The sequence below is a fragment of the Ammospiza nelsoni genome, chromosome 4 (genome assembly GCF_027579445.1).
Source record: "Ammospiza nelsoni isolate bAmmNel1 chromosome 4, bAmmNel1.pri, whole genome shotgun sequence".
Classification (NCBI taxonomy): Eukaryota; Metazoa; Chordata; class Aves; order Passeriformes; family Passerellidae; genus Ammospiza; species Ammospiza nelsoni.
In genome coordinates, this window is record NC_080636.1 from 51901084 (window position 1) to 52007113 (window position 106030).

The window sequence follows — 106030 nt, forward strand, 5'->3', positions numbered from 1 at the left end:
TGTTAGGTGTCATTTGTATCATAGGTATTTGCCCACGAGTGTTTGTGTCAAATTTGGAGGGGTGTGGGTTTTGTATCTGCGGACCACTCAGGCCATTGGGCCTGAAAGTCATCCCTCAAGTACAGAAACCAAGCAATTTTCTTAATTCCAGGTGTTATGTCCCTAATGTTCCTAATACAGTGTAAAGTATCTTTTTAAGAGACTGAGATGTTTAGTTATCTTTGTGCTGTAGACAGGGGATTTGTTGGGCTGGCAGCAATGTTTTTCCACCTGGAGGTGTCTTACAATAATCAACACAAGAAGTAATTGGTTTTCCTTTTTTTACTGTTTTTTATTGTAGTTTGGGGAAAATGCTTGGCTTAAATGAATCAAATGTGTTTAAGTGCTTCCTTTCTAGAGGATTACTCTGTTATTTTCTTATGAATCCTCAAGGAAATGGAGCTGGAATCTGAGAAATGGATTTGCCTGTGGATTCCTGCAGTTCATGGTCTGCTGGGTGAGGGTTCTTCTGGCCAAGATAGCTCTGAGTAAAGTGTGAACTCCAGCTAAGATGAGCTAAATAGTTACCAAAGAGAAAGAGTTTCAAAATAATAATTTTTTAAAATTTTTTGGCAAATTGTGCCTCAGGGATACTCCAATGATTGTGCCTTGCTCCAGCTCCCCCCACCACAGGTGGGCCACAGGAACACACACCCTGAGAGCACTGGATTTGGGGTGTTGTGTGTGCAGGGGAGGCTCAAGGGCTGCGCTTGCTTTGACTTGACAGCTGGGTTATGTGTTCTTTTCCTCCGCTCATTTGTTCCTGTAGCCCTTTCCTCTTTCTCCTGCCATTCCCTGCAGTTTTGCTCTTGTTGCCACCAAGAAACTTGGTGCCTATTTTCACTGTGCTTTCCTAGCTGCTGTCTTGGGGCTTGCTCCTGTGCAGCACACTGGGTCCCACAGCCTGCTCCTTGCTCCTGTCTTGTCCCTGGCCTCTCTGTGCTTCGGCCCTGGTGTCAGGGAGGGGGGTGCCAGGCTGCTTGCTTTGTGCACAGGGATGGAAGCGCTTGGAGCATCTTTCATTACCTGTCACACCTGGGTTAGGCTTTTGTGGGGCTTTTGTTTTGTTTTTCTAGAGAAAATCAAAGCAGTAGGTTTAGCACACGAAAGATTAAGGAGGTTTTACCTCTAGAAGCTAGGGACAGTGGTCTAATCTTTCCTCCTACAAGCTTGTAGAGTTTTTCCTTCCTTTTTCAATGCCTGCTCTGTTGGGTGTTCCAGGGAGGGCTGGGTTCCTCACAAAGGGTTTCAGGAGTTGTTGTTTGACACAACTGCTTTGGTGATGGGTCAGAGAGGGAGAGGAGAATTCACTTTTTATTATCTTGAGTTTTTCCATCCTGGCACACGGGAGTAGCTCAGTGCTGGCACAGTTCTCTGAGAAAGAGCAAGGTTTGTGAGGTTTAACCCTTAAGAGCTGTGTCTCAATGGCAAAGATTTGGTCCTACAGACCCAGACAGACAAGGGGAAAAAGAAACTTTGGTTATTCATGGAAAATATTCCGTTATTCCTTGTATATTCTGTTATTCCTTGTAGTTCTGTTGCATCATTTTGTATGAAATGCTGTCTGCTATTTTTCTAACAGAATGTGCTTGGAATTTAGATTAAGGATGAGGAGTTGGGTCTGTTCCCTACAAAATCCTGGGAGGCCTGAAGGCTTTGGGGAGGTGGCTGCTCTCAGCAGAGGTTATTGAAACAGGATCAGGGTGACAGATGCTGCATTTTGTTGCATCCTGAGGTTTTATGAGCCCTCTTGATGCTTTCCCCGGGATGTGGCTGTGGTGGAAGGTGATGCTGCACCACAGGGAGCTGAAGGTAAACCTGCCCCCTCCCATGGGCACTGCTGCCCTTGGTGTCTCTGCTGTGCCACCAGACCGTGGCACTTTGCTGCTGTCACTGCCACTGCCACCCCACTGAGGCTGTGCCCTCCTGCCAGCCCCACCCAGGAGCTCCAGGGGGGCCTCTGTGCTCTGTTGGGAGCGTTGGCTGGGAATGTGCCTCATCCCTGGCAGTGTCCCTTTGTCCCTGGGCTGCCAGCCAGAGCTTTGGGCTGCTCAGGCTCAGGGCTGGATTGCCCAGGGCACTGAGAGGGAGCAGCACAGGGAGGGTGACAGAGAGGGGCTGGCAGAGCCCAGCTGGCAGCCTGTGCTGGTGCTGCAGGTGGGCTGGGGGCACTGCAGGGAGTGAATGTCCCCTTCCCTAAGCAGCCCTGCAGATCCCAGGGGCTCCTAGAGCAGGATTTTATTCCTTACTTCCTTTGTGGAAATTCATTCTCCCAATTGCGATGAACAACGCTTTATTTTTTCCTGGAGAAAACCACATGGCAGAGACAGCTTACAGAGGAGCCCAGGCCTGTGTTTGGAGCAGGGAGTGCTGAGAGCTGCGTGCCTCGCTGTGCCCCTGCAGCTACAGCCGGGACAAACACACAGCGCCAAGTCCCGTTTCCCAGCACTCCCACCTGGAGAAGCCCTTCCTGGGAGACAGCGAGCAGGTATTTATTTCCAAGCGCAGACGAGCACTATTTCAGTTTATCCCCAGCCGTTTCCGAGCCCCCCGCCCTGGCTATGCCCCAGAGCCCCGCTCGGACCGAACCGGGCCTGGCCGCGCCTCGCTGCTGCTGCCGCCTGCCGACCACGCTGCGCCACTGCGCCCGGAGCGGCGCATGCGCACTGCCTCCCGGGGCGCAGTGGGGACACCTGCCGGCCGCAATGCGGTACTGCAGCTGCAGGGCGCACATACGCACTGACCGCGGAGGAGCTGTGTGTTAGTGGGAGCAAATCGGAGCATGCGCAATGCAGAACTGACGCCCCGCTATCACGTGGTGTGTAAGGGCAAAAGATCACCCCGATGACGCGCATGCGCTGTGGCGTTCCGGCGTGCAGTGCTGCCTCCTTGTGGGGAGCGGCTCGTACTGCAGAGCGGCGGGCGGCGGTCCCGCCCGTGTGGGACAGCGGTACCGGGAGCGCCCGGGCCCTGAGCTCCCCTGCCCGGGACCTGAAGTGTCCGGGCCCCGTGGCATGATGGAGAAGCCGAGCGGGTCTGGAGGCCGCAGCTGCGCTGAAGATGAGCGGGGAGCGAGAGGAGCCCTGTGAGGAGCAGGCGGCGGGGCCGTGACGGGGGGATTGCTGTGAGGGGAGAGGGGGCGGCGCCGTGAGGGCACGACTGGGGCTGCCGGCAGAGCTTGGGTTTGTTTTATTGCTATGAACGCGGAAAACAGGGAATGAGGGGGTACAAAAGCACTGCGGGTGTTCGGGCAGGTGAACCAGGGCTCAGGGCACGGAATGGCTTTCCTGAGCTCCGCAAGTTCCTCTTCCCTCTCTCAGGAGCAGTCGTGAGGAGTTTCCCGTTTGGAGCTGGGCTTCAGAAGGAAAGAACCTGAGATTGGTGGTCCTAACAGAACTGTAAGTGTATGAAGCTTGCTGCTGTAAGCAGCCAGTAACTCCCAGGGATACTTTAACTATTAAAAATGGTGACTTTTATTTTGTCTGTGCACCAACCACTTGGCTTTCCCTGCAGGGTTCACTGAATTGGAATTCTGAGGCTCCTGGTGCTTGTGGCTGCAGCATCTGGCAGGTAGAAAACATCACTGTGTGTCTGACCTGGTTTTGGATGTGCATTTCCAGAGGTACTCAGAGTGGGAATAGGCCAGCAGGGTGGTGAGAAGGGCTTTGTCCCATGTCTGGACAGCCTCATGGCAGGGATGTTTTCAAAATATCTCTTGTCTTTTGCTTTCCCAGCTCAGGGTGTTCACTGAATGGGGGAGTGAGGAGGTCTCTGTTAGGATTGTGGGAGACAGAGAAAAATCAGCTGCAGTAGGCTGAGGACCATCTCCTGTAATTTATGGAACACTTAATCCAATTGTGACCCAAACCTGTGGCGATGATTCTAAATAAGAGTTGGACTTTTCCTTCTCAGGGTCACTGGGAAGCACGGGACAAGAACTGATCCATAACTTCTTGCAGGCCCTAGCAGGGAGAGGAGCAGCAACCTGTGCTGGAAGAGTACCCACGAGTACCTGTGAGGTGATGATCTACAGTTTTGAAGCGAATCTGGCAAGGAAACCATGTTGTTTTGAAGGAACACCTCAGGTGGAATGTGTGAGAAGGATTATTTGACGAGAGAAATCTTGACTGTGAGAAATATGGCTGGCTTGGCTCAAGTTAAAATTGCTGCTTTCTGCAGAGCTGCATCAATTTCCTCAGTTCCAGGGGAGGATTGCCCTGTGTTCTTGGCTTGTCAAAAGCTTTCATTTTGCCCCAGGAGGAGCATTGTGGTTTTGGTGCTGTGTTCAGCTGGAATAGTGCCTCTGGTCCCTTTTTAAGGGAGAAGCCAGAGCTTGGATTTCTCTCTCTTTGCTGCTGAAGGAAAGCCCTGAACGTGCCTGCAAAGGCACAGCTGGGTGCTCTGGGAGGCAGGAATGGTTGTGAAATCCTGGTTTTGGCTGGGACACTGGGCAGGTGTACCCTGCTCACCTCCTTCATCTCCTGTGGGTGTCCTGCTTGAAATAAGTGTCATTCCCCTCGGTCCCTCCATAATTCCAGGGACATTGTTTATCCTGCTGTGGCTGGCTACTGGGCAGAGGAGATGCTGCCTCAAGTGTGCTCCTGCCCATCGTGTGCTCCCCAAATCTCTGCCCAGGGCAGTCCAAGCAGTGCTCATGCAGGTGTTAGCCTCGGGCTGTTCTCCTGAGCTCGCTCAGCCTTTCCGTACTTGTTGCTGTGTGTGCTTTTCACGGACGGTGACTTTGCCCTGACAATTCTGCACTCTGCCGTCACAACTTTATTTCACTTCTTTTGTCTTTGCCCCTGCTTTCTTCATCTTGCCCTTTCCCCCCTGTTTCACTGCTCTTTACATCTTCAAACTTTGAGCTGTGTGCTTTCCTAGCCTCTTAATGAAAATAAATTAATAAATACGGGAGCAGGAGACTTTTTTGGGAATGAAGTGGGGGGGCGTGGCTTGGCCTCTGGAGCCAAACCCCCTTTTTAAAACGTTACTTTGTCAACGTGCTTTGCGAGCTGTCGGGCCCAGGATAAAATCCTATTGCAAGCTGCGAGTTTGGGCACAAATTGATTTTTAAAAATAAAATTTCTAAGTGCTAAGAGTAACCCCATAGAAGCGCAGGACTCCCTCCCGCCGGCCTGGCCCCGCCCACCCCTCCTGAGGCCCCGCCCACCCCTCCTGAGGCCCCGCCCCTCGCGAGCCCATCCTGTTCCCGCCCCTGCGTCCTGCCGGCCCTCCCCCCTGTGTGAGGGGCGGGGCCTAGCGCCGCTGTCCAATCAGCGCGGCGAGCGGCGCGCGGGCGCGGCCAATGGCGGGGCAGGGCGGCAAGCTTGTGCGCCGGTAGCGGAAGGCGCGCGGCCCTTCCGGTGGGGCTGCGCGGCCGCGGCCCGGCCGGGCTCCGGTGGGGATGGAGCTTGGTAACGCGTCCGTGCTCCCGGCCCGCAGCGCCACCGCCGCTGGATGTGCGCGGGGGAGGGCCCAGGGTGAGCGCCGGGAGGCTGCGCCGTCTCTGGGCCTGGCCTGGTGGTGGCTGCGCGGCCCTGCGCGGGTCGGGCAGTGCCCAGGAGTTAATCTGTGTGTTGTCTGTAAAATAACATGTTATATCTGTTCTAGTTCGATTGGTGTACTGAAATTTGGGTGTTCTTGCGTACTTGAGCATGTGAAATAAACCCTCAGAGTGCTCGGGGTACATAGCAGAAAAGGCACAGTAGTAGAAGTTATTTGTGGAGAAACAGGTGTTGTATTGTACGTTTGAGGAAGTGCTGAGTCTCGAAGAGTGGCTTAAAGTTTGTACAAGCTTACAAGAACAGGGTGGGATAGGGGGCTCCAATAGGCTGAGGATTCTCTCCTTATACTCATAAAACCCTTAACCCCACAGTGAGCAGGAAACCCGTGTAAAACCGTTCTGAGTTGTACTGTTTTTTCCTCGAGGTCACTGGGAAGCATGGGACAAGACCTGAATGATAAATTCTTACAAGACTTGAATGATAACTTCTTGCAAGGCCCAGCAGGGAGAGGAGCAGCAAGTCATGCTGGAAGAGTTTCTGTGAGTACCTGTGACATGATGAATGTAATAGCTTCATACTTAATCTGAAAAACAAAACCTGCTATTTTAAAGAAAAACATCAGGTGGAAGTAAGTGAGCTGTGAGTAAGATTATTTGATGAGAGATTTCTTGACAGTGAGAAATATGTTGTTAGGGTTTTTTTGTATAACTTCTGCTTGAAATAGGAGTGTTATTCCCCTCCATCCCTTCCGTTTTCTGGGGTTATTTTTTATTATATTATGGCTGGGTAATGGGCAGAGGAAATGCTGTCTCCAGCATGGTTCCACAGCAGATGTGAGCAAGGTTTTGCATGAGTTTTAAAGGGGTCACAATTTCTGCTGCCTGGCAAATGTCCTGGGCGCCGTTCTACTTGGGATTTTCAGGGAGAAATGCAACACAAAAGGTTAAATCTGTGCCTGAGAGGATGGAATGTGTAGGGATGGCTTAGCCTTGAAAAGGGAAGCACTCCTTGGCTTATGCCACATAATGTTAGAAAAAAGGTACAATAGCCACTGGTAGCTGTGCCCCGTGACTCCCTCGGTTCCCTCTCTGGCCAGAGCTGTGTGATCGCCTCGGAAAGGAGCTGCAATTCCCTCCTTCTCCAGCCGGGGTCATCCCAGAGCCGCTCCAGCCTGGGAGGGGCTCTCAGTGCGTGCTGCAGATGGTTCTGCTGTACCGATTTACCTGTTATGGCCTGGAAAGGCCTTTTTCTAGAACCCCTAGTACTTCAGAAGGTTTTTGGGGTATTTTTCCCGTTTATTTATTTTTTCCCGTTTATTTATTTATTTTTCCGCTGCTCTGGTTCACGTCTGTGATCTGTGGTGTTCCCTGCTATTGGTCTGTGTGTCTTTTTAGTGCTGTCATGGAGATGGTCCAGACTCTGGTTCTCCTGCAGTGTGCTGGTTTACACGAGACCCCAGAGCGTTTCCTTAAAGCATTTCAAAGGACTTTCAGCTGGTGGGTCAGAAGTTGCTGTTGGCTGCCATCACAAAGACACACAGAGGACATTTTTGGTTTTCCCTGTTGTGTGCCTAGTGAGCCAGCAGGGAGCAGGTGTTCCCTGTGGAGCTGTGGGGTTTTCAGCCTGGCCAGTGCCTCTGTACCAGCAGCAGGGCTGCACCTGGAAGCCAGAGCCCGTGCGTGGCCAGAGGAGCTCGGCAGGCAGACAGGTCCTGACTTCTTTACACAGGTGTGTGTTTACCCTGTCTAGCCCTAACCTCTGCTCTGGTATGCATTAAACATTGCTTGTTTATCCAAGGTGATAAGCACTGCTGTTGACAAAAGCTTTGGGAAATTATGCAATAGTCAGGAACTCCTCATTTATGTCCCAGAGCAAGTTTCTCAGCCACTGTGCTGATCTTTGGGATGGGCTTGCTGGGGCAGGCCAGAGAAGACGACCCCAGCCTCCCTGGTGTGTCTGAGCACCCTGCAAGCTTTGATGTGGAGGCTTCCATGGCAGTTAGAGCAAGTTCTGGCTGTGGTTCTATGGGCACCAGTGCAGCCATCAAAAGTGTTTAGGTGCCTCCAATAATTAGGTGGAATCTGTTGGTGGAAATTAGGGAGGTTAGTAAGATGAGGATTTGTCCTTTCTCTGCTGTTCCACTAATTGGGGCTGTGGAGGGAGGGGAGGAGGGGAGAAGGTTTCCACCAGTAAAACCAAGCCCAATTTTGTTTCAAATGGTAGGACAGGCTAAACCAGGTCTGAAGTTCATTGTAGCTTTTCTTTGTGTTTATTAGCTGTTACTTACAAAAGACCAATTAGTATAATTATTGCTTTCCTCCCTCCCTGAGATCCATCTCCTTAAGTCTTAGCTGTGGTAGCACAGACAAATCATTCCCATTCAGTAATTCCCAAAAATTCCCATCCAGTGCATGACCTGTGGATGGTTTTAAATGCCTAAAAATGGCATGATTTCCTGTGGTGCATGTTCCCCAGGACCAGGCTGCTGCCTGTGACTCTATGTGGGAAAGCATGTGGACAACAAGGAGAAATGCAGAGCATCTTTTATTTTCTTGTTCTTTGCTGTAAATCATCCAAGTTAAGTATGAGTTAGGAGAGCTGAGTGTATTTCATGGAGTGTATGATTTGTACAATTTCAGTGACATAACAGCTGTGAATAACAGCCAGGTATTTGTGCTGTGGGGTGAAAGAAAACCTGCATGTCTTTTCTGTCCAGAGGAATTTTGATCAATTTCATTACCCTGGGAAATAGAAGCCAAGTCTAAAAATCATAGAATGGAGTTGTGGAATAGGCAGGATTGGAGAGGACCCTCAAAAGTCATGAGTCCCACACCCCTGCCATTAACAGGGACACCTTTCTTACAGTGTTCCTGAGTTGTTCTTCCTTCCTGTCCATGATTACAAGAGAGTGTTTGAGGTGGGCGTTGTTCATTTCCCCTTCAAATTTGGTTTGCAAGAATGATTAATTGCATTTATTTGCAGCACTGAGTGTGCTGCTGGACTTGGAGCTGAGCTGTGTGCAGGTTTGGGTTGATAAAGGAGATTTTCGTGGCCAAAAGGCACATCTTGACTTTCCATGGGAAGTCAGGGGGTTGCAGTGGATTTTGGGGTAGCTCAGCAGGATTGAGCTCAATTTTCAAGGACTTTGGAGTGTATGGAAGGTGGGGCCACATTTAGGGTATAAGAGGGCATAAAGAAAACCCCAGATAATTTAGACCTTGAAAAGCATTAGAAAGATGAATGTTGAGAGTCCAGGAGATGACCCAGGGACTGCAGATGGAGGTGGCCAGGAGAGCCTGGATGCTGCAGGAAGCAATGGTGCACTGTAGGATTTCACTGGAGCACAGCAGCCATGGGCACCCCTAGAGCAGAGGGCCTTTCTTTCCCTTGGGGACAGTCCTGTCACCTGGCAGCACCTGTGAGCTCCCGTTGGTAAGGCACAGAACAAAGGGAACGCCTTGCCAGGTGCAGTTCACACCTGTGCTGGCAGCCAGAAATGTGCTCCAGGTTCACACGGGAGCACTGGGAGCGGAGCTGGGCTCCAGCCAGGAGCCTCTGGGAACTGCTCCAGTGGGGTCAGCTCCTCATCCTCTCCCTCTGCCCCTGCCAGGCGTGGGACACAGGTGTCTGGAGGCTGCTGTACCCCACTGGGAGCCTGGAATGGGACAGCTGGTGGCACAGGGAGGGATGGGGTCACACCCGTGCTGCTGGGACAGTGCACAGTGCACACAAAGTGCTCGGTTCAGAAATGTTTGCTGAAAGGACCTGAGCTGCCATGGTGGAGAGCAGGACACAGGGAACCTGGCTGGAATGCACAAGTGTCTGTGGACACTTCCTCATTGTCCTTTCAGGCAGTTCCTGGAAGCTTGTATTTGTGAGGTATTTTGTGAAAGAATTGGTAGCATCCATAGCTAGAGAGTGAGTAATTGTCAGCTGCTGTGGGGTAGTCACACATGGAAAGGGAACCAGGTGGGAGATGAAGCACTGGCACTGCTAAACTCAAAAAAAAAAAAACCAGATACCCTGCAGCTCTGAAGTAAACCAGAAGCCTGACCTCAGTCACTGTGTTGATTGTCACCTAGGAATATATTTGTTCCATTCCCCACAATTTAGATAATGTCATATCACAAATGTGATAAGGAACACATTCAGGCTTGTAATAATCTCTTCTAATATACACTGTTATATGGAGCTCACCAAAGCAGAGCAGCACTAATAAAGTGTTTGCAATACTCTATGCAGTTAAGTAGAAAGACAAAGTAGGAAAGAAAAGGAAAAGGTATCTTTTGGAAATAGTAATTTCCTCCTGAAGTCAGCAGAGAAGTTACAGTGCAGGCCTAGCAGAGACACATGAATAGACACAGTGCTGTGAACTGGAGGTCTGTGCTGATGTTGGGGGTCTGCACACCTGGAGGAAGGGCTGGTGGCCTTCTTGGTCAGTGTATAATCATTTGTTGGGGGGTTTCAGCACTTTCTTGTGTTTCTGTAATTTTTATTTGAGCTCTCAGATGAGCTAATGTGCTCAGAGGACTGTGGATAACTCTTCCCTGTGCTTGAAGTCTGTATAACACCCGTCTCACAGTGTGTCCAAACACTTGGTAGTTTCTAATCCATCCCTCCACTGTGAGCAGAACAATGCTGTTGAATGAGTTTGCATTTTGGTTGTTGAGGAGAATTCTCATTCTTGCTAGAGGAACTTGATGTAGCTTTTGCTTCTCTCGGCTAAATTGTAGTAATGTGGGTTATTGGTCAGACCAATTACTAAAAGGGAAAAAGCAAATTGAGGTCAAGGTGGTCTGTGTCACACTAGTCTGCTGCAGCAGAAAAGGGACAAAGGAAGGGAAGTTCTGTTCTCTGGAGAGATGCCTGCCAATGTCCAGCCTTCTATGTTTTCACTGTTGGATTGAACCCCAGTACCTTCCCAGTTGTAGGTTCTGGTAGAAAGACTGAGCTGACTAATATCTTGGCTAAATTGACCTTTTCATGGGGATTTCAATGGCTTAGGAACCTTACCTGTCCATTGTTCTTTCCTGGCTGCTTTTTCTCTGGTTTTTGACTCCTGTAAATATGTAAGTTTTTCAGTAGCTGAAGCCAGGAGCTTGGTGCTCAAGGCTGACCCATGGGATGCATTTCCAGCATTTAATTTCCAAGTGAGCTGAGGTGTGAACAATACAGTCCAAGTTTGCACTCAGGAGATGTTCTACAGCCCCTTGCTTGCTCTCCCAGAAGAGCTGCCCCTAGAAAACACTCCTGGCTTACAGTGACACTGTGCAAACTTTAGTGTTTGTTCTAATGATAATAATAAACAACCTGGGAAGGACTGTTTTGGATTTATGGCTGCACGTTGTGTTTTGGCAAAATGAAATGACCTAGGTGCTGCTTTCTAACCCATAGCTGTTGCACAGGCCTTGGCTGTTAGCAGCAGAAGTCAAGTACAATATAAGACTTAAACTATTATAAAATAAACCTTATAACTCAGGGTAGGTTTGCTGAGACTGGTGTATGTAAAAGACATTTTCTGGCCTGGGAATGACAGACTGTCTTCCATCGTCCAGAGCCCAGCTGGAAAAACTAACCCTTCCTTTGATTTAACTCCCAGAGATGTTATTTTTCTTTTCAGCTTTTCCCCCCAGAATCTATCCATTAAATGTAGAGCAGTGAGGTTTGCTTTTTATGGAAAATACCTATGAACAATGGAGAAAGGATGAAACCTTAGTACAGCAAAAAAGCATACTATGTTCTATAAATAGTAACATTTTCCAAAGTGTGCTGACTGCCTCTGGTTTGAGTGGAGCAAAGCTTTGCACATTGCAGTGCAAATGCAGAGAGGAGTATGTGTCATGGTGAGCACAGACTGATCTCTGTCCTGCTTCCTGGGGAGGGGATGTGCCTTAGGGAAGTTGCCTGTTCTCTGGCTGCCTGTGGCCCTTATTTCCAGGAAAAATCCTGCTGTCCCTTTGAACAAGGCTGATCCAGAGAGTGAGGTGATGAAAACTTGGTGTCTTGTAGAGCTGACAGCTTAAACCTTGTAAATGAGGAAAGGACTGGAGTGTAAAGAGAGCTCTGCTACAGTTGCTGGTGATTATTCAAATAGCAAGAAGCAGGACACTGTCCTGGCTGGACAGGGTCCCACCCAGGGTGGGCTCCTGCCCTCCTGGTGGGGCTGGCCTTGGAGCAAACCTGGTTCTTGGGCAGGACAGTGTAGCACAGGGGACAGGGTCAGTGACATGTCAGCCAGTGTTCTGGGGTCCCTTCTGTCAATCCAAGTTCAGTTCATGGCATTCCTCCCTTGTCTTCTGTAAGCTGAAGTTGGGTCTGGAAAGAAATGCAAAACCATTTCATCTTTCTTTGTTGCCCTCCCTTTACAAAGGTGAGTGCTGTCTTTGCTGTTTGCTGTGGTGATGTCATTGCCTGATTCTCTGGCCAGTGGCTGTTCTGAGCACTGATGCTGAGGACATGACAAACGAGCAATATCCCAGGCTTTGGAGTTTAGTATGTCAGGAGACACAATCAGGAGCATTGATTCTTTCTTTCTTACATTTCTCCTCTAATTAAGAGCAAGTTTTTGGTTGTGGAATAATTCTGCATGTTCCTTAGAACAGTCACTTATGCAGAACATGGAAGCTCAGCAAACTTAGGAGGGAAATAATTGCAGCAGGGAGCAAAGATTTTCTGTGGGGTGATATCAGTACTTTACTTAGCAGATAGGAAATGGCCACTGCTCATTAGCGGAGCCAGTCCCACCCTGACTCAATTTCCCTTGGGCTGAGCTAGGAAGAAAGGCACATCTGTGCTCATGTTATGCTCCATGGGCTGCAGTCACACCTGGTCCTGAGGTGACTGCTGGCACTACCCAGGGGACTTGGGGAACCTCCCTAGGTGTGAATTTCCCTGCTGTCGTGGGCTGGGAGTGTTGGGTTGGAATGGTTACCCCTGCAGTTTTCCCCCCAAGAAAATCTGCCTGGAAGACCCATCCTGACAGAAGTAACCCTACTCCAGCAGGAGGAAGGCTTTCTAGAAATCATTTGTACCCTGAACTAATTAAAATGAGGGATCTCCACTGCCAAACCACAACTGCTTTCTAGTGTCTGGAATCTTGCTTTAAACTGATGCAAATACATGTGTTCTACATCTGTTCTGGAGAGTTCAGCCCTGACATTCTTTCATCCCATGCAGTATTTGTGAAATAAAAGGAAAAAAAGAGGATTGGATGTGCTTCATACAGATAGGATATTTAGTTAGCTTGGAGGTGTTTCCACTGCGGTTTCAGTGCTCAGGGACTGCTCCTGATGGCCTGGGTTCAATTGAAGCTGGTGACTACTTGTGACTGACTCTGCTCCTGCTTTAGTTAATTATTCCAGGTCTGTTGTGGAAAACAAGGTGGAGGGGGAATGTATCGGCAAACATAAACAGCAGTGCCACTGCAGCCCTTGTTCCTTTCCTTTGGAATGCACTACAGTTGGAATGGGCACAGGACTGTCAGTACTTCCATCAGGTGCCTGCCTGTGAAGGGTTTTCCCCAGGCTCTGCTCCAGGGGGTTTCCATAACCCTTCTGTAGTCGTTGGTAAGTGCTCCTGGTTTGTTTAGCAACAGGAATCACTGGACATGGTAAATATGCCTTAGGGACAGACTCCTCGTGTTTGATGATCAGTAGCAGTGAGTTGGTGATTGCACACAAGACAGCTTCTGTTCTCTGTGCAATTGTAACACTTGTAGGAGGTGGTTTTTTGTTCAACTGGCAGCATTTGAGGTAAAAATATCATCTATTCTATGATTCTAGGACTAGTGTTGACAGTGTTGTCAAAATAAGGTGGGTTAAAATAAAATGAATTTTTCCTTTTACTGGACAAATGAAATCAGATAGTTCTGTTAATATTTGTTGAGTCATTCATTTTTCGTCCCTGATTCCCTTTCCTCTGGCTCTGAGCACAGGTGAGAAGCTGGAGGTGTTGCTGGTGGATATTGCCAGAGCCAGAGGGTCTCAGGCTCTGCCCCCTCAGTTAGGTGTGCTCTTGGCCCTGTGTGCTCCATTCCCTTCTTTTCCTTGGCCCTGTGTGCTCCATTCCCTTCTTTTCCATCCAGTGTGTGTGTAAGTCCAGCATCCAGAGCAGGTGGAAGCATAAACCTCAGGGAGCAGCAGTGCTCTTGGGAGCTGAGATCTGCTTGTTCCAGTCAGCAAATGTTTGACACACCATGCTTAGTGATGGGCTTCTCCCAGGAGCGTTTGTTTTGACATGTCTCAGGCACAGACATTGCTGTCACACCACAGTGGTACAGAAAGAATTTATGGCAGTCACTGTCTGAGATGGGGACTAAATGGGGTAAGAATAGAAAAACAGGCAGTGAGATGACAAATTGTCTCCCACCTCAGGTCCTAACGATCAGCAAGTTTAATAAATCTCAGCAGAAAACAACAGCTTCCCCCTGCTTTGCAGGGAGTATCCCAAAAGGCTGTGGCTGGGGAGGAGCTGGAGGAGGCCGGAGGTGTGCTGCACCAGGACCCTGCCCTGCCCTAAGGGCTTCCTTTCTCCCACTGAGGGCAGGCAGCCTCAGGCTTTGGTGGCGAGCACCTGGGCAACTGTGACCACCTGCTTTTTTAGAAAAACAGATACTTTGGTCAAATATGAAGAGAAGGTCGTGGGAAACATTTGCCACCCTTTATCTTTTAATTAAGCAACCCCCAAACCCCAGCCCAGGCTTACCTGAGATCCCAGAGCTGTATTTGTGATGCTATAAAGCCACTAAGTGTCTATTCCCGAGAAGATTTCACAGTAACACTGTGACTGAAAAAAAACAATTAAATGATCTGTCTGGGTCTCAAGTGTCTGGAAACTGTTTCTTGGGCAGCGAGTGCAGAAAAAAAGTTTATACCTTGCAAGTGAACTGGCCTCCATTCTGTGGCCATGCCTGGCTCTTGGTTTGAGATTGGATGTGTGCACCTGAGAACTGTGTTGTTCAAGGGGTGCTGTGAGTACTTCGATTTTGTGACTACTCAGAATTTTTTTTAGATTTTTGTCTGGGCAGGTTTTCTCTCTGCTCAGACAGTCACCAACCAGGTATACCTAGGTACTGATAAAATAGAAATGCAAATGCCTCTGGTGCAAACCCCAGCCCTCAGAAAAGCTCTGAGTCTGTGCAAAGTGTTTTATGTGCTGCTGGCTTGAGTAGGTTCTGGTGGGCTACAGCCCCAAGAACTGGACACTTTTCCAGGGTAGAACTGCATGTAGCACAGCTCTTGAATTGCAGCTTTGCCATCTGTAAAAGTAAGTGGCAAACTTGATTTAGAGGGATGCTCCTAATGTTGTCAAGCAGAGTCCTCCAAGGAGGCAAAACAGCCAGACCTGCCATTTGTTTCTGCTTTATTGAACTCCACATTACATCCCCTGTCCTTTCTCCTTTGCACTCTTACTTGGACATGCCCTCCACTTAGGGAATTGAAGTTCTGTGTTGTCCTGGTCTGGTTTGTGCTTATCCTGTTTTTTAGACACTAACTCGGAGGTGCTGGAGAAGTGTCCATAGTTGACCAGGCTTTGTGTGGGAGGGAGCATTTTGGTGATTTTTTCCTGCTGCTGCCATAACCCCAGTGAGGTTAGGACCAAAACATGGCAAGCTGCAGAGTGAGTTATTAGCCTGAGCAATGGATTTAGCATGAGCAAATTGCCTTCAGGCATGAACGGTGTCCTCCCCAGGCTTCAGGAACCAAATCCTGAGGTGCTGTAAGCAGTGTCCCACGTGCTCTCAGTGTCCAGAGACCACAGGGTGTGCCCAGGCGTGGATCCCTCGGGCCTGCTCCAGGGAGAGTGTGCTGCTGTGGAAGGAAGGCTGTGTATTGTTTAAAAGAGCAAGTGCTGTAGGAGGAAATGGTACTGATGTGTCAGAATGGGTTGTGCATGCAGGACAGGAGACCTATATTTATTAGCTCAAAATAACATTGACCTTATAACAGCTCCTAAAGGTCCTTCCTGAGGCTGAGCTAGACTCTGGAAATGGAGACCAGGAGTGTCCTGGAGCATACAGAGGAAAATGAGCTATAAAGTTATCAGTCCAGGAATTCACCAGAGGAAAAAGGGAAATTTTGGGGAAGAACTCTTGTCCCTGTTGTTTTCAGTGTGTATTGGAGCCTTTCTCCAGCATGGGGTGTGCCAGTTTGCAGCAAGGTCTGTTCAGGTATGGTGGTGCCAGCCTGGCTTTGCAAACATCAGAGAGCTGGACAGGTGAAATAAAACACCGGGGAGAGTCTGAGGGGGCACAGGGGAGGGAGGGACTGTGCTAGCACAATGGGAGTGCATAATTCCACATTCTTGGGAGAGTTTTGCTGAAACGTCCACTTTTAAAGAAAATATTTGGGGATCATTATTACAGGAAATAAATTTCATGGTGTTTTTAAGTTGTATCTATAAAAAACTAGAAAGGATACTGAGTAGACAGTCCTGGTCTGGTGAGCGGGCCCCACAGCTGTGTTGGCTTCACAAATGTTTTGCATGTGCTGTTCTTAAAGAGCAAAGGAGAACAAAAGGGGGGAAAAGCCCAACACAAAAACCTTCAGTCCCCTCATCTTCCAAACCATGAGAATTTTTCCTTTTTTTTGTGTGTGTGTGCAATAATTGTATCAATTATGGTTTGTGTTTTTTCCGCTAAGTGTTTGAAATAATGAGCGGAGGCTGGAGCTCCGAGAAGCTGCAGTTGGGAGAGTCAGGCATAAAGGGAGCCCAACCATATTTGTGAGATGAAATTGCAATTATGTAAATTGCAGCTACTGGACGTGTAGGCATGGGAGCCCAGGAGAGCGGAACTGGCAAGCTCTCGGTTACAGTGCAGAAGAATTCTCATTCGTGCTGCAAGGCAGGGCCACGCTCGGCAGCTTGCTCGGGAGCGTGAAATCGCCTCACGGATGTGTCTGCCTGCTGCTTCTATTTTGGTGTGCAAGTCAAGTGGCTGGAAGCTTCTCTCTTTAATGATTTCCCCTTGTTTGCTCTAGCAAACAGCTGCACCTCGTTGTCTGACACCAGTTAGAGTATTTACTGGCCAGTGCTCTGCAGAGACGAAAAGGGAGGTATTCAATCTAATCTCCTTGGAAGTCTCAGTGTTTGCACTTGGAAGTTTCCTTTTCTGCAGTCTTTGGGCAAGTGCAGAACAAATAAATGTTGCAGTTTGACACAGGCTGCCCTCTGAGCCTGATTGCTTCCAGGAGCTCCCGAGGCACGTCTTCAAGAGCTCTTTCCTCTTTGTAGGGTACAGCAAGTAGAAGAAAATATCATGTTACTCAGAATTGCATCTAAGCATCCAGCTGAGCAGATCTGAGCAAAGTCATGCATTGAGCTTCTTCAACTTGTTAACCAGGTATTTAGACCAGAAGATGAGCCTCATGAAATACATGAAAATAAGGTTTGTTAGGTCATTGTTAATAAGTTGAGGGTGCATTGGGGCAGGAAGGATGTGCAGATCTGACTGGAAGTGAGTTCACAGTGCAACATGAGGGCCCGTGTCCAGCTTGTGTCAGCTGGAGGTGTGACCCAACCTAGATTCAGATTCCTGAGAGTCATTGTGGGGGAGTTCCTTCTCATCTGCCCAGTCTTTGTGCTCAGGTGGTCACTGCAGGCACTTCAGACTGCTAGGTGTCTCTGTGCCAGCAATGTATGTTCACAGCTCTTGGTCTGCCGGGAAATCTGCTGGGCAGCGATGCACGGCAGCCTCTCTAAAGGCTGCAGAAATGTATGGAAATGGATAGGCATTGACAAAACTAACTCAGGGTGCCTTAATGGGCAGCTGTATGTGTAACTTTGTGCTGTGCCTGTGTGCCTGTACCTTATTACCCCAAGAGTTCCTGCTATATCAAACAAAACATAGGCAGATATGCCTCATGCTTCCTTTTTCCTTCTCACAAAACTGCTTTTCAGTCAAGGTATTTTTTCCTGCAGGTCAATCAGTTTTTGCCTGATATTTTAAGGCCTGCAGAAGTCTGGACCTGTGCAGTGCCCAGCCACAGCAGTGAGAGTCTCAGGACACCAGTGACAGGTCCATCATCTGAAGGAGTTGCTAAATTCTTGAATCTGCTCACAGTTGTGAAGGCTGTTTGAATATGAGTGTTGTTTGAATATTGTGTTGGCTCACACAGTACATGTGGGGAGTCAGAAATAGAAGTGAGCTCTCCTGAACATGGAGATGTATGCTTTAACAGTAAAACAATTTGCTTTCTCCATCCAAATCCCCAAGTGCTGTTTTGGAAAAATATGTAGAGCAGCAACTTTTCATTTGTAATCCAGCTTGCATAGCAGACACTGGAGGCTGGGTGCAACAAATCAAGGTGGAAATGGCTGGTGCATACTTCTCGGTCCGGCCATATGCTGCAAGCAATGGTTTTGACAGATGCATTTTTCCCCAGAGATTGCACTAGGTTCATCAGCCTGAGGTTAAATGTGAAGGATCTGAGGTAAAATTCCAGGCTCTGTCCATTAGCCACTGAGCCTGTGGTGTTTGTGTTAAAACAGTGTGATGGGAAATGTGACCTGGTGCTTGGGAATTGAGCTGGTGCCAGGTGTGCTGCAGCCCTGTGTTCAGTATGTCATGCCACACATGTCTGATAAGGGAGGACATGGTGGTGTTGAATAGGTTCTTGTGCACAAGGGCTCTGCAGGTCGTGGAGAGTGCTGGTTTTTATTTAATAACCGAGGTATGCAGGTGCTAATTGGAACCAGATGTGTGTGAGGCCAAAGCCAGAGTTTGTTACACCATGCTGAAGTGATGGCCTTGCCTTTCTGGGACTGGGAGGACGTTTTGGATCAATCTTTATTTATTGCAATATTTAGGCAGCCATGAATTCCAGTGCTTGAACTCTTCATTTCAGTTTTGCCTGAGGAGTTACCATCCTCTCTTTCCTCCCTCCATTCAAAACCCCTTTGCTATGGTCATACTTGAAGAAACCTTCCTGGAGGGGCCAAATTGGTACAGGAGCATCAGGAGGTGACTGGCTGACCCAGGTCTTGCTCCTCTGGCAGTTTGTGATGTTGGCATTGTGTCTCTCTGCAGGGCTTTGCCATGCCCAGAGGCTCTGGCACTGCCAGCCTATGTGTGGTCTGAGATAGCCCCAGCTTTGGTGCCCTGGTCCTGCCAGCAGCTCAGGCATCTCCATAGATGTGGTAGATTCAGGCACAGGTGTGAGCAGGCTGCTGGTGCACAGGAGGGGCTGCCTCATTAGGAAATTTTTATGTATTTACATGTAGATAAAATGTTTTGTCTTGCCTACCTTATTATCCTCTTCAGACAGCAGGAAATGAATTGATGATTGGCATGATGTGTTGTACATCATCATGTAACAGTGAGGAGAAGACCAGCTGCCACACATTTGGGTTATGCCATGCTCAGTGGTGCATTTCCTGTATTTTGTTTGGATCTGTCAGTGCTATAGGATAAGATGATGATGTTGAATGAACCATTACCTCTGAGCCCAGAACCTCGAGACTTTGGAATTGGTATGAGCCCTGGAACCGTGGTGTGGCTGTGCCAGAGGAGCAGGGGAGGCTGCAGGCTCCATGATGAGAGTGCTCCCTGATGGCCTGGGAGGCCTTAGGCAGGCTGGCATTTCTGTTTTCCATCAGGTTTGTGGTTTGGTGTGTTTGGCCAGTTCTGTCCCTCCTGGTGCAGTGGGAGAATCAGAGTAATCAGCCTGCAGGTTGGTTATTGACAGGAATTCCAGAGGGGGGCTGCAGCCTGAACAGTGTTTTCTCACGTGGGGACTGCCTGGACTGCTCAGGTTTTTGGCTTAACAACAGGTTAAGAGGTCTTGCGTACTGTGAATTTGAATCTCATTAAGAGGTTTTTTTAATCAGTGTTAACCTCCCAAAATCAAGGGTGTTTTGCTTCTCGGGTTTCTGCTCCTCTTTGCTTTTTCTCTGACTTAATAATATTTGTACGTTCCAGGGATGTGCTTTTGCTTCTGCCATGTAGCATAATAGCAAGATCTGCTCTAATGCTTGCACAAAATTTTATTGATCCCGTTTCAGTGCTCACTGGGGAGTCTGTTATGGGGCCTGAAATGATTAAAAGTAGCAATGTTGCTTTCCATTGTGGATCTGACTTTGCCAGTCACCAGTTACAGCAGTTACTGTAGTTTGGAACTGAGCTGCTGATAGTGTGCCTTGCCAGATCATGGATGTGTGCACAGGACTAGTTTAACATAGTTGTGATTTTACTGTATGACAATCACTTTGACCAGAAAAGAGCATGGAATTGCTGTAACCCAGGTGCCCTTTTGGTTGTCCTGTGGTGAAGAAGATCCATTGTATGGAAGCTGTCTTTTCCACAGGCAAAAGGAAGTGTTTTTCATGAGGTGAAATCTTCAGCTTTATTTCTGTGCAATGTGCTCTATGTGGTTATTGAATGAACTAAAAGATGAACAATGCTGTGAGAGCTGGCAATGCAAGTGCTTTTAATTAACTTACATAGCCCAACGCCCTCAATAGAGACATGATGATGTGTCCAGCTTGATGTGAGGTGTGTTTATTCACATTGTCAACAGGAGGGTTAAAAAAAGCTGTGTTAAAGTGGCTGTACCTTGGATTCATATCAAACAACTCTTGTCATCTTTTCCTAGCGTCTGTCTGGTTTACACAGCAAGGTGTACACAGGCTCTTCTGTTCTGAAACCTGCTTTGTTGTGGGAATTTTTAGCAGAGTTGATCTTGCTGTGTGCCTTCGCTGTGTACACACAATTGCTGTCTGAGCAGCGGTATGATCATGAATTTGTTTATCATACAGGTGACCATTCAGTCTAAATGAAAGAGGGAGTTAGGTTTCAGTCTTGTTTTTTTTGGATTTTTTTGGCCACTCTAGTATTGTAGTTTGGGCCTACCTTTCTTCTTTCTCAGTGAAAATCAGTGATTTTTTTTTTCCAAGAGCCATCTAGTTTTATTAGAAGCAATTGACTGAAATGGGTCAGAACACAAGTGTTTTTCAAACTTGGCATATCAGTTCCCTGTTACTTCTGCTCTTTAGATTTAGTCTTTTGTGTAGGAACATATTGAATTTGATGGCTGAATGCAGACTCCAGCAAGAACAGCATAGGTATAATTTTCCAAACTTTCCTTGTGCCTGGGGGACACCAGAGGAATATTTGTCACAGAAGCTATGTGCTGCCAGCCTCGTGCTGATGGTGCCCACTCATGTCAGCATTGGCCATCTAGACTGATAGTGGAGCAAGTAAAACTAGAAAACTTCCTGGTGAAAGAGAGACATGGATTCCTTGGCATCCCATATAGCAAAGGGATCCTCTGTGCTTCTCTTCCAATGCCATTACCTCTGACAGCCATCAAGAAAATGAGGCAGGGGAAGGCTTAAGTTTTCTTAAAAGCTTGGCTTTGACAAAGGAACATCCAGTGCATCCAACAGCTTTTCTTCAAGCTCCATCTCAGCACGAGGAGCATGGTGCTCTGCTGTGTCCTGTGCCTCTGCACTTTTCCTACTCATCAGGATGTATGTATAATTGTGCCTCAACTCCAGGGTTATTCAGAAATGCTACAGAGCTGTTGCTGACAGGCAAAAGACAGGGTCATACAGACAGGCAGGAAAATGTCTTTTAGGAGTATTTTTACAAAGCTTTTTTAGCAGTTTTTCTTTTGTGTTTTTTCTTCAGGATGGCAACTTGCCTTGATGACAGCCAAGGTCTAAGTTCACCTTGTCCCTTTCTCCCTCTCAAAGAGCCAGGTGTAGCACAGCAGCTTACCTGCATCTCCAATGAATTTAGAGAGAAACTGCCCAAGATTACTGAGTGTCCCTGGAAATTGTCAAGGCTCATCCAGTTTATAGATCTGATATGAAACAGCCAGCGTTGAGGGAAATCACAGGTCCCTCAGATGAGTTCTTTTGTAGAGGAGGATGTGATTGGCCATGTGGATGAGGCTGAGGTTACAGTGACCTGCTGGCACTGTGAGCTGCAGCCAGGACTGCATGAGGGATGATTGCACACTGGCAGCCCCAGGTGTGCAGATCTGGCAAAGCCTCTGGGTGTGAAGCCCACGTTTGCACACCTTGTCTGGGGTTGGGTGTTGTTGGTGCTGAGGTGTCTGCACTACTTTGCTCTATGTGGTGAGGAAAGCATTTCCATAAATTACAGAGTTCTAGCTCCCACCTCTGCTGGTGGTGTTTCATACTGAGCATAAATTCTGTCATCTTGAACAAAACCAGTAATTAATGACGCAAGCTCAGGTCACTGGCTGTGCTGGAATGCCTCCAGCTCCCTTGGCTTTCGTGGTTCAGCCACAGCACATAAATTGCCTTTTGTTGCAGGCTTGTCCTGGTTAGTTTTACATGAAAAGGGTAGGACAGCTGAAATGATGCCTGGGGGAGCAAAAGCTTATCTCCACCGGGTCCCTGTGTTATTCCCCATGTCTCAGTTACACTCTGCAACACCATAAAACTTTCCCAGTTTGAAAAGCTGCTCGAGTTCTGCACTTGGAGGCCCCAAATAACAATAATTTTGCTTCTGGCCATCGCTAGATATTGCAAACACGGTGTGCTTACAGTGGGGCTCAGGAAGTCACGCAGGGAACGCATTCTTTGGAATCCTCTTCGTTTTATCGCCGCGGAGCAGCCCACAAAGATTTGTGTTATTGCACCTGAATAAATAGTGCTCTGCACTTCCCCCGAGGAGGTCAGCACGCCTGTGTTCCTGGGCCCCTTCCCTGCTGCTCCTCTCCCGCTGCAGCGCCGGGGCCTGCCATCCCTGCCACCTGAGCAGGTGGCACCGAGGCCATGGTGTGGGTGCTCCCCCTGAAGGGCCAGCTGCTGGACACCAGCACGTTTTCCTAGCAGGCAGGAGCAGCACCCATCCGTGTGCTCGCACTTACAGCCACCGCCGTGGTTTTAGCAGCGCGGCCGTGCCAAATTCTCCAAATACTTTAATTTCATTGTAATGCATAATAACAGGTGTACGGTGTAGCTGCCAGTTTCTGCTTGCTGGCTGGATGAGTAAATTATTTGTTGCAAAATGAGAATGGTATTTAATTGATATTTGAAGATAGCAAGTGCACAAACTTCAGCTAGGAACAGTTAGAGTTGGGTTGCTGGCATTTCTAGCTGTGGTCACTAGCTAGAGGAAAACACCTTCCTTGAAAGCCATTCTCAGCTGCAGAGAATGGTAAGAAATGTGTTAGATCAGAGATATGTTTTCCATATAATTCCTAAGGTTTTGATACAGGTCTTTCTCTCTTTTTTTTTTTTTTAATATGATTTTCCCCTCTTTTTGAGTCAGTATTGCTGTTTGAAACTGGAGTGAAAAGTACTTCTTGTGTAGTTCCACCATGGCTGCTCTGCAAATACATTTTTTAATTTAGAAGTCTGAGCAGACACAAAAACCAGATTTCCCTAGTCTTGGCTGTGGAGGCTTTTGGGGCTTACATGGTCTGACTACTGCTGAGCTGAAGTCTGATTTTGGAGCCAAACTTCTTTTTTCTACATTGTTCTCGTGCAGACCAGACATTTGTATTAGGCAGGACATATTGCCAAAATATGGAATTGCACCTCCTGCACACAAATATTATGGAAGGAGTCTCAGAATGACTGCTTTCTGCCAGGTCAGATGCTCGTGTGAGAAGGGGAGGGGAAGATAGTAACGATGTTCTCAGAGCTGCTCCTCACTGCCTGTGGGGTCAGCCCAGCAGAAGAGAGGTGCAAGCGTGGTTTTGAAGATCACATTGTGCCTGCAAAATGTATGTACAACTGGAAGCCTTTGCCCAGAAGCTTTGCTGATTTATATTCTTTGAGGATGTGATCCCCTTGTCCTGTTACCTGCCTAGTTTAGAGTTCTAGGTTCCATGTTTTGAGCATGAAGACATTGCTAATGCCTTATGCTCTGGAGCAGTGTGAACATCAGCATTTCTGCAGTGAGAAATGCAGTTGGCGCAGTTTTCAGCGATTCTTTCTCCAGACAGAGACTCCAGGATTTCTCTCTTAGATGCTCTGCAGTATTGCTGTTTGGAGAAGGATTTGGGGCCTTAATGTTCAGTTTCTGAGGGCTCTTTCAGGTTTCCTGATTAATCCCTTTTACACATGTTTCAGAAGGACTGTGCTGGGGGCTGCAGCCAGAGCTTGCCTCTAAAGGACCTTAAAAAGAGGCTTGTGAAAAGAGCTGTGGTCAGCACTGAGATAAGCAGTGGTTATCTTGATGCTGACCTCAGCACCTGGTTCTTCCAAGCGTGGAAGGACTTTCTTTTATCCCGGTGTCCAGCCTGCACTGCTCCTGGCACAGGCAGCACCTCCCCTGCTGCAGGTGAGCACACACTGTTAGTGCTGCCAGGATCTCTGAAGAAACACGTGCAGAAAATCCCTGACCCATCTGGAGGTCAGGGCACTCTGACAGAGGGGTTAATCGCTCTGAGTATCCTGCAGGCCTGTCTGGGGACTTTGGACTTGGCTTTGGTATGTCTTTAGCAAAACAAGGGACTTTACATTTAATAGCTGGGGATAAGGCTTTTGTTTACACAATGTAGTATTTCATCAAATATGACATTATTTAAGTGAAAAAAGCAAAAACTGCAGGTTTGGAAGATGCTTATGCTGGATTCTTGGCCGAGGGGGAGTGAGGCAGCAAATTAATTTCCAACAAGACAGCTGCTATAGGCTGGAGTACAGGGGGTTTGGCCTGCTTGGTCCCCTTACTCACTTAGGAACCTAGAGAGGCCAGGAACTGTTCCTGGGATAGGGCTGTCTCTGTGCTTAGGGAAGGCCTCTCTCTGGAAGTCGAGGTGCCAATGGGACTTGTGTCTCAGTGTGCTCACCTGAATACACAGCTTCTGCTGCTGCCTGCTTTCAGCCTTGATTTACTTTTGAGAGCTTTGAGCTGTGGCATTTGTAGGTGCAGATGGAAGTTTAGAGTTTACCTTCTAGTACTGGCAGGTTTTCAGTTTTGAAACCCTTTCTCTGAAAGAACCACATGAACTGCTGCTGGGGGAAGTAGGTGGTACCAGACCAATGATTTTTGTTGTAGGAATGACACAAGAAATTCGCAAACTACACTGTGTTTATACAAGGAGCAAAGGGAGCTCCTATCAGGAATAGGAAAAGAGCACAACAAAACACACAGATCCCGTTCCAGTCCACAGTCTCAAGTGAAATGAAGCTGTTTTGGGGTAATTATCCTGAGGGAGCCTGCAGCCATGCTGCCTGCTGTGGTTAGAGCATCCCCACAGGCGTGGGGCTGGTGCAGGAGCTGTGAGGAGGGCACACAGATGGATGTGAGCTTGAGGAAAGGGTCAGCTTCCATTTCCCTGTCCAGCCACAGGTATCACTTTTCACCTTGGGCAAATTGCTTAAAGCTGTTAGTGGATCTGTAACACTGGGCTACTTCCAAGCTTAGGAAATTCCCCTTTATGGTTCCCTATGGGTGTCAGGGCACAGCAGGAGTCAGGAGCACCTCTGCCAAGGCAGGGAGCTGGAGCTGAGGTGGCAGCAGAGTGGGCACCCAGGGCTGGTGGCAGCAGGCTGGGATCTCCAGAGGGGCTGCACGTGCCTTGATGCCTGCTTTTGGCCCACCAGGGTGGTTGTGGGCTGGCGAGTTGCTGTTTTAATGGCTGTTGGCTTTTTACTGATATTGGTTTGGTCAGAAATCCGTATGGAGCTCTGGTTTTAGACTGTCAGCGCTCAGTCTCTCAGGATGTGAGCAGGTTTAACAGCATGAACTAAATAACAAGGAAAACCAATTGCTCCTTGCTGGGGTGCCCAGGAGGGAGCCTCTGAAAGGAGCATGCTGCCAGGGCTGTGCAGGCAGGAGGAGGCAGATGCTGTGGCTGAGCTGGACCACTGACACCTGCAGAGAGTGTGCAGGCACTTGGCTGCTTGACTCGGTGTTAGGGAGCTGTGAAACTGGGCAGTGTGCCAGCCTTACCGGGGAAGGCCATTCTGGGGTGAATGGATGTGGAATTCACCTTTTGATCCAGGCAGCACAAGAGCTGGGGTTCTGTGTGCTGGTTTCTGTTGGCAGTGTATGCTGGGCAGGCTGCTCCGGAGCTGGGCTCATCTGGGACACAGGAGATCTGCCAGTGGGGGAAGCTCTGGCCATTGTTGAGGTGGCCTTGGTCAGTGGCGTGTTTACAGATGCCAGGTGTCTGACAGGAGGGGCACTGTAAACAGTGCAGCCCACGGAGCTGTGGTTGAGGCACACAGGTACTTTCCAAAGGCGCTGCAGTTCCTGGTTGCTCTGGCTTTGTGCAGAAAGCCTGTCTGCAATCCCACAGGCTGTCTGAAGCCCCTGAGGTAGCGCAGAGTGTGTCTGGTGTTGTCATTCCCAGTCGGCAGCAGGGGGAATTTCTGCTTTGCACCTTCCTTTTCGTCTGAGCTCACTGAGAATAAAAGGCAATACTCTTAACAGACTTGCTGCTGGGGATCTTGGTTGGCACAGGAGAGGCACTTTTCCCTTCTGAGATACTGAGCTTTTATTTCAGCTCATGTGGAAGCCCCTGATAGCCTTGCTGCCTTTCCTTGTGAGCTCTGGGGTGCTTTTGTGCTGCCAGCAGTGCAAAAGCTGTGACCCACTTGCCTTGGAGGGCATGTCCTGAGGGAGCCAGGGCAGAGCGGGAAGGACAGGCCAGGTCCAAGCCACAATGACATGATGTGCTATGGAAATTGATTTCTAGCCTCAGTGCTAACAAGAGTGAAGCGGTGTTGAATTCCACCCTGTTGGGAGATGGTTGGTTTGCAGGTTTGTTTGAGGCTTCTGCCAGTGTTGATTTTATGTCCTGTCTAGGGAAAGCTTGGCAAAATGGAGCACTTTGCAAAAGTAGCAAGGGCAGGTGAACAGAGAATAGGGACAATCGTGTCAGGTTCTCCCCAGGAATCCAAGGCCACGTGCAGGCAGTGTCTGCTGTCACTGCAATCCGGTGTGTGTCCTGAGCAGCAGCAGTTTCTTCAGGCTGAAGGTGCCCCACAATCAATATTGCTACAATGATAGCCTGAAAAATTGCTTTGTCTTGAAAATTGCCACACTTGAAGCAAATTGTGTCTTAAATTGCTTGTCTTACTTTAGAATTACAGATTATTAAAAATAACCTCCCAATTTTCAAATATTGGCTTTCATTTTATGCTTTTTTTTCCCTTCATCAAATGATAAAGACTTATTCAGTATTTGCATCCTTAAAAGTCTGTGTGTCTGCTGTATAATTTCAGAAATGCTGTAAAATGAGAGTTCTTTACTACTTGTGTCTGTGGGATTCTGCTCTGCTGTCACTAATGGCAACTGTTCAGGGATCCATATTGATCCTATTAATGCCAGTTGAAAAGTGGGGTTCCAAGTTTCAATTTTCTTTTTTCTAATCGGAAATAGGGCTAGGAAATTTTTGAAAATTGCTTTTATTTGGCTGGGTGTGCTATGGAAAGAATGCACCTGCATTTTAGGGAAGCAGAACTTTCTCTTTAACCTTTAGAGACCCAAGTGTTTGGGCTGGGGAGATTGCAGCTCCTGTGTATGAGGATCTTCCTCTCTGATCTTCAGCAAAGTCATTGAACAGGCTTATGCTACTGCTCCCCCTCCACCCTTGGCTTGTCTTATTGACGCCATGAGCTCACTGGAATGAAAACCATCTCTTAGGAAGTTTTTATACATCTTCCCCCAACAATATGCCTCAAATAACATGGGTGCTGCTTTCAGTACTGTAAAATGCCAAGTGCTGTGGTGTTACCCATGGGCTTCTTTGATCAGCACAGAGTGAGCCCAGGAAACGTGAGATTTGCTGATATGGCTTCCTTTCATGCACCAAAGCAATCTGGTTAATGGGGTGAATAATTGTTAGCAGAAACCTTGGGTTTCTTGCTGTGGGGGTGGGCTCAAAAGCCTCAGTAATTCCCACATGCACCTCTCTCTTCCACCTTCGTGGCTAGACTGGGTTTTGGTGACAGCACACAGTGAGTTCTGCTGAGGTCCCAGAGCTCCAGGTCTGGGTTGCTGCTTTTCCAAGTCCATGATCTCTATATAATGCCAGCAGGCAGTGGCCTGTGTGCATGGTGATGCTGCTGGGGGGTTGCTGGTTTATTCTGCCCAGGGTGGAATGTCCTGCCAGGATGTGGTACCTCCTGCCCCAGGGTGTACTGTTCTGCAGGGGAAATGTGCTCAGGCATAGCTGGGCTGCCATGTGCTGGGACAGGAGCACATTTAAACAGGCAAGAAAAGGAGATGCAGAAGTGGTGGTGTGGGTCTCCTCACTCCTTGCAATGCTCAAAGCAAACAGCTTTCTTTCCTACAGGGAAAACACCATTGTGGGCAACTTGAGGTCTGTTTCTCTGTGGCACAGCTGTCATTTCTAAGCCTGACTCTCCTCAGAGCATCCCTCTGCTTTCTGGAGCACCAAAGATTATGGCAAGGGAAGCTTCATGAATTGCAGGGAGTTGGTATTGGTGCCAATTGGCATTCCTTTTCAGATAAAGACCCTGGTTAGAGCGATTTATATGTCTTTTTGGTAGTGTTCTGTGTGTCAAACCTAAGTTGGGTTGTATTTACTCGGGCAGTTAGGAGCACTACTAAGGAATTTTTCTCATCATTTCCTCTTTCATCTGGTGCAAGGTTAAATAGACAAGTTTAAACTGTAGGAGAAAGTGTTTGTCCCAGCTGGCATGTCTGAGCGGGGAGCTGTGCCAGGAATCTGCCCAGGATCAGGGCACTCATTTGGGACATGCAGCCTCAGGCGCTGTGTCTGCCCAGGAGAATGCTCTGTGTGTCCCTGCCTGGAGTCCCGAGTCAGGCATCTCTTGAGCAAGTGTTGAATGTGGAGTCATGAACTGCACTGGTCCCAGGCAGAGCAGCTCCTTAGCTCACTGCACTGCTTTAGGGCCAGCTGGGACCTTTGATTGCTTCTACAGAGGTTCTGTGCCTTCAGCTGGCCTCAGATTCCAGTGCTGTGCCTACGGGGGGGTGGCGGGAGGAAACTGGAAATGTGATTATCAAGAAGTTTGAAGAGTTTGACATCCCCAAAGATTTAATTCTCTTTCTAAACTCCGTATTTGCAATTACACAAAAGACCTTTCCAGTTGTTTGTTGTTCTCTTTACATGTAATTTAGAATTGAAGAATTGTTTCTACGTACCACAGATAATTGGCATACATTAATTATATGCCTGAAAACCTTTCTCGAGGCTGAGATGCAGGTTTATTGCCCCCTGTGTCACTGTGCATGTGGCAGTGGGGCAGGAAGAGATGGATCAGGAGAGGTTTTGAGGAGAGGGCTCCCTCCATGTTAACCCATACTTGACCTGCAAGGGGGAATTTCAGCAGGTGAATGTCACTCAAACTGCAGTTCATGTTCTAGAGATGGACAAGCAGTCTGCTTTGCATCTGGAATTCATTTTCCATGTGTAAAATTGCACCTGCAGAAGGGGAATCCAGCTCTACTCACAGCTCTGCTGTGAGCATGAAGAGTTTCACAGAATGCATGTCAAGTCTCTGAAAAGTAGCTGGGGCCCTGCTGGAAATTGCCCTCACCCAGAGCTTTGAGGCTTTTTACCACCCCTCTCCAGTGAGAGCTCTGGTGGGATAAGCTTTGTTTTGGGCTATGCTGCATTTTTGGGGGGGTGGTTTCCTCTGCCCTCACTTTGGTTGGCAATTTAACATATTTTCCTGGTGTGTAATTTATGGCTGAGGAATCATGGCCTCAACTTTTGCTTGCCCTTCCCTCAGTTTCATCCTGTTTGTTTGCTGACTTCTACAGTTCAAAATGTCAGGTTTGCTTTGCCCCTTCCTCTCCCACCCCAAAAGGTTTCTCTAAGTCACTGTTCACTTGGAAAAATTGAATGGCCAAGGAATTTTTTCACTTAACATACTGATGCAGGCTCAAATAACTTGAAAACAAGCAGTTTCAAATGATTTCCAGAAAGACACCTGGAATTCTCTGCTGTGTTTTATTTGGTGCAGGTGTTTAGGGGATGCCCTGTTTGAGGTGGTTCCTGCAGAGCTCTGGCTAGGAGTATGTTCTTGATGTGTCCAGTGTCAGTCAAGCCAGGTAACAACCAGCTCTAAAAAGAGTTCTTCTTCCTCCAGAACCTGCTCCTTCTCTGTAAAAGCTACTGAGTTTTGGTATTTTGGGTTTGTTGTGGTGTCCTAGAAAGACATGATTGGAGGGCTGCGTTAAAGTTTGTGAAAGAAGTTCTGAACTTCCCAAGAAAAGCAGGATTTGGAGACAGCATCTGTCTCTCTTCAGTCATGTGTGTCACTTGTTTCTTTCTCAATGGTTCCTTGTGAATACTCCTGTCCCCTCCCATGGTGAGAGCACTCAGCCCCTGGTTCTGTAACTCAGCACTACAGCTGGACATGGATCAAGCATCCCTGAAGGGAGGCAGCCTGCCTCTTCCCAAGCCCCTAGTTATCAGGGAAGAGTAATTGTCAGATTCTAAAGAACTGCAGTGGCCTGCTAGCTCTTGGTGTGTTATGCACTGTTGGCTGAACTTGGCTGGAGACTTTATCTTGGGCTACTGCTGTTGTGACAGGGTGTGTTTGTCACTTCCCCATGGGAATTGAGGTGGAATGTTTTCTCTGCAGGAGGATGGTTGTGCACTAACTGTGGTGACAGGCAGTATATGTGACATTTCTCTATGTATTTAACCAGTTACCATTTTCTGATTGCTTAAATCTGGAGATTCAGAACACAGAAGTACTAGAAACTCCTGCCTGGCTTGGTGGCCAGTTTCAGGGTAACATCTGACACTGTGCAAGGAGGGCTGTGCTGCTGTCTCTCTTTCCAGTTCTAGGAAAAGCATCACAGGTAAAACTGTGGGCTTCCCTCCCAATGGAGTCCGGAGGCCAGGGCAGATCTGACTTGTCAGTTCCTGAAGCACTCAAGTGAGACCTGACCTCTGTAGTTCAGAGGAAGAAACCTGGGTGTTCCATCCTTAGTAAGTTTCCATGGCAAACTTACTTTAGTAAATTATAAATAGTGTGTAGTCATAATCCTCCAAGGGCGTTCTGTGAAAAAAATTACTAGAAAAACGTTCCCTGTCTTGGATCTGTAGATGAAGTGTGAGCAAAATTCCACTTCTCAGTATCTCTTCAGGACAGTTGACACTGTGCAGAGCCTGACTGGTTGCTTTGCTTTTGTCACTGGTGGTCAATGCAGTAGGCCCAGTTTGATTTTCAGATGGCACAGGACTTAGGCAGGGTTGGCAGTGAGGAGAAGCATTTCATGAGCACCCATTATAAAGTAGTTGCTGAGGGGCTCGGTGTGATGACAGCACATGGGGGGCATGGCACACAGGCATCCTGCTGGCCCCTGGTGTCCTCAGCAAGGACGAGGTCCCAGAGATTGGGGCAGTTCCTGAATGGGTAAGGGTGCTGATGTGGGTAATCCTGGGCTGAGAGATGCTGGAAGCACATTCCGGCACACAGCACTCCGAGTGCGTGCTCCCAGAGGCCAGATATGGAGATGGAGCAAGCACCTCCTGTGCTTCAGCAGTCAGTTACTCAAACCCATAATACTTTTGCTTCTGAAATTAACCACTTTATGAATTATACAAAAGGAAATGATCGGTGTTGACAGCTGATTCTTTTAAATGGAGTGTAACCAAAAACATCATTAAAAATATGTCTGGAGTTCACCATTCTGCAGTGCTGACTCTCATCAAGTTTTGAACTGCTGTTAGTAATGGCATGTCTTGCCTGAGATTCCTAATTTTCCAGGTATTGCCCTGCCTTAATAAATCTGCGTTTCTCCTCCTCAGAAGTAATTATGATTTCTAGGCACTGCACCAAAACTTGCAGATGTTTTGAAGATGTCCTGATCAGCCGAGATTAGGACATGAGTTTTAAACTTTATTTCGTAGGCAGGGCATCCTTGAAAGGTGACTCCATCACCTAGTTCAGCAGTCCAGGGTGGGGAAGCATGAATGGTTGCCTGTTCATGAGCAGCTTGGTTTCAACACTGGCTGTTAAAAGAACCCCACACATCTGTGTTAATCTCTTAAGAGAAATCCGAGCATTTCTACTGACAACTGACCGCACTGGAGGTATTGCTCACCTCTGGTTTATGTTGCCTCTGGTTTTAGCTTTGTGGTGATGACACCATATTCCCTGTGCAGGTGAAAAGAAGTTTGTGTCAGTCAAGGTGACCCAGCTGTGTTTGATAACCTCCTCTTTGTCTGTGTTTCCTTGGAAGCTCCTCAGCAGTATTGCAGGGCCCAAGGTACATGCTTTTGAGCCCGTGGTTAAGGTAATCCCTTGCCATGCTTTTCCTTTGTAAGATGTGCTGCGCATTCTCCCCTTAGCTGTGACTTTTCAGAGCATTCCTCCACCTTTCCTTTCCCTTCAAGGTTGTGTGGTTGTTCAGGAGTCATGAACTATTCATCATATTTTTGAGGGCTCCTTACCCTCTCACCACCTCTGGATCATTACTCTCAGCATTTAAGTTGGTTTTTGGGGGGTTTATTTTGTGGGTTTTTTTGTTTGGTTTGGTTTTTTTTTTTTCCTTTTCCATAAAGCCAACTAATGGTACAGAGCCTGCTTTGCTTGAGAATACAGAAAAAGCAGTCCTATTTTCAAAACCCACTGAGCACAGGGAAGGAATATCAACCATTGCTGCAAGGTGGGAAGTGCCTGGAAACCCAAGAGGTTCACTCACCCCACATCAGTGGCAGGAGTGATCCAAGTGGCAAAGAGCAGCTCCCTGGAAATGGGCCCAAAAAATTTCTTTCTCTCTTTACTTTTGTTTGGTCTAATTTTGACTTTACCACCTGCCAGCCTTTTCCTGGGACTGTTTAGTCTTTGAAGACATGCACCTGTTTTTATACATGTGGAAAATACTAGAATTGCTTTCTTAATGGAAATCAGTGTTTTTTTTTCACCCTGGATTTAATAAGTAATCTCTGGTTACTGTTCATTGCTCTTAGGTAGTATTTACAAGCCCTGGCTGTTCAAATCTGTGTCACATGGTGACATGTAGTTGAGGCAGCTGATTAAATGAACATGACAAATACAAATTCTTAGAAATGTAAACAAGAGAAAAGGAAATGTAAACCGAATGTTCACTGGCACTCGGATATGTCCCGGGGCATAGAGATGTAGGTATCAGACTTACAGTGCTTACGAAAAATGGCTTTCAGACTCCAGTCATACCAGCTGAGTAACCTGTGTCCCAGTCTAAGGTCAAAGGCCTTTAGGCTCAGGGCTTTTTTTGACTAAATGTTGTTTTGATTTGACTGAAAGCATTCCTTACTGGCTTTTCCAGATGCCAGCTCCATTCCTGTGCTTGTGTCATCCTGCTGTTCTTTCTGTAGCTGATGGGATAAAAGCATCAGCCCTGGATCTGTAGTGAGGAAACAGTGGCACGTGGTTATGCTGGGTTTTTAGGTTTGTGTGCCTGATGATTCCAAAGACACAGCTAAGAATAAGTTTGTGTGTTTTCCATGAGGCATTTCTGTTCTGTGGGGTTTTTTTTCCTTTTTTTTAATGCTGTCTGCCGTATTTTTGTACATGAGCCAGGATCCTTCTGGGTGAAGTGTGTGCCAGTGCAATTGATAACATCTGATTGGTTTACCTTCATTACTACACTTTAAATCTTCCATTTGCAAGCATATTCCTGTATTTATGTTGAAGAGCATCCACAATGAGTTTCTTCCTTGTCCAGTCCTCACTCAAGCCACCTTGATTCTCCAGGTGTGCCTGGTGTTGGCCAGTCAGAGCCCATGCATGGTGTGCAGACACATGGGGCGGAAAGTTAGGAAGGAGGCTCCTCTGGTTGGAAAAGGGCCAGTAAAAGGCAGAAGAGTTGAAGGAAAGGATTGGGTTTCACTGTTTTTCCTTATAAATCTTAATGCTGCTATGAAAAACTGCCATAGGCACTCAGAGGGCATGTTCTTCAATGGAGGCAACCAGGCTGCACCATTCCATCCACCCTTAAGACATGCAGTGTGGCTCCTGCCATTTATCCCAAACGGTCCTTCCCCTCAAATTCCTGGCATTCTGCTGGCAGCTCAGTGGGGTTGGCAGTTCCCTGCAGCATCCAAAGCTGAGCTGTTTGCACTTGGTCCCTGGGATGTTTTGTGGATGTTCTAAAAGGATTTAGTGCTGCAGTTGTCACGAGTGACTTTATCTGTATAGCTCTGCTGTAATCCTTTATAAGAGAAGTCTTTGTTTCATGACAGTTTTTGTTGACTTGTGTTTGCACTTTTTAAGGCTTCCATCCTTGTGGGGAAATACATGGAGTGTAAAGGTGTCAGAAGGGGAGGTGTCCATGGCAGAACAGGAAAAGCAAAATGCGTGTTTCTCCAGACCTCCAGCTATACCTAGGTAAAGTCTGCCATGTCTGTGTGTCCCTGTGTTCCTGGGAAAAATCACCAGCCTCACACCCCTGGTTCACTAACAGCATGGACAGGGAGGATTGTGACACACTCAGATGATAAGAAGTGCAGATGAAATCTATGGGTCTGTCTTGGGTGAATAATTGGGACACATATGAAAGAGACTGAGACTCTTGAGTTCTCCATAGTCAGTCAGGAGGGCAATGAGATTGTAATAATGATTGTTACTCACAAGCCTTCCTGTTGGAAAGGTGACAAAGCAGACACTTTTTTATCAAGTTTTTATTGTCTGTGTAAGTTTGATATGATCAATTAGTGTGTTAAATCCTGCCACAGTAAACAAGAAGGTGCTTGGAGGAAAAGGTTTACCGCCTTCTGTGCTGTATTGTAGCAACTGATTTGCTGCTGTCATGATAACGAAGAAGGACTTTGTGTCCCACAAAGTTTAGGGCTTGATATGGATGTTTGTTTTAATGTTTGTTTTAGATACTGCATCTCAAAATCATTGGAAAGTGTTTCTGGGAGAGTTTCTTCTCCGGAGCTTCTTTCTTCTTTCTTTTTTCTTTTTTTTTTTTTTTCTTTTTTTTTTTTTTTTTTTTTTTGAATAGAGTTTGCCAAGGCTTTTCTTTTTAGAGATTTTGCTTTTCTTTTTAGTGAGTTCACTTTTACTGGAAGTTCTGTCCTCATGAAATTCTGATGGTGGAAACAACTCCCAAAACGAGAATCCTGCTCCATGTGGGTAAAGCGGCAGAGGGGTGTAAAGAAGAGCTATTGCCTCTCCACCAGCTCTGGGATCTCATGCAGGGCTCAGCAGAAAGCTTGGCTTCCTTGGCTCTCAGAGATGTTTAAATTCAAGGCAGGGAGCAGCTCAGGAGACAGCAATGTCTGGTGATGTTGTGGAAGTGTCAGACCTCATGTGCTATGAGAACCTCAGGCATTTGTGGCCAGTGGATAAGGTTTTATGGCTGACTGATTGCTAGGTAGATGGCTTTTGATGATACAACAAAGACCATTTTGTATCAGTGATAGAGCTGCAGGTGAGCAGGTGAAATATTTACTTAGCTGTGGACTTTGTGTGAATTGTCGGGTCCTTCCCACCTGAGTGTGGGGCTTGGCTGAGCAGAGCAACAGGATTCCGTGTGATTCCATCACAGGACAGTGAGCAGGTGGTTGTTTTGTCACACAAAGGAAAGGCCTGACCTTGACAATAATCCTCCCACAAGCCTCACTGTTTTGAGTGAGGGTATTATTTTTGCTGCCTGGGTGAACAAAGGAGCACAGCCTGTCTCGGAGGCTGAGCTCTGGCTGCACCTGGCATGGCAGGTTGGCACGGGGATTTGGTTTGGGTATGCAGGCAGACCTGAGCTGTGTTAAACACCTTATCAAATGTACATGCACAGCTTTGCTCTAGTTGGGATCAGCTTCTGCAGGACAAGGCTTTGAGACTATGGTTTCTTTGAGGAAATAATCATTAGCAGTTGGTACCTACAAAGAGCACACACCATCTACCAGAGACATTTCATGGCATCCCAGCAAGATGGCTGATGTGCACTTGGCCTGGTTTTGTTACATTCTGTATCTGCTGTTCTAGGGATTTGTTTTGTTCTGTGATGACCATTCTCGTTGTTGGTGCCTTGCTGATTTCATGAGTTTTACAGACCTGAGGTAGAAAGTTAGTGCTTTAAAATGTTCAGAACATGTTTGTTTTCTTAGTGAAGGCTTTGGTACCAGGCACTTCACTTCCTAGCATGATCCCTTTAATGCCCCTTTATCCCATTTTCTCCTCCTACTGTACAAGAGAGGTAAAAAAAGGGAAGACTTTGTGTCATTCTTGTACTTCCTTTGTATTCAAAGGAAAATCTGTAGTAACCTGTTACTGATCTGAAAATCTGTTAGTAACCTGTTGTTGATGACCTCAGTCATGTTTTGCCCAGTGTCTGTTTTGCCAGCTCTGAGAAGTTGTCTGGACTGCAGGAATAGCCACCAGTGATCTCCCTGGTACAGCTGTGCCCTCTCAGATGCTGACGGTGTACCGAACTGTAGCGTGGAGCCAGGGAGTTCCAAAGAAAGGAAATTATTGAAAGTCATCACATAGTTCTTACAAAAAGTACAAGGGCACATCAAAGCATTTGCTGACTATTAATTTCCAGCTGTATAAAGAGCACCCCTGCAGAGGCAGAATAATACCTCTCCAGGAAGGCAGCTTCTTGGACAGGGCTCCTGGAATGGAGTTTGAAGAACAGCTTTTCATGCTGCTCTTGAAATGGACTTCAAGTTATGCTGGAAATTGTTTTCATGGGGCATGTTCCCTCTGATTTCAAGTAGAATGAAGTTTAAAATATTTTCTTTGCTCTATGTTTGTAGGGGGAATGGGGTGGAAATTTCTCAAACGTGTTTTATTTTGCATCACATTAATTGATCGTTTTGTGCAAGAAGCTGAACGGAGTGAAAACATAGGAAAGCAGGAAAGAAGGGAGCTGGAGGCAAGGGCTCAGGGAGAGGAGAAGGCTCTTAACCTTGTGCAAAAGGCGTAGTGCTGAAGCTACTTCAGCCTTTCACTCTCCAGGGCGATAAGTGAATTACTTAAAATGCCAATTGATCTGGGTGGGAAGTGGAAAGCCACTCTAATCCGATTAATCCCAGAGCATGGGATGCCTCGCTGGCAGTGTCAAAGCAGCCCCAGCACATGCTCAGCTGTTGCTCTTTCACAATGCGTGGTGCAGTTGTCACTCCCAGGCTCCTGCCAGCAAAAACATCCGCTGGGTTCATTTTACCACCAAATATTTTTACACTTCTGTGCTAATAAATATAAACTGCCCTGGCTGCAACTACCGTGTCCCATCCTACCGTTCCTGCATCGCACCACAGATGTGAGCTGAGCCATGCTGCTGTCCTGTTCATCCTCCCAGCAGTGAGATCTCTCCTGTCCTGAGGAGCTCCCTCCTGCTGCTGATTTTAGCCCCTGAATGTAGCAGTGAGCAGAAGGGAAAAATTTCAAACCAGCCTTTAGGGTTGTAGCCTGTTGGCAGTCTGTCCTGCCTGCTTGTAGGGGAGCCTGGAAGGATTTTCCTCTAGCTGGCTGCTGTTACAGGCATGTCCACATGTGTGAGGAGCTTGGGAAGTGGCTGAGGTGCAGGCACTGCTTGCATACAGTGCTTTTTCCCTGGCTTGAAGTGGTGCTGTGTTCTGTGGCTAGGGAAGGACAGCACAGTGGTGCCTCAGCCTGATGTTCTGGTGCCGCAGTGTAGGGAAGAACATGGCTCAGCAGGAAGGTGGGGACAGCCCCAGGTTCTTCTTTGGGAGGACCTTTCTTGAAGGCTTCATCTGAACTCTCTTTAAGAGCATGCCAAGCATTTAAGTACTGAAAATATACTTGTTTTCCCTGCTCCAGAGGCTTACACAGCTGAACTCTCCAATATTTATGTTTGACGTCAATGGGAACATTGCCTGAATGTGGGATTAGAAGCACTGAGCTGTTCCCTGATCCGTGTGTCAGAAGGCAGCAGTGTGTGTACACCAGCCAGCCCAGTGCCATGGCCATGGCCACGGTGCTGCTGTCGTGTTTGGTGAGCCCTGCCACACAGGGAGCTCCCTGTGCACTTGGGCAGTAATTACAGATAAACACACCTGAACAGTGACTGACACATTTCCAGTCTTCTGGTGCTCAGGAGATTGCTGACCCACTTCAGCACTGGTAACACCATTGCCATAACTCTGGGTAGTGCTGACAAGAGGATGTAGGCTTTAACCAAATAATGTGTGATTGGAACTCAGGTGTTCCTTGTGGATGCACCAGCCCAGCTGTTTGCTCATTCTGTCTGGATTTCCAGCTTGGAAAGGTGCTGAGCTCCCTCTCTGGTGATTTGGGTCTGATAACAACGGGCTGGGTAAAAGGATTAGGATATTAATCCAGGCTGTATTCTCTGCTGTTAGTCTGTAAAATGAGACATTAATAACCTGTCTCTGCCTTGGTTGAGTTTTACCAGAGTGATGTTGACAATAAAGATGTTAATTACTAAGAAGTTCTCGGCTTCTCTGAGGAGGGGTAAACTAAGGTACCTTGCATGGCTCATTTCCAGAGAAATGCAGAGAGTTCAGGGAGGAAGGAATTCAGATGCAGGCTTTTTCCTGTTCTTTTTTCACCAAATGGTTGACAGACAAAAGCATAGGTGTCTTATTTTATGCTATTAGAAAGTGTACTGGACCAAATTGGAAATAAAAATATGATCTCCGCGTCCAATTCCTTCCCCTTGGCACAGGATAGCTGGGCTCCTCTGTTAGTGTCTGGGGGGGGGAGATTCCAGGTTTGTATTGCTGTCACAGCCAGGTGATGAAGGTGACTTTCTCAGGTGTGAATGTGAATGCACTGCACTTGGGCCAGTGGATTTCTGTATGTTTCTGGCAATTTCAGTTTAGCAGATGTTGGTGCAGACCTGCTTTTCTCCCTGGATGGGCTGAGCAGTGCTTGTCACTTGCATCTGTGAGACTCCAGAAACCTTTGTGTTTTTTGAATGCTCTGTGCAGCCCTGTGCTGCAAACATCAGAGAGTAACCATCCCCTCTCAGAGCAGAGGAAGTTGTTCTCCCTATTGTACTTTGGGCATCAGAGTAATAAGGTCAGACTGAGCTATTCTGCAGCATTGCTTCATATAGAAGCAGAACCTTTTGCTTCTGTAGCACATCACAGAGCACCTTCTACTTTGGGTGAGAAAAAAAAAGTAAATCTCCTTTCTGTTTAAATCTTACTACTGTAATTGTAGCCAATCCACTGCTCTGACTAGCATGAATATATTTTTCCAACACAGATGTTCTAGTCATTTGCATTCTGTTGACATCAACAATTAATTTTATGTTTTTAAAGCTCAATATAATATTGCTAAAGAATTACATAAATAAGAACACGTGTGTTACTGAGTTGCATCCCTCCCCACAACCTCTTGGAATCCAGTCCTTCACTTCTGGGTGGTCACTGTACTTAGAGGGTGTTTTTATAGCGGGTATATAGTGGGAGCTGTCTGGTATAAATAAGAATACAGCGGAATCCTGTTTACAATTAGGACACTTGAACTATCTTGCCTCAGTTGTCCATCTCTTCCTGTGGTCAATGCAAGAAAATTGGTTTGTTGTTACAGGGACAGCTTGGGATGTGTTTCAAAAAGTCAAGAAAAGCTTTACTTTGGGGAAGGGAAAACATTCATCCTGTGAGGGCTGAGGATGCTGTCTTTGAGCATGGATGGCAAATAGGAGGCATTAAATCCTTTAATACCAAAAGGAAATCCCTAAAAAGCTGTATTATGCCTTTTACTTCTTGCCAGTCCCTGCCTGTCAGAGTTGATTTCTGTCAAGATTGGCAGAACTGAAGTTTGTTTCAGGGTGAAACAGCTGGGGCTGTTCCTCATCCTGTTGGTGTTACTGTCCTAAAAGATGCTGCTGCCACATTCCCCTGTATTTGCTGCGCCTCTGGCATCCCAGTGGATGGGGAGATGCTGCTGTACAAAATTCAGTGAGAAGAAAACTGATGTGTTCAAAAATGAGAGAGGTTACTGGACAGCTTGTTCTTGTAAAAATTTTGGCCATTTAATGAGAGAATCTGCCAGGACAGTGGCCCCAAACTCAGACACTGCTTTGGGTTAGTGCCATGCGAATGGCTCTGATAAAAACCCAACCTGCCTGAAATGTTGGTGCTCAAAGTTTGCAAGGCCACGTTGCAAAATGGTGTTTGCTGGAGTGGAAGTGTTTGTGAGTCCTTCCAGATCCACTCTTGCTGGTCCCCCTGAGGGCCATGCCTGGATTCCTCCTTGTCCCCAGTTTTGTTTAGGTGTTCTGAATTTCAGAGCTGGACCTGGTGAGATCAGATTAATTTCTGGAGAAGCTTTGCCAGGCAGTTGATCCTGGCAGCGTGCTGGGATAGAGGAATGGCATACTCTCAGTTTGAGAGATGGCGAAGGATTTGGTCTCACACCTGGTTTGTAGCAAGTACCTACCTAATGGCTTGGGACCATCTTGTTCTAATGTTTTTAAGGGCATAATTTTAGTTCATTCTTTTAATGTCTTCAAAGGTTAAAGCTTTAACTAATTGCAGATATTAACAGCTCTGTTTTATACTGCATCATCTTAATCACTACTGCTGCTGTAAACGGAATGATACAATGTTGTGGGGAAAGACTGGACTGTGGGTGACAGCACGCCATCCTGAATGAGTTCAGGCTGGGGAAGCAGAGCAAGGAATGGGTTAGGAATAAACCTGTGCCCTACACAGGCCATGTGTGTAATGCTTCTGATGGGTGCTCACAATCTGAGCTCTCTCTTGGCACCAGGAGGGCTACAAAAAGGCTCTGCTGCAGCACTTCTCTCCATCTGCTCTTAGACACAAAACTCATTTATTTTGTGACCTTTCAGCAGTTACTCCTTCATCTCCTCCAGAGGAGGTGACTTCTCTGTCCTGTGCTCATGCAGTGAGTGCAGGCACTGGCAGTATTTAAGTGCACGCCATGCAGCCTGGCACTCAGAAACTGAATTTGCCAAGTGGAACTGCTCAGATGGGGAACACCCAACCTCTCTGAGAGCGGGTCCCAGTCCCCCAAGGCTGGTGCTCCTGCTGAGCAGCTGTGCTCTGGGCTGCACACAGGGCATCTCTGAGGTTGGCATGGGCACTAACCTGAACCTGTAGGCTTGTGGAACCACACTTGCCTTTCCTGCACTCCCTTCCTGGGACCCTGCTGTAGTTTGAAGATGTGATTTCAGGGTAATGGCGAATTCTTGAGTCTTTTAAATCCTACTCATCTTTGAAAGCAACAGCTGATCTTACTGCATCAGGGCTCTCCCAAGCCACAGGAGACCCATATCAACTCCTTGGGGTGCAACCACAATGGCCCTGTTCTAAGGCACCCCCATTGGAGCCAAAGGGCTGGCTGCTGTGGCTGTGAGGTGGGGACACCAGTCTGAGCTCCATAAAAGCCAGGCTTGGTCCAGGGCAAGGTGTGGCCTAGGGGCATGTGTTCTTTCTCCCTGGATATGAGGTAGGGAATGTCTGGCCTGCTGTGAGTGTTCTGGCTCTGCAGAGGGTGTGCAGTTTGCTGGGGGGGTAAGGAGAGATTTTTTTTCTCACCCAAAGTAGAAGGTGCTCTGTGATGTTCTACAGAAGCAAAAGGTTCTGCTTCTATATGAAGCAGTGCTGCAGAATAGCTCGGTCTGACCTTACTACTCTGATGCCCAAAGTACAATAGGGAGAGCAAGTTCCTCTGCTCTGAGAGGGGATGGTTACTCTCTGATGTTTGCCAAATGAAAAATAAGCTAAAGTGATGGGGAGAAAATTACCTTGTTAAATATGAAGGAAATATAATTAGAGGGCAAGTTGTCAGCGTGGAAATGAAACCCTAGAACCCTAGTGCTGATGTTTTAGGTAGGATCAGGTTGAGGTTCAGGCTGTGGACTGCTTCAAGATGTTTGTGTACCTGCTTGGGACACATAGCTGTGTATATTTTCAGAGTTGCTCATTACTTCAGACAACTTGTTGAAATAAATTAGCCAGGGAAAAATTAAGCAGTGCGGGTCACATAGTGCCGGCCTTCTTGAGTTCACTGACTGCTGCTTTTTCTTTCTGTGTTTAGATTCTTGCCCAGTTAGGAGAGCTGGGAGATTATATTCAGGGATTAAATTCTTTGCTGTTGGCCATCACTGATTTTGTTGGAATAATAGGACAGAGCATCCTGGGAGACAGAGGGAACTTGGCAACTTATTATGGCTCTATTTTCCCTCTCTTTGTGCAGGCAGCTCTTGAATGTAAGCAGTGTTCTGATTTACGTCCTTACCCAGAACTGTCAGAAATGTGCCTCTATGTGCTTTTGGAGCCAGGCTCCTTGTTAACTGCTGCCTCTTTGGCATAGGTGGGTTGACACAGCGTGTCTGCAAAAGCAATGAAGCCTTATTTATCAGTGTTTTGTGTCACATGAGCACCACTAGCAGCCAGACCCTGACAGGAGCTGTGTCACATTGTCTGTAATTGGCCCTTGGGATGGGGACTCCAATTCTCAGAGTCAGTGAAGTCAAGGAAGAGTCACAAGGAGGGTAAAAGCTTCTGAGCTTCTCCCATAAAGTGCCGCACTGAAAGGGACACGTGGACGCTGCGCTCACTTGGGAGTTTCCCATTTTCTGTGTTCTTGGTGAACTGCAGTTGCTCTGAGGGTTTGGCTTTCAGAAATGTCAGAAATTTCAGAAGCTTTCGAAGGTAAATTAAATTACCACCAACTAAGCTGCTTGCTTCCTTTTAAACGGAACACATTCTTCTCAAATTGAAATATAATTATGGACCTGATGTACTCGGAACATTTCACTTGTTCAAACTCAAAATTGTATTCTCTGCAAGCTGCTTTAAAGCCAAAATAAAAACCTCAACCTAATTATAGCAGCAGTGTGGAGGAGGTCTGCTAGGATATAGTATGATACATTTTGACAGCTGCTTTTTACTGGAAGGTTGTCAAGACCCTCACAAAAAATGTTTTGAAGTGCTTAAAATGGGTGAACCCAGGATCTGTAGCTGTTGTGTCACCGGCAGAGTCCAGGACTGGTGCAACACATTGGGCTGGGGCAAAGGCATGTTCCCATCTCTGCTGGGCTTCTCAGCTGCATTCAGGAGCCTTTGCTGAAGTAGGAAAGGATGAAACTGAACCTTTATTTGGCACATAAGAAGTCTCCAAAAATGTTCATTGGAGGAGAGACATTTCAGATATTCCGAATTCTAAAGCTTGGGCATGATGCTTCACTGTTGTGGCTGTGGTCCGTAGGTCAGTGGCAGATGTGCTGGTCAGAAGAGTGACTAAACTACGTCCCTAACCCCTTCTTTTATTCCATAGCTGCTGCCATGTGGATCTCTGGCACCAGTGCTGGGAGTCAGTGCATCTGGTGATAATCCCAGGGACGAGTTCAAGGACCAGGAATATTCAAGGACCTTGTGTACACTGGGGCAAATGGCGTTTGATGGCCCTGCTGGAGAGGTGTGGTTTTGACCCTTAAAAATCCCAAAGAACACACAGAAAGGAAGAGAAGGGCAAAGAAAGAATGCGGCAGTTCTCTTCATCCTGTGGAGACGGCAGTTTGTACTGGGCTTTTTGGAGCATTGGCTTGTTCAAAAGGTTTAAGGGAATATTGAAAAGAAAAAGCTTCCCTAAGCATAGGTTCAAGGAAAACTTGACCACTGAGGTAGCCGAAGATCCCCTTACTGCCAGAACAAAAGGTAGAGGCAGTGGAGGACTGCAGTTCAAAAGGAGGAAGAGGTGTTCCTGACAATGGAACTGGAAATGGTGGATGTGCTTTTCACTTTAATGCGTTGCAGTCTTTCCCAGACTGCCTTTAGTGCCAGAGCTTGTGCCTAATTGTGGCATGCATTTGGATATGGAAAATCAGAATGAATCACATCCTGTATAGTAGCTGTCGTTGTTGAATAGAGAACTTTTTCTGGGAGATTTAATAACCCGTGTTGTTCTTTTAAGAAAGCAGAAAATATTTTCTTGATGCCCCACAGAGGCAAATTAACAAGTTACATCATGTGTGATTCTGGCTCCAAGGCTGAATGCATTTAGGGATTCACTTGTTCAACAAATGCTCATTTGCATCAACTGACATTGACTCAGACTTCAGGGGAATCAGATTTGCTTTGATTTAGCTGAACTGTGAAGTACATTTGAGATTTTTTTTCCCAAACTGTCTGCTGGTATGAATTCCAGAAGTGTTTACTGGAATTTCAACCGAGACACGACAGAACTATCCTAGGTGGCCTCTTACTTGTTTTTATTAACATCATTATTCTAAGACAATAATTACTTGGAAAATACTGCTAATTAGGATTACCACATGGCTTAGCAGGAACTGAGGAACCAGCTTCTCCTTTTGCATAAGCAGTTTGGTCATGTCTGTCCTTGGTTTTGTGGTTGGGAGCTGTGTTTGCAAGTGGGGCTGAGGACATGGAGTTCGTTTGTTAGCAGTGAGCATGGAGCCTGATGTGAGAATGCACCCCACCGCCCAGTGGATGTTATCAGGAGGGTTTTTGGTGGCTGTGTGTTAACCTTTGTGGCTTCTGTGAAAGAAATGCCTTTTGTGAGGGAATCCGTAACTGACATTTCATACAGAGAATTCCTAGGACTTGCTTCTTTGACAGATTTGCATGTGCAACATCCAGCCAGTACTTGAAAGAAAGGGCTGTGTTTAAAGCTTCGTTTTGTGTCCAGATAATGAACACATAAACACAGGCACAGAATGTGGCCTGCTTGGGTCACCTGTTTGGTTTCAGCTGGCTGAATTCAGCTTGCAGTAAGTTATGTGTTCCTACCCTGGCTGCATTGTAATGGTTTTTCTCTTATTAATACACTATTTAGTTAAATGCCAGCATTTTTTAATCATATGCACTAGATCATGAGGGTCTAGTTCAGTGCTGAAGGGCTGTTTACTGTAGTTCTGCAGTTCTGTAGTTCCAGCACTCTGAGGAAGGGACCTGCTGGGCATTTTCCTCAGCAAGATCCTTTGGAAGCTGTCATAGTGCTCTTGCAAAGCTTCACCAGCACATCCCCTGGAGCACTGCAGAGATTTGGGAGGGATTTAACTCCCAGCAGAACTTGGCATTTGGCTGGGTTAGGAGTTGTAGAAGTTGGCTTGATCAGTGATTTATAGATGTTGAGAAGATGTTGAACAACGATTTTTGAGGAGCACTGTAAACAAAGTGTGTTTGTATTAGGGATTCTTTGATGTGAAAATCCATTCAGGAGGTGCCAGGGCGCTATCTGAGAACAGCATCAAGACCATCCCCATGTGTAATTTAGCGGCAGGCGTTTCCTGCTGCTGCTGCCTCGGCGGGGCACACCTGGTGTGTGGCACAGCTGACAATGCCTGCCCAGGTACAGCCGTTAATGGGGTTTTCAGCAGCCGGCTGGGGAGGCTCTCACACATGGACAGCCAGTGGCATCAAGCAGGCTGCTCTGAGCCAGCTCTGCCAGCATCAGCCTTGTGCAAACTTCCCAACGGTCAGGAGCGGTGCCCAAGGAAATGGAGCTTCTTCCTGATGCAGCCGGTTTTGGGATGTGCGCAGGATTCACTGGCACTTGTGATTTCAGATGAGAAATAAGAGCCAAGTCACAATTAACCCCTCAGGAACAAGTGGTACAGGTAGCTGAGGGGAAGGTGACCAGTGCAGAGGAACCTGTGTGGTTTCAGGGGTGTTCCTCTGGGCTGTTGAATGTTGGGAAACATCTCTGAGTAACCCAGCTACTTTTTAAACTTCAGCTTGGGGTATCTTTGCTCTGCTTGTCTTCTCAGATGCATGGTTTATATTTCCAGCTGTGTTTCAGACAAACTGGTTGACTGAGGGGTTTTACTGATGTGAGCAAGCAGAGTGTGCTCGGGAATGCTGCTGACAGGGAAACTGGAGTGGAGTTACCAGTTAGATTTCACTAGAATGCAGAGATACTTTTCTCAAGAGGGTTTCTGCTCTACTTAGGGTTTTTTTTCAAAGGGCAGACTGCACAAAACAGGTTCAGAAGATATCAAATGTATGGAGTTCATACAGGCTGCAGTTCTTTCATCTATGCAAACAGTACAGGGATCAGGCATGCTGATGCAGCGTGGTCAGGACAGGTCTGTAATCATGATTTAGCTGCTGATCAACAAGCTCCACACCAAGTCAGGTTTCCAAGCTGTCCTTTCCAGGGCTGCTTTGCTCGAAACCTGAGAGTTTTGCTAATCAGTGCTGTGGATGCCAGGGCAACACAAAGTACCACAGACCTCTCCACAAAACTGATTCCACATGGTGGTATCTCCTTCGACATCTGCAGTGGGCTGTGAAAAGAGCCTGGAAATTCATAAACTTAAAGAAGTAAGAAAATGGGAGCAATGCTATGCAAGTGTCACTCTTGGGCCAGGATCCGATTTCCTGAACTCTTGATGGAGTGGATGGCCAGGAAATGCCAAGGAAAGCTACTGACAGCAAAAGGGAGGCACAGCTCAGCAAAAGGGGCACACAGGCAAGCAGGAGAGTTAGGGTAGAGAGGGCCAGAGCTATGAACTCGCTCTGGCAATGTCACAGGAGGGCAGTGGTGGCTGCTGCCAAGCCCTCTCTGGGCACATCCAGGGTCCCCAGGGCCATGTGTGGGAATGCTGCTATCTGAGTCCGAGGTAGCAGCATGTGTTTGACTGATCACAGAGGTGATCCCAACAGGAAAGCTCTGCTGTGACTGGGGAGACAGAGAAGTTGGGCTCTGTTTGTGTATGTTAAAGCCTGCTTCCCCCTAAGAAGTCGGTCCCTTCACAGGCAACAGAGGCAAGCTGGGCACTTGGGGGAAGACTGCAAAGGACTGATATAGGGTAGTGTCTCCCTTTTCTCCTTTCCTTCCTTCTTCCCTCTCCAGTTATCTGTCCTCTCTGTGAAGGAACAGCAGCAGTTCCCTAAATGGAGTCTGGGATAATGCTTTCTGTCCCAGTGTCACTGGGGTTTAATCAGTGCAAGGCTCTGCGTGCTCCACAGCTCCTCGGTGCTGGCAAAGGAGCCAAGCAGCAGCACAGCAGCACTTTCCTCTGGCTTTGATGTTGGACTTAGTGGTGTCTTTGAAGGAGCTTCAGAGGAAACCTCTGAAATATGAAGGAGAAGCCCTCAGAATTAGGTCCTCTGGAGAGCCCTTCCTCAGTCCCTTCCGGTGAGGTCTGGGCTTTCCGTGCCTGCAGTAAAACCTGTTGGCAGCACAGCACACGCTGCCAGTTTTGCTTGTGTTTTGCCTGGAGATGGATGTTGTGAGAGAGTGGAGTGCTGAACTTAGATTGGGGGCAGGAAACAGCTGAAAGACACCAGGGTGTAAATCAAGGACTAGTGTGAGGCAGCCATGACAGTGGTTTCTGGTGCTCTTCAGCTCAGGCTGCTGGGCTGTGACAAGCGCAGGACAGTCCGGCAGTGCCGGTGGTGACACAGCCTCTGCTGAGCAGTGGTGTGCAGCCAGGGCAAGTGGTTGTGCATGTGCTTCCTGGGAAAACCCTCTTCCCTTCCCCAGGCAGCACAGTGTGATTCCTTTTGGCTCTGCATCGCTCTCCACTTTGCTGTGCCAGCAGCAGGAAGGGTGGGAGGGTCAGCCCCCAGGGCTGGGGAAGGAAGGAGCACCTCTGCCCAAGCTGCAGCTGTGACAGAAGTCCCTCTACCATTCCAGCACCTTTGGTGATGGCACTGCTCATTTTTATTCTCTTTTTTCCTGTCAAGGGAACATTTTGTTGAGAGAACAAAATCCTTCAGCCTGTCAGCCCCATGAGCTGCACATGTAAGTCATTGAGGATGTGGCTGTTGAGCCTCTCCTTTGTATGACAGATCTGGAACTAAATGCGTGTGAGTCCATGGAACAGGCTTGATTCAGTCTACCAAAATTATAGGGTAGCTCTAGTTTTCCCTTTTTTAATTGATGGCAGGGTTTTAATGTGGTCATAGTACAGTGTCACGTGATTTATAATCAGATGGACTACCACTGACTTACGCCTTGTAAGTCCACATGCATACCTTCCAGATGCAAGGCAGAGAGCAGCAGGACATCTTTAGCATGTGTTGGTGGGGCTATTTTTTGATAGAAAGTAGGCACCTGGCCCTAGATCCCACTGATGTGAGAAATCAGCAAGCAGAGATGTGCTTGACCAGCCCCTATGTCTATTTATAGGCAGGTCTGCCCAATTCAGGGCAAGCACGTGTCTTTTTTGTCCCCTTCCAGCTACATTTGCTGCCAGATTGTTCTGGCTAGCTGTGGGCTGCTGGAACTCCACGTGAAGCTGTCTGCCCAGCGGCACCACCCTGTAATTACATGGGAAGGGATCTCCGGGCTCAGCTTTGCACTGCTGGATTTGTTCTCAGGGTGTTCTACACATGGCACTTGCGCCCACCCAGCCCAGAGCGGCGTATCAGTGAGGCAGATCCACCCTGGGCTGTTTTCACCCTGGCAGGAGTTGTTCCTGAGGGAATTCAAGTCCTCTTTCCAAAACCCCCAGAGGTCCAACATGCAAGGGTGTCATGTGCCATGCAGCAAAGGTTGTCCACAGTCTTCCAACTCCAGCAGGTTTGATTAAGAAATCAGACTGCCAACTTCCTAAGTCCGACATTTTTTCCTTGGCTTCTGATTGGTTTGTCTGTTTGTTTTCCACATGAGCTTTTGGGGTGTTTGGTCTGTGCAGGCTGCTTTTTTCAGTCTGTATTCTGTCTTCCCTTTTTGTTAATTACTGGTACTGTAGTTATGCCCTCTCTGAGGGATTCTCACTTCTGACCCGCTCCCAGTGCTTGATAGGATTGATGGGTGGATTTCTCTCCTGCCACCACAGAGGCATTTCAGTGGTGCTGAAAGTAACTGAAGTCTATTTTATAATTACAGGTTTTACAAAACGAAGAATCTTAGCAGCAGAAATGCTAAGAGAGAAAATGACTTCCCCTAAAGCTGCTTTGCTTGCAGGTGCATTCCTTAAGGCAGAGTTGTTTTGGGGCGCTCTGCCCAAGGGAAGTGGCAGGCAAAATATGCTGGATGCTCAGTGTGCTGTTTCTGTGTGCAGTAAATTTAGTATTTTATAATGACAATCTGCAAACAGCTTCTGCAACTTGCCAAGAGGTGCTAGTGAAAGCTCTCTGCCCTGAGGAGTTTGCAGATTTCCTTTCCTACCCCTCCTTTGCATCCGTGCAGAAGCACAAACTTGTGTTCCCTGGCCTATCCCCCTCCCCTGAATGGGGGGAACAAAACTGTAACTGGACAAACTCTGCAGAGTGGGAACTTCTCCATGGTCTCTTCCAGCAGTGCCAGCATTGAGTACACACAGGGAGTGCAGCTGAGGCTCATGCCCTGAGGCTGCCAAGCAGATTTTACGGATGTTTCAATAAATAGGATTTTTGAAAGGGGAAAAAAAAAACAAACAAAAACAGAAGTCTGGGAATGACTTGCTCATTTCAGTGGTTAGAGGCATGACATTCATTACAGTCAAATCTGTTCAAATATCCTTGGCAAATACCAGGAAAGAGTGTTCTGTAGACAGGTGGGTTGCTTTTAGAAGGTCACTCCTTAAACAAAATAAAAAAAAAAAAAAAAAGAAAGAAGGGAGAGACAGGCTGTGAGGATTGTGATCCCATCTGCCCTCTGGGAGAAGCAGCATGGCTGCAGGGAAGTGCAGCAGGTGCAGGACAGGAGCAGCAGTGCAGCTCAGGCTTGACCTGCCCTGTGGAAAGGGTAAAACTCTGTGGCATCGACAAGGTGTGGCCTTCGAGAATTCTTACCTCCTGAGCAGGGCATGCACAGTTAGGCATCAATGGATGGACAGATGGACATCAAATCCTATTTTTAATTAGCATTTCCAAATCAACTGCTTAACTGAATTCTGAGCCTGGAGACAGGAGAAATGAGTACTCTATTATATGATCAAAAGCACCCAAACTTTCATATCTTAACAGCAAGTCACTTCTGCTCTGCTTTGATTTTACTTCCTTCCTCATCTTTCTCCTTCTAGTTCATTTTGGGGATTTTCCCCCCTTTTGTGGAAATTTGAGGACTGGTGGAGGAGATCTGAGCTTCTTTTTATGTTTTGTGAGTCTGTCTAGGGCCAGGGATTTTAGTTATGTTTTGGATTTCCTGAGTAAAGCTGGTTTTTAACTCTGTCTATAAACCTTAAGCCATCAGTCAGTGCCTGCTGTGTCTGGCATGGATTTTTGCCATGGTCCGCCAGGTCTTGTAACTTGAGAGTGTGATCCCTTGGCAAATGTTTGTGTAGCTACTAGCAGCTATCACCATACCTGGAGTTCAGTTCTCCTGGGTTTTGTGTCAGAGTGTGTTCTGCTGTGTGGTTTGATTCCTGCTTGCTCTCCTAGGGTCCATCAGAACTGGCCTTAGGAAAGGAGAAAGAGGCATTTTGCAAACTATGCCTAATTGTGCCTTGTTATGACTAAATTTGGGCAGGAGCTTGCTCTGCTGCTTTTGGAGAAGGATGCTGCTGTAGCTGCTAGCACCAGTCGGCCCCTCTGCACCTGCCAGGCACAGGCAGCTCTCCAGCTGCCCCAGAGGTGAGCACGGGGAGGGAGCCTTTGGAAAAGCAAACACTTGTGTCCGCAGGATTGCTGCCTGGAAGTTGTTATTGTGGCAGTGCAGTGACCAGGGGGTGACGTGCTCGTGTCAGTCCCCGCTGTTCCAGAGGAAGACTCCTAAAACCTGACCAACTCCTTGCTTTTCAGGGTGTTTGGTGGCTCCCACGTGGCCTCTGGTATCAGGGTGGGCTGGATGTGTCTCCTTAGGGAATTAGAGGACAGGCTTAGAGTCTGTAAAGGGCGATGACTTTGGCTGCTGTTGCTGAAGAGTGGCAGCATCAAGCAGAGCCGTGGCCCTGTGTCTTGCCTCGATGCCTGGGGCTGAGATTGTCATGTTTGCCAAGGTGGTGGGACGTCCTGGGGTGGGCACAGGTTGTGTCTGTTGAGAACAAAATAACACCAAGGCTTTATAGATTTGCTGGTCAAGATAGACTCCTTGTCTTGTGAGGCAGAGCCCTGATCTGGGGAGGATGTGCTCCCATGCAGGACCAGGCTGGGGACCCTCTGCTCAACCAGCAGATCAGGCAGGAGCATCTGTTCCCCTCATGTAACTTCACCCCCCCTGCCCCCGTTTTTGACTCATTTTGAAAGCGAGAACAAAAAAAGCAAACACTCCCTGAAAGTTCAAAGATATGCAAATCACTACTGTTTGGACAGTAATTTTTTCCCCACTGGAAAGCAGATTATACAAATAGACCTGTGAAAAGGCCAAGCCTCGGAGCTGGGCAGCGGCGTTCCTGCAGCGCGCGGTGAACTGGGAACGCTGCGCACCTGCCCTGGCTGGGCCACGGCTGCCAAGCCAAACAGGCAGCAGCCTTTCAGTAGCACCTGCCAGGAGCAGGGCTGGCCCCTGGCAGCACAGCCCCAGCCCCAGGTTCTGCTGCACAGGCTTCATTTTTCTGTGCCTGACCCATTTCTGCAGAGCAGTCACTGAGCAGTCCCCAACCCTGACTTTAGGCATACCCTTACTATTCTGTTTTCTCTTGCCTTGAAACTGTCAGATTTGTAAATCAAGTGTTTTCTGGGGAAGATGACTGGATGCCTGTCTGACAGGGACACTATAGTGGCAGTGAGCTGAAAAAAATTGCATCCTTAAGCAATATTTATGGACTAGTGAAAGTTGACATTCCAGGGAAAAAGGGCTGCATTTCTTCTCCCATGCTTTCCAGGCTAAAATCTTTTGCTGGCTTGTCTAGTGGTTTACCTGTCTAATAACTGGTCTGCTTGTATATGTGTTAGCAGGATAAGTAGCCATGTATGTTTTCAGTGAATCAAGTAGCAAAGTAACAAATGGCCCTGCTTCTTTGGGAATGGCCATTTCCTACAGCCCTGTGGGCCAGTGGCAAATGTGTGGTTGCAAACCTGTGTGAACTGAATATGTTCAGTTACGCTTGCAGTAACCTCTGTGCTCTGGCCCACATTCTGGAACTCACAGGAAAAAGTTAATCCAAAAACCCCATAGCTGCAATGGCCCCGCACCCCCTAAATCCACCATTCTGCCTCTTGCCTGGGTACCATGGAAAAATGGTACTTGGGACCTGGTAGAAGGATTTGGAAGAATCACATAGGAGCTTGGTTTGTGTTGAGGCATAAAGGGCCATCCTTGGCTGTCTCTGTGTGCTGAGTTTTGCTTTGGTTTTGTGTTTCTCAGTTCACTAAAAGCCTTGTAGTTCCTCAGTGGCTGTGAAGAAAAGCTTGCTTCCCAAAAAGGTCCCAGGAGGCATCTGCAGGTCTCTGTTTTTGATAGCCTCTGATTGCAAAGCAACTCCTCTCCCCAGTCCTATATTTAAATTCACGAGGGGTGGGGAGTCTTCCACTGGTTCTTTTTATTTGTTTTCTTTCTTGTTGATTTCCTTTTCTGCTCCCCCCAATGTGTTCCTGACATGCAGACAACTGCCTTCATGCTTCTGTTTCTTTCCTCGTCCTGTCTCTTCCCTGTGCCCAGAAGATAGCCTGCAGCAGCAGTTCCCTCTCATTGACCTGGAGAGCTCATGACCCTCTGTCCCCCCTGTCCCTGTTAGCTGCACCCAAGGGCTGGGGCTGCCTTCTCACTGCTGATCCCCCTTCTTGTCTGAATGAGGAAATTCTGCCTTCTGTGTGCATCTCTGTTTTTAACAGGCTTCTTTATTTCCATGCTCACAGAATTAATCTAAACTCGGTCTCTCAGCAAGCTGTTCTCAGCCAGAGGATTGTTTTCCAACTGAGGCAACACCCTGTTTACATAGATAGGCAAATTCACAGTCCACAGAGCTTCTTCCAGTGAGAGCAGCTGTCGAGCGCTTTGTGCAAGGGCAGCACATGGTTCACATGTACAGCAAAGAGTTCTTCTTCTGAAGGGTAACCCTTTTTTATAGTTATTTTTCTTTTTTGTGTTTTTCTTTCCCTGAAGAGTTGAAAGCTAGAACATCTGCTTCTTGGCCAGCCGTTCTTTCCCACAAACGTTACTTCCCAAGTTCAAAAAGCTGGGCTGGGTTATTGTGTGTGGACACGTCTCGGTGCCCGTGGTTCTGGAATGTGCCTGGGAGCACACCAGGCAGCTGGGAAGCCAGGCAGGCTCTGCTGGGGCCCTGTGTCTCGTGCTTTAGCTCCTGGGAGCCAAAAGAGCAGCTCAGCACAGCGTTCCTGCACATGCAGTAGACACGGTGAGAGAACCTGGGTTAGAGAGACAGGGTGAGCTCCCGTTAGTGACTACCAGTACCCACTGGTGCTTCAGTTCGATGTAACCTGAGCTGCAGGTGGCAAAGAAGGCCAAACATGGCACAGCAAAATTTAATTGCTCCTCATTAAACACCTATTTCCACTGGAAATGTTTTACACCTGTCCCTTTCAGGCAACTGCACTTGTTCCCCAGCTGAGACATTGTCCGTGTGAAAAGAGCTTCCTCTGCGGTGTAGTAATTGGCTTCTCAATCTTGTCTGTCCCTGCTTTCCTGTCATATACCCTTGGTGTTATTAAAGGACACGTTCTGAGATGGTTCCAGCAAGGCTGGCCTCTTTGTGTTTGCCTGTATTTCCTGTCCCCAGCTGCACTGCACCTAAGCACTCATGCACTGATCCCGAAGCACATGGAATTGCTGTGCTCTCTGGTTTGTTTGCCAGTCCCAGTGCTGGTTTGTTTGCCATCTCACAGGTCCCAGCCCAGCAAAGTCTGTGGGCACATGTAAAATTCAAAGGGATCTAGTGTGTAGGACATGCCCATTGAGGAGGTGCTGAAAGGAAAGTCTGTATTGAAGTGCTTCCTTTGCAAGTAGGAATGTTCTGCTCCAAGGATGGAGGCAAATGAGGGGTTTGTGTAGTGCTTAAAGTTTTCCAAAGATAATTGACCCCCATACCTATTAATCTCAAAGAGATCCTGTGGGTTTTCCCCCTTGTGGGGATGATCACTGGTGTTAGCCCTCCTGCTCCCTTGGCTGGTCCAGAGCAAAGGTCTGAGCTCACCTGCAACATCACTTTGTGAACAAATGCAGGTAGGTGGGAATTAGCACAGGTCTGAGGTCTTTCCTTGCAGGCTGCTCTCTGTGAACAGCTTTTCTTTCATAAGCAGCATTGCTCAGCAGCAGAGGCATGCCCAGGTCAGACTGACCGTGTTGGGGGCCACACAGGGCAGGTACTGCCTGTGCCAGCAGAAGGATGGGGCACAGAGGAGCCAAGTGCCTGGCAGGTCTCTGTACTGATAGCACAGACCTTGATTTTGTGGCTGTGCAAGTTGTGCTTGACTTTGAGGATGGCTGGGTGGAAAAACACACTTAGTGGCATGGTCCAGTAGGGCTCTGTGCTGAAAGGCAATAGACCTATACAAATAATCCATGTAGTTAAGGAGATCAGTAAATGCCTGGATGAATTGGTTATTCACAGTGGTTTGCTGGTTTTCTTTAATCTGGTTTGGAGTATGACAGGTTGATGTTAGGCTTTCCCAAGATCCCAGGCATATGCTCCTGAAGAAATGCCCTCCTGTTTGGCACAACCAAGTGCAGCTCCTTCTAAGTAAACGGCTTTTGTCTATAAGAAGCAGCAGCCACAAATGGTTTTGGAATAATCAGAGCATTTGCATCCAACAGAATTTGTCTACCATAAAACCATATCACTGGAGATGGAAGTGAAAAAGATAGGTGGGGAAAGGTAGGATCTGGTTCTGTTCCAAATGACTCTTTGCCAGTCTGGAGCTTTGTCTGCTGCCTCAGCCTCTTCCCCGTGGAAAAATTTGTATTTATAGGAACTTACCGTAAACAATTAAATGAAAATATACAGTATGGACTCCACTGAAACTCCAAGAGCTCTGCAGTCCTTGGTGAAACCTCACTTCTGCATGCCTCTAGGGTCTGGGCAGGGAAAGGAAACTTAGCGTTGCACGGTCATTGTCGTAGCTCCTTTCCAATTCAATCCTAGTTTTGTACTCTGTTTTGCTCAAAATTACAGTAAGTACAAGTCACTTTATTCCAGTGGTAAATAGGTTCAGTCCTTAGGCCTAAAAGCTTTATGTACACTTGCTTTTCCAACTCTATCACAAACAAAAGCTTTTCCACCTTTTGCCATATAAATTCCTGAAAACTCAAGGGTGGACACGAAGCACAATCTTTGCACTTAATAGAATTTGTTGTGTGAGAGACAAATCAGAAGAATAAAGAGGAGACTTCTGGGACATGATTTTCCTCTTTATGAGTTTCCTGTTATATTTATTCTCTCAGTTACTTTGCTGTCAACAGCTGTATTGTTTTGGGAGGAAAAAGTGCAGATTAGTACAAATCCTGTCAGGGCAAAAAGGTGTGACAAAGTTGGAAAGAAATATAGAAAATTCAGCTGATTCCTAGTTGAATAAGTGAATATTTCTGGGTGATTAGAAATGAATCACAGGTGAGGAGAGAAGTGATGTTGACAGATGGAGAAGCATCACAGATGGGTAGTTTTGAGGGGCAGACCTCCGAAATGTGATCTGTAATGCGTGGGCCTTCCGATATTCCGCTTGCTCTCGCAGAGGCTGCCAAGTGATGCTGGTTGCTGGAGCTTTGGGATGACGTGTAGCTCACACTGCCTGGATGGTTTCTAGAAGGCTGCTTTGTAAGCAGCAGGTGCTGGTGCGTTCTCTTTGTGCCGGCCATGGCAGGTGGCACCGCAGCGTCGGCGCTCAGACAGCACTGCTCGGGTCACAGCGTTGCTTTAAAGCTGTAATTCCCTCTCAGGTGCCCGGCTGCCCATGGTACTGTGTACTGTGTGGTACTGACGACTGTGTCCGTGGCAGATGTAGTGCCCTTACTCTATTTTTCCTCTGGGCTTGTGCCTGGCTCTGCAGAGGCATAAATCAGTTGTCCCAAAAAGGGAGGTGCTGAGGATAGAGAGGAGACTTTTTCAAGATGGTCAGAAGTACTGCAGGAGGTTCTTCTGGCTCTTCTCATCAGCAGCATCAAGGCTACAAAACTGCAAAATGAGTAACATATGTTTTGAAGGAATTAAACGTGAAATTGGAAAAGGAAACGTGTCTCAAGTAAAATAAAGGCTTGCCAGATAAACCATTACACTCTAGAAATCCGCTGCTGTTAAAATAAAAAATTGTTTTTGAAAGGGTTCCATGTGGTATTGTTTCCATTTTCCCATGTTCAGTAAAGAAGTATCACTTGATTTCAGTTGTGTAAAAACAAACACGTGTGCAGCTAACAGATACTCTTATGCCTCACCTGCATAGTGACCTCTGCTTTCTGCCCTTAGGGTTTTCTCTGTGGATTCCTGGATGCAACAGCCCTTCTGTCAACTGGTGCTTTTTGAGTGTGGTAGTGTGAGATAAAGATTTGCCTTCTGCCATCCTAGCTCTATTCAGCTGCCCTGTCCTAATCAGCATTGCTTCTGGATGTTTTATCAGATTTTGCTCTGTCCTTTGTTTCCTTGTGTTTAAAGTATCAGATTTTTGCTATGGAAGTCATTGGCTGTTAGAACTGAAACAGTGCAGGGAGTGTTTTGGAAGAGAAAGGGCCGGCGGAGCCTGCTGCCTGCTCTGGTCAGGACACAGAGCAGAGGTGTGCAGTAACCAGCTCCCAGCCCAATACCTCTCTGAAAAATCTCTCTTGTGAACATTAGGGCGAGTCAGTTCAGCTTTGGCTGCTGAGGGGCATTCCAAATAAAATAGCATTCTCACTCTTCCTACCTTTCTGGGGTCGGCATTGCATGGACAGTAGCACTGCAGATGACCAGACAAACCACCCTTGCTTAAAAATAGGTGTCCAAGGTGTCTATTAGCCTGTTTGAGTATTGTGTATGTATGTAGCAGATACAGCCTGGGACCTGTGGGAAAAGCCTTCCCAAGTGCATCCTTATGGGAGTCTCCTCTTCCCATGGCTTAGAAAGTAAGCTATCAACAGCTACGTGCAGTCCCCAGGCAGAGGGTATGGAGGTGTTAATGTGCTTTCTTAATTTTCTGAGAGCATTTTCTGTAAATCATATCACTGCCTCGTGTTCCTTACAGAGCTCACAGGCAGGTCAGAGGGTTGGAGGGGCCAGAGTGGCTAGTGAGGGGTCTGGGTGGTTTGTTCAGGGGTCACTCAGGAGAGACAGACACGGAAATCTCTCAACACAATTGAGGTGGGAAGCAAAAATTGGGATTTTGTGCTTTTAGATCTCAGGGGTAAGCCAACAATTTCTGTTTAGGACTGAAATAAGAGCAGGTGTGAACCTAACTTTGTGTCTGCTTTGCATGAGTACTCCTTTCTACATATTAGGAACCTTTTAATAAAAGAAGCCTTTTAAAATTGTTGTTGTCACATCCATCAAAGGGGAAATGTCCTCTTTGTACTCAGTAGGTTTACTTAGTCCTGAGTTGCTCTGAGTGGAAGAAGTCTCATTTCATGTATGCTTCAACCACTTTTACCATTTTCACTGGGTATAAACTAGGGCACACTGCAGGCTCGATGGACAGACCAGCACGTTCATCCCTTCTAGAGGAAGAATGTAGCTTTAAGTTTCATTTAACTTATTTCCTAAAAGAAATGGAGGAACGGGGGGTAGAGCATCTCCCATGTCTGGGGTTTTATAGGTGGAATGTGGCACGTGCAAAACTACATTTTTACCTTCCCACTGAACATAAAGGGATGTTCAGATAAAGTGCCAGGACAGTTTGTTTGCTTTATTTGTGTCTGTGTGTGCACAGTAGTTACTGAGGTTCCTAAAATACTGAGAAAGCTTTTGGACATATGGAGGGACAGGTAAGAAGAAGCCCAGGAAGAAAGTCTTGGCTAGTACTGCACTGACTTAAAGATTGGTGTTGGCAGAGAACTTGCCGTGTCCCCTGGAAACCTTTTCACAGAGTGGGTAAAAACATCCTGTTTCTTGGATCGAGTCTGATGTGTGAGGCTTACCTGCTGAATCTGGGATTTGTAGTTGCATGCCAGGTTAAATACAGCTGGAGGATTAGACAAGTTGTAATTGCATGGGCTGACATCAAAACTGTCTTCAGCCATTCTTTAGCAATCTAAAAAACATTTGCTCACAGGTAATCTGCCTCTGTGTTCTAACCAGGCTCTTCAAACGTGTCCAGAGCACTGTTTGCTAATGTGATAATTGACACCTTGTATAACATTGTGCCTTCAGCTTTCAGTCCTTTATTGACCTCCGAATCCAAGTCTTTTCCTTGCCATTTTCTTCCCTGGCTGCTCATGTGTTTAGGCAGATACAAAAAAATCCTTACTAGAGGTGGCCGGTATGGTGATCAGGCTGAAAGGCTGGGCAAGTGTTTCTGTCAGGATGGGTTGTTCCTGAGAGCTGCCCTAGCAGGTTCAGTTGTTCCACAGTGCTGCCTCCCTAAAGAATGAGTGTCTGGGAAGCTGCCTCACTTCTGAGCGCTGTAAAGCCCTTGCTCTTGGTCATGCTTACTCTGAGTCACTTGGGAGACTATAAATCTTGGGTTTTTCAGGACAGGTTTGTATGGCGTGCAGAGATATCAAATTATCTTTTCAATGTGGAAAGGCCTACTTTGCTGAAACGCGTTTTTTCCTTGGCTGTCTGAGGCTGTCAGAAGATATGAAACTTTGTCTTGAGTTGAAGCCTTTGAATCAAATTCTTGTTCCCAATACAAAGCAAAAATACTGAACAATGAAGTTTATGTGATGTTCATACTTCAAATCCAGAGGGTAATATCAGAGGCTCTTGTGTTTGATCTGTATGGTTCCTCTGAGTATTTTTGCCATTTTACTGCATCTCCCTATCGAGGGAGTATTATTTATATGAGATAATCCTCATTTGGTTCCAGTTTGTTAAATGAAAGGAATGTGTTAGGCAGTCAGTTCTTAAGAGGTCTGGAATCTGGTCTGTAATTGAATCCATTCCCGCTCAGCTAATTTATGTAATCTGATGAGAAACAAGTGTAGTACAGTTTGTTCAAAGAAAATGGAGAATGTTCACTTTATCAAACCATAGCAAAAAAAGTGTTTTGAATGAAGCAGTACAGTGAAAGGCCAAGTTTGGGTTTCCTTGTCTGATGAACCATACTTGGGGCGCCTCTCCTAATGAAGGAGGATGGAGGGAATGTCTTGCAGTGGAATGGCTTCTGGGTTCTGTGTGAACTGCCTGGTTTATTGGTTTTCTGTGGCAGCGTGCTAGGTGTGCTGTTTGTGAAACTGTGAGCTGGGTGCTGTTGTGTCCTCAGGCTTCACTCATGACTGCTGCATTTTCTGTTGTTCTTACATGTGCATGCTGTTTTCTAAACCAGAGCCAGGCAAGGAGCTGTTCTGCTGCAGCACCTGGCTCCTAGATTTTCCCCTGGACTAATGAAGTGAAGTCCCTCCTTTATCTCATCAGCAGTGTAACCCATTTACTCTGGGCCCAGCACACATCAGGCTGAGCAGGGCGGCCCGGTCGGGACCGTGGGCGCTCGGGAGCGGCACCTTGGGCATGGTTATCACAAGAACCATCCCCTTGTTATGCCCTTCTCCTCACGCTACTGCTGCACTCTGCTCGCTGCCAGTGGGCGAGCACCTGGCTGGGGTTGGAATTCCCTCCCCTTGTGTTCTTGGATGTACTCAGAGATACAATCTGGTAATCTGTAAGGACCTGCAGGCCAAGTCATGGCTAGCAAGCTATTCCCAACGTGGGGCAGAAGGCAACTTCTCCCTTCCCTGCTCTACTCTCTGGGTTTAAGAGCAGTGAGGAGATCTGCTGTAGGCCCACACATCCAGAGCTGGAGAGGGAAGGAGGGAGTGGAGGCTGAACAGAGCTCCAGCTGTGCCTGTGGAGCACAAAGGCAGCAGTGACCCCATGCAGGGGAGAGGGGTGGTAACCCCAGAGTCCAGCCCAAAGCCTCTGGAAGGCGTGGGATGCTCTGTGGATCCCGTGGAGTTGGTGACAGGAGCGGCTCATGTGTGACAGACAGCTGTCACTGTGATCTACCAGCTTCCAGGGCACAGTTTGGGGAAGTGGGTGGCAAAGGGGTGAAACTGGAGAGCCTGATGAGAACAAAGCCAAGGCAGGCTGCTGTTGCTCCCAGCCTGTGGCTGGAGCCATATGGGGGAAAAATATCTTCTCAACATTTACAAGTGGCTCTGTATTCTTGCATAGCGGTGGTCCCCATGTATGAGGCTTGATGTCTGCACTCACAGGTAGCATGCCCTGATTTTTGGAAGATTTTTCACTCTTCTAATCACGCGCATTGCTGTCTCTCATTGGGCATCCAGGATTTTTGTTACAGTCTTCATATATTTGGGAAGTGAAAGCAGGACACTGTGCTGATGTGAGGAGGTGCCATGCAGGAGTCCAGGGGATAATCCCTAGGAATGCAAAAAGCAGCAGGGGGCAAGATAGATGTTGGATAGATGCATAGGTAGGGAGGAGAGAGTACATTCAGACTCGATGTTTGCATGTGTGAGATGTAAAATCCATTGCTGCCAACTCTGTAAATGTTTAATTTGAAGATGTATGGTTCCACATCTGGCTTGTCTTTAACTACACCAAATACTGCTTTTCTCTTTAAATTTCTCTCTTTTTTACCATTTCAACTTAAATCTCATAAGAAAGATCAAATCTCTTCTGAGAGAAGATGGGCTTTTTACAGTTTCAGATAAACTAACCCTATATATTTGCAGTAGGGAAATGGAAACTACAGATGACTAAAATCTTAGGGGAGAAAGAGTTGTGACTTAGGGAATATGCTATCCTGCCCTCCCTGTATTGTCTGGTTTGGTGTCTGGGCATCAGCCAGAGGCTTGTGTGCTGCTCCTGGCGCTGCTGCTGTGATTGCTGCCACACACAGGTGTCTGAAGAACTGCTTTCCCTCTGAGTTCCACCAGGAAATAGTGGAAATAGCTGTGGCCGTGCCCATGCCTGTGCCCAGGAGGCCAGAGGCTGTTTCTTGGTGATTGACTTGCAGGAAACAGAGCTGATGGGATAGGGGGGACATCTGCTTTCACTCCTTGTAAAAGCTTCCAAAACTGCTATTTGGGAAAGACCTGGCGTCTCTAAAATTGTAAGGAGAGGGAGGAGCAGGAAGAGGCAGAGAACAGCCCCTGATGAGCTCAGGGTGGGTCTGCGATTACTGGCTTTTGTGGCTGCATTTTCCAGGCTCTGCTGCCTAAGCTATGTCAGTAATTAAAGATCCAGTGAAGAACGGGTTTGCAACTGCACTTCCCACATCCTTGGTGAGGTCTGAGCAATCAGGGTCTTGGAATAAACATTTGGTTGAAAAATTCCTCAGTACCCCGAGCTGAATCTACTCATCTCCCGTACTGCAGCAGAGATCTGCAAGTAATTTGACCACATACAAAACATTGTTTCAGTAAAAAGTTCTTGTGTAATATTGCCATCTTTCCCCTTATTTTGGATTATTGATCTTTTCTCCCATGTAATGCCAGTTAATTTTCCTTTCTCTGTAAATGTCTTGCGATTAATCATTTCACTGCTCATCCTTAGATCTCATTAGTAAAAAGGAAGTATTTTTATAAAAATCATCCATGTCTTATAGGATGCTCAAAATGTGAACTATGGGATCTGCATTGAAGGAATGGTAGTCAGGAGTGATGCTCAGGAGTGCTGGCTGCTCAGGAAACCCGTCTGCTTCCCTGCCCACCTGTGCCTGCATGCCAGCTGCCCTCCTGCTGTTGTGTCCCTTCTGACATCCAAAGCATGACCACAAAATGGAAGCTCCCAGGTGACATGCTGTTATCCTTTGCCAGTACTAACTGGAGGAAGCTCTGACTCTGCCCTAAGTGGAAATCTGTCCCCAAACCCTCCTGTGGTCTGGCTTGCATTCTAAAGGAAAGGTTGATTTTCTTAGACAAACAGGACAGAGCATAAGAAAGTAACGTGGCAGCCTTAGACTCCATTTCCCTGAAATGTCACTGGGTGTTGTTCCCAAGCTCTTGTCACTGTTCAGCCCTGATCAGACCCAAGTGAAGTGGACATGCACAGTAATCAAGAGAGGAGCATTCCAAGGACTGGTAACCACATGAAAGCTTCTTGTGTGTATTCTTAGGCCTTGTGGCTCTTTAGCAGAAGCAAATGCCAACTGTCCAGCCCAAAACGACTTCTCGCTGTAAACATAAGGTGCATGGAAGTGTCCAAGGTTTTTTCCAAAAGGAGATTCTGGTGTTGTCACCAATTGTGACATTTACCACAGGTACAGGGTTTGCACGCTGCCTTAAGGGAATTGATTTTGGACATTGATGGGCAAGTGGATCCCTGGAAATATAGATTTCTTACCAGAGGGGAGAGTTGTAGGTCTTTTTCCAGCACATCTGAACTGTGTGCATCAGTTAAGGTCTGCAGGTTGTATTAGCCTGTATATGTTTTCAGTTCTTTTCTCTTTCTTCAGCACCCCACCAAAATCATAATTTCGTTCTTTTTATGTGGCATCTGAATCTTTGGTCTTGCAAGAACATGGAGATCTGTTGTTGTGGTGTTTGCTTTGGTTCACAGAGTGAAGCTGGAAAGTAGCAGGAGGTTGGTGCTGAAGAGCTTCATTCTGCTGAGCCACCAGCACATTCACAGCAGGGTTGTTATTATTTAGTAGAACGTGTTTGGTCATTAGATGCTCTCCTTTTGGCCCTCTGTGGAAGAGGCAGCTGGGGAAGCTGTACCCTTAGCTCCATTTCCCCACACCCAGAAATCAGATTACAGATGACTAAAACCTTTGGGCAGTTCTGTGCGAGGCAGGCAGGGACAAGCAGTGCAGGCCAAGCCGCAGTTCCCACTGCAAAGAAAACAAAAACGCAGGTGCTGGAGGGGCTGCGGCCACGCAGATGAGCTGTGTGTACAGAACAGGGCTTTGCACGGAAGGGGAACACGGTTCTTGTTCCTTGGCTGTTGTTCGCTCAGGGCGCGCTTCATTCCAGCTCGCCTCCAGGCAGAGTTCTTACAGGTCCTGCAGCAGAGCTTCTCTGTGGTGAGAGAAACATGTTATCCCGGGGCCTGAGAGAAGAAATGCTGCTGGAGGGCCCCTCCAGGGAAAGGCTGCTGCTGGCCACCTGAGCAAACACCCAGCCCAGCTGGAAAAGGCAGCACGGGGGATACAGGGAATGGCTGTGCACAAGGGGGTTTGCTCGGGGCTTCCCACCTCGGCCTGCCTTGTGCCTGTGTGCACCTCTGGGGCCATGGGCATGAGCATGACAAGGAGCACCTACTACACTCCTTGGTTCCAGTCATGGGAGAGCCAGTGCGGGGTGTTTAGGTCCATGGAGCATGGTTCCGAGCATTGCTGGATTAGTGCCATGGTTCTGAGCAGTGCTGGATGGATGGCATGGTTCCAGGCAGTGCTGGATCAGTGCTGTGGTTCCAGGCAGTGCTGGATCAGTCCCGTGGTTCCAGGCAGTGCTGGATCGGTGCCGTGGTTCCAGGCAGTGCTGGATGAGGAGCTGCTTAGATACCTGGTGTACCTGGAATGTGTGTGTGTCAGGGATGCAAGGAAGGGTTATGGACCAGGACTCGGTTGTCCTGCAGAGCAGATGACCCCAGGGAGATGAGACAAGGTCCCTGGATGCAGGACAGCACACCTGAGCCAGGGTTTGGGGTCTGGTAACAGTAGGGGTGGCCTTGTGGGGCTGGGAATGCACGGCTGGGCAGAGCTGGTGCCACTGCCCCAAAGAGTCGGTGTCAGGAGCCCTGCCATGGCAGAGCACACAGAAGCCCTTCTGAGACAGCCAAACAGATGTGTGGAGGGCTGGTGGGGTGGAGCTGCAGTGGGGAATTCTCCAGATGCCAGCCAGGAGAGCTGGATGCAGGAGCCACAGCAGCAGAGATTGCTGTGCCTAGTGAGCTCTGCAGCAGCTGAGAGCCACGCAAATAGCAGCATGAGTGTGGGGTTAGCCTTCACATGCTGAACAGATTTTGCTAATATCACTTTGTTATGCAAATATGTAATTATTTCATTTCCTCTAGAAGGAGTATTTGTGGTTTCCTGTTCCCCAGGACTTCCGAGTGCTTGTGTAAAGGGAACAAATAGCCGCAGAGTTACTGGGTTGTGCACTCTGTGGCAAGCTCCGAGAAAGTGATAAACCTTGAAGCTTTGGTGGAGGTTTGAAATAGCACTTTTGAAGGGGCTGCTGGAGGGTGGTGAGGCTGGCCCTGACAATGGCACAGGACTTGCTCACCATTTAAATAAACTTAATTTGGATTGAAGCCTGCTCTCTGCCAGGGGCTAAGGAATGAAGAGACCAGGTTGCTGCACAGGCTGGAGACTGGGGTGATGAGGATGGAGCTGCTCAGGCCCAATAGGGCCTGGAGTTGTGCTGGCTGTAGCTGGAGGGCAGGATATGTCTGGATAACTGGTTTGCAGCACTTGTGTGGAAGAAGCAGAAAAGGAATAGCAGAGAGGCACAGAAGCGCTGTTCTCTTGGAGGTCAGGTGTGAAAGTTTGTCAGCTGTGGAGAGGAGTTCCTGGTTTGGTTTGGTTTGGATGGTACACTCACAAGGCTCTGGCATTTAGAAATCTCATGGAGTGGGGGATATTCCTAAACTTTGCAAGCTGCAGAACTCTATGTAATGAGTGTTTTGATATGTCACAGGGACAGCCCATAAAGCGAGGAATTTTTGAAACCCTGTGTGTGCCTGTGGCAGCTGTTTGAAAAGGGGGATTAAGAGAAGGCTCCTAATGCCCTGAGAAGTCACTTTTTCCTTTCTGTTTCACATGCAGTGTCCTCTTTCTCTTTCCTTGCTGGCTGAAACAGGCTTGTATAGGGCTTTCTATTTTAGACACTTAGTTGCAGTCAAGTTGCTGGGGTGAGGTTCTGGGAACCAAATTTGGGGTTAATTTTATATAAGCAGGGCTTTCTGCTAACACTCAAAGGATTTTGAATAAAAGGTCAGCCATAGGGTGCTTGAGCCCCCATGTTGAACTAAAAGTAGTTCTTGTCTAATCCCCTTTTGCTTGAGAATGGTGTAACAAGTACACAGTGTCTCTACGGGTTTATTTGATTTTTTTCAACTCAGGTAATTCTTGATTTACAGTGATCTGATTTCAAGAGTTAGGAAGCTGCTCAGAGGATATGTTGGAGATGTGCAAAAGATGACATCTTCCAGCAAATGGCTTGGTGCTGTAGGTGTATTACAGGATTCAGTTATGCCAGTTTTTTTTTAAAGACTTGTGGTGTGTTGTTGCTTGGGGATTTTTATTTTATGTTGCTTCTTCCAACACTAGGAAAAAACTGAAATCCTGTCCTGAAAATCATCCTGAAATGGTAATTTCCAGTTGCATAGAGATACTTCTTTGGGACTGACAGCTCTGCTGTGGATATAAGCCAGGGACTGCTGCTTATGCTGAATTTTTTAGCCATCAGTTTAAATAATTTTGTTTTCTTTCTGCACAGATCCACATTGGTTTTATTACTTGTGTCCAAAAAAAAGCAATTATACCTTAATGTTTTCATTATGAACTTATTAATTATGTTTACTTGTATTGTTAGCTTTTATATTGCATTTAGTGTGTATTTCTTATCTAGTGAGAAGTAGAGGTGATGGTACTACTTGCATGGATAGTGACATGGTGTGTTTCCACATCTATGGATAGTATTTGGAGATGCATGTGGCAGCTTTGGTGCCTCAGCACTGTTAGTGGATGAGTCATTGCCAGGGGTTGTATCTGAGCCTTCAAATGTGGGAGCATATAAAAATCACTACTGTGCTGTTGAGAATCTTCACTTTCCTCCCTGCCTGCTGGTGGGCACTCACCTCTTGTAGTTACAGATGGGCTTGTACAGTGCATAACAGTGCTTGCTACCCATCCTAATGTCAGTGTAATTTGAGAGGCAGTACATAAAGTGTTGTAGTGTTCTGTTTGGGGCTGTATAATGATACACTTGCTGTAGCCCGTGGAAAAGCTGAATGCCCCGTGCTGAAAATGCCATGTGCTTAAGCTCAGTGTGCTGGTCTGTAGGCCAATCTTATTATCTCCCCTCTTCAGCTTAGAAACCAAGCTGATCTTAGGAACCAGCATGTTTATAAACTGTGACACTGCACTGAGGCTCCTCTTCCACCTCCCGTGTGTTCCCTGCCCGAGGTACAGATGAGGCAGCCCTTTATTCCAAAGCAGATTTGGTAAGGCACAGCATCGTGTGTGCTGGGCTGTTGTGTGAGGCTGTGGCGCTGCCAAGGGCAAGTGAGACGTTTCTGTCCTCTGGTGCTGAAAGACAGCAAATGCGGGAGGCCTATGGGATTGTCTCAGCCGAGCAATGAACACCTTGCCGTGCCCTGCTGTAGTGAAGAATTTCTCTAGGTGCACGTCTGCTCCCACGGGCTCCAGGTGCTGAGGGCACCTCTGCCAGTCCCGGCCGGGCTGGGGAAGCCGAGGATCACTGAGCGTGGCTGGTACTCAGGAGGGGCAGGCAGAAGGGTTGGAGGAGCCGAGGGTCACTGAGTGTGGCCGGTACTCAGGAGGGGCAGGCAGAAGGGTTGGAGGAGCCGAGGGTCACTGAGTGTGGCCGGTACTCAGGAGGAGCAGACAGAAGCCCAGCACAACCCGGTGAGCATTGCTGCCACCTGCCCGCGGTGGAATGTGCTCCGCTCCCAGCCAAGCCTTCAGACTTCCAGGGGAGAAGCGTGAGTGCGCTACTACTCCTGATTTTTCCCCCCCCCCTTTTTTTAATGCGATCACGTTATTGTACGGCCTTTGGGAGGGGCTGGGTGGAGGCGGGCAGGGAACCGTCCTCCGCCTGGATCGCCGTCCGCCCAGGGGGATGGAGTTTCCAGAGCATCCCCTCCCTCCATCCGTCCGTCCCGTCCCGTCCCGTGGCTGCGCTCCCCTGGGGTGGCGGCTCCCCGCACTTGGCCCCGCCGCAGCGAGGCCGGGCGGGGCGATCGCCGCGTTTCTCCCGCGGGGCTGCACCGAGTGCCGGCCGTGCCGGGAGCAGCAGCACCGCCGCCTCTGCCCCGACAGCAACCTGCACGGCTGGGAATAAAAAATTAAACCCTCGCTCCCCGCCGCTAAGGGAGGGCGGTCCACACCGCGGAGCTTTCCTCCGCCCCGCTTTTTTGCCGGCTTTTTCCCGTTTTCCCCTTTTTTCCTTCTCCGGGAGGAGAACGCCCCGAGCGCGCTTTCCGCGCAGTCCCGGGCTCTCCCGGCCGCGCCGAGGGGCGGGATGGCGTGGTCGGCCCGCTGGGTGCTGTGCCTGTGCCTGGGATGGGGCTGCCTGTGCCTGGCTCTGGGCGACGCGCTGCGGCCGCGCCGGCTCGGGCTGCGGCGCCGCTCCGCTCCGGGAGCCGTGCGGGCCGGCCGCGCCCGGGCCGCCGCAGGTGAGGACGGCGCGGGGCAGCGGCGGCCCGGGCGGCCGGCGGCGGCCGACAGAGTGGCGGAGCACATGCTGCGGCTCTACGAGCAGTACCGTGACCCGCCGACACCGGCCGGGCCGTGGCTCCGCGGGGGAAACACGGTGCGCGGCTTCCGCCCGCTGCCCGCAGGTGAGTGCGCTCCGCGGCCGGGGAAAGAGGGCAGCACCGCGGGGTCAGAGCATCGCTGGGGTGGGGCCCGGAGAGCGCGGTGAATGGGAGAAATGAGAGAATTTGAGGAATATCCCTTCCGGCGGGGACTGTCGTGTATTACGTTATGTCCTGTACTTTATTGCCCTACTACTTCTGCTCTGCATCGAGCATCACTGTCATCAGGAGAGCTGAGTACTGTGCGAGGGAGGTGGAGTAATCAGCGGATCTTCTCCGGAGTCCCCCGTGTGTTAGTGGTGTTCTGCACCTGTAACTTCTGTTGGAGCCAAGGGCTGAGCTGCGCCTGACGGAGCCGTGTCATGGCTTGGGGTTTACTGACAATGAGATGCAGTGGCAGGTGAGGTCAGTTGAAACATGACTTAGGTGTCATAAATACTTCATCTTGGCATCTTTGGAAGGGTCGCTTACATCTCTCCATGATTACACACTGGCATGCACAGGTAGATAAGTGAAAATGTAAAAACATTTTCTGTAAGGGAGGAGGATGTGTTTAACATGCCAGCATCTCAAAAGAACCATGTCCTAGCAGAAAGAGAAAAGTCACTGTTTTGGTGCTAACCCTAACTAACCCTTCCCTCTTGTGGTTTTTATGCATGTGAGCTCCACAAGGGCTAAATGGAATGGCCAGAAGCTAAAGATGAGCATCACTGGGATGTCCTTCCCTTACCTGCTGCACCCCAAAACCTTGCTGCGTGTGGGACAGCTGTCAGGGCACACACACAGAAGCCCCATTTGCCAGTCTCTGGCTTTTCTTTACACCAGTGCACTGACCCAGTGGCTTTTTCTTAGAGAAGCATCAGTAAAAGTGAGAGCTGTCTGTGAGGTTCAATGACTTGCTTCAGGTCCTTCCTGTCCTAGGAAAGAGAGCTGTGGGTGGCAGGCTCCCTTGCTTCTTCAAAAGCAACAATGTCTTTTATAAGGCAGCTCTGAGCAGAGATCAAATACAATGAGGAATGAGTGGCTTTGGTGTCTTAGGTTTCAACCCTGCAAGTATCTCTGTCCACAGGAAAGGCTTTAGAGGAGTACTTGCCCGGGGTTTGGAGCATTGAGAGCCAGGACTCTGCCCAGCTGCTGCTCTTACTGAAGAGCTCTCTTGCCTTTCTAATGTGGCTTGTTTGCTTCGTGAAGTCTCATGTCCCTGGCTCTCACTGACTTAAGTCTACCAAGAGAGGGGAGGATGTAATATTCACTACAGCCCCCTCCTAAAAAAAGGAGAGGTTGTTAATGACCCTAGCAGAACAATATTTGCTCTGTTACAGATATCTGATAAATGCCATTTATTGTTCTAAACCTAGAATGTTGTTGGTTGAAATCCCATCTCTGTGGTCTTTCTGATTATATTAGTACTCTCACTTGATGTTGAGTGGCAGCAGTCCTATAAACACACTGCTTGCTAATCCCTTTCCTCCTCTTCCAATACTTTCACAGATCGAGTGCCAAAGCAATAAATTGGTTTTAAACATTGTTGACACTTTATTAACTATGCAAAATATTTAACCAGTTGGCTGTTGTCTTTCTCTTGCCGTTGGCAGCAGCAGCTTATTTTGTGTGGTTATTGATGGCAGAAAATCTGTTTCCAGAAAGCCCTTATATTTGATGTTCCTCAGGGTGGTGTGTGCAATGGAAAGACTTTTTCTGTCTTCTTCCTTGGGCCCAACTGCCTAACAAGGCCATGAACATGGCACATCCAGCAGTATTCCCCTTTACTTTGTCTCTAGATCCTCTGCTTTCACTGTTGCACTCCTTGGCTCCAAATTTCAGTCTCCCACAGGCTTCCCCTTGTCCTTAATGGGATGCATCAGTTAATTTAATATGTGATGTTGCTATTGCTCCTTCACATTTTACCAGTCCCTCTGCCAGCCCCTTCAGGACTCAACTTTTTGTCTGCTGGGAGCAGAAGTTCCCCCAGAATTGTCCCATGTCTCCTCCATCTACAGCAAGAGGTCTTGAAGCAAATTTTCAGTGGTTTCATTTGCAGTTTAGCCTTGCAATTTAGTCTGACATTTTCAGGAGAGAAGCTCTTCCTTTTCTGAAGCACAAATTTTCTGAGCTCTCAAGTGTAGGTGTGGAATCTTTCTGTCCTTGCTTTTCCTCTGCAGGGGCTTCTGCTTCTTCAGCAGCACATGGGAAAGGCCCTTCCCCAATCTCCCAGACAGATTTTGGAGGCTCTGGAGTGTTGTGTGGTGAGACCAAAATCTCATAGGATTTGTTGAAGCTCGTCCCTGTTTCTGGTCAGAGAACAGGGGTGTCGCAGGTGGCAGCTGTGGCCCTGTAACCAACAACCAACAAAACCCAGCTAAGACTGATTGATCAAAACAAGCATCCTCATTCCTGATAAAAGCAAGTTTCCCTTTCTGTGGCTCAATTCTCTGAGGGGATAGGACCAGAGCTTCAGCCCCATGTGGCACCTCTTTGAAGCCTCCTGCCCTGAAATCTCTCATGCACCAGACTTTACAACGAGGCTGGACTGTTGCTTGTTTGGGCTGGGGCTTTTGGCCACTGATTTTGATGAACATTCATGTGATCATTCAGGCAAATTTGTTTCCTGTTAATCTTGCTAAATTACCTGGGTGCATAACTGTACACTTTGAATAGCCCAGGAAAAGGAACCTGTGGCTGTGACAAAGATGAAAAGAAACCCCAGGCCTGAAATCCTTGAGGAGTGCAGTGAGGATGTACATATATCTTTCTCTGAGTGTTTAGTTACACTTTAGCACTGTTCTCTTTTATGGACTTAACTGCTCTAATTTGTTTCTCTATATGTGAGTGTGATTTCTGCAGCAGCTCTTCTCCCTGTTGCAGGACATTTCTGGGACAGCTCTGGTAGTCCTTGTTGTGCTTTGGACAGGCCTTTTCCAGTTCTTTACCTGTGGGTGCCACAGGAGTGAGTGGTTTTCCATGCGTTGTCTCTCTAAAAGACATATAGGAAGAACATGAGCCACAGTGGATCACTGGGGCAGTTCTGGCAAGGGAACTCTGGAGATGTGGTCCTGCAGGGGTGTCTGTACACGACTGGTCTCTCCTCCTGGAAGAGACCTGAGCAGAAGTGTGCTTACTCTCAGCACTGCCTCTGGAGGTGTGCTGGTGGCTGCCCAGGCTCAGGAGTTGGAGGTCACATACAGCATGAAGAAATAAAAGAGACTGGAAAGACAAAAGCCTCAAATGCAGATTAGATTTGCTTCTGAAAGCATTTTTAATCCTAGCATCACTTAAGGAACACAGCTTGCAAATGAGTCCTGACTTTGTTTGGAAGGTCCTCCTAATGGTGTTATAGTAAAGATATACAGTCAGAAATTACTTTAAACTCTTTTTTAATGACTGAAGTTCAAGTAATTTCAGGTATTACACCTTCCCCTAGGCCAATTCTTGTGGTTTTAGAGATACGTTCTCCTCCCTTTCCAAAGGCTTTTCTTTCCTTTGTTGTGGTGTGAAGTGCCCACGCAAACGGGGAAACAGAGCTCACCGGCTGCCATCAGCCTGCAGAAACCAGTCCAGGCCAAATGCTGGCCCCTCTGAGCACCAGAGTATCAGGGGCTCTTTGCAATAAGAGCTTTACAAATATCCAGTCAGAAGACTTGTGTTTTTTCCTTCTGTGTGTTTCTTCAGTTTTGGGGTTTGCTGGGTTTTTTTGCTGCACTCATGTAAATACAATGCAAGCAGTAGCATCCTGGTATTTTTCAGGAACTTGACGAACATTAAGCTAAGATTTGGGCAGATGGGCCCAAATCTGCAGGCCTCTGAGGCAAATGGGCAGGATCTGTAGGTTGGGCCTCTCAGGACAGAATTTTCTGGCTTCTGTCACTGTATGTCTCACAGCGGTGCCATGAGTGTGAGCGACCTGTGTTCACAGTTCCCTGCTGGTCCCTGTTTCTAGAACACATTGCTTCAGCCTGAGGAGCTGTGGCATCAGAGCACAGGCTGTGCACAAGTTGCTTTTCACCCCAGCAGCCCAAGTGCAATGAGTCATGGCTGTGAGGATTCTGCCCGTTTTTGTGTCTGCTGTGGATGTACCCCCTTAGCCTGCTTGGCTTGTGCCAGCTTCGGGCTAGATGTTGTGTTTAGTCTTAATACCTGCTGTGGTCCTCCTGCTTAAAATATAGAGAGAAGAGATCAAGTGGCCACTGTGCAGCACACTTAGGCTGTGCAACGTGCAGATTTGTGGGTTTCGTACCATGAAACCTTCATGTAAGTTAGGTCCTGGGTATGCAGCTTTGCTGTTTCTGCACAAGTTGTTTATTTGAGCAGTTGATAGCTTTAGTCCGTGGTGAACTTGCTGCTGTTTTATATCAAGTTGCTAGCTGCTGTGATGTTACCTGTTTTGCTAAAAGAGTTAGTAAAACCAGTTTGGTACCCGGTCCTATGCTCTTTCAAAAGGGAGAACTGCATCCCATCTTTTTCTTTTGCACAGAACACAAATTGGTAACTAGGAAGCAGCAGCCAAGTAAGAGGAAGATGGGAGAAAAGAGAAAATCTGGTTTCCAAATCTGTTTTTGTTGAGGAACTTGTTCCTGTTTCCAGCTCCTAGTGAGCTTTTGTATATGGGCTGTGAAGTGATGAGAACAGGATTTTGCACCGGAAACGCCAATCCATTCTTAACCAGGCCCTGGCACAAGGGCACCTCTGTAATACCTCCTTTAAATGATGGCTAATGGTGACCGTATAACTAAATAGTCCTCGTTATTGCATCCTTTTTCACCCGTGGGATAGATTTGGCAGTCCATAAAAATGTCAGGGCATCCTCTATAAAGGTAAACACACCACATGTTAGCAGATACATTCCAGCTTATTGATGCCTGAAATCCCCCTTGTGACAGGAATCTGCCTGTGCCAGCGACCTCGGTCTTGACAGACCTACTGCACTTCCTTAAAAACACGTTTTTAATGCTGGTCACAGGCCTTCCTTGCAGCTGTGGGTTGGTGTGGGGAGGTGAGGAAGTGTGAACCATGCCCCTAAGATCCAGCAGGTACAAGTACTTCAGCTGCTGTGCCAGGAGCTGGGTTCAAGTAAACAGTTGGAATGGTTTGGAATGGTTTCCAGCAGAGCAAAAACAGTGTCTCGTTTCAATGAAATGAAATTTTCCTGAGCAAAAGATGCTTTTGTAGTTATTTTAAAGCTTCCTTGACGTGCCTGTAATTTTTAAGGGTAATTTCTAGCCCAGGGAACACTTATTTCAGTGCAATGCTTACACCTGGGAGTCAGGTATTGGTGTCACACAAGTGGTGTGCTGGACCCAGTGCTCCCAAATTTTGATGGAACCCCAAGTTATGCAGTTGGGTTTCTCGAGACAGAATGTGGTGGATCCACAGATGTCTGTGCTGCCCACTAGTAACTGTTGTTGAGGTGATTTTGCAGATAAAAGATGGGAGAATTCAGAGCTGCTGAAGCTTCAGGTGGTTGTGTAGGAAAATAGCACCATCTACTGCAAGTGCTTTGTCTTGGCATAGAGCTGCAGGCTGGAATTTAGCTTTTAACCAAAATGATAGCTCCATCTATGTGTGCCCCATGCTGTCCAGAATTTCTTGATGAACAATAGGAGCTTCCTTTGTCTTCCAATACAATATGCCAGTTTAGAAAAGGCAGGATTTTTTAAGTGGCATTGGTAATAAAAATTGAGATGAAAACTTGTCCTTCAGCATACAGCAGTGATGCAAATAATAACTTCTTAAACAGGTGCCCATGAGACACCATGAATTCTGGCTCCTGAGACTGATCTACTCAGTGCCCTGCCAAAGTGTGTATTAACCTTATTACATCCCAAATGTAATGTGTGTAATAACCTTATTACATCAGTGGTTACAAACCAAGCAGAGATCAGGTCCTCATGTATGCCTGGTGCAAGCATAATCAAGGGCTGGTTTTGGCTTGAGGAATAAAAAGTAGGATGGAATTCCAGGTAAATCTAGTTCCCTAGGCATCTGTTATAGTGGTATGTGAGTTTTCAGCACTTAGAAAGTTACCTATGTGCTCTGCTGCCAGATGAGGCTGAATGTGTAAACAAAGATGATTCCTTAGGTTATTTGGCCTTTTCACTCTTTTGGCCCTGTTCTACTGAAGAAAACATGGAGTTTTTTCCATAATTCCATGAAGCAGTGCATCTGCTAAGTTGGGGAGAAGGGTTCTCTCTTTCTTGCTGCTTTTTTTAATGTACTGATTGGAATACTATGACACAAAAGTGTTCAGAAGAGGAGGAAGCTGCTTGGATTGCTGGGGTAGGGATGGGGCTGCACAGGGAGAGTCCAGGCGTTTGCCACACTTACCTGAGTGGCGCTGGCCATTGGGATACTGCAGGCTGGAGGCACAGGACATGAAATTGTCAATGTCTGTGGAAGATCAGTACTGGAAATGATGTTTTCACTTGCCTGGGCAGGGTCATCCCTAGTCCATGGCCATCTCTGTGCTTCTCATTGCTTGGACTGACCCTTTGAAGAGGCTTTTCACACGCCGTGGTGTCCAAAAAGCGTTTAATTCTGCATGGTCCCGTTTCCCTCACGTGTCAGGATGTTTCCAGCCCCTTGGGTGGGGCTGCAGACCATACCTTAGCTACACTGTATTTGAGTTTTCCCTGCCAGCCTGGTTTTACAGCCTAACATTCTGATCTGTATTTCTCTTTTCTCTGAAGGACAGACATAACTGCAGCCCACAGGGATTTTTAGAAAAATTACACCTTCCTCTTGGGCCTTGCTGTTGCACTTTGTGGATGTTAGAGTCCCCCATGTGTTCTACCCCATGACCCCTCAAATCTGGTTTTGGATTGGCTTTCTTTGCGCTATTGAGGTTGCTCTAGTACTGTCTGCCTGCCTTCAGCTGTATGAGTAAATACCTTCTAACTCTGGCATGAAAACTGATGAAGTGTCCAGGATGGAATGACAAATGTAGCCAGTGTAACTGATTGCCCTAGAGGGAAACTTCAGGTGTGATTAGTATCTGACTTAGCCAAAAGGCTGTCAGAGCAGCCCTGTGTCCCCTCTGGATGACATTTTTAGATGCCTGTATTCTTATGTGATTACTTGTTTTTCTAGGGAGCCCTGAGGGCCAGGAGGTGTATGTTTTTAACCTGACATCACTCACAGAGTCTGAAAATGTCCTGTCAGCCTCAGTGTATTATTATATTGGTGATCTGCTACATGTGAAGTGGAACTGTTCTGAGCCCAGTGGCTGTTCCCATCACCAGCACAGGAAACCTGAAATTCAGATACACCTTTCAGTTTGGACCTTTCCTTCAGCTGGGAGCCCGGCTCGGAGCCTGGGACATTTCCTCATCAATGTCTCCTCTGCTTACCAGGATGTCCTCTCCTGGCAGTGGAAGGACATTACTCGGCTCCTGCACGAGGCAAAGCAAAACAACGAGCTGCTGATCAGCGTTAAAATGGATCTACCCGGCCATCATCCCTGGGAAAGGGCCTCTTCCTCCCACGAGCCCTACATCCTGATTTACGCCAACGATTCCGCCATCTCCGAGCCTGAGAGTGTCGTGTCCACTCTGCGAGGACACCGTCATCCTCTGGCCAGGGCCCTTCCCAAGCCACAAGGCCACAGGAGGAGGAGACGCTCTGCGAACGTCCTGTTGCCACTGCAGAACAACGAGCTCCCAGGAGCCCAGTACCAGTATGGGGAGGAGCAGAGCTGGGAGGGCACGAGGCCCTACAAGACCTTCCAGCCACAGCTGGCAGACAGGGCCAGGAGCAAGAAGAAGCAGAGGAAGAGCCATCTGCAGAAGAGCCAGACTCTGCAGTTTGATGAGCAGACACTGAAAAAGGCGAGGAGGAAGCAGTGGAACGAGCCCAGGAGCTGCGCCCGGCGCTACCTCAAGGTGGATTTTGCAGACATCGGCTGGAGCGAGTGGATTATTTCCCCCAAGTCCTTCGACGCCTATTACTGCTCAGGAGAATGCCAATTCCCAATTCCAAAGGTATGATGCTTTTTCACTGTCTGTTACCATAACCTGGGCATTTTGTTTGCCATGTCCGAGGGAATCCAAAAGCAATGGATCCAGGCCCACTCACTGTCAAAATATCCCATGGTTTGTATGAGCTGATTGCATGAGAGTAGCAGGGGAGGCTGATGTGCTCCTAGCCCTGTGACCTGGATTGATGAACTCTGCTCCAAATGTCCAGTGTCATTCTTAGCAACATTTTTAGTAGGTCCTGGAGGCTGCTTAAACCTGGGATTTGAGGCTGGCCTAAAATGGGGGGCATCAGTAAAGGCAGAGCTCTTGGACTCACTGCAGCCTTTCATTCTAAAGTCTTTGGTCCTGCCACAGAGAAGCCAGAGCAGTTGGTTCCAAAATATATGTGGCATTCAGAGCAAAGGGAGTCTCCCTTTGAAAGTGGTGGGTGGAAGAATGGCACCCAAGGGGATGGAGCCCAGGCAAAGCAAGCTGCAGAAGATGGGGTCCTCTCCTTGGAGGAATAGAAGACTTGCCTAGCTCCAGCTGCAGGAGCGGGCTTCAAAGCCGGGCATCACAGGATCTGCTGCTACTGAGTGTGTTTGCAGAGGGATACCCTGACCCTCAGGCAATAACAGACTACTCTGGGTACATCACGTGCCCTTGCTGAGGGTGAGCCTCTAGAGTTAGTAACCTGGTGGGTAATGGAGAACAGATGTACCCCCCATGCCTCCAGATGTGCATGTTTTAGCCATGCCCTGGTTTTTCCAGCTGGTTTGACTGCTGTCCAACCCATCTGTGCTGGGAGCATGACCTGGCATAGAGCTTGTGGGCCACAGAGATGTTCTCCTGTCGGGAATGAGAGCTCACAGCTGCCTTTTGTGCCCTGCTTGTAACCCAGCTGCAAGGACACCCCACAGGACAGTAGGTGTTCTGCCTTGTGGCATGTGATCATCAGGCTCAGGACAGCTGTTGGGCTCCCAGTTATTCTGGGGAGAATGCTGCCCAGCAGCTGAGTAAGGGAACGTGGCTGGGGACTACCAGAGCTTTCACTTCCCTTTGAAGACAGAAATGATACAGAAATCTGAGTTGTATGATAATCCAAAACTTGTTTATAAATCCCTGGCTGCTACTGCTGAGGGGTATAGGTACTCTTGGATTCAAAGCAAACCAACAGAAATGTCTCTGATCAGCTTAGATGGGGACTTAAAACTTCATGTACTAATGTGCTGAGCAAAAGAGATGACAAGCTGGAATTCACAGTTATTCCTGCTCTTTTTGCAGGTCCATATCTAACCCTTAAGACTGACTCTTTTTTCCCAGAACCGAATCATCTCTCATTCCAGCAAAACTGCAAGTTGAACATTTGGCCAAAATGACATGGTTCTGTGTATTTCTCAGGGACATGTGATGGGATACACACTAAACTGTTTTGATTCCCAGATTGTGTGTGTAAGAACAACTCTAAAGCCAAAGCAAAAGTCCCTGGCTAAAAGCTGCATCCTGTGCATTTTTTATGCTCACTTATCTCTTGTACAGATACTTGGATCAGGAAGCATTTCAGGGTTCAGAGAAAAACTTTTGTGCTTTTCATTTCTCTGCATTGTTTTTTTATTTTTGTGAACACTTTAATGGCTTCTGGTTTTGTGACCAAGCAGTCACCTTACCAGGCAGATTGGCTTTCTCTTCAGAGCAAACCCAAGCTCTGGTGTCCCTTTTTATGAATTTAGGGAGCTTTGCCCTTTGAAGTTTCTCCTCTGAGGAAAATATCACTTTAGTATGAGGCAGAGCTGGCTGGAGATGTTCCAGCTGAGGGGTCTCAACAGGGCCCTTCAACAAAGCAATGTGATTGTAGAGTAGTGAATCCATGGCAGCGTGGGTGCAGTGACATGTTCTGCCGTGTCTTTCTCTTGCAGGCCATGAAGCCATCCAACCACGCCACCATCCAGAGCATTGTGAGAGCCGTCGGCGTCGTCCCCGGCATCCCCGAGCCTTGCTGTGTTCCTGACAAAATGTCTTCCCTCAGTATCTTATTCTTTGATGAGAACAAGAATGTGGTTCTGAAGGTGTACCCCAACATGACAGTGGAGTCCTGTGCGTGCAGATAACGCCTTGGGAGGCTGTGGGCAATGCCAGGGTGAGGGCTTGCTGTCTGGGGAAGGGGTGGGCAGGAGTCTCATCATACCTGCTTCGTGTTTGCACTGCCATGCATCTCCTTTGGACAAGAAAATGTAAAGAAATCCAGTCAGTGAGAGTGGGAGCAGGATGGATTCCAAACAGTGGTTCCAAGGGAAGTGAAGACAAACTTCATTTGTCCGTGATTCTGACCAAGACACAAGGCTTGGGAATGGCACCTGACTGTACCTGTTGGAAGTGAGAGGGGAAGGAAGGATCTGCAGATTTTTGAGACTGCCCAAAGGACATAATGATCTATTTTTGTACAAGATTTTGGAAGCAGCACAGGCTGGTACTTCCTATCTCTGTTCTAATGGTGACTAATGGCGAGGGGAGGTTAGAAATGTAGTAGTCTTCATTTTAAAGCTAAGTTTCTTGCCATAGGTTTTAGAGTAGTACAAGGCAGCAAAACAAATCTGACATCCTGAAAGCCGTAGGTAAGCCCAGGTGACTTGCATCTCCTTGGTAGGAGGTTACCCACCTTGTGTGCGAGTTCCTTTCCCCTGACAGTGCTCTGTAATTGAGCCCTTGGGAGCTCAGCAGCCCCGGGCACAGGAGCTCCAAGCAGCCCTGCTGAGGGCATCCCTCTCAATTCTGCTATGGACACTCAGCAGGCCAGGGCTGTGGAAATGCCACCCTCAGTCAGGTGGCTGAATGACTTGTTCACCTCACCTCAAGTTCTAGAACAGTCTTCCAAATAATCTGTGGGCTGCCTGCCTGCAAGGGCGCTGTTGCCAGGCTGTGCAGTGGCCTCTACTCCCAGGTAACAAGTGACAGGACCAGGGATCACAGCCTCCAGCTGCACCAGGGAAGGGTCAGGCTGGACATAAGGAAGAATTTCTTCATGGACAGGATGGTCAGGCAGTGGAAGGGGCTGCCCAGCGAGGTGCTGGAGTCACCCTCCATGGAGCTGTTCAGGAAAGGGGCACTCGGTGCTCTGATTTAGCTGGCAAGGTGGTGATTCAGTTCTTCCATCCTCGGGGGGCCCTGAACTCATCAGCAGCAGGGTGTCACTCCTGGGGCAGGGCTGGTCCCAGAGATTGGCACCCTCAGCTGAGGAGAGGCTTGTGAGTTTGCAGGATGGGTTTAGTGGCTCCTTTTTCCTTCTAAAACCAGCATTTTTAAATGTTTTCTGGGGAAAGGTTTATCTGTGTACAGACAGTCAATTTTAAAAAGTGAAAATCACCCCCAAGAAAGAAAAGTTATTTTGTATATGGAAAGAAACTTTTACAGATGCTTCTAATTTATTTTGTATCCATGGCCCTCCTAATGTATCCTCCTTTATCTCAGCACTCTTTAAGCCATGCAGTTTTCTCTGTCAGTGCAAAGATGAGCTGCCAGGACTGTAGGGGAGCTCCAAAGGACAGGAGCACTCGCAGGGTGAAGGGCATGTTTCACTGCTGATGGATAAGCTTGTCTGCTCTGTATTGTTTTCCTCCAGTCATGTGGACGTTGTGCTCGGAATTCCGAAGAAGCGGAAAATAAAATGGCTTTAAAATGAAAATCCATGTTTTCCTGTGTGGCACTCAGATGTTTCCAAGAACATTCAGGGCCGCCTGGGAGAGCCTTTCCTGAACCTCTTCAGGCTTCTGGTGCTCGGGGCTGTGGGGTTTGTTGTGCAGAAAACATCCCAGGCTGTCTGCCCCGGGTCTAGATGTGCATTTCCACAGTTCCTCAGAGTGGGGAAAGGCCAAGAGGCTGGCAGGAAGGGCTTCCTCCCAAGCCTGGGCAGCCTCAGGACACCTCAAGTTTTGTTTTTAAATGTTTGTTCTCTTTTGTTTCCAAGCCCAGGGCTAAGCTGGAGAAAAGGTGGAGAGAGTAGCAAGTGCGACTCCCATGTTTAGATCCATCCTTGGATTCCAGGCTCTCCTGGTGGGTCTGTGCTGCCTGAGGGAAGGAAACGTTGGCAGTACCTGTTTGTTCACCTGTGCAGCTGGGAGGAGACACTGAGCATGGAATGGCAGGGAAGCTGCACTGTGGTGACTGGAGGAGAAGCATCCTGCCTCACGTGCTGTGGTCATTTCCCCTCTGGATCCTTGTTTCCCTCTATGTCTCTGTATCCCTCTGTCCTTGTTGTGTAACTGGTTTTTCTCCGTCTTTCTCCATGCCTCACTCCAGTTCCTTTTTATTCTCTGTGGCGCTCCCTGAGACATTCTTCCTCACAGGATCCTTGTGTCCCATTCCCTGTTCCTGTTTTTTTGCCTTTTTTCTGGCCTTTCTTGCCTTTTTTCTTGCCCCCAGGTAGGCTGAACATTTCTACTGCTTATGGCTTCCTCTCCTCTCCTCTCCTCTCCTCTCCTCTCCTCTCCTCTCCTCTCCTCTCCTCTCCTCTCCTCTCCTCTCCTCTCCTCTCCTCTCCTCTCCTCTCCTCTCCTCTCCTCTCCTCTCCTCTCCTCTCCTCTCCTCTCCTCTCCTCTCCTCTCCTCTCCTCTCCTCTCCTCTCCTCTCCTCTCCTCTCCTCTCCTCTCCTCTCCCTCTTTCTTCCTGTAGTAGAAACTTTCAGGCTACCTGGGAGTAAGAGAACCCCAAACTATAATGATTTAAAGAAAACTATTTACTCCCTGGGAGCCTGAAATTTTCTACTGCACCAGACATACAGCAGGCAAGAAAAACTGCAAGAAAGGCAAGAAAAAAAAAAGGGAAGAATAACAGCAGGAAAAAAGGCAAGAAGAAAGGCAAGAAAAAAGGAAGAAAAGGCAAGAAAAAAGGGAAGAAAAGCCAGAAAATGCTAGAAAGGGAAGCAAGAAAGGGAAGAAAAAAAGGCAAGAAAGGCCAGAAAAAAGGCAAGAAGCACCCACTGTAGGACCTTGAAAAAGAGTGTGATTCTATTGTTTACATTATAGGAAATATGCCTTTGTGACCCTGTAGTGGTTCTGACACTGGTGGATGGACCTGCTGGGGCAGTGACAGTATGATCTGTGTAGCATATTGGCATCAGTTTGATTTAATCAGTGAGAGTGCAGGGGAGTCCTATAGATTGCTTCATGTTGAAACAAACAGGGTAAATTTTCATCAGTTGAAACTTTTTTGCAGACCCTCACTGAGCATAATTTGTTGCAGACTCAGTGCATGCTGTGCTGACCTCCTAGGAGTGTAAGGAGCTCATGTGTGCTACTTTTTTGCTTTAGGACACTCTGAGGTATTTATTCCTTTTGGGATACATGATGATAATTCCCAAGACAGGTAGTTATAAGATATGACATTGGGAAAAAGCCTGTGTTGTTGTCAAAAGTTAATTTTACCTTATTTCTTAGCCAGTAGTTAGCTTTTTGCTTTATTTTTGTGGTATCAGTATTTTATTGTTTAAAAAATTGCTTCAAAATAACTTCAGTGGTTGACCACCAGTACCTTGTTCAGATTTGCCTATTTGCTTGTAGCTAAAATGTTTGCATATTGTTTATCATTCTGTTTAAGGAACTGCTGCCCAGTCAACTGGATAATAATAACTGAATAACTATCTGTCTAGGACATAGGGAGAGGATTTAGGTAATGTCTTTGTTTTCAGAAGAAAGTTCCAGTGTAGTTTCTAAATAGAGATGTGAACATGTAGCTTTAGACCCAGTTAAAAAATAAAAGGGCTTGAAGGAAGTGCTGTGCTCCTGTCCAGGGCAGTTGGACTCATTCTGTGCCTTCTTTGGGGGGTGAGGAAAAGGGAATGAAGACTCGGGGCTCTGATGCCATTGGGAGCACCCCAAGGTCCCCAGGAGAGGGAGCCCCACTGCCATGCAGGAGCAGGTGGGTGGCAGGCAAGGAATTTGTCTCTAAATTCATTTGGGGAGAAACCCTCTCTATCCACTCATTTGTTTACAGGAATGTAGGAAACTCTGACTAGAGATGGGTAGTAATTTTGAAATACATTGCCATAACGTTTTTATCTAGGAATGAACCAAGCTGTGCCCTGAAACCATAAGAACAGCTGCAGGGGCTGAAGGCAATAAAGGGCTCTCTGGCACCTTTTGCCTCCGTTCTCTGCCAGTCCCCAAATCGTGTCGCAGTCCCGGAAGAGGCGCTTGTCATCCAGAGTGCCAAAATGAAGACCTGTAAAATCCTAGCTCTGGTTTTTTTACTTCATATTTATGTCATTACAGAAAGCAAGGAAAGAAGAAATGCGACTGGTTCCCACTATTGCTTTGTGAAGGCTTTTTTTAAAGGCTGGTGTGTTTATATTCTTTTTTTCCACTCCAAGCTTGACTTTTCCCCTCGTTTTTCGAGGTCTGCTGCATTGGGTGTCCCAAGGTGGGTTGGATTCCTCAGCAAGGACCTTAGGAGTTGGTGCTGATTCTGCTTTTTCTGAAGGTGTATCAAAGTGTGCTAGCAGAATGACAGTTTTTTCCACTGGAAAGCTTTCCCTCTGTGCCATCAGTGCACGCACGTGTTTGAATTGTGGAACCAGATGGACTAAGAAAAGCCAACACCCACAGCAGATTTCTGTTTGCTCTGTTTTTGTGAGAAGCGGGCTGGCTGTGTGCTGGACGGGGAGAGGCGCTGCTGCAGAGTGGCATCAGCCCCAGGTGTGAGCTGTGAGGGTGATGGGGGCTCAGAGCACCCCAGGTGTGAGCTGTGAGGGTGATGGGGGGCTGGCTCCTGCCGGGGGGAGGCTGTTTTAGGGGGAGGGTTTGCCTCATCTCCCTTTTGCATAGAGCTGCTGAGTAGAGGGGTTTATGGGGGGCTCCCGGGGCTGTCTCATGGAAGGACTGTGAGAGCTTCTCACAGGGTCTGGGAGAACACCTGGATTCACGCTTGGATAAGTGGAGCATTGCTTAAAGGAGGTGCTGAGGGACGAATCTTTGTGCCGGGAAGCAGCAGCTGAACAGGTGAGCCCCTGTGGATTTGTAGCAGGGACTTTTGTCCTTTCCCTTTTCAATTTCATCTTGCCAATGCCTCCCCGGTGCCCTCAGGGAAGAAAAATGGAGCTTATGAGGACAAAACAAATTAAGGAGAGGGAAGAAGCTACTCTTCTGTTATTGTCTGTGTTTGAACCCCTTCACTTGTGGTTTTAAGGGTGTTGATTGAAGGAAAACTGCCTTTTTTAGGCTGTTGGGGGTATCACAGGTGTGAAAAACTCCGATCACTTGTTTTTAAAATTTTTAAAAGTGTAATGGTAATAAAATGGTTAAAAAGAAGAGTAACACAATTAAAATAATAACAGTTTGGACAAATTGAATTAAGACAATATAAGACAATAAAAACAAAGAGTTATGGACGTCCAGGTGCCTTTTTCTGGCATCACAAGCCCAAAAAAGGACACCCCTGAACAAAGGATTAACCCCCAAGAACAATAGCCCGTTGCATATTCACACACCTCATACATGATGCACAAATTCCATTCAAACACAGGATTCTGTCTGTTCATTGTCAGCTTGTTCCTTCTAATCCTAACAGTGCCTTCAAGGTGGGAAGAAGTTAGTTCCATCTGATAAGAGGGCAATAAATTCTTTTCCCTGAAAGATTTAGGTGTCCTGTGGCTGCTATCTGGTGGAGTGCCTCATTCCTTTCTTTAAAAAAAAAAAACCCACTAACGTAGTTCTTATTTTAACAATTTTTATAACCTAAAACTATATTTAACACAGTACTTAAGAGAATTAATACAGCATTTCTTTCTAACACAACACATATAACATTCATTTTAATATTTGCGAAAAGCCAATCATATAATACATGCATTTTTCACAACAGGGATGACAGGGAATCCCTGCATTTTATTTTAAGGGGAATGGGAAAAATATTGTTGTCATATTATGGGTTTGATTTGAAGGTAGCTACCCCATTTTCATCATCCTAAGGTTTAAATTGAGGGGGCAGCCCTGGTGTCCCTCCTTTTAAAGGGTTTGAATTGAGGTCAAAATCCCCCTTTCCCCATTATTTGAAGGCTTTCATTTGAGGAACACCCATTCTTTTCTGCTCTTCTGGGGTATGAAATTGAAGGGGAGAACACATTTATTTGCCCTTGTTGAAGTGAGGTGAGCACTGCCTGTGGCGTCAGTTTTGGGGTTCAATTGCAGGAGCCTGCAGCTCTCGCAGCGCTTGCAGGGCTGCAGTCGGGCTGTGCCGCTGCATTTGAGGGCTGTCGGGATCATCAGTTTGTCAGAGTGACCCCGAGGAAAGTTCGAAAGTCTGTTTTCCCAGCCCGGTGCTTAAAGAAGGAGTCAGGGCTCTTCATTTCTCGGTCTCAAGGTTGTTTATTTTATCTTATCTATTAAAAATCTTCTCCTGCCCTGCCGAGGTCAGCTCAGCAAGACAGTCTGAGGCACTCTGCCTGCTCACAGGGCGGCGTTATGTCTTTATACTACAAATTACATATACAATGTTTACAATCACTTTCCAATACCCATCACCTATGTTAGACAGTGAGCTTCTACTCTAAACCAATCGGTAAGTGCCAACATCACAGCAGAAGATGGAGGCCAAGAAGGAGAAAGCCTGGACACACCCAGTTCCCTCCATCTTGCCTCCTGAACCCCCATACCAAAAACCCTAAAATCTACTTTTCCACCTTGCGATAACTTCACTAATATTCTACTTAAGCTGTTGTGGCTTGCTGATCTTCATACAAAGTTGGTAATTTGCTCCACGGGTCATAATCCAAACCACAGGCATTTTGGACTATGTGCCAGGGTCTTTGAGACCCCTGGCAGGGGTCTGGGCTGCTCAGGACAGCCAGAGGGATGTCCTGGGTCCTGAACAAAGACAAGACTAACAGGGAAGTTCCTCCTGAAGGGGAAAAAGCAATTCTTATCTCTGAGGTCTAAGCATGCGGGGCATCTTCTTGCATCTGTCCCCCCCAGGCTTTCCAAAGCCCGGGCTGCAGAAACCCTCGGGGTTAGCAAGAACTGACAGCGATTCTGGCAGCCAACACTGCCCTCCTGTGTGGGTTGTTTGAACTCCATTCTACAATGGCTTTCTTTTCTGGGGTTAATAAATGCATTTAGAGTGCGTGGACGAGCATCTCACCTCATGACTCCCTCTAAATTCCAGAAAATAATTTAAAAATCTTCACAAATCATTACTTACCTTTTTTTTTAGGAATTACTTTGAAAACATAAATGACTGTGTAAAAATAGAAATATTCCTTCTAAATTTATATACAATTTTATGTCCTGTGTAGTCATTTTTAAAAGCTCTACAGAACTCTGCTGGATCAGCTTCAACAGGAATCTCTTCAGTGAAACTTGTGAGAGAAAGGGGACTTCATTCCTTCATATACTGAGCATTCAAACTATGATCTACCACAACTCACTCAAAATAGAAAAACATGGTGAGGTTAGAAACAGACAGAAGCATTTTGCCATAACCTTTGCAGATCTTTAAAACACCATCAAGAGAAATCAGAATGTTGTCAGACTATTATCCCAGCAGATTTCTGATAGTCCTTATAGTGTAAAAAATAATAAAATTCTTACAAATCTAAACACCTTCCAGCACCCTCAAAACATGAAGAGCTGTTCATCTCTAACCATGGAACTCGTGTCACAGTCTGCGCATCACGTGGATATACACAAACATGTCAATCTCCTTCAGAAATAACTGGGCCCCTTTCGGGCATAGCTGATTTTAATTTATTATGTAATCATCTTATTTCTGTCATTCATCTAGAAATTCCTGTGAAATTTCAATCCAGGATTGCAGTCAAAGACAGCGTTAATACAACATTGAGTCAGTGTGCTCAAGTAGTTCCAAACAACAAGTCACAGAAAGATTAATTTAGCCACATTTTCTCTCTTTATTACCAAGTAAAAGGGCTAGGACACAAGGCAATAGCCTCAAGTGGTGCTAGAAAGAGCCGGACATTTCTCCATGAAAGCCTTTCAGGTTTCTTCTCTGCCCATAGCCCTGTAACCTCACTGTGCCATAGGGAAGATACCAAGGAGACCGGGAATTACTGAAAATGCAGACAATGGGCATGTTCTGTGTCCCATACACTTCCCGATGGCTGCAAAGGCACATGGGCTGCAGTGACATTCCATGTGCCAGGTGGGATCTGGTGTCACCCAGGTGCCCTCAGCCCCAGGCTGGCAGGGCTCTGGCCCCTTTCCCAGCAGCTTTCCTGGCTCCATGATGGCCACAGGCCTTGCCCAAAGCCAGATGCCATGGCAGCTTTCCCCCTTTGGCCATGCACAGTTCCCTCACCCTGAGTGGCACCAATGGCACCTGGCTTGCCTGCCTGGCCCCTGCGCACCGCCAGCCTCTTCCAGGGCATCCTGAACCCTGCTCTGCCCAATGGGATGGCAGCAGCCCCGGCGCACGTGCTGGGGGTCTATGTACAAGTCATGAAAGGGATGGGACTGCTGTGGAACGTGCCTCGAGCTGTTTATTTTTCAGCATCAGTCTCATTACATGGTTATGCCAATGGGAAGATGCTAGCAGCTCATGACCCTGACAGCACACAAGAACTCAGTGTTACAACACAAAAGTTTTTTGGCCAATCACACAAAGCAAAAACATATTGACAGTAGTTCTATCCAACCACTATAGGCACACGTACCTTCGGTTAAAACAATGCTTGCTTATTTCGAATACAAGACCTGCTTATAAGCCTTAAAATACAATGCACAGAGCTCTATTATTAAGCTTAGAACTTCCTAACATCTGGCTAGATATACTTTTCTGTAGCTTAGGGAGTTATTCTAGACAAGCATTAATACACAAACCATTGTTCAATTTGTCCTTACTTTTCTACTTCTATAATTTTTCTGCTGACAAATCTTACGGCTGCTGCTTAGCTCCAATTGCAGTTCTGCTGTCTCTGAGGCCTGCCTTTTTCAGCTTTCCCAAAACCCTCTGATTTTAAGGATTCCACAGGGGATGTGGCAGGAAGCTCTTGGCAAAGCTGCTTAGCCCTTCTGAGCCTGGGAGCCGCAGCTGCCCTCAGGCTGCCAGGGAGAGCAGCAGCAGCCTCTTGCAGCAGCTGCAGCCTCCTGCAGGTGCCTCCCAAGCCTCCTTTGCTCGGGGCTGAACATGCCCAGCTCCCTTAGCAGCCCTTCACCAGCTCCATGCCATCTCTGGACATGCCCCAGCCTCATAGTGTGGTCCCAAACCTGAGCCCAGGATTCCAGATGCACCCTCAGAAGTGCTGAGTACAGGGACATTGGTCCTAAATCATAGCATATTCTGAGCTGGAGGGGATACATGAGGATAGATCCTAAAGTATGCCAAAAATTCTCACAGTAGTGTTCAAATGTTGGGAGCAGCACCAGAAAGAAGACATTTTTGATATCAGAGCATCAAACAACCTGAATTAATCAAATTAAATGAAGAAACAGGTTACAATGGAATAAACCTAATTTATTCATATATTGCTTTTCGTAATTTTAGAACTTGGCTTTATGCGATTGGTTTTTAGCATTTGTCACTTTCCTTTTCTTGAGTAGAAATGAAGTAGTTCATTTAAAAATAACACCAAGGTGTACCCACCCCTGGCAGTAATGAAGGCCATCAATAACAGTGGTAATGCCTCGAGGATAAAAAAGTCAAGGTAAAAAAAAGAAATGACCCCAGATTGCAGCCAGAGAAGAGACCACAGTGCTGAGAGTGGGTGCACCCTGGGGAGAGCCCGTGTGCTGCTGCCTGGCAGGCTGGGGTCCCACAGTGCAGTGCAGCAGGGGGTGTGGGCAGCTCCAGCAGGGTTCCGTGCCCTCTGACCCTTCTGTGGAACCTGGGCACTGCCCAGCCGTGCCTGGGACATTCTGTTGCTACCCAGGCTGTGCCAACGGTGGAACTGTCTTTGTTGGGGCACTCTTTGGGCAGTGCCCTACAGAGTGCACAGCTCAGAGCAAGCACAGCTCCACGCAGGGAGTGTTGCTTGGCCTCAGAGCCTGTTCACAGCGTGTTTATTTACTGCCACTCAGGAGTCACTCATCACCCACAAGCTTGGTGGCTTGTGCGAGGTAATTCTGTGCTTTGCTGCCACAGGGCAACCAGGCCAGCCATGGCTGTCTCTGCTGCATTCCAGCACTGAGCACCAACAGGAACAGCTTCAAACCCAGGCTCTGCTCCTGCCTCTGCAAGCTGACAGCAGTTTACTGGGAAAGAGCCACTGACCAGGGAAATTGCCTTTAAAGCCTTCTTTATGCATTATTATTCCGCAGCTTGCAGTGGGACAAATCACTTTCAAGTGGACAGAGCAAGGTTTCAGGAGGGCTTGCTGCTGATTCAGCTTGAATTTTAAGTGTCTCTGAAAAGCAGAAGAGCCAGGCAATCCCTGGGAAAGGAGGGTGACATGGGAAACTCAAAGGCCCCTGGGTTCCACCCCATGTGCTGCCAAAAGGTGCCAGCACTGAGAAGGAGAGGCTTAAGGGCAGACCCATCAGATGTGTGGCAGGGGGAGCTCTGGGCTTTTCCTGGGCAGTGCCTGCAGCAGGTGCTCCAGCTGGGGCCTGGGATTGCCCCGTTGGAAGTGGGAGCAGCTGCTCGAGGCTGCTCTTACAGTTGAACTGTCACAGCCAGGGACTCCAGGGGGAGGTTGCAAAGTCCATGTGGAAACACCCACATCCCAACATGAAGCCAAATCTATTTATTTATATTTCTTCCAGTTTTAAGGCTCAAGGCCATTATAATTACAATGGCCTTGTCTGTATCTGTATTTGTATATCATATGTATATAAGAACAATGACCACCAGAATATTTGAATCATTCAAGGATAGGTTGGACAAGTCTTTGAAAAACCTGTTCTAGTGAAAGGTGTCCCTGCCCATGGCAGAGGAGTGGAACAAGGTGAAATTTTAGGCCCCTTCCAAACTAAAACATTCTATGGTTTTATGGGGCTGTGGTTCTATGAATCTGATGTGTTCTCTGACTCTATGTCAAGTTTTCCCTTCAAATACCTCAGTATATGCGAAACACCAAACTTTGTCCATAAAAATATCATGTGAAGTTTAGTGATAGCAACATTTGAAGGAAAAGTTCTTGAGGTGGGTACATAAGGTTTAAGTTTCCAAGCAGCTTCCAAGCTTCCTTGTTTCATTAGAACACCTCTTTGCCTGTGGCTGGGTGGAGAAGGTAGAAAGAAGTGCAATCAAATATGTCCTGCTATGGGATGCAGAAATGAGCCTGGCCAAAAAATGCGCTGTCAAAAGCTTGTAAGAATTCCCATCACGGTCACTGGGGTGCCTGCTTTCCTCTCCACAGTGAGGAAAGCTTATGTTCAGAAGCACAGCTTGGTTGCAAGAGCATTTGTGCCTTGTCCGAGTAGTGTCCGGTTAATGCTGCCCGTGCAGCCTCGAATCCATGGAGCTCCAGTGAGGCTCAAAACCTGGCCTTGTCAAGGGCATTTGGCTGTTCAGTGGAATCTAGATTTCCTGCTGGCCACTTGTGTGCTTTTTGGTCATCTTAAGGATAAGCTGGTGACAGAGCAGGCCTCCCAGCCATGCTGTTTATTCACAAGTAGGTGTGCATGTCTCTCTACACAAGTTATGTCAATGCCAGGTCCACTCAACGGAAGTTAGAAGAAAGCTGGAATGACTTCTGCCTGTATGCTCTTGCTACTTCTGCCACCTTCATTTATTTTAAATTCAAGTGGGCACTTTGTTCTTTTAAGGCAGTTTGTTTCCCAGCCAACATTTTGGTTTTCATGATGGTGAGGAGGCAGCAAAGATGCAGTGTTGCTTCCAGATGTGTCCTCTGAGCTTAGTGTGAGTGTCTATTCTTAGGCTTCCCAGCTGCATGGGGAGGTGGGGGTTTGACAGGATTCGCATCTGTAATGGCCTGTGTCTCTCTGTGGCTTGCAGGATGGTTCCTGCTGGTCCCTTCCCTGGTGTTAAAGCCATGGCCTAGAGCCCAGCTGCTTCACCTCTTCCCCAAGTGTCTGTGCTCTTGTTTCACACCAGTTGTCCTCAGTGGGGTGGTGCAGAAGACTTCACAGGACGCTCCTGTAGCCTCCTCCCCAGTGAGAAATCCGCTCCTTCTAGAGTGTGAGATGCTGAAAGTGAATGTCAGAAATTTAAATGTAAATGTTTTCAGTCCTTTTTCTGCATTTTTGAGATCTTGCACTTCAATATTTCCTCTTGCATCTGCTGAGGGAATATTGTTACTTTTTCATATAGAACTGTTGTTTTATGGGTTTTTTTCCCTCCATTTCTTTCCTTCCTCTTTCCACAAATGCTGCCATTCATGTGGGGCCCATTTTGTTGTCTACAGGCGGGGTTGCAGGGTTCTTAGGGCACTTTTGTTCTGAAAATTGAACTAAATTTCCTGGAACCTATAGCAGTGGCCTGGTTTGTTGTGCTCTTGGCCAAATCTGGGGTTAAGTGCTGACTTGAAATGCAGCAACGCTGCTGAGGGAAGGGGAAAATGGATCTCTTGATTCTCCCATTCTCAGCTACATGTGTTTGGATGGTTTATGTTTAGGAGCACTGGAATGACTCCCAGTCAGGCACCCAGGTTCTAAGTGTAGCAAGTCCCTGGAGATCTTGACCTCCCCTTTAGGCACAAATTTGTGCAGATAATCACTCCTGGTGATTTTCTGTTTGTTCTCTTCCAGAGAAGGTGACTCGAACTGAGGCTTCATAATGGAACCAACAGACAACCAGAACAGCGACTATAGGTAGGAATTAATTTGAAGTAATCTTGGTTTTCTGGGTGCTGTGATGAATGTTGTGATGGTTTAGAAAAAGAATTCCTCCTCCAATGCAAGAATCAGAATTCTGGAGTGGGACAAGTGAAGTAAGGATTGTCCTATTAGTGAGAGTGGGTTCAGAGCACATTGCTATTTTAAGAGCTTCTGTTACAGCCCCAGGCCTGGATGTTATCATGGGTCAGGGCAGATCCTCTGCTGAACTTTCTGAAACTAATCTCTTATTACTGGAGCCAGGGCTCTCCCTTCTGCAGTTTGGGATGCTTTCGGCATGGGAGTATTTTCCTGTTTCAGTCCGTAGCAAAGCTCGAGTTGTGTTTTTTTGGGGTGGGGGTGATTTTACTCCTTGTGAAACATATTTGAAGATGATGAGAACTGAGGTGATATTTCAGGGCAGGCATTCAGTTTCATCTGCCTCTTTGAACAGTCGGGTTGTTGGGGTTGACACATCAAGTGTAGAGCAGCAGCAGCAAGTACAGGATTATTTTTAACTTTCCACTGCTGAGCTGTTTTCCCCCTGGAGATGGAGGGTGTGGGACTGTGCAGTCTCCCTGCACCAAGGCTCCCAGGTGCTGGGCGTGTTGGTGCTGAGCCTGGAGGTGCAGTTCCCAAAGTTCCCCAGCCTCAAGGGAACTGTGCAGGATTGTGAATGGCAGCAGAGCTCAGCTTTGCAAGGGCTTTGAAGAGCATCTTGACAAACACCTTCAATGGCCAGGTCAGACATGGGCAGCAAAGGTGTGTCCAGGGCTGGGGAGGCTGGGAGATCTGTAGGCTTATCTAAAAAGTCTGGGCATTTCAGTAGCGTGCAGACTTATGTACTCTGAATTAGGAATGCCATCCAGTGCAAAAACCTGTTTAGTTTAAGTAATGGCCCTTCAGTATGAGATGAGGCAGCTGTACCTTGGCTCTAGGAATGATTAAACTTTCAGGAGCTGATTATTGGTGTGGTGTTGGAGTAAGTGTCACTGCTGGAGCAGACAAGGCTCTCCCCTTGCAACATGGGACACTTGGGAAGTTGGATTTGCAAAGAAGAGTTTATGAATTGTATGTATAGAGAAGGCTGTACAGTAGAGTAGAAATAGATACCTGCATCCACTGTGCCTGCATGCTTTCCCTTCCCTGATGTCCATAAATATCAGAGCCAGAGTTTCCCTCATTTTGCAGTAGTCTTTCAAAGGCCAGGGATGGTTTAAAGGATCTGGTTTCCCATGATGGGACACTTTATTGGTGTTTTTTTGTGGGGCAGGTGTGATTGAGTACATGCATAGGTGGCAGAGGAGGAACAGGGGGATTTGACCTGGTGTTTGCTGAATGTCTGAGAACTCCATTCTAATCACGCTGATAGGATGGCTTTAAATGCAGCTACATGATTTTCGAGGGAAGCAGCTTTCCAAATATCCATTTAAAGTAGAGAGTGAATTTCCAGGATTGTTTATAAAGTGGACAAAGTTCAAGCCTTGAAAGTTAAAACACCTTCAGAATAGAAGATTCTGTTTGACTCACAAGGAGGGAGACTGGGCTGAGAGGTCTGAAGGAGAACAAGAGTGCCAGTTTCTCCCATTAATCATTGCAAGAGGATTTGCCAGCTCATGTGCTGATCACCCCTGTGATTTCACAAGGAAATGGGGGCAGAGTCTTTCCCTTCCCACCCTTCTTGATGGCTGGGATCAGGAGTAGCAATCCCTGAGAAGGATGTGTGCTGTGCCCTGTGTGTCTCATTGCTCTGGGGCACAGCACACACTGGACAGAACTGATCTGTCCACTGTCAGCATCCTGAGAATTTCAACATTGCTTTGCTGCTGGACATGTGCCCTTGTGGGAAAGCCCCCGTTTCTGCATGGAGTATAAACAGGGGTTTGAGTCTTAAGTATATTTTCTTTGTCTCTGTCTGAAAGCTGGAACAACAACAGAGAATTGCTCCGTATTCTGGAGGAAGAGAGGCGGAGGAGGAAGGTAGCTCCAGAGGAGAAGACTCCCCTCTTTCCCAGGCCCTACAAGGTAATGGGAGTGGAGTGCAGGCTGGAAGGAGAGAAGGAAGGAGGTTTGGGGTGGGAGAGGAGAGCTGTATCTTCTGCATGGGCTGTAGCAGACTTGAGCCTCATCCCTGCAAACACAGCATCTTCCCATCTGCTGCACTGAACATCCTTGTGTGGATGCATGGTGATTCCACGAAGATGCTGAGCAATGTCTCTTGCTGAGCTGGGTCTCTTGCTTGGGGTGTTTCTGACATTTCCCCCTCTATTCTTGTGTTGCAGACCAATAAAGAAGATGAGCTGTCAAGGCGCATTAAGAAATTGCTGGGCGAGTGGGACCCCAAGGTGTCCCTGAGCCATGAGTCCCCTCTGAATCCCATATGGATTCCAAGAAAGCCCAAACCCAGCTCCCGGGCCCCCAATCGCAGGCCAGCCTCCAGTAAGACAAATCCATATGAGGACATATGGAGAGAACCCTCACCAGAATCACTAGGCATCAGACTTCACCCTGAGCAGAACTACAATGACAGCAATGAAGGTCTCTCAAATCGGAGGTCAGAAGCCAAAGCTCCACAATCCAAAATTCTTCCTGAGCTTGTCAAGGTGAGTTCAATTGTTGGGGTCCTCTGTTATTGGCAATCCCTCAAGGCCAAGGGACCAGCACACAGGCCCTGACTCCTCAGGTCAAAGGCACTTGGTTCCCAGGTGCGTTTTGGGGTTTTGCCAGGCTCCTCCATCACCACTGGGATGTTGCTGTGCCCTATAGAATGTAGGAGCCCACAGTGCTGAGCCATGGCAGCTGGTTCAGGAGGGCCATGGAGATGGTTTTCAAATTGTGTTTGGCCTCTGGAAGGAGAAGGAAGAGCTGGAGGCTGCAGTCAGCTTTTCCTGGAAAAGGGTGTCTATCAGCTGCAAAGGACTGAAGGCAACATCTTGTGGAAAATAAGAGGAAGCTGAGAGAAGTAGAGCACTGCAGGGCCTGCCTTCTGCAGGAGCCATTCTTCATGCCAAAAAGACAAAGCACCATTCTGGATCTCAAGCTCTTGAAAGTGCAGAGTGCTGCAATCAGCCTCAGGCTACCAGCAATGGGCAGTGTTCGTCCTTGCTGCTTGGAACACTAGCTGAGGGAGTATCAGTGTGCGGAAAGGAGCAGGGATGCTGCATCTTCTTGGAGAGTGTGATGAGGGAGGGGAAGGAGTGGGTGCCCAGAAAAAGTGTTTCTGAGAGAGGGGTGGAGTCCTATCCAGCTTTTGCCACCAGCTGAGGGTGAACTCAGCTCTTTGGGGTAGCCCAAAGCCAACTTCTCTCCATAGTGTGTCTCTGGGCACCCCTGGAGAACCTCCACTGGTCCAAATTTGGCTGCTAAATCCATCACTTTGTCAAGCAGTGGGAGAGTGATAAATGGTAGTATGGGATTTGCAAATCCTGCAGGGGCAAAAAGAGCATGCCTAAAGTCAGCCAAAATTTGCACAAACTGTGGTGCATCTTTCCAGAAGTGTCAGAAGTCAGTGTCTTGTCCAGACTGCTGTTGTCTTCAGAAGAATAAAGAGTCTCATTTTATTTGGGTGAATGAGAAATATTCCCCTCTCTCTAGAACTGGCTTAGAAGAATTGGGAACTATTATTTCTGACTGTTTTTCTTTTAACTAAGGAAGCTTTTTGCACAACTTTTTAAATGCAGAGGCAGCCTCTGCCTTAGAAGACAAAGTTTAGCTTCTTCATAGTGTAATAGTGTAATTCCATAAAGGGAGAAGCCTGCACAGACATACTTATATAATAATAATAATAGTAATGATAAATAGCAGTAGTAGTAGTTTAAGAATGGAAACACTATTTCCAAAACTGCCAGGTTCCAAAGGGATTTCCTCTTTTTCTCAGAGGCAGAAGAGATGACTTTGGGAATTTCAACTGGTTTTCCACTTGGCCTCCATTATCAATTTCCCTTCAGATGGGCCTTTTGATCCTTCGTAGCGTTTTATTATTAATGAAATTGCATGACATTTCTAGAGTTGTTAGTAACCAACTGCTGCTGTGGGTATGTCAATTAGTAAAAAACCAAAACAAACTTGTTCTGCCTCCCTCATTCTTGTTTCAGAAAAAGAAACCCATTGATGTGTCATCCACTGAAAAAACTTTGAAGGTTGGTGCTCTTCCATAATAGATCTCTGTATTTGCTTATGTTTTGCATATATTAAAGAAATGGCTGGGGAAAAATACATGGCTCAGCTCCTGTTCACTCAGCAGACATTGCTTGCCCTGAAAGTATATTCTGGGGTGGGCTGAGAAGTAGGGATAAAAGCTGGAGTTGTAAGATCAGCCTTCCTCTCAGTCTGGGAGCGTAGCACTGTCTAGAGCAGTTCAAGAACCAGACTGAACACTCATGCCAAGCAGCCAGAGCTGCTCCTCCCTCAAGCTGGGGGTTGCCTTCCCTGAGCTCCCCTCATCCAAAGGCTCTGGACCTGCTGCCTCATGTCTGGGCTTCTAAATTTCCATTTGGGAAACAAAGGGAAACCAGCCCCATGCGTTACTGAGAACCAGATGCAATTGTGCCTTGGAGTGTTTCTGAGTGGGCAATGTGACAGCAAACCTCTCTTCCCTCTTTTCCGTTGTTTTCAGCAGGCTCTGTATCTGTAGAGTTGTAGCATGTTTGAGCCAGAGGAGGTAGATGAATGGAAAATGCTTCAGGGACTCATACTTTTGTTTCAGTTCTGATCTACAATGTGATGTTTTTCATGAACACTTGAAGCATGTCATCTGTGTGGAAGCACAAACCCCATTTTATCTTGATTGTCAGCAAAAGCATTATCTGAGAGTGTTAGACAGAAGTGGGAGTGTGAGAGTGCTGCCGACCAAGCCAGTTTTAGATGTTGCCTGCACCAGGCACACAGACATGCCTTTAAATCATCCCCACTGGTTGCATTGTGCTGAGTTCCCTGAGCTAACCTTGCCTCCCCCTCTCCTCTCTGTTTTTGTGAACAAAACAGGTCGTGGAAAAGACAACTTCTTCACTTGGTCCTCCAAGGTACAGTTGTGTTCCCAAACTACCCTCTAGGCCAGACAAAACTGCTTTTCCTTTGAGGGGGAAAGGGAAGGGGTTCCTGGTTTCCCTTGAAGATGCAGGCTTTGGTTTGATGCTGCTGAGTGCTGCTGTTGAAAATTGGTTTTATTTTGGGGGGGGGTTACAGGAAAGCTCCCATTAGAAATTAATAATCTAGGCATGCTGGAGTTTGCCTAAGAACCAGACTAGTCCTAAGAACCAGACTAAGTCCCCAGGTGTTCGTTCTTTTCTCTTCCTCTCCCCCAGTGGGTCTGTAGATCCTATGTTTTTGTATTGACCAAGAATCCATCCTGAAACTTGTTACCCTTTACTGGAAGTGTTTTCTTTGGGGGTTGGGGCTTTCAGAAACACGCTGGGCCGTTTTGGTATTTTTTTCAACTTTAGTCAGCTGAATGCATCTTTACAATGTAGCATTGAGATCCTGTCTGCATTCTTGTCTGGCTGTGTGTGAATTAAATGTTTGATTATTCCCAGAGTGTTTTTTCATATGGTGTTTTATTTTTGGAGCACAGAAATGTATTCCTCTGGCCTTCTCCTCTCTGCTCTCAGTGCCCAAACTCAGGGCTCAGTTTTAGTTTTGAGTGCTGCCATGTCAGTGGAATAAGTAAGTAACCTTCCCCACTGCTGCTTCCTAATTTTGTCACCTTGTGGCCTTGCAGAGTTTTCCAGTCCCAGCACAAGAGGGTGGCACCAGCACAGCCCAGCAACTTGGAGCCAGGGAGCACCAGGAACTGCCACAGCCCCTCAGTGTCTGCATTTCCAAGAGCACCAGCACCTAAGGTGAGTGCAAATCAAATGCAGAGGCTGCTCCCACAGCCCCTTGCCTCACACTCTGCTGTCTGAGGGCAGTCAGGACAGGAGACCTTAATTACTGTCACTGTTCAGGTATCCCCTTGAGACCTCTGCAGCAGCATCAGACATTTCTTGCCCTCTGCTTCCTTTCTGGATTTTGTCATTAATGAACCCTTCCTGGACTTCTGGTTCCAAACCTGGCAGTGTTGCCACTTGTCCTTTGTCATCATTGTCCAGCCCTTCTGGAGTTTTCACTCCAGGATTAGTCCATTTTGAAGCTGTGGGATGAAACTTTGAGTGAATGTGCTGAATGATCCTCCTCTGCAGTAGGGATCTCTGGACTGGCTCCTGAGTGACTGGTTTCTTTCCATGGGTGTTTTGGACAATGGCTCTGTGAGCAAAAAATCCCTTTTTTCCATTTTCTCCCCATTTCAGTTCTGTTGATGTCATATAGTCTTCCTTCTACTTGCTCTGAAAGATGAACCTGTCTTTGCTAACACAGTCCTGCAGTGCTGAGGCCTGGAGAGGGAGGAGGAGGAAGAAACAGTGAGGCTGCAGCCCTGGATCTCTAGCCTGTGTGCTGGATGTTCAGCATGGGAGAGGTGGTTGGGCCACAGGGCTGGGCTCCTTGGCTCTGAGGAAATATCCAGTGAGCCGTGCTGCATGGAGGAGAAAGATTCAGCCAGAGAAAGGATCTTGGGAAGGCTGACCAAGGGGGGCCTTTGGCTGAAATCTCACCCCTCCCTCCTGTTTTGGGTGAAACAAGAGCTGTGGGGAGACCCTTGCCCTGCAGGGACCCTGAGAGAAGGTCTAGAGCAGAAGAAACTCTGATGTTCTTCCCTCCTCCTGCTTTGAATTCCATCTGAATTAAAGTGTTTGGCCTCAGTTATGCTAAACAGCCACACACCAAACAGGATTCTTCCTGGGACCTCCCTGGACATTCCCTAGGACAGCCACTTCTTCCAGGCCAGGAGTTTGGCTCATTCAATGTCTAAGGCACATGTCACCTGCAGCTGGGAATTCCTTATTGATGGCTTCTTTTCCTGGCAGCACTAAATACTTGAGGCTTCCAGCTGGAACAGGCAAGCACAATCCAGTGCAGAGTGAATTAATCCACAGGGGATAACTGTGCAGGGACTCATTTTGCCTTCACAGAGGCACTGAACAGCTCTTTCCCCTCTTCCCCAAAGCAGAACCTTTGCTCTCCTCTATCACCCTGGTCTCTTTAAAGCATCTTTCCAAATGAGCTGTGAGAAGCCTTAAAAGTAGTGCATCAATGAAGCTTAGATGTATCTCTTGTCCTCCTGTGCCAGGTTTTACCTCTTCTCTGAGCACCTGAACAAAGCTGTTGGTAAAGCCAGCCTCCTTGTTCATGTCTTTAGGAGCCCCTCAGCCCAGCAGACAGCCTTGTATTGCCTGCCCTGACAGACTGGGGTGTGTGAGAGGCTTCATGGCAGGGCCAAGAGTTAGGAAGTGTCAGGGTGCAGAAAAAAAAGGGCAAGTCAAGCTGTGCTCCTCTGCAGTTTACCAAGTCTAGAGCCAAGAAGAAGAATTTGAGGACAACTCAAGATCACTGCTATTCTCAGGTAGAAGGAAGAGGTCTTCCTTGAAGTTCACTGAAAACAGATGAAGAGTCTGCTCTGTCCTGCATGAGCTCCATGTGTGGGTGCTTTTCTTGTGCCAGAAACGCTCACCAGAACCAAAGCAACCTTGCAGAGCTGGTCCATTACCTGGGCTTAGTTTGAAGTTTGTGATCTCTGCTTTAGTCCTTCGGAAAAGCTCCTGTGCCTGAAAGCCTGAACCTTTTTCTGTGTTCAAGTGCTGGGTGAATTAAGCAGTAGGATGTCTTTCCAGGAGCCCAAGTGATGATGGTTAAGTGCTTTCCCAAGCAAAGGCTCAGTCTTGGCAGGAGGACCCAGCCTGGAGCCAGCCCGAGTTACCTGAGTAGGAACAGTGTTCTGAGCTGGAAGCCAAGTACCAACTGCACCTTGCAGGAGTTGCAGTTAAATCAAGGTTGTTTTGTTTTGTTTTGTTTTTTTTCTTACTTCAGAAAAATGAGTCTGATATTATTTAGGTGAATGACAAATATTACTCCTTCTCTAGAACTGAATTGGGAATTTCTCTAGAACTGGAAACTTTTATTTCTGTTTTTTCTTAACTAATGAAACTTTGCTCAGCTCTTTCACATGCAGAGGTTGCTATGCCCTTGCAGGCAAAGCTTAACTGCTACAATAGCAACTAAAGTAAGTGATATTCAATAAAGGGAGGAGACTGTGGAGACATACTTTCTTAATAAGAGGAATAAAGAGTCAGCAATGGAAACTGTTTCCTGACTGCCAGGGAAGCCTGACATTGATCTTGCCGGAGGTGACTGGTGGTTTCAGCTCTTGCTCTGCTCGGTCTCTGTTCCTTACTGCCCTTCAGATGAAACTGTTATTCCTTACTAGCATTCCATAATGAATGGACTTGCGTGACATTTTTAGAGCTGCTGTCAGGAGCTCATGTTTACTGAGTGCATGTTGTTTGCTATCAATGAGTAAAATACCCAAACAAACTCACAGTGCTTCCCTCTTTCTTGTTTCAGCCCACTGTGGACACTGATGTGCCGTTCATTGAAGGAATATTGAAGGTGGGTACTCCTCAACACCAGATCTCCATGAGAAAGCCTGTACAAATCCATGGGGAAGTGGATCCCTCTGACTCTGGGAAAGGTGAAACTCTCTCTGTGTACATCAGGAAAACTCCTGAGAGTTGCTTCTCTCCCTCTCTTTCCAGGAAATGAGCACCCCCATGTCACCTCTCCTGCTAACCCTTCAGTCACCTGTGAGAACAGAGACTTACAAATTTCCATTGCAGGCAAAGGTAACCCAGCCCACTTGATTTATGGTCTCCTCGAGCCAGGTCTTATAAGCTCTCAGAGATTTAGATCACACCCAAGATAGCTCAGCTACCTCAGATGGCATAAAATCAGCAGGATGGCTTCTGTGGTAGTGTTGGAAACAGAAAAGTTTTAATAAAAGGCAAAATAACGAAACTCTTTACAAAGAAAAACTGAGCCAGGTGCAAGAGGTTCTTGCCCCAGGTAAAACACCGCACAAAAGTGGTTAGTTTCTTTGTTCTCTTCTTTTTCTAGGGAATTGCTTAGGCTGGACTTTTTGGCTTCTGTCCAATTGGCTATCCTTAAGTTTGAGGTGAAGTCTGTCAAGTCCTATCAAGTGTCTTTTTACCTAATAGAGAAGAGAAACTTCTAGGCTTTTTTCTTTCTTAAGGAGACAAAGCACAGTTTTGTTACTCCATCAACAAGGAGCACATTCCTATGCCCACTTTTTTCAGGGCTTCCGATAAATTACAAGAGATCTTTCTGCTGAGCAGAAGCTCAATGTTGGCAGAAGGAGCCTGCCTGAAGATCTGCCTGAGTTCCCTGACCCTAAACAGTGATGGGAGTTAGAAACCAAGCAGAAACTGCATCTTGTGTGGGGTTGCATTATACCCAGGTGTTTTTGTTGGTTTTTTTTTTTTTTTTTTTCACTTCAGTACAAGAAAGAGTCTGATTTTATTTGTCTAAATGACAAAAATTCTTGTGAACTGTCTTAGATTAATTGGGAACTATTATTTCTAACTGTTTTGGGATTTTTTTAAACTATTGAGGCTTTATGCACAACTCTTACATGCAGAGGCAGCCTGTGTCTTTGCAAGCAAGGCTCAACTGCTTCAACAGCAACTTAGGGAAAGTGCAGTTTCATAAAGGGAGCAGACCATGAAAACATACCTTATTTTAAAAATAGTGATAACAAGTATATGATAATGATGATAATAATAATAAAATAGTGATAAATAAATAAATATAGTAATAGTAATAAAGAGAAGTAGGAGCAGTAGTTTAGAAATGGAAACAGTGCTCCCTGACCAGAAGATTCCAAAGGGAAGACAGACATCTGAGAGGAGGAGGGGGAGTTGACATTGCTGGGTTCAGCTCTCTCCATGCCTGGTCTCCATTATTGACTCCCCTTCAGATGAGCTTTATCATTCTTACTCTCTTTCTATTATTTTTACATCTGCAATACATTTATGGAGCTGTTGGTAAGGAAAGGTTTGCTGAGTTTCTGCCAATTAGTAAAAAACCCAAACAAACTCCTTCTGTTTCCCTCCTTCTTGTTTCAGACAAAGAAGCCCTCTGATGTGCCATTGACTGGAGAAATTTTGAAGGTAAGTGGTCTTAAATAGAAGATCTCTGTGTATGCTTATGTTTTGCATACATTAAGGAAATAAGTGGGGACAAAATACATTTTGAGAGCTGCTTCTCTCCCTCTCTTTCCAGGAAATGAGCAGCTCACTGCCATCTCTCCTGCCACGTGTCCAGACGCCTACAAGAGCAGAGACTTCCCGACTTCCATTGGCAACAAAGGTGACCCAGCCCATTTATGCCAGGGCTTCTGATAAATTATGAGATCTTTCTGCTTAGCAGAAATCCAGCTCAGCTATTTGGTAGCTCTTGGAGCGTTTGAAAAATATTTACTCAAAAATGCACATGCCTATAACATGCCATTAACACAGTTTTGATGTCAGCAGATGTGTTGTTTAGCTACATGCTAAGCTGCTTTGTCCTTTTATTCTAGGAATCCCACCCTGATGGATCTGCAGCACAGAAGCAGAGTAAGTAGAAATGCAAAGAAAACACAATTCTTTGTGTGCTGACAGATAATTTTGTGTGTTATATGTAGCAGAGACCATCAAGTGTTCACACTGGTTAAGCAGCATGATTTCCTCTGCTTTGCTGAACAGGGATGAATTTAGGAATGGCTTAAGAAACTGTAACCAATCATTACCTAGACCTCAAGGCAGCACTTCAGCAGAGAACAAGCAGTATTTAGTTAGGAAACTCCCATCTGGAGTGATGGACAATCTTGGTGGCAGACTCCTCCCTAGAAGAAAGTGACTCTCTTATCTGGTGCTGAGAGACCACAGGGTAAAATATGCTACAAGGGAGGCATATAAAGGCACCCTTTTCATTTTTGCTTTCCAGAGCAGGCTAGCACAGCTTCAGATACGTTGCCAAGTTCTCAGCAAAGAACATCGTAAGTAACCAGACTCTGTTCTCATCTCTGCTGGGAAGTTACTTAAAAGAACCTGGAATGCACAAAAAATTGGGTTATTAGTAATTTCTTCTCAGAAAACATCATTGCAGGGAATTTTCACCAACAGAAAAATTGTTGGTTTATGATGGACTCACTAAATTGTTTAGGTTTGAAAAGGACTTGAAGATCATCAAGTCCTGTTGTTAATCCAGCAATGCCAAGTGCACTAAACCATGTCATGACTACAATGGCTGTGATTAAAACCAAAACAAAATAAAAGTAAAGAAAAAAATCTTAAGTCTTCATGTAGCAGACTAAAGATTTTGTCTTCTTTTATAATCTGTGGTGCTTAACATCTTGTCGCACTTCGTACTTGTCAACCTGATAATGCATTAGGCTGACATAAATGCTAAGGGATACCAGCTGAATCTGATAATTCCTGCATATGGTTTTGATGCCTGGCAGGACAAGTAATGCTACAGCTACCTAAACTGTATAGATCTACTGATGACATTTTAAAGTTATTTTGTTGTAAAACTTTCTTCAATTGCCCAAGTAGAAGTTTTCAAAAAAGTGTTGTAGTTATTTTATTTAAAAAGAAACATAAAGAAACAAAGAAATATAGTATTTTGCACGGACTTTTTAAGAACCTTACTTTATATGCTAATAATATAGCTAGTTGCAGAGTGGGATGAAGCCAAAATTTCTATACTTATGGGAATTGTGTATGTTTGTCTGGATGTTTGTCTGGATGGGTGTGAGTTGGAGGTTTGATAATTTCCAAGCATTTTTTTACTCTGGTGCTTTGTACTTTGAGTATGGCAATGTCTTCCTCTGGCCTTCTCCCCTCTGCTCTCAGTGCCCAAACTCAGGGCTCAGTTTTAGTTTTGAATGCTGGCCTGTCAGTGGAATAAGTAAGTAACCTTCCCCCCTGCTGCTTCCTTATTTTGTCACCTTGTGGCCTTGCAGAGTTTTCCAGTCCCAGCACAAGAGGGTGGCACCAGCACAGCCCAGCAACTCGGAGCCAGGGAGCATCAGGGACTGCCACAGCCCCTCAGTCTGGGACATAGACCTCAGCTCCAGTGACAGTGAGGACAGCCTTCCAAGGGTGCTGGACCTGCCAGCACGTCAGGTGAGTACAGAGACCATGGAGAGGCTGCTTCCACAGCCCCTTTCCCTCTGCAGTGTGGTATCTTAGGAAAGAAGCAGATGTTGTACTCTGTTACCAAATTCTGCCTAGTTTGTTCTGGAAATCTGATTTGTAAGACCCCTCTCACTGCAATGAAAGCTTAGGTATTTGCACTGACTGGTTTATGAGTTTTGTTCCTCACATATCCATCCATGGTGCTCAGGGAGCAAGTTAGTGCCCGTGGCCTGTTAGAGTCATTTTTTCACAGGCCAAAGGCCAGACTTTATGACCTCTGGGCAAGAGTCCTGGACTCTGGTGAGCTGTACTAGGACAGAAAGAGTCAAAGAAAGCACCAGTCTTGAATACTTCTTTTCTCTTTTTTTGGCAGCCTGGGCCATCAACTGCTAAAAAGTGGTGCCTTGACAACCTGGTGACTCAGACAAAGCAAGGAGCAGTGCCAAGAGAGAGTCTCAGGGAAATTGCCCGTGGGAATGGACGTAAGGAGGGTGTGAAGCAGAAGCAGGGCATCAGCAGCAGCTCCTGCCAGCAGCACTCCAAGGCAAGGGAGCCTCCTCACAAGAGCTTTGGCCAAATGGCCACGGATTTCCACAAGACCTTTGCCCAAGGGGCCAAGGACACTCACAAGATCTCTGGCCAAATGACCAAGCATTTTCACAAGACCTCTGGCCAAGTGGCTAAGGCTCCTCAGAAATCTCATGTTATGAGCACACACAACTCTCTGAAGCCTCCTGTGCACACCAAGGAGCCATTGCGGCTATCAAAGATTGTGGGTATCAAAAGGCCCAGCGAGCCCCTGGTGCATGATAAATCCAGGAAAGTCCTGAAGCTGGAGAGTAAGCCTGGTCCTTTGGAGGTCAGAGACCACTCCTCCAAAGACAAGCTGAAAGTCCAAGAAGCAGAGAACCCAAAACCTGATTTCAGAAGTAGCCTGACGCTGGGAGTGCAAAAACACTTTGAGAAGAGGAAGCGCCAGGATCCTGACAAGAGCTGTGCCCGCGTGCCCAAGGCTCCTGACCAGAGTTGGAGCCAAGTGGCCAAGGCTCGTCATGAATCTGATGTTAGGTCCAAACACGGCTTTCTGAAGCCTCCTGTGCGCACCAAGGAGGCCTTGCTCAGGAATACTCTGGGTATCAAAAGGCCCAGTATGTCCTGGGTACACAATCAATCTAAGAGAGTCTGGAAGGCAGAGAGTGAGCTTGGTCTTTTGCAGGCCACAGACCAGGCTTGCAAGGATGAGCCCAAAGTCAAGAAAACAATGAAGCCAAAAGCCACCAACAAAGAAGACCTGAAGCTGACACTTCAGAAGCTCTCTGAGAAGAGAAAGGACAAGGGCTCCCACCAAGCCAACGCCAAAGGCTTTTTGGAGCCCAGGCTCCAGAGACATGCTCAGGAACGTGATGCCCTCATCCCCAGTGGCCACAGGCCCAAGGATTTGCACAAGGGGAAAGTGCCCTGGCCTCCTGGGGACAAGAGATTGTTCTCGCCTGCAAGGGAGGCAGGCTTGAAGAGGAAAGCCATGATGAGTCCTGAGGAATTCCCTGGAAAGAAGAAGGTGAGAGGGGCCGGGGGAGGTGGGTTTCGACAATGACCAAGGTGGTGTTTGGAAAACCCATGTGGAGTTCCTGATTCATAGGTTGGCAGTAGAGCCATGGTGCCTCTCCTCTAAAGGGAGTTCCAGTGTGTTATTTTTAATGTTTTCAACCAGAATCTATCAAACTGAGCTGTATTGGTCTGTACTTTACATGAACTTTTAAGACCAGAGTGAATTTTTCTCTCTGTTTTTATTCTTCCTGCTAGAGGGAAGACAAGGGAGACACTCCCAGGAAGAAAAAAGAATGAGACAAAATAATTTCAGCTTTCAGCAAACAAAGCCTCCAATAAACTGAAGTGAGTATGCTGTGATAGGATGTCAGAAAGATGTGTAAATCTAAGTCTCTCTTCAGAAGGGTAGGATGAAGAACTGTATCTCCTGTCCAGACACTCAAGAGAGTTTGCTTCTGACATGGTGTGCCTTCTGCAACTACAGCTGCTGCATATTGGCTTTCCATGCTGGAAGATACTGTTGGTTGGGGGTTTATGTATAAATTATGAATGGGATGGGATTGTTATGGAACATGTCTTGAGTTGTTTATTTTTTAGCATTAGTCTTATTACATGGTTATGACAATGAGAAGATGTTAGTAGTTTGCATTTTTGTTAGCAAAGAACTTAATGTTACAACTTGCTTTAAAAGTTTTTTGACCAATCACACAAAGCAAAAGTATATTGACAGGAGTTCTATCTAACTACTGTAAGTACAAGTATTTTTTGTTAAAATGCTGTTTGCTTATTTTGAATGTAATACTTGTTTGTAAGCTTTAAAACACAATGCACAGAGCTCTATTATTAAGCTTAGGACTTCTTAATTTCTTGCTAGATAAACTTTTCTGTAGCTCAGGGAGTTATTTGAGAGAAGTGCTAATATACAGACTATTGTTTTATTTTTCCTTATTTTTCTACTTCTCATATAATCTTTCTGTTGATAAATCTTATGGCCATTGCTTAGCTCTAATTGTAGTTTTGTTGTCTCTGAGGTTTGCTTTTTGTAACTTTCCTAAAACTCTCTGATTTTAAGAATTTCCACAGAAGCTACCAGTGCAGAAAGCAGCTCTGAAGGTGTAGGTGGGTAAGGGTAGGGAGCCTTTCCCTTCTGACATCCTCTGAAAGCACAGAGATGTTAGGGCTGATGATTGGCTGGGGGAAGGGATGTTCCAATTGCATTAGGAATGGAAGCACTTTAATTCTGAAATTCCTCCCTTTTCCTCAGGGAAAATGAGCAGCTGTCTTAGTCATGTGCTGGCTTTTGGAGTGGGAAGGGTAGGAGGTAGTTTTGGGCAGAGAGGACTCTGGATCACGTCAGGGCTGGTGCTGTGCTCTGTGTCAAATCCTCCTTGGTTCAGCATCAGCTGTGCCAGGGCAGAGCAGCTGGGGAGTCTGTGTGCAGTGAGCAGGGACCAAAGCATGGGAAAAGTGAGTGCTGAAAGAGGTGAGAGGGCTGTCCCATGCACAGCAGAGTCAGGCAAGAAATGCAGCCTTACACCTGAGCCTTCTCACTGGGTTCAGCTTAATTTCCTGCTTTTCTGATGCTGCAGTGAGCTGGGATTCGCTGCTTGGTGTGTTCTTGGAAATTTTGCGAAGCTGACTAAAAATGGTGGAAGTGAGCAGTGGTGAAACAAAGTTGAGAACTATTTGGTGCTGCCTCTTGTTGCCAGAATTCCATGGATGTCCTGATTTCAGATGATCAGAGATGTGCTAGGCCACTCTGTTATTGAATGTGAAAGTCTCTGCCAATTCAAACTCCTTATTTGAAGCCTCTCACCTTTGAAAGTGTTGCCTTGTTGAGACAATGGCATGAATGGCAGAATGTAGCCAAGCTTTTAAGAAATGCCTACATTATATGTACATCATAGTCATGAATTTGCCTCTCTTGTCCAGAGCATCAGAAGATTCATTCCGAACTGAGAGGAAAAATGCACTGCTGCGACCACTGCTGGCCATGACTGATGCACAACGTGCACCAAGTTTGACCCAAATGAGACAATGACCCAAAAGAGACCCAGAACTGAGACGGACGACCTAGACCTGCCTGACGTGGATAACCCTGCCAGAAACCAGGATGCTTTGTTTGCCAGCACAGGAAAGTGGAGGAAGATCACAAGGAGGAATCCCAGGGCATCAACATCGGTATGCAGGAGAGCTGGTGGGAGTATTCTTGCAACCCTCACATGCTGTGTGATTCACTTCAGAAACATCCTCTCAGATGAGTGACCATCTCTAACTGTAGGCAACTGCAGATAAAATGAGTGTATTTATAAAAAGGAGCGGGTTTATAAAAAGAAATTGTGGTTTACTTAAAAATAACCTGTGGGTGTGACTGCAACCTGGGCCTAAAGTTTTATATCATGCGGACAAAATTGTTGCATTTATGGGTTAAAAAATTAGATTTTACTGGCTCTTTATACAAATTTGGCTGTTTACTGATGGCTCAGGCTATAGGGTCTAGGATGTTTGGGCAGGGGAGCAAGGGCTGAGTGTCAGGCTGCACACTATTATGAGTGTTAGGCCACAGCGTGCACAGTGTATTAGCTGCCTTCTAATTACTTGCTTTTTCCCAATAATTTTCCTGCTTCCAGCACTCACTGTGCTCCCAGCCATTGAGCAAGGAAACCTGCTGTTGAATTTCTCCGTGCTTGGGAAAAGTTTATTGGTACAAAGCACTGTGAGCTGCCAGGTGAGAAGCCAAGGTTCCATTTCAATTATTGGAGGGATTGCTGGGAGAGAAGGCAAGAATGGGAGAGCCCGGTGCATAGACTATGCCTGGGAGAAATGAACATTTTCTCTGGAAATTTAGGAAAACCTGGCTTTGGAATCGCTTTAGGCATCTCTCTCTGACCAGCTTTCTCTCTGTGGTTTTTCAGGGATCAACTGGGGATGAGAAGAATCCTCTTCCAGTGATTTCTCTGCCACATGAAGACAAGACAAGAAGACCTGAAGTTAGATCAGTAAGTGTTTTATAACCCTGCCTGTAGTTTCTGAAGACACCAGACAGGGCTGG

The 106030-nt window shown here is 47.2% G+C and overlaps 1 protein-coding gene across 5 annotated transcripts; it reads left to right on the top strand.

Annotated features, from left to right (window-relative positions):
- Positions 1 to 2963: 2963 nt before the first annotated feature.
- BMP3 (bone morphogenetic protein 3) lies at positions 2964 to 78324 on the top strand. Of its 5 annotated transcripts, none has more exons than XM_059471330.1 (7): positions 2964 to 3124; positions 3360 to 3437; positions 3553 to 3609; positions 3952 to 4058; positions 5968 to 6082; positions 73780 to 74669; positions 76562 to 78324. In XM_059471330.1, exons 6-7 carry the CDS (start codon positions 74127 to 74129, stop codon positions 76751 to 76753), a joined length of 735 nt encoding a protein of 244 aa, XP_059327313.1. In that variant the 5' UTR covers positions 2964 to 3124; positions 3360 to 3437; positions 3553 to 3609; positions 3952 to 4058; positions 5968 to 6082; positions 73780 to 74126; the 3' UTR covers positions 76754 to 78324. The 5 variants fall into 5 exon arrangements, 4 of the variants coding, with proteins under 4 accessions (XP_059327313.1, XP_059327311.1, XP_059327314.1 ...); XM_059471328.1 differs by having other exon boundaries at positions 74043 to 74669; XM_059471331.1 differs by lacking the exon at positions 3952 to 4058.
- The last annotated feature ends 27706 nt before the right edge of the window (positions 78325 to 106030 follow it).

Bases quoted from the DNA above. Each gene is read 5' to 3' on its own strand.
- BMP3 (XM_059471328.1), top strand. From the start codon at position 5,981: ATGGGACAAGACCTGAATGATAAATTCTTACAAGACTTGAATGATAAC. The intron at 6,083-74,042 runs GTGAGTACCTGT...TCTGCTTACCAG, and splicing joins GTCATGCTGGAAGAGTTTCT to GATGTCCTCTCCTGGCAGTG. The intron at 74,670-76,561 runs GTATGATGCTTT...TTTCTCTTGCAG, and splicing joins GCCAATTCCCAATTCCAAAG to GCCATGAAGCCATCCAACCA.